Source organism: Diadema antillarum, unplaced genomic scaffold, assembly GCF_040938485.1.
Source record: "Diadema antillarum isolate AM-2024a unplaced genomic scaffold, OU_Dant_1.0 seq00001307_RagTag, whole genome shotgun sequence".
NCBI lineage: Eukaryota > Metazoa > Echinodermata > Echinoidea > Diadematoida > Diadematidae > Diadema > Diadema antillarum.
In genome coordinates, this window is record NW_027272082.1 from 48,060 (window position 1) to 192,238 (window position 144,179).

Consider the following 144,179-nt stretch of genomic DNA (forward strand, 5'->3'; position numbering starts at 1 on the left):
GATACAGAGCTGTCTGATGTTTCTCCCCCGACCTAAGATAGCTTCCATCAATGCTACGGCTCGTGTTACAATTATTGATATCGACTGGCTTACTTTATCTGATTAATGGTGGCAATGGATAACAGTGAAATAGGAAGTTGTTAAGCTTGTCTCTACCACGCCTCTGCAAACCGACATAAGGCATTTTGCAGGATTGTTTGATATCATTATTATCTGTTTCCTCGATTCCTGCAGATCTGTTGAATCTCATCTTATTTTTGATAACGTCATCGTCTTCGATCTTCGTCCGAGAACTGATACGCCACATAAATTGTCTAGTTTTGTGAGCCGTGGATTAAAGTTGACGGTTATGTAAGTTTATTGGTAGTCTATGAACCAAAGTAATGCTTGTCCTCTTTACGGCATATAATAAAATCTAAATTATTTGTGTACTAATTATGTCATGGCCAATGGCATCAAACGCTTTTAATATTAGATCCATGCATGAATGCCTGTATTACATGCATGCTCTCTATTCGAAAAAGGTTCAATATTTTGTCGTGTGCACACAGGTTTAAAATTGCACAATCTTCTTCTTCTTCTTGTTGTAGCTGTTGTTGTTTTGAGTGTTGTTGTTATTATTGTTATTGTTGTTTTTGAAGCAAAGGTGATCAGGGATTTGTGGGTTATCATTATTTGTTTAAAAACTTAGTGAGAGGTATAACAAGTTTTTGTTTTTTCAAGAATTTTGGATAATATGCTGGGTGATGTAGAGATTGGTGTGTACATACAGATCATCATTTTTGCTGTTGTAATGGTGATGCCAGTTAAGCAAGTTTGAGGGAATTAGGGAATTTATCCATTCAGAATTATAGATTAAAGATATACATTCAATGGAGTAGCAACGTAATGAAAAAAAAAACCCGCACACACACACACATATATTATGTATATTGTGTTTTTCTTTCACTTACATTAAAATGCCTTGTGATTTTTTTTTCTTTCTTACTGAAACTAATGGACTATCTTAAATATTTCATGATCGTTTATTTGGTTGAGAAATGATGCATTTGGCATGCTGTTGGTATATAGGAGATTTGGTAGAATGTGTCTTGATACTGGGACCAATATCAACTGCTAGATTTGAACAAACATTTCATAATAAGTAATGCAACCTACAAGTTTCACTACTTATTGGCATGACGCTGTCATGTCTTGCCCTCTCTCCTCAACATGTCGTTTAATTATATGGCTTGTTATAAAATCACATAGGGTGTACTTTTCAAATCAGACCATTCATCCCAGCAACAGCATTTCTATCGAAACCAGCATCCTGCGTTGTACATGTATTATGTAGGCCTACCAGTTGTATCAACTCGAGCTCATTTATGAAATATTTTGTATTCAAAGAATTTTATTATGGATTGAGGAATACATGTAAGAATCTAGAAATTGCAAGACCGCGTACAAAAAAACAAAAAACAAAAAACGGAGTTTATCAAATAGAGGAGTTATAAAATGGAATCAACTTCCTGAATATATCAAAAATAAGACATTCTCATAGGTGTAAGGGTGAAATATAGTTAATCATGAAACATATTTGATGGATAAAGATATATATTATGTGAATATTCAGTATTATGTTATGAATGGAGGGGGGATGGGAGAGGGTAAACGTTTGGCAATTTTTGGTACTTTTTGTATTTGTGTGCATTTTTTTTGTGGTTATTTTAATCAACGTATTGTATTTTTGTTTTGTTTGTTTGATATGTTTGTTATTGTACAATGTATGATGATGTATATGTGATTTTATCGGGCACGGACCAGCTGAAGAACAGCCATTGGCTGAAGCCGGTTCCGTGCGAAAATAAAATAAACTGAACTGAACTGAATGGCAAGCACAGAGGGAAACATACGCAAATACAGAATGACAGACAGACAGACAGGCACAAACACAAACAAAGACCAGCCATCACACACACACGCACGCACACACACACGCACGCACACACACACACATCACACAATGGAATATATTCATTACAGTCACATTGTATACTTCATACAGAACCGTAATGATCCGATGGTCTTTGACACATTTTATCCTTTTGATTCATCTGAGGGTCCTAATCATCACTATCTGTACACACATCGGGTTTACTGCACGCACCGTGGTCATGGCCTAATAAATAGTGATATTAAACCTCTCTTTTCTCACACCGACTAGCTGTAGCAGTGACAATGACCGTCCTTTCGAAGTTTCCCATGAACTTTTCATTACAATGAATGTTAGATTATCTCTCTCTCTCTCTCTCTTCGTGTTAATTCTCTTTTTCGTCAAACTATAACTAACATGCCTATTCGTCATTTTCATGCGCTTACATGAGATATCTTGGGTTAAGATATAATTATTGTGTCATTGGCATTTTAAGTAGCCAGCAAGTATTTTTGAGCAGGGTGAAATAAAGGTATGATGAGATTGTACAACACCCTATTTGTCTTTGTATTATTCTACCTGTCATCATATATTGTTTGCTAGACCAACATGAGCATCCAGGTTTTTTGTTTTGTTTTGTTTTGTTTTTTCTGCCAGTGAAAAACGAAATTCTGTATATCATTAGACAATAAAGCATCTTGAATATTGAATGATTTTGTTATAGTAATATTGTCTCCCAATTCCCCCCCCCCCCCACACACACACTTTTTGTGCACCATACAAAGGAATACTTAAGGTGTTATCACTTTGGGCCCCCACTTTTTTAACGTGGAAGTACGTAAGTGGCACTAAAAAGAAATATATTTTTTTCCCTTTTTTTTTTTTTTTTTGCTTGTCAGCTCATGAAACCCGGAAGTGGGACCCTCCTCCTCCCCCCCCCCCCTCACTTTTGAAAATGCTCCGCCGGCCCTGCTATAGGGTTGCATGCCCCATAAAGAATTTCTGATGTTCTTAACGGGTGCTGTTCGTTATTCCGAAGGTTCGCTATTCCGAAGGTTCGTTATTCCGAAGGATCGTTAATCCGAAACACGCAAATTCCCTATACCTAGAGGTTCGTTAATCCGAAAATGAAAAAGGGTTCGTTAATCCGAAAATTTGTGGCGTTATTCCGAAGGTTCGTTATTCCGAAGATTGGTCAATCCAATAATGAAATTCGGAACGATGAACCTTCGTAATAACGAATCTTAGGAATAAAGAGCATTCGGAATAACGAACCTTCGGAATAACCAGCTGTAACCTTCTTAACATGAGGATGAAGATGATAATTGTCTCCACACTCTTGCTTCACATTCGCCCTTCACTATTAGAAATCGTCGTTACCCGTTGCAGGTCTGACAGTCTGTCTGTCTGTCTGTCCATCTCATGTTCAGTCTGGTTTGTTTCTTCTCTCTCTGTGTTCTTTGTCTGTTTCATTTGTAGTGTCTTCCCATCCCCTATCTCTTTTGTGGTGTGTCCCCTCAGCCATTTCTACTCTTTCTAGTCTGGTTTTACTAAAGCCATCATATATGGCTAATGATGACTACTATAGAATAAACATTTCTCTGTAGACACACCCTGAAATACAATGTGGGTATCATAGTTTTATTTGAATTTTGATGGTGGACTCTTTGGAATTTCATATACTTGTATTAATTTGTGAAAGACAACACATCTTTATATTTTAACCTCTGGAGTTTTCCTCTTTTTTGAAGGGTGGGAGTTGATGGGGGAAAGGCGAGGAAATTTGGCATGGTTTGGATCAGTGGGGCAAACATATAAAAAGACCCAAACCAGTCTAATAATCCCTTTTAAAGCTTTACTCATTTTATCTTCTTTCCCCCTTCATTTGTTGTGTACAAGATGGCACGGTGAAAGATAATACAGCACATGCCTCAAACCACTAAATCTGTTCTGGTACAATGTACATACAATGTATATCCCTAATTATGCTCTTCTGCCTGTACCGTGACAAAGGATCCTACTGATGGAACATACGCCGACAACCAACTCTGTCAGATTTCAGGGCACCCCACCTTCTACGGCACCCCAACTTCTACGGCACCCCACCTTCCATTTTTTTTTTTTTTTTTGTATGAGAATGCTAACATATAGTAGTAGTCTGTTAATATCTTCTGTTCTATTATGTCAGCGATGCAAACTTTCAGTGCCATCTTGAGATAAAGAAGACAACAGAACAAAAAAGTTTTACCTTGTAAAATGTCCTACTGTGTCAATGAATCAAAAGTCCTTGCTGCTCTCAAAACACACACAATGAACAAGCCACACTCTCCGTATGATCGCCTGCATTGTTGTGAGAAGGGGCTGCTGTCTTCATAGGCATTGTTTAATCCATTGAGGACAGACTGATTTTGCTACAACACGCATTTCCCATAGACACCTGCCCGAGTTTAATACTCGGGACTCATCCTCAACGGGTTAAGAGTGTTTCTAGTTTTAAAGATTTGACTTCTAAGGTCTTACTGGTCACCCAAGTCTGTGATATTATGTGTATATAAAGTTATTCAAAAAGATTTAAGTTGAAAAATAAATGCTAAATGCTTCACGACAAGGAAAATCTGTAAATGACCATATTGTTGTTGTTGTTGTTGTTGTTGTTGTTGTTGTTCATTTTCCATCTGTGAAGATGGCTGGATAGCCCATATTCAGCTACACTAAGCTGGTCTTCTTCCATGGGGTCCAGTTGGATGTGGGGTGGGACCACTTCACCGGGTTAGACACCCTGCTCTTTGCGATGAATGAATGAAGCGGGATCTTTTACGTGCATGAGCTGTGACTCTCTCATACACGGGACCTCCATTTTATGTCCTATCCGAGGGACATATTAATGGTGCTCTGTGTTTCTCATACACAGTAAGGTCAGTCCAAGTCAATTATTGAATGGTTTATTAGCACGGTGATTATTTGCCAAGATCTATTGACAGTGACAGTATGCTTCTTACGGGGATGATATAGTATTGGTTGAGCTGAGGATTCAGCTTGTAACTTGATGCAAGATAATTAGAAACCCCTTTATGACATGTTAAAGAACATACAATTCTACGAGGAGTTTATTTAATGAAAACCAGGTTTTAAATGGCCGAGATATCCAAAAAACAAAGCATTAAAAAACAATGAAATCCTAATAAAAGACGGGTCCCATTTTTATGAGGATCGCTTTGTTTTGGATATATCTCAACCACTTCAAAACAAACTTTCATCAAATAAACTTTGAATTCCTCTTAGAATTATATTCTCTTTCATATTTCACATGAGGTTTCTCATGATCTAAAAAAATAATAAAAAAAAAAAACCCACTGCAAACCTGAAGCCAAATCTAAACCAAAACTGTACCATCCCTTTAATTTGTTTTTGTTTGGAGTATTACACCATCATGCACTCAGTCAGCATAGTTTCTGACAATTCCCTAGAACAGCATTTTTAACACCTCACACAGCATGCTCAAGTATAGCATCATGTTAACTTTATCCATGTTTGCATAAATTGCACATGGCTGCCCAATCTGCCTCTCACATGCTTCCTCTGTTATCTCTTTATGCACCTGTTTCAGAGGAGTAACTTCTGTGCATCTCTCCCACACAAACATTCACTCACTCCAAATAGAACACTTATCTTACGTCGTACGACAAGAAGAATGCAAGCATCAAGCAAAGGTGACCTTTTTTTTTATCATACAATCAGAAATAGTGTGCTTTTTTTAATTAATATCGTACATGTACAATTATGATACGACAAACGTCACACGTAGGTCTATGGAGCAGTAAATGTCATTTTTCTTACGAGAGTCATAAGAGCTTGACTGTTGTGAAAAAACAAAAAACAAAACAACAAACGACCAAGATGGTGGGGTGGGGCGGGGTAGGGACTAAAATGGGAAACGAGGTATAAAAACAGAAAATAACAATGACATCGGGGTCCAAGTGCTTCCACACTTCAATACCTTATGCCTCCGATTGGGAAAGGTGGGGGGAATCCAAACACACTACTTCACAAAATATTACAAAGTTTTATTCTATCGCTACAAGACATGTCTGTCTGACTATCAGTAGGTGTAATACAGCACGTATGGTGATGACGATTCTCGCATTGATCATTTTTAATTCCATTTTTTCCTGTAATTGAGCATCAACACATCAACGCCTCAAACGTCACGTTTGAGAAGATCAGATATCCATCCCGAAAAAAATGCTTCGGAATAGGTTTCAAAATGGAATCATTAATACTATTATTATGATAATCTTTAGACAGCCTGTGATTTAGCTTTCCTAATGCCGGATGACGAAAGCAAGGAGGACAAATTAATAATTCCTGATCATTCATTCTAGATGGTGTGCAGACACGTCACTTTATATGTCATTCATACGACCCATGTGGAAAAAAAAATGTATAAATACAAACAAAATGAATGGTGATTCATTGGCAAATGGAAAAACAAACTGCGTGCATTAAAAAACTCCTTGCTGCTAACGTTGGCACTGACAGAGGCACAGTACACACAAAAATGAAATCAAATTGATATATGACAAAGCAAGAAGCTATTTAAGGAAGGAAAAAAAAATTGTCTTGTCAGCTGATAATGTTATTTCATGTGCATGCTCTTCAACTCATTAATACAACAGCCTCATATAGAGATACATTATAACGAAAGTTTTCCTGCACAATTTCATCCGTAGACGAAAAACAGTTGAGACATTTTTCTCATGCATTCACATGGAAATACCCAAATAATTTTCTCACATTTTGGCTTTCACACCTTGCCTTGAACAGACTAAAAACCTTCTCAGAACATTGTGAACATTTCTCTGTGACCTCCACGAGACTTCAAAATGAAAAAAAAAAACTCTTTTATTTCAATATGAAAGTTGAAAGAAGAGGCCATTTTACTGTAATTATCCACCATTCAGCAGTTGAGTCTTGCAGTCACAACAAAAAACAAAAGGAGCAGCCCAAATGCATATTTTTCATGATATTTAAACTTTTGTTTTCTAAGAATTTAGAAAAAAAAAGATACAAAACCCACTCCAAAATACTCTTGTGGTAGTCTACACTCAACACGCATCTATGAACACATGAACTGATGCCATCACAACTAAAGCAAGTAAAGGAGATTCATACAACTGTAATAAAGAGGTAATGTACAGACATATTTTACACATCATAATGTGTTTCTTATACTGATTTCAACAGTTGCATCGGGTCATTTTGACCTCTTGTTAAATTCTCAAAATCCTATTTACATCTGACGTAATATTTTTGGCACTTTTCCTCACGTCACATACGATAAAAGGAAGAAAAAAAAAAAGAAAAATGAACTAACGTGACACCATTATTACACAAGTCAACTTGACACAACATAAAACTTTGATTACCTCTTTAACTTCTGTAATCACAATTCTTTGTTTAAAATCAATACATAAAACAAGAGCAGTCTATCATTCTTCTTTAAAAATGTGAATCTAGTGATGTACAATATCAATAACCAAGCCATTATTTACAATTATACCAGTGAGCTATAAACAGATTCAACAGCTAGCATAGCCTTCCGTGTTCTCTATGCCTTCTATATAAAATACGTCCATGAAGAATGCTTTTGAAGAAGCCTTGAAGAAAAAGTAGAGGAACCGAAATACCAATGTTACTTCAGGGGGGTGCAAGAGATCACCCCTCCCTGGCTACTTTCTCACCCATTCCCCTCTTAGAAGCAAGAACCTGTGTGAATGCCCTGCATCCGACCACACCCTGGTATGAGTACGAGGGGGGGGGGGGGGGGGGGGGGGGGGGAAAGCTTTGGCACAAAATTGGTCTCGATTTCATCAGGTACTGACCAGCCTGAAGGGATGTTCCCTCATGGAAAACACTACAGATGAAGATAGATTGTTGTGTGCCGAAACTCCTCGAGACCCAGGGTTTCGTTTGAATGACTTGGGCCCCACTAAATCCCTGAAGTAGCAACCATACTGATAACATTCTGTGGCAGTGGATGCATTTGTTGTGCATGTCAAATGATAGAAGTAATATAGATCAATGTGTAGATGAAGAGTAATACCCCCCTCCCCCCCCCCCCAAAAAAAAAAAGCAATGCATGAATCTTGCCGACATTTCTTTCTCACAACAGAAAAAACCCGAAATGAAGCGTACATTCATCGAGAACTGCCCCTCGGTGATCTTTTGATTCTTGCATGCTAAGGTGGCCATCATTGCTCAGACTGGAGATCATTAATAGACATTTGGCTAGGAAATGAGATGCACCATTGGCTAAAACTGCTCCCCGCCTCCAAATTGACACTCTCACATTTTGGCACTGCATTATCCCGTAATCTCTGCAATATAAAAAAAAAAAACCAAACGAACAAACAAACCAAAAAAAAAAAATGCCCCATAAAAGGAAACAGACCAAAAATTTAAGTTACAGAGGAAAAGTGAATCAAAGTAACAAGAATAGATTAATCACATAATCTCTACAAGGAAAAAGAGGAATCAGAATTCCCAATGATCCCACCTGATTTCTGTGCTTTCACATACAAAATGTTTGAAGCAATGATTTTACAAAAAGTAAGTGATTGAAGTTGTAGACAAAAAGAAAAAAAAAACTGTGGTGAAAGACACTTTGCATAATGCATGTAGCTTCAATAGTCCATTTACAGCCATTGGACTTTACAACATTAAAAAAAGAAGAAAACACTGTCCAATATAATGGGAGGATTCAAACAAACTTATTTACACATGATGCAGCTAGAAGAATCTTTCTCTTGTGTTGACGAAGTCTTCGCCGATCCACCTGAACATTTTACATCACAGATACCACTCTGAGGAAACAAGAAGGAACGTTTCGCGGTAATACTTGTGTGTAGAAACTATAATACTTCGTTTCCGTGATGTCCTCATTATTCACTATTCCATTCATATGACACAAGCCACATGAAAAAATACTGATACCTTGTTTTGAATCCTAAAATTGAAAAAAAAAGGCAGTCCGCTCAAAGAATCTTAACCCAACTGCCAGAATTGATGCTCCACCAGCTGAAAGATTGAGAGAAGAGACCCACAAAACCATTTCCCACCGAAGGTAATACACCAATCAGAAACCCTCATGACTTACTTAAATACATACGATAAAGAGTTCATATTTACCTGATCATTTTCATATTTTGGCAAAATTTGTGACAAGACTCATTAAACATATACAAGAAAAAAAACAACAACAATCTGAGATGATACATTTCTACAACAACAAAAAAAAAGAAGAAGAAAAGTACAACTATGTGCCATGACGCTGACCCTCATCAATATCATATTTGTGCTTGCAAACATGGTCGGTAAAGGAAGAGAAGGAGACAGAGACCTACAGATTAAGGGACACACAGACACTGACAGACAGACGGACAAACAGAAAATGATACATAGAGCGGAAACACAAAGAAAGAGAAAGAAATACATACACACACACACACACACACACACACACACACACACACACACAAACACACACATAAATACGCACACACAGAAAGCAAGAAAATATGAAAAATTCATCTGTCGTGAGCAATACTTATGTTTACCATATATCTGCATGAAGCCGAAGAGAGCTAATACTGTTCTAGTTTGTTTTTAGCAGCAGTAACTTCAGAACTACACTCAGCTAATACTTTCTACATTCTCATTTTATGCATGACTGCTGGAATTCTCACCTGCTCTCTCATTCATTGTTTGCCCATCATCTTTTGAATTAAAGGCAGTTTGATGGTTGAGAGAAGAGGTGTAACCATGTGACAATGTGATCCTTTCCCCTTGTCTTAATCAAAACAGAAATTACACACTCTCAGTAATTCAACAATCAGAGATTTAGTCACAACTTAAATTGTCCATTAGACTGGTTAATAACTGTGAGTGACTGTTTTAGCTTGGGGAGGGGATTAAAAAAACATACAAAGTTGCCGAAACAGAAAGAGGGAAATTCTCATAGAGGAGAAATCTTTTATCACTAGAATTACCATGGCAAGACACTTACGTCTCTAGTGGATGAAAAGGGTGACATATTGATGACAACGGTTGAACATCACAAATGAAAAACGTCGCTTAGAGATTAACAGCCTCTTTCTACACAAAGATAAACCACTTTTTGGATAATACTTGATAGAAGTACTTCTTTTTTTTCTTTCTCTAATGTATTACTAAAAATTTGGCAACCAAGGTTCCTCTGTGAGGGAACAAGCAGGCAATCTACTCAAAGTTACTGTGTGCCTTATTGAATTGCAAAGCTGCACTTGAAACAAATGGGCTGTGATGAGCGTTAACCATTCAGCCTCATTCGTGAGAAAATATCAGAAAAAAAGAAATACTGACAGCTGAGGAACCAACAAGGCCTTTATGCCACAAAATGTTGATAGACTTTCTGGTCTCACCTTACCTTATAATCTTCCTATCCATATGTAAAGTAGATGGCACCATATATCTATTTCTACACTAACAAAGACTATTACAGTGGGCAGACACCAGAGGTGTCATGAAGTCATAACATTAAAGTCTTTGCATATATCTTGGAATGGCCAAAGTCGCTCATATGTAGCTATGACAGACTTTTAAAGAGAAGTAAAATCCATTTCGGGAAATCTCTCATAAGTGTGTCCTATGAGCGAAATATCTCTCACAAGACTTTCATGAAATGGACCCCTGGTACCTTAAAGTTCCGTAGGCTGGAGGACTAAGAAACCCGACACCCTGGCACACACAAGTTAACATCGGTATCCAGGTTACTCCCACCTATTTCTTACATGCATGGCAAGATCCCATATTGTGTTTAAAGGGGGTAAATGATCGGGTGATCTGGTCTGACGGCCTCCAAAAATGGGTTTTAGGCTCTGCGTACTCTGTGGCCACACAGCGCTCTGACTAAAACAGCTCCCCGAAATACGCTCTCTGTCTTCGTTAATCCTCTCACAAGTGGAGGGCGCACTGAATGACGAAGCGGGCCAGATTTCACTGGGAGTGCAAAAAGATGTGCAGCTGATGTGACAATTTCAAATTCTATTTGATCATTGAACTGTGACAGAACGGTCATTAGAATTTGCATATTCACATGAATAAAAAAGAAAGGAAGCTAAGTTTACTTTTTTGTGATTATCTTATCATTTTCATTATGTGCTGTGGAAGATCTTTATCTGCTCATTCGATCAGAATTCACATTTTGTGTGATTCCTTGAAAACCCGGCTGCACGGGGTGGTGCCAGCCGTCACTGCATTGCATGGGGTGGCTGAGACAGGCTTGAAAACAGGCATACTGCATAGTCTATAAAACCCAACCTACAAAAACGAACAAGGAAGGAACAACAAGACTCTTTCCGTCATTGACATAGTCCTGTTTTTCAATATGGAATGGTAATGAATAACAAAAAGATGGTACATTAATGTCTGTTACATCAAAAATTTATCAACAGAAACACACAAAAGGTTTTTATTTGTTTAAATTTAAATTCTACTCTTTCTCTCTGCAGCTTTCAAGACACATCATTAAAGAGAGAAAAAATGGGGAAATAACATTATTGCTCCTCAAAAATATGGCATTCTTTCCCAGGAAAGTCTGGCACATGCACATGGTGTGTTTCTGTTGCCAGGGGAACAGGATGCAACGCATCTGTCCTTCTGGAAAACACATGTAACAGGGATGGCTTCCTGGATTTCTACATCACCTAACACTACTAAAAAAGAAAAAAAAAGAAGCTTGAACATTACTCAAAACTATGCAGGAGGCTTTTTGTCCTTCAGGAAAACAGTCGTTTAAAAAAAAATCAAACACTGGCCGCAGAATTTTCCCTCATGGAATCAGCAACATGGGCATGACCATGAGGCGACATGGATGTATCTTTGGCCAAATGTTTTCATTTCTTCTTTTTGTTTCTTAAAAAGACTTTTAAGGATTCTGCATCACAGTTAACAAAACCCAAACAAACAAACAAATGATGTAGCATCTTCGTTTCAAACCCTTCTTAAACCTGATGTAGTGCTGCAAGCTACCTGGGCACAAGCCTCATCGCGTCCTCGTCTTTGGCCAAATCGCTTAGGTAATAAAGGGCTTTGACGTCTCGAAGGTCAATAGTGTGTGAAAGCAGTCTCAATATCTGTCTCTCAGTGAGCTTTCCGTCATGTCCAGTGTTCAATCCAAGAGAGAGTCCCTGGGGTTGGGGTCGGGGGGCAAACGTTAAACGTTGAAGATCTCCGAGATGAGGGGGAAGAGGTTCTCAAACTGCGAGTCGGGAAGCTTCATCGACATGAGGTCGTCCACGTGGTGCGTGACGAGGTCCCGCACATCGGTCAGCTTCATGATGAGCTTGGCGAAGAAGACCTTGTCCTCTGGGTGGTTGATTTTGGTCAGCGTCTGCAGCGTCTCCACCATAGGCCTCTGGATTTGGTCCACGTCTTCCCTGCTGGTGATCTCTGGCCGATCTGCAGAATCACAAACACAAGTGGGTACAACAGTAGAATGAAATACCAGGAGAGCGGGATGTGTTGTATGTGTAGGCTAACAAACCTGAAAGCATGAGCCTCAAGCATATCTTCAAGGAGTTTTATTGTTCCTGTGCCCTGTTCTCCTATACTTCTCAATGAATTGCATTGCATCACTTTGCAAATCATATTATGTGTACTTCTGATAAACGTATAGCAGAATGATTACTAGAGGCAATTGATTGGGAGGAATGAAGGGGAGCCATTTCAGACATCACCCAGACTGTCTTCATTCTTTATCATGCTGCTAGAAAGTGCTGGAAGATACTTTGATCAAACAACTATGGAGCAACCTCTGCCTTACCCTCACACATGTCTTGACCTTTTCATACAGATAGGGAAATGGGATTTGAGACAGCTCTTTGAAATTCCTTCTACAGCCACAGAGCGCTGCTGCAACTCTAAGCGACAAGAAAGGTTATGGGAGTGGGGATGAATCCTTACCTGGCGAGATAATCGTGATTGCTTGTAGAAGTGCGTACTCCTGCTTGGTCAGCATCATACCGTTGACTGCCTGGATGAACTTCAGGGTCGGCTCGGTCGCCGTTAAGAATCCCGACGACATCATGGAATCAAACGACCACTCACTCCCCGTGATATCGTCGATGATCACGTTCCGCTCGGGGACATAGTTCTCCGCGCACCGCAGCATGAGGACCTCCAGGATGGCATTCTTGATGAGTACGGCTTGCTCGTCGTAGGGCAGACGCCGGAAGGCGGGGATGGCCTTGGTGAATGCGACTGTTTGCCTGATGACTACCCCCATAAGGGTCATATTGTAGATAATCATCTGCTGCATAGAAGGTTTAGACGGCAGGGCCGTCAGTCCCTCTTTCTCCGAATCAGGCTCCTGCTTGATCTTCTCTGATATCCTCTGATTGTCCACCTGGCACGATGTGGACGTGTGCGTGAGAGAGGGGTCCAGGGGTTCCTCCTTGAGACACACCTTGCTGGATTTGTCCATTGTGTACCTGTGGATCTCGTCCCTGCTCCCTTTGTCGGGCTGATCCATTTTTAACATGTGAGGATTGTGCAGCATACCTGGGTGGGGCATCATGGCATTGGGGTTGTGGTTGAACATCGAGCCTGGGTTCATGTCCATTCCCCTGAAGGGGTTGGCACCATTGCCCGGCGGAGGGAAATTCATGTTTGCGATCATTGCTTGCGTCTTGTCTTGGAAAGCCTGCATCTTCTTCAGAATTTCATCAATCTTTCCATTAGGCTGGAGAAGGAAGAACAAACAGAGAAGCTCAAGGTAAATACAAGTATTGTATCATACTTTCATTATCAACAATCTTTTAGTAATTACAGCATTAGGTAAGGATTCAATAATGACAGACTAGCTGCTCAGTAGATGAAATTGCAATTATGCAACAAAACACATTCTGCTGGTTTCTTCATCAAAAAGTAACAATAATTTAGCATGAATGGAACAACACAAAGATGTGTGGAAAACACAAACAAACAGACATACATGGTAATAGCTTCAACCTCAATACTACACTGATATAAGCATACTGCTTGTTTTATTGGGAATGTCCTTTACATCAGGATACAAGTGGTCATCTTCAGCATTGCCTTCTATCCCTAGCCACTTCATCTAACAAGAGTTATACATCACACCCCTGAAGGGTCAGTCCAAAGTCAACATCATTTGCCCTTTTGGTCTCGTCTGCCCAGAGAGGATGTTACAGGATCTCCATGTAGTTTTTGGCAACAATCATTTGAACGAGCATGCTCACGTGTGTGGTACACGTAAACCCTCAAAAAGAACTTGCTTTTGTTTTAATACCCGAGAAATAACAGAACTCATTGACTTGTATCGATTCGAGATACATTTAATGGATATTCATTGTATTTCTCGAGGCATCTGACTCCTGACATTCGGATCTCAAACGGAAGACTCCATGCAGGAGTTTCCAGGTAACTTCTTCAAGATCCAAGAAAAGAAAAGATCTTGAGCAAGTTTTGGAATGTTTGCCAACAGCTCAGACAGACTTCTCTATTTCTTCAAAACAACAAGACACATACTAGGAACACTTTCTACTGGCATCTTTTTGCCACCCCCCCCCCCCTCCAGCAATGATCCATACATGATTAATCCAACTCGTTACACTTTGGAACACTTTACGTGCAACATTCCACACTAATTGCCAATACTTCAAATCAATCGTAGCCTGTGACTGAATATTCATCTTGGCACTTGACACCAATATGCGTTGCTCGCGGCAGGTTAAGCATTTTATGTCTTCATGTTTTGGGTAGTCCTCCTGCAAAACGAGAAGCAGCGGCGCGCGGAGCTGCAATCCGGCTGAAATCAATACAACTCTCGGCGAATCTAGGTTAAGTTGCAGATCATGACTCTTGTCTGCTCTACTTCCGTAAATGTTATTTCGGGGACGATTTAGAGCGAAACGCGGGCAACGTCGAGCATTACCGAAAGATGAGAATCAAAACTGGAACAATGGCACACACAGACACCCCTGTGGAATGGGAGAGGGCTTTCTCTTATGTGTGGCAACACCTTCTCTGTCTTTGCCTTTCAGAGGCATCAGCCCCTGAAAAGGCGAGAATCCAGCTCAAACACGAGAGTCTGGTGGCATTTGTTGCACAAATGCTGACGAAGAAAAAGCGGATTCTGGTTGCCACAGTGCAGCGTTTATATGGAAGCACAGAGAGATGGGGCTTGCATGGCATGTCCCTGTATGGGGTTAGCATGGAGGTGCATGATACCAGCTAGAAATTACACATTCTCCCCCTCCCCCCCCCCCCTTGCGCCTTGCACCACGCCTTAGCACTCCAGAGGCAGAGGTGCGCACGGGGGTATCACCTGACCTGGCGTGGGCTTGGTTGCAGGATCACTTTCACAAAATGCGCAGCTCCCCCTGATCTTATGAATAATGCAAGCACACAGAGCAGATGGGGAGCACGTATGATGCCCACTCTCATAGTATCCTACCAGCTTTCATTACATATTTTTGTACTGTAACCCATTTTTCGATCCTCCACTAGCCCCGTGGAGTAAGGCGAATAACGAGAAGAAATGCATATCTCGTTGCGGCGAGACACACGGGTCGTCCGAAAAGACACAGAATAATCAGACTGATTTGGGGTATAGTTTCTTGACTTGAGACACAATTTTGAGGGAAAACTGGGACATGCATCCATCAGTCGCTCTCCGCTATCTTCTCCTACCTTCTCAGCAAAGGCATCCACCTCAAACCCAATACAACCACTGGCCTAATTCAAGGGGATACTACGGGACAACAACACTTTACCTGAGTGCCGATTTGGGCAGCTTACACAAGGAACGAGATTGAACAAGGGAGAGACAGAGAAAGATAGTGAGGGAGAGATAGAGAGAGAAGGATGAAAAAGACAGATAGAGAGATAGAAAGAGAAGGGGGAAGAGAGAAGAAAGTGGGAGATGAACACAAAGCCAACATGGAAGAGGAAGACAGAGAAATGAGTATTGCCCAACTTTCAGCATCTTTTAATCAATTGTTTAATGTATAGCAATATGGATCTGTCTTATTTGATGATAAGAATTACTTGAAAGAAGAACATAAAAAATCTATACTGTATCGTAGATATTCATATAGGATAGGTTATGAGCGTTACAGATCCATACTATGTTTCTTGGCTAAATGAGATGAAAGCCCAGGAAAAAAAAAAAAATGGAAGACTCTTTCCCAATTAACCAGTGTGTCACTTGTTACATATGAACAGTTCATGACGTGACACATTCACTATTGAAGTCTTGCACGTCCTATGCAATGTAAATTAGTACATACTAAGTGACACTTGTTAACTAGAACATCCTTTAACAGTGTAAAATTTTCAACCATTCCTTAACTATAATACTGTCAAATCAAAACTGTAAATGCTGGGAAAGTTTTGCATGCAAACCTGCCAATGTACAATGGTCATAGAAGAGTGTGCTGCATACTTGTGAAAATTTTTGTATTTGAATGTATATCAAGAATCAAGTATAAGGTAAACACTGAATAAGAAAAGAAAATTACCATACTACACTGTATTTCTCTCAACAATCTCTCCAATTCATTTTATTAGTGATTGCCTGTCATAAACAAGAATAGAATAATTCAGAACTTGTCCCCACCCCGCCCCCCCCCCCCCCACAAAATTGCAGAAACATAACACTTTCACATTACCTATTGTAAATAAAATCATCTCATCACCCGACAGTGTTTGCCAGCTACGAGACACTTTTGTAAACTTTTAGCACATCAAGGTGAGAATGAAATGAGAAGGCTACGGGCATAGCCAGAGAAGTCTCTTGTAGCTCCATGGTTGCCGAGTATTTTTTCTGACGTTGACATGCCCAATTTTCTTTTGTACAGGGTGTGATGAAAGTTATGATCATACATCGTATAGCTGTGAGCAAATAGTATGTGAGAGATGGGGTACCGATTCTTATTTCCATAAAGTATTTGATTTTTTTTTTTCATTCTTGGTCGCAAGGTTGTCAGGAAGGAATTAAACTTTGTGAAGTGTAAACTCATCACCACCCCATCCTGTTTGAAGATGATTCCCGGCACAGGGGCGTTTGTGTGATCTGTATATCTGGCTGACTTTGAACGCCTCTCAATCGAATGGCCCTTGCGGGTAAGCCAGCCATATCCCCACGCATCTTTCACCACATTGACCTTTGCAAATTGACAGCCATTCAAGCAGTTCTCGCGCATAAAGCATGGATGCATATATGCACAACATACACACATACAGTTATCCAATCACATTAATGCAGAGATGTCTACCTGTCACTGATTCTATCTCCCCTCCCCTCCCCTCCCCTCCCCTCTCTTCCCCTCCCTCCCCCACTCCTCCCCTCTCTTACGTTCTGACACTTCTCTCCCACCTCAATCTTGTGTTCAATCCTTCCCCCTCGAGTGACAGCATGATAATACAGACAGAAAGACACACTTACACATAAACACACAGACATATACAAAGATACTCAGACACCAACTAACACACTTACAAACTCATACACACACACACACACACACACACACACACACACACACACAAACATACATACATACATACATACACACTCGCACAATTGCACATGGATGCACACAGATGCAAACCCACACGGACAGTTGTGCATCCGCAACTGTGTGCTATTTACACTACAGACAAACAGAGAAACACATAGAGGCAAAGAAGTGCATTGATCTTGTGCCGGTAGCGATTCATAAGCGTGCATATGTAAGAGGGGCTGAGGATGCGAGGAGACAGAACAAGAGGGGAAGAATGGAAAGAGGGTGTCGATCCGTTCTTAACCTTTTATTGCAGAGATGAGTGGTAGGCACTACATATCTGTAGCTACTTTCTTTCTTACTCCATGTGCCTTCAAATGCCGATTACCGTAGCACCTCCAGTATGTTTCATTGTTTCATTCCATTAGCCGGCTAACACTCTCACTGTTTGTATGTTTTGAGCTACAGAAGATCAAAGGCGACTGTCATCCGATGCCGTGATAGATATCGAGTGTCAATTTCCATGTGGGGGCCAGACACAATTAGTTGTCGATGATCAGGAATTGAATCCTTCCTTCCCCCCCTCCCCGCCTTTTTGAGGGCTTTTACCAGATGCTTTAGAGCAAGAAATACTTGACACTCAATATGGTGATGACAAGTATTTTCGTTTTCATTGTAGCATTTACTCATAGGTGAAAAGCTTGTAATTTGAGATCTTGATGTGGGAGAAAAGTGCTATAGTTACCCTGCAGATATGAATTTCTCTTTCCTCCCCTGTTGTTGTAGCTTTCCCCTGAAACTTTTCAGATGAGAACACAAACACTTGTCACAATGATGGGGCACTTAACAATTTTTTTTTTCTATTCCCCCCCCCCCCCCCAACCCCATCCCAACCTTTCTTATTAGCCGGGCATTCTGTAGCATCAGACGAGAATCAATAATTCTGCAATAAAACGGGCAGCTACTTCTCTAGTTTCCGATCTGAATAAATGATGAGGTTAATAATGAACGAGGGTATTCAGTGGTGACAATCATGGGGACGAAATGAGCTCGCCCAGTGTGAGGGCATGAGCACTCCATCAATAACGGAAACGCGCTGAGACATTGAATGACATAGGCACCGCGCAAGAAAGTGTGTCAACAAAAAAAGGGGGGGGGGAGAGAAAAATTCTCCTACACTCCGGGATATGTGGATTGTGAAAAAATGTGTACAGACGGAGAAGAAATATATTACTGGCCACTGCAGAGCGAGGGAGGGAGAGGGAGAACGAGACAGACGGAGAGATAGATGGAAGAGACAGAGGCAGAGGATAGAGAGATAGAAAGGAGTTGGGGAGAGAATACCAGATTAGAGAAGGAGAAGAAGACAAAATATGAAGGAATAGATCCGAGAGAAGAAAGAGGAAACCAGAAATCTAGAGAGAGATTGACACACGGAACAATGATGACTACTGTAGCCACAGCAACAGCCAATCAGCTTTATGCATTTATGAAATGACTTGACATGAAAGTTGCCATGGCAATGAAACTTACAACAGGTGCAAGACAAATGTTGCACTGCGAGGCCAAACGGCCAAGGGAGGAAAATATGCAACAGGTGAACTAATTGCTGGAGAAGATTACAAAGATTTGGGGGAAGATTATAGAAGAATCTTGTTAATCTTTAAGATTTTCAAGAATAAATGGAGAAGGACATCATAAGTCTCTCTGTGAATGTAGTGCCAGAGGAAAGGTAACGCCAATAGATTTAATTTGAGCAGGTATGTATAAAGTGTAGGTGTGAAGATGTGAAAGTGCAGGGGGTAGGTACCGGTCAGGCTTAGGCATCATTTAGTGTCGGATGTTGCTCTCTGCAACCCGACCTGCCACTACCACTCTGATCAAAACTAATTACGCCCTGGGGCTAAACATATATTGATTGTGCAATTCATGGTGATTCATGCATAGTACCATCTGAACTCTGTGTATTCACACAGTATGTGTGTGTGTGTGTGTGTGTGTGTGTGTGTGTGTGTGTGTGTGTGTGTGTGAGTGAATGTGATAAGGGTAGGAAATAAAATGGTGTGGCACAACGACATCTCATGCATATTACTACATCTTATGCCACTTCTCTTGTGGTCGTCTTGTTTTCTGTTTCTTTGTTTCTTTGTTTTGTTTCGCTGAATAATACGGGGTATCCCAGCATAGCATTTGGAGTATTGTAAGTGTGAATACCTGTGCTGTGGTGTCACAAGAACGTGATAGGACCTTCATATAAACTTTCCTTTTGATGAATAATGGAAAATCCCCCCCCGCACAAAAGGATGAATAATAAATTCATAATACCAATCAGGTACAAACGCCACTCTCTCGATAATCTAGAAAGCCAAACAAACCACCTCAGGGTGAACAAAAACTGAAAGGAGATAGATGTGTGTGGGTCATATATCACATGAAATAACAGAGTTCATAGAACCCTGTAAGAAGAGAATAATAAAAAACTAAACTTGACCCAAGAATTCCAAGACGCTGATACAGAAGGGGGAAAAGTGTAAAAAAAAAGGACCCCTCTCCCCCCAAAAGGGCAAAAAAGGGCAAAAAAAAAAGCATACAGAAAAAGATTGCCGGAAAGGAAGGGGGGGGGGGGGGGGCTGGGGAAGATCGACAGGGATAAAAAAGTTCAAGTTCAATATGCTGGCCATCTGAGAATGCAGTTTCTCTGGCCCAGGGCAAAGGAATGCCACCGTGTGGTCAGGGTGCTGATGATGTTGTTGGCACGACAACACGGAGAACAGTCACCAGGAGGGAGGGAAGGATAAAGGTGAGGAGAAGGGAAAAAAAGGGGGGGGGGGGAGGAAATGGAAGAGGGAATGATATGGGAAACAAAGGCTAGTAAAGAATAAGGCTAACTCTCAACATCTAGGGGAGAACAGTGATGCTGTCAAATGCAACTGGTAGTTCTAATAGGGCACTTCAAAAGAATTGCTGTTACTATGGGAAGAAGAAGATCCTGTATTTTAAATGAGAAAAAAAAACCAACAACAACAACTCAATGGCAAGAACACAGAACATGGTCTGGCATACATGCCATCTCTGAAAGCATGTATGCACACACACATATTGTAAAACCAGAAACATTCGCGGCATGAAACTTTTGTGAATTGTCACTGGTATTCAAAGCGCTGTGTAGAGACAAGAACTTTTGCATGCAGTTTACTCTCGCGAATCTCGGCACCTCACGAAATTTGTGAAAGTTTCATGCCAGCAAAACTTCCTGGTTTTTACAGTATGCTCAGATTAATGGATATGTAGAAAGACAGACAGAGACAGACAAGGAAGATAAAGAAAGAGAGAGAGAAAGAGAGAGAGAGAGACGAAGAGATGGAGGGGAAAGGGAAGGAAAGAAAGAGTGGGAAGTTGCAGGGAGGAAAAGGAAAGGTGAATTAGAAAACGACTTCTCCTTTTTTCTTTTTCTTTTTTTCTTACCCCCTGTTCTTTATACCAAAACAGTACCATTCTGGGGTCAGAGCAAACAAATATCTAAACCAAATATTTCTGGATTGGGCTATTAGAGAGAGGTGCTGACAGTTGGCAAACCACAGCTTCATCTCAGGCAGCATTCTGGGAGGAGGAGGAGGAGAAGGATGTGGTGGAGGAGTAGATGCAGAATAGAGGATACAGGGGGGAACCAAACAGGGAGAGGATCCGAAGGAAGAGGGGGAAAGCAGGGTGGGTACACCATCACAGCTGGTGGCATGTACGTAGCTTGAAAAATGTTTCGGTGAGTCAAAGGAACAAATGCAAGAATTTTGTAATCACGCCACTATACAATGAGACACTGCCTTTTGCGTTTAACCAGTAAACATCTTCAATCAAAGTGGCAACATTACGCAGCATAAGGTTACTGACTGGCTGGATGGTTTCAAAATATTGGAAGCCGAGTTTGCCCAACTGTTCCGTGTCCCCCCCTCCCTGCCCCTCCTTTCTCGTTTTCTTCAGCCGTCAAGCTGGGGATCACAAACAAGTCGGCGCTGTTGATATTTGTGCGCATGATGGACTTGTTGTGCCGTTTGGCAGTCATCAACTCCGGAGACCTAGCTGTGTAAGAGGGGGGAATTGTCAGGCATGACTTTTCAATTAAGGGAAGCAAGAGCTAGCTGGTTGCCAGCGATGACGTTAGAAATCAGTGCACCTCAGTGATCAACAAGCTATCAGCGCTTCACGGCTCAAGTCACACACGATCGTCAAATGAGAGATGGTTGGAACGCGACAGTGGACTAATAAAATGCCATCAGACGGAAAGAAAAAACAGGGCAGGGGAAAATATTGTGAGATGCAAGATACACTCTGTAGTCTTGTATCTACACCTCACCTAGAATATTATCGTGAGAGAAATAAAAATTGTGATTACAGAGCGCCACGACCACTTCGCTGATTTCACCTCACACATCTATTTTCTGGAGATGTTTCCTTTTACAGACGGTTTCCCCCCGCAAGGATGCAGGCGTGCCGCTTAATTTGCCATTAGAGAAATTGGGTTGCATGAGGTCCGGGCCAGTTTTTGCAGGGTCCTTGATGGATGGTGTTATTATTGCATAAGAGCAGTGAAGTGTGCAGCAGACGAGGACATACCCTGGTGTAATTGCGCTCAAGTAATGGTGACCAGTCAGTGGTGAAATATATCATTAGAGCCGAACTAGGCACCCGCATAAACACGACAGTAAGGATGCTGTGATAAGGGAATGTACAGAGCTGTCAGTTTTCCCTACAAAAAAGGGGGAGGGGGAGGGGGAGGGGGAAGTGGGAAGGACTGTATTTATGAAATGCTCTCTGATACTAAATTCTGTTAAGTATTATTGTGTGACTGCTAGCCAAACACAAGCAGGTATATCTGCGAGTCGATGAATATTTGATAGAATCTTGTATGTCGCTTATCATACGTGTTAACATGGCATCGATGTGACAGGTCCTCAATAAGACACACTAATGAGAACAAACTTGCACGGGGAATAACTGTGCGTCACTACCTCCATGATGTCTCTCATTAAAAGAAATGTGACAGTTATGCCATGCTTTGATATGTACAGGAGATTCAACATGATGCCAGAATGGCCGGACGAAGGATTTTGGACTATGCATTCGCGTACGAAAAGGTATACCCTCTGGTTGCTCAGTGATGCCCCAAGATGACTACACAGCTGGAGTTCCAAATAATTATGTGGATCATGTGACCCGAGTTGGCAGATTCATGACGTGAAACATGTCTTTCTCTTCCCTCCTCCTCCTCCTCCTCCTCTTCCTTCCCCTCCTTCTTCACCCCCTCCTCCTCCTACCATGGCACAATCTTGGCAAAGCCCAGAGATGTTGGACTACATCAAGATGTCTGCCAACTTTTTTGTCCTCCGGCACTGGCCTTCTGGTTCCCCCTGCACCCAGCGTGAGTCCCCCTGAACCCAAAGAAAATATCTGGATCCCGGAGAAATACCCCCATGTCACTCACAAACACGCCGACTGCATTTCTGCCTTCAGCCGATGGATGATCGCTGATTTGAAGAGGGCAAAGTTTTATCTATTTTAAGGACAGCTCCACCGCTGATATTTTTCTTCCTTTCTCTTCCCCCACTCTGGATCTTCCCGTTTTCTCTTCTTTTTTTTCCCCCCTTTTTTTTTTCTTGTTTAACCATTTGAAATCTTCACAGGGATCTAGAGAGTAAATGTCACAAATTAGAGACAGCAAAATGTGCATGCTCTGCGGGCTACCATGGAAGGATAAAGAAAGAAAATTGGGTTGAAATTCAGAGTTTCCACCAGAGAGATGTAACAGAAAGACATAAAGGGAACACTAAAACCATGATTTTACTTTACTACAATAAGCTCTAAAAAAACCCCAACCTACAGTCTATGTGCCTTTTTGGAAAGATACCAGGGATTTAAAGAAAAAAAAAAAGAAAGACATTTAAGTTCTGCAACTTCTTGGAATACTGAGATCATATGTGTTCTGAGGGCATATCCAATACAAACATGCTGTCACCATGCAGGGAAGTATCAGAGGATGATACTGACATTTAGATTGCAAACAGGTTCGCCTGGCTGCTAATAATAAACACAAATGCTTTATTGGTCAGCCAACATTCTGATTAAAAACACTGGATTTTTTTTTTTCTTTTTAAAGAAACCTGCACATGGGGTTGCTATCGGCAGTGATTGTGAGTTCATTGATTCATGTATTCTAAATTATCCCACTTTTGGCTATCATTCACTATCTGTTTAATTTTCTTGGTTTTACTGCACAGAATGCTGGCCACAATTTTCCAATTGGATTTGCAGTAAAACTTTTCCCAATTGCATTGGTAGTAAACCCTTCCTTCCCCTCCCCTTTCTTAAAATCAAGACAAAACCTTCACAAAAAAACTTGTCATTTCCACATTTTGGAGGGTTTTTATAAACCTTCATTAAAGACCTCCTACAACTATGATGTGTGTAGTGCATATGTCTAATTACTGTAAAACCAGAAATTGCCGTGTGCATCTTAATTCTGTGAGAGTCAAGATCTGTGAAATTAAAATGTACACGAAGTTTTTGTCTACACTATACAAAATGCATTTTGCAAAAATATCATGCCGTGAAAAGGGCTGTCGGCTCCAATTTGCACAAATTTCATGCCACAAATATTTCTGATTTTACAGTCTATCTTTCAGTCCCGTGTTGTGATACAATGTAATGGTGTTTGTAAGAGTGATCTAATGCGGTGTTGCATATCTAGAAAGCCTATGATCAGTAGTCTGGACTGTGCTGATTCATAACAGCAGTTTGCTTTCCTCTGGAGGGTTGTTCGTTGGCTCAGTCTTGATTATTTTGGTTATGATTTGGCAGAAAAGAAGTGGAGTCGAGGGGATGGATACCTTGGAATTGCAGTTGGCATCACTGGAGTCTGTCTTGGCCCTCTCCAGGGCAGCGATCAGCTCCTCCTGCTCCTTGTTCAGCTTGGGCACCAGGGGCTGGATGATGCTGCACGACGGCGTCGAGAGCGTCGACGACGTGGTGACGGAGGCGGAGGGCTGGGGCGGGGCCACCTGCGGGGATACCTGCAACGGGTCCTTCTGCTTCTTCTTGTTCTTCCGTTCCAGCGGCTTCCGCGTCTCCAACCGCTTCTCGTCCCATACACCTGTACAGGTGGGGAGGGGGTGGCACAAATGAGGGGGGAGGGTGGGGGAAGAAAATGGGACATTGTTAATAAGCCTTGAGGACTTATCATTAGGACTTTATTATTAGGACTGATTATCTGGCTTACATACAATGGCAGCTAAGTATACATTGAGCAATCATGTATGGTGATTTTGCTGACAGAGTGGTTACAAAAAAGAAAAAGTAAAACAACTTGTTACACTGGATATATCCAGATTCAGGTATTTAACACCATATGTTACTCATCTGAAAACTACAGCTATGCAGCTCACAGCGTGACAAAATGCAGAGTAGGAGAAGGGTTAATGCCTTGTCCCTTCTTAATTTTTCACAAGGGTCTCCTTTGAAGTTTGCAAACTACTTCCGCAATCAAAACTGTGAAAATATTATTAAAGCAATCAATAAAATCCGCAAACACGAAGAAATGTTACAGTCTGTTACACACTGGATGATGTGATTGTAGGAGCATTCATGCAACTGCAGCAGCGCCAAAAACATGAACGCAAGTCAGCATGAGGACAACCAAGAGTAAAAAAATATCAGAAACAGAGCAAATTCTACACGATCTTGGGAGTTCATCTCAAGTTCACGTTACTCCTTTTGGCTCCTAACCCTTATCCTTCTTAGCTTTTCCTTCCGCCGTTCTCTGCGTCCCTTTTATCAACATAGGACGTCTCAGAAGATTGGATACGGTGGGATAGAACTGCATCAAATCTTTCAGGATACAGAGACAATCTATTCTTCCACACAAGGGGTCTATGTCATCGAGATGTTTCTTCTCCGTACAGAGAAAAGAGAGCGTGTTTTCAGTGCGCTATCTCTGAAACTGAGATATTGAACACAAGGTATGTTGCGAACATATGCCCACTGTTTTAGTTTTGACACATGAAGTTACCAAAAGCTGCTCTTTCGATGGAAAAAAAATAGGGAAATTTGCTGATGATCTCCCCAAAATATGCACCATGATGACAAATTTGACATTTGGCCATACTTCTCTTTTCATGTGATGAAAATCACAATGCACACAGGGGAGAAAATTAATGACCATTTCATTTCAAATGTATTTCAACTTTGCGTTTGAAATTTTCAAAATTAGTCAGAGTAAGTTTCAAGTGTACAGCATTTCATAAAACTGGATGCCAACAATTTTGTGAATGTATGTGTGTGTTTAAAAGTGTGTATTGTTGTTGTTGTTGTTGTTGTTGTTGTGGTTTTTTTTTTTTTTTTGGGGGGGGGGGGACTACAATGACTTTATTAAGAAAATTCATACTCCAAAAAAAGAATGCTTTATGAATACTCTTATATCATAGGGGATGGGTTCAGTAGGCAGGCAAGGGGAAAATCAATATGATAATTTAATTTTACTTTTCACTGATTTGAGGAAATGCTTAACGTGATATGCCAGAAGCATGAAATGCAGAGTTTGTGGTTTTTGTGAAAATATATTTGCTGAGAGTTTTTAGATACGAAAATATTGAAGATATTTGAATGTTTATCACAGGTGCAATAAACAAGTGAGTGGGTGTATCGTGTTTGTGTGTATTTTTTGTTTTAAGCTGTGTATAATGTAAAATGTATATGGGAATAATAAAATGAACTGTATATTTGTGCAATGCAAAGTTTTTTATTTTCCTGCATTTATCATATCTGCAACAAACTGTTTTCAATTTGTTTATCTTGGAATTGAACAAATGAAATCAGTAAATATCCTTAAACAAAAAAACAAAAAAATGTGTGTGGGTGATATATAGGATTTTAGTGTACTGCAGGCTTTTGTGTGATGCTGTCTACTTATGTATATATTTTGTGCCATTGACCAGCTTTTGATGAGTTTCACCAAGTTGATCTAGGTGAATTCTATACTGTAAGACTTATGCATAAGTCTGCATTGTAAGACTTATGTATACAATGTTGTAGGTTTTTTGTGCAAGTCCTTTTTCATTGTTTGTTTGTATGAATCTGAGTAAATTCTTCCTCTGTAAACAAAAAAATTGATATGATTAAGAAGCATGAACGGAATACCAGATGCCATTTTCTTTTTTGTATCATTGTGAATATGACGCTGATTTGAAACAAATTTCAAATAAAGAATACCATCATAAAAAGGACCAGTTTGTGCTGTACCGGTGGTACTGGAGTCCAGAGCAGGCAGACCACTATCCATACCTCATGCTCTGAATGCCCTGGAGCCGGAGTGACACACGTCTTTCTCGCTCTCAGCATCCTCCAAAACCTTAAATCCAAAGGTGTTACCCCGGCGCTGCTTCGGGATCCATTTTGTCAGCGGTCGGATTTGGGACCCCAACTTGGAGGATTTATTCCGGATTCCTCGCAGGTTTTCACCATCTTTACTTCCTTATTCATCTGTCACATCCCCCTCCCCCCTCTCTTTCCCTCTCTTTCTATCTCTGCCTTACTCGCTCTATTTTCCTCCAACATACGGAAACCCACTGATAGCAGGCCGCGGAGCGTGTGTGTTTTGGTTGTTAGTGCGAGGATCAAATTGATGGTGCAGTGAGAGCATCATACCGGCTTGTCGGACGGCGAAGGAGAAGAGAGAGAAGTGTACGGCGCTAGATGAGTTGAAAGGTCAAGAAGTGGTAGGTATCGTTGAGAATCGTGTGCTTTTATGATTTTTACACACATCATATGCAATCTCTACGCCATCAACTGAAATTTTCAATACAGCGGGTGTTTCATAGATATTGTTTTCTGGGGTCACGGTCACAGCCTGATCCTTTCAGAGAAACGTTCTTTTAAAAGCCTTGGAGGTATCCAACATCACTTTTATTGACTTGGGGTCAAGGCAGAATCAGCATTTTGAAATGCTGCTTCAAAATGCTGATTCAAAATGCTGATTCAAAATGCCATACATGGGGGTACTGTTCAGGCTCAATTTTTTTCGAGCTAGAGAAATAGTCGATACCACAAACGTGCACTGGGCATTGGTGAAATAATTTAAATCCCTACTGCAGCAAACTGTGCAACATGGATATCCACTTCACGTGAACTGTAAAGGCATTGAGATGACATCATTTTAAACGTCTTCACGTGTGTTTTCCATTTACGATTCCCCTGTACATGCGATCAGAGCAAAACACTGATCATAAATGCAGAAATTTGTACATTTGAAATCAGCTTTTTGAAATGTTGTTTATATCACTGTGAGTCAGGACATAACTGTGTTTTTGCCCTGATCACATTGCAAAACATTGATTCTGGCCCTGAAAAGTTATAAATGTGCTCTTTGCCATGTAAAGGTCACATCTATTCTACAAGGCTATCCCTCATCGTAAAAAGGGATATCAATCTACTCTGAAAGTGTTCATGAATGATCCAGCAAATCCTATTACACTGATACTTACAAGTTGTGAGTTGTGTTTTCCAAGTTTATCTGAATTCCATCAAAGCCACCACCACATACTGGCCTATGATTCCTTGCATTTACACGAATGCTTGAGTTGGCGCATGTTAAGTGGCTTTGAGTTCAACATTAGGCTATAACCAGTGCTATTTTAATCTAGGCACACTTAAATGTGCTGGTTTACTTGCAGTGTCGATCAATACTGGGCGGAAACATTAGGCTGGTGAGGTAAAAAGGCAATTCAGAACGTCAGCCTACATTGCTCTTCCTTTTCATGTTCGCGCCCTGAATCCTAATGAGGTGATGAGATGGACAGAAGGGAAGAATGTAAAAATAAAAAAAAGAAAAAGAACAGGATGAATAAACATTGACTGACAGAAAGAAGTTAAAAAGGTGAATGAGAGATAAATGGAAGAGGAGGGACAGAAAATTGGGTTGATTGACACTGACAAACCAACATCTGGTTCAAGCAGCATCAAAATAAAACAAGAGCGTGACACCTTCCCGGACAAGAATGTGAGGAAAGTGGAGCAAAAATCTCCAAATCTGTGAAGATCATCTCTCCTTCTGGTGCTCCGACGCGTGGGGGGAAATCACCATCCGACACCTGTACACCACATTTGGGGTTGGGAGGAGATCGGTTATCAATTCAGCGCGGTGTGGTGATGTCATGCCGTCCCAAGTCCCAGGCCGTGCCGCATTCAAAACTTCGCCGCGCGAATCACCGGCGAAACAAACTTAAACGTCTCCCGTGATACAGCATGCTGGCCAGTCGGAGTGAGTGGCACATATCAAGGGTTGTGGTTGATTTTCACTTACAGTCGCATACCATTTACTGCTACAAAAGACAACTTCAGCAATTACATGGTGACTTAACAATGACTTGAAGGAGATGCAGAGATTAAGAGTAAAATTGTTCTGCTTAAAGTGAGCTTTCATCTTTGGTCGTCTGATGAGTCAGCACATTTGCTGAGAAAGATCAGGTCCATGGAAAGATAGAAATACTAGTATAAATGTGACACAGCAAAAGTCTTGAGAGAATACACATTCACTTTTTCAAAAAATCAGTAATAGGAGCACAAGTGATTGGTGTGGTATTCTGTTATTCATGCGTGGATGTGAATAATGCTTCTGGAACTCGGGGGTGGAAATGTAAAAATGAGAGAAAGAGCAATCGTCCATAATGAAAAGTCTTCATATATTTCAGTATCCCTGAAAATCAAATGTAGATTACTTCATCTCTTATACAATGTACTATCATTACAATCACTACTACTACTACTACTACTACTACTACTACTACTACTACTGTTGTATTATGATACTCCTACTACTACTACATCTATGTCTTCTACTTCCATTGCTGCTACTACCAATACTACATCTATGTCTTTTACTACTACTGCTACTAGTCTACTATTACTATCACTACTATTACTACATCTACTTCTACTACACTCTGCTCTGGAGCATATCCATTCACATGGTCATATCTCCATCTTCATTTATTTGACAGACAGGAATGAAATACAAACTTCATTCTTTCTTGGCATTTGTGTTTGTTTGCTTGTGTCTTAAACAGTAATATGAAATTGTAATTAATAGCAGATTTCACAAGCTTTCTTTTTGTTTTTGAAAGATGACTAATTCTCTGCACATGCTATCAAGTCAAAGTTGAGTTGCAGAATATATCGAATACATGTAATACAAAAAAAAAGAAGAAGAAATGAAAGGAATTTCCATGGTAACAGTTCACTGCTGCCTGCGATCAGTGTTCACCTTAAGTGAAGTAGCCGGCCCAATCTCCCTGAAAATATTTGCTATTTCCATGATCTCCCCTCTCGACATTGCCCATTTTCTGTTCAAATATCCATCCAGCCACAGATTATGCTGCTGCGATGGCACTCAGTGGGTCGTATAAGACAAAGGAGAGTCGAGTTTTGGAAGAAAGTGATGTTCAGCTCCCCCTTCAAGAGAGAGAAGCTACAGTCAACAAATGGCATTGCACAAATTGATCATAAAAATGTTTGGAATGGCAGACGAAAAGCCAATACAGCCATCAAATTGTTAGACGAAATGGCACACAATGGTGCGATCAGCTTGATGTGGACGGTGTTGATTTTGATCAAAGTTAAAGTTGTAAAAAAACAATGTGATATACATACATGCCCCTCTGGACTAGACTTACACAATCTCTCTTTCTCTTCCTTCATTTCTCGTTTTTTTTTCCCCCCTTCCTCCTCCCAGCAAACGCAAGTATGTCAAGTGAGTCACACGAGACAAAATTGACGTCAGCGCAGCTCCGATCACGGACTGCTATTGGAGATTGATTTGGACTCCGAGGAAGGGATAGAAATTCAGCGTAATTTGTGGCTGGAAGTTGAGGTAATCTGTTGCCTGTAATCTCTTTAAGTGTCCACCAGGTTTCTCTCTCTCATGCCCTGGCGTGTGGTTGGATGGACCAATCAGAGTTTGAAGACACGGTTGTCCTGATGGGATAATTGAGGAATGATGTAAAGTGAGGCTAGGGTGATTAAATAGGCGTGGGGACTTGTTCTTCCTCTTTTTTTTTTTCCAGCTGCCTTCTTGCTCTCTCTCCTTTTCTATCTCATGCACTAAACACACTCACACACTCTCTGCCCCAACTGAGCAATCATTTCTGCAGAGAATAATGCACATTTCATCAGACAATCTTTTTTCATCGCCTTCTTCAACACCTTTCACATAATATATGCTGCACTCACCAGACATGTCAATATCTTCACATGATTTTATCTCGAAAGCACAGATATGTGTACATGTTTGTGTGTGTGTGTTTGTTTGTGTGTATGTGTGTTTCAACAGATGTGTATGTGTGTGTGTGTGTGTGTGTTTGTGCATGATATGTGTACTGAACAACTTCTTCTCCAAGGTAACAATGTTCAAAGAAATACATGTACCCTCATTGGCATCAACAATAATTCTCATCACATCCTCCATTGCCCTAAAATCTGTCCACACATCATTCCGGAAGGAGTTGTTTTACTACAGCCTTCTGCCCTTCAAGAATTCATCACTATGAATATCGATGCGTTTAAGCATTCATTCAGATGCTAAGCATGCTCACTTAGCATCTCTTGGCACCAAATGTTTGAAAGTGCTATCGTTTAAAAGGAGAAGAGTGCACAACTCTCACCTCTGAGATGAAAGAGTCTTCGTCCGTAAATAGACACGCTGATACAAAACCTCCTCATGCACCTCGTCTAACTTCTGGCTGGTATCTGGAAGATTTGTGTACTCTCATGCGTGGAATGGCAAGGGAGCGACGTTAACCGCCAGAAAACATACAAACATGAAATGGAAAGGCCGCCAGCAACCGCCTTCTAAGCACCCAAGGCATGACAGAAACACCAGTCCCCCACCTCCAACTGAGTCGAGAAGAACCGGCATCTTCGTGATATCTACCTGCAAAATGTTGGGGGTCAGTGGCCTACGCTGTCTACCTCATCACGTACCTCCCCTTCCTCCACTGCAGCCCTACCCCCTCCCCTCCCCTCCCCACCCCCATCTACCCATGCACATTGATCCTGCTTTCTAATATCTTGATATCATGTGTGACATGTACTGCTTGCAGCCTGTCGTGCATTACAGGCAAGCAGATCAAAAGATTCTTCCCCGTAAATCTTTAGACACTATCATAAAACACTTTAAGATATTCTTCTCATCTGTATGTCATAATCATCTTTCTAGAGGTCGACCCAGAACCCCTTTCCCTTTGAAGTTCCCTACCTTCCTTGTTCCCTTTGTCTCTCTGAATCTTTCCTTGATGCATTCAAATGACTGGCTCTTTATATCTTCACAATTCCAAGACTGTCACCTTCCCATGTTTTAGATGACTCCAGCTGCACACAGAAACCCCGTCCTCATTTTCTTTCATTTTTCAAACAAAAAGTTGCGGTTAAAACGTTTTAAAAGGTCCCTGCAATCCAAATGTATGTTAATGCCTTTTTGGTCTTTACATAACCAAATCACTAAATACTTCATGAAAATATGCATCTTGTATTTTTTCATTTCCCCCCCCCCCAATTTTTCTGCACCCTGTTAAGCCACAGTTCTAAAATAATCCTACAGATCATCTCTATTCACATTCCAGTTGTGACATCACCCTCCTGTAGGCCCTAACAGTTAACAATTTGTAGCTGAGCAATAGACACAGTTATGTGCCTTACCATTCGTTGCTATTACTGCCTGCACTTACTCACAACAGCATCACATGTTCTGTATTAATACAAATATTTCTGACAAATTTTTGATGTAGCATCGAATGGTAAGGCACACAACTGTGTCTACTGTTCAGCTCAGGTGTTACAGGATAATAACGTCACAACTAGAATATGGGAAAAAAGATGATTTTTGAAGATATTTTTTTTTTAAAGGGATGGGGCTTAACAGGGTGCAGAACGAAAATTATGAAAAAAATTATTATAAACATATGATGCACATTTTCATGACGTATTTATTGATTTGAATGTGGACAGAGCAAAAGGCATCAATAGAGGTCACCATTAATTTGGATTGGAGGGACTTTCGTAAGTACCTTCTCCCTTTTTACACCTAACCTTGGTGATAGCTGCCTCCTGTTTAACCTTTCTCTTCTCTCCTTCCTAGTAATAACCATGTCCTAGGGCTCTTTTCGTAAACTTCACTTTCACCCCATCATCTTATTTCTCTCTTTTTACATCCCTCCTCTCTCTTCCCTTCACCAGCCTCTCCCTTCTTTCAGTGTCTCCCCACAGCTTTCTCCATCCTTCCCTCCTTCTCTCTTTTCTCCATCCTTGTGAAGGAAAACTCTTGGAACAAAGACATTTTTGTTGCTAGCAAGGTGTTGACACATCTCCGAGGACTTGTCGCCTTGAACTATGGCTGTTGTGCCTGCCTGCCTGCCTGCCAGAAACAAAACTGGCCTCCCTCTGCTGGGGCAGACTTGGCCATGGGACAGACACAGGGGGGACAGAGCCATTTTTTTTTTTTTTTACCCCAGTGACTGCTGCCAGTAAACACTCTGGGGTTATTGCCCTGTCTGGCCCACCAGAGTTTGGGGAAGGGGGAGGGGGGTGTGGGGGATGCTATGGGGGGAGCAACTCAAGGTGACATCTCTGCACGTTCAAATAGTGGAATATCAAATAAATATGAGCTAAAAACTCTTAACCTGTTGAAGATTGGTCCCCCCCCCCCCACCCCCACCCCCATACCTGGGCAGGCGTCTATGGGAAACGTGTGTGATTAAACACACTGTCAACAGCTCTCTCGTCTACCTCCCTGGTTATACATGACAGATGAACTGAAATGTATGAACAATGATCTGTTAGCACATGGTAGCTTTGCATTGTATAGGAAATCACCTTCACAAAGTATACATAAAATGTGGAATGTAAAATTTACCAAGTTACTGTAGGACTAGAATGGATCAATTATTTGATTATGGAATCAAATTAGCTCCTTCTGTATGGATAAATTTGTGCCTATGGCCCTTCCTGTAATATCCCCTGCGACTAACACGACATCATGATAACCCGAATTATTGTCATACTTAGAGAAGGGATTTAACTGCTAATCACAAGTACTGATGAATGAAAGGGTTGCCACAAGTACTGATGAATGACAGGGTTGCCACCAGTGTAAGAAGACCTGTCTGCGAACGGAAACTGATTTCCTACCTTCACATGAAAGTTTCTCACTAACATCCACCAAGTACATGCAAAATGCATGCACAATGCATGCAAAACTACCTTACCAGATGTTTTGAAATGCAATTCATAGGCTCATGAAAAATGAACAACTTTAACTCCAGTTCTCAGATGAAAAAAGCCACACACATTTGAATACATTAGGACACTAGGTCATTGTAAATTTCTCAAATGATCTACTGGCTGTAAGGGGATGGTTTGATCATTATGTTCTTTAATATACCAAACTCTCTATGCTTTACAGCAGGCCTAAAGGGTTACCTGACATGACCGCATATTTTTCTATTCTTTTTGAAAAAGATTTTGGGATCTGGCTATTTGTTTCTGCACCATCCACATTCTCTAGATGATAAAACTGGGTTCATCAAATATTCCACACACACGGACAAGGTTTCCCTCTCGCAGAAAAGTGCATTTTGTCATCGTATTCCTGAAATACATGTACACTTCTAAACCTGTTTGCAGTTACAGAGTTTTAAGATGGCCCGAACAAGTCATATTGATCACCTATAGCAAATGACAATCTTTACAACAGCTGTGTCACAAAGCCCATGGTCTGCCAATCAAACACAAACTCTCGATACATTGACATACAAGAGTATTGACCTATGTGCACACACCGTGGCTGAAGTGAATAGGAGGTCAAGCTAAGCTCTTCACCTCCTAAATTCCCAGTTGTTTGAGGGGGTAAATCCCGTTCTTGAGGCTCACAGGAAACACTTGCACCCCAGAATCGAGCAAAGCTTGACTGGAAAATGCTCCACGATTGAGCTGACAAGATGTGAGAAATGTGTCTCGGGGAACGTAATTCAAGTTTGTATTCAAATGTATAGAAAGTCACACGCTTACCACAAAACGTACTTTTGAAACATGTTTACAAGTGAGTTCCTCATAAGTGTTTAAAACCCTGATTGGCTGTTGAAAGGTGGGAGGGAGGTAGGTTTTCATTAAAAAGAATTTCTGCATTGAGACAGTTAATAAATGGCCACTGCCCCCATGTATAATTGCTATTTTGTATAATATTTTCACCCCTGGGTATGGTAGATTTAAAGGGACAATAGTACACACTGATGACAATTAGTAATATATATATTCCCCCCCCCCTTCAACACAGACAGAGCAACACTAACCCCTTTTTTCATCTATTCAAACCATCATTTATGCCTACAAGATTACTTGATGCTGCTTCCTAGCATAATTGCACTTCTAAAACAGATATTCTGCCAAATCACAAAGGATAATTAGATTACAAAATACAAGCAATATCAATCTTACAATAAACGGCAACATGTTGTGACATGCAGCCAGGCTAATCCCACTGCATACTAGAAAATGATGTGTCACATGTTGATACTATGGCAAGTTACCATATCTCAGAGGATACACGTTGATACACACTGACAGACATAAAAATGAAACTGCACTTATTCCATCCACAAACATTTCCGCCACAGGGCAGGCCAATTTCTCTTTCAGGCAGATGTATGTTTGTTCCTAATCAGATCAAAATCTCGGCATATGTCTAATGATCATTCCTCTTTCAGAATTGTTACAATATCATGTTTTCATACACGCATGCAGAGATAAACAAAGGAGCTCCCTACTTCCTAGCCTCTTTCTGTCGTTCTGTTAATTTTTCTTTTTCTTAAAGAAATATTCACTTTTGTCTTATTTGCCTCATCAGATGGAGTAGAATTAACCCACTCACATCTGAATAAAAAACATCAGAAATGAAAGCAACAATAAAAACCACGCATGCACAGAGCATGGCAAAAAATTCACCCGACATAATTATTTCATAAGCAGGACAGATACATTTCCGAGTGATAGATAGATTTCATTACCAATGGTTTACCCTACCTGGAATAGCATCTCAACTGTGGCAATCAATTGTAATAATGCTTTTGTGCTTGCCACAACATCTCACAAGCATGCATATATTAAGCTTACATCGCAAGGCGGTGGGGAAGGGGGGGGGGGGGGAGGAGAACGTAAGGGGGAAAAAATGGAGAGGAAAAAGAGAGGTAAACAATCAAGCCATGTCAAACAATAATATGACAATATAGATGAGCTGAATCCTTTTTCTGGATAGCCCGGCCAGGTTACCAGCACTTTCTCTCTTCTCGGTCGATGGTCGTCGGACGATAACCGCCCAAGTATGTATGCACGCTTGCCCGTATATGCACGCGGAAGATAAGTATTGGAGTAATGGGGAGAGGAAGGTGGAATGGAAAAGAGAAAGAAAAAAAGCAAGAAAGAGAGAGAGAGAGCGAGAGGGGGGAAGACAGAAGAGATAGGGGTGTATAGATATACATCATAGGAAACGGTTCTCCCAACACCGAGATTCTTCACGAGGGCGCGTTCGTCATCGCTGGTGGAGCACCTCGGCCCCCAAGAAATCAAGTAACCTCTCATAAAAGTGCAAACATTGGTATGCAATATATTGCATTTTTCTCCCCTCTCGTTCCAGCCTTTTCTTCCTCCCTCGTCAGGTTCGGTCCGCACTCCTTCGGCTGACGGAAGGGAAGCCGGCGCACACACACACACACATACACACACACGGGGAGAGAGAGAAAGCCAACAATTTTGATTTCTGCATGCACGGCAGAGTGAAGTCGTGATTAGAGATAGCTAGACCCTGGCTGGCATGCATACCCAAGTGCCCAGATTCGGAGGAGAGAGCGAACAAACCACTGGTGATCAATTTCTATTACACAACTCGCTCTGCTTTTTTGTTTCTTTTTCACTCGCATCCTTAAAAAAAATTTCCCCCTACCACACATTCCCCCCCTGGAGGTTGCGCCCCCTTCCTTCTTTGTTGTGTCTTTCTAATTTCATAAAACCTTTTTGGATTAATTGAACATTCTGATGAGATTTTGCCTGCAAAAGTCTCTTATGCAGCTCACTGCTCGAGAGAGGGAGGGAGGATGGAGAAAGATGCGGAGGGAGAAGGCTGGGGAGGGCGAGTGGGAGCCACATGGGGAAAAATCTGGGCAGAGTACCCGCAAAGTGACACTGACATTCTCTGTATCCCTTTTCTGCTTCCTGCCCATTTCGCTCAGCCAGCCATCGTTCATTCTCCTTCCATGGTAATCAAGTTTTCCCTTTAACACACGCCTGCTCACCCCCTTATGTCTAAACCTTCGCAGCCTGCCTCACAGAAAAAAAAAAGAAAAAAAAAAATGTTGTTTGTGTATTCATGCAAAAATGTATGTGTTCCCGAACGGTTGAGGGAAAAAAAAAAGATGCACACTTTTGGCAAGTCAAAAATATCACACACGGTGACATTCTTATGTGAGAAGAAAAACTGGGGATGAAAAACATTTATAAAACAACCTGTTGCTTCTTTGAGTCCCTTTTTTCACTATTCACTTCTTGCTAATTTGTGCTACTTTGTAGTTCCTTTCACTACCTACTGTTTATCATCTTTCACATAAGATACCAGAGGAAGTGCTGTCAAGATGTATGAGTGTTTGTTTGTTTGTTTACAAGATGTCCTCAAAAATTCTTGAGGTGTACCACAAAAATTGCCACATGGCATAATCATACAGACCCCCAAGCACAGATGACATACCAAGAATAGATTCATTAGGCTGTTAACATAATATTTGTAGACCTTCCCTCCTTCCTTAAGACTCAATGAACGCGCTGCTGGATCTTAATGAATGGAAAATTGTACGGATTATTTATGCACCAGCCCACTTAACTCCCTCCCCCCATCACATTTTTCATTACCACAGATCACAAGACACTACAGACAGCGGGAGTCTGGAGTGACTATACAGTTCAACATCGGGATTCCCATTCCCCCCCCCCCCCCCCTCCAAAAAAAAAAAGGAGACGTAATTCCTCTTCTATCTTCCTGCTGTATCTGTAAATTGCTAAATAAAGATGCACTGGTAGGGCTTGATGGAGTGTCGTAGGTCTAGCAGGCTGTCATTCAATGCCGCGTGTAGCGGGAACATTAGCATCGCTCGCAGCAAGAAAACCTACAGCCCTTCTCCTTAACTGTCCCAGTTAAATACATTAATACAAACGACTCTCTCCTTCATCCTCTCTCCCCTCCATCCAAGTGAACTCTCCCACTGCACTTTTCCTGCGGATCTCATACACGTTTCACTTCCCTTTCTCTTGCGTTCACTGCTTTTCGGGGGAGGTTTGTTTCTTCATTCAATGGCTCTTTTTGTGTTCTTTCTTTTTCGTTTCATAGGCTCTGACACGTCAATGGACACTTGTGCCTTTTGCTTCTTCCTATCTCTAATTTTTTTTCAAAGAGATCATCTCTAAAAAAGAATTGATTTGATGTCTCTCTCCACCCTGCTTGCCCCTTCTGATCAGTGCAGTCATCAGCAATTCTGTAATTCTGTATTAAGTGCCTGTGAAGAAAAGCTCCTGCATGACAGCACTTTGAAATGATGTCCTCCGTTCTTGATGGCACGTTCCAATAGCACCTTCCAAATTTACACGTAAGGAAAGTTTTGCTGTCATTCCATTCTTTATCATCCCCTTCCAAATAAAAACATTCACTCTCCACGACTGGGCAACAATCACTTTTGAGTCGCCACATTTCTTGTTTTGTTTTCTTTATGTTTCCTTGATGCCAACTGTTGTTGGATATCAGCTGGCCTTAATAGCACATACAACAGAGCATCTAAACTTGTTACAGCATTACAGAAAAGTGGTTGTGCTTATACTTTGTTGTGTGTCTCACGTATCAAAGGAACATATACTGTACTATATGTCAGCATACAGATACAGCTGTACCTCATTTTACATTTTTATAATCAACCAGATTGACCACATTTCTGTCAAATACTACGCAACCATGGGTATGTCGTGTACCCTGAGAAATTTTGCAAGACCATGGCTAAGACTTGCACGGAGAAAATGTTGGAAGCTCCAAGGCAAATGGCATAATGTCAGAGAAACAGCAGCTGTCACTGACGGGGAATATCAAGAAAAAGAAATGGTCAGTTCTCTTCCTCAAACCAACAAACACACATTCCAATTAAAATCAACAAAAAAAAAAAAAAAAGGTCTGCACAGTTAAAGAAGATATCAATGAGCTAAGTTATGAGAGCATAGATTAGAATAACATTTCTGAAGAGGTGGAGCAGGTACTTTAACCTGTAGAAGACTAGTCCCAAGCATGCGCAATGGGTTAAGAAGGGTGAATACATGACAGGACTGCGGGGGACGTCTTCCAAAAACTGTCTCTCCGTATGGGACACACTGTGGGCCACTTTTCCCAATTTGGGCTCTGATGAGGTCCTTTAAATTCATAGACACGGGGCAGAAAGCAGTGTGATAAATGGCTGGGAAGGGGAAAAGAGAAGAGGGAGGCGATGGGTAGACGGCTGGAAATTTCCTCATTACAGTGATGGATAATTGTCGTTAATCTCTCCGGCGTGAGATTCCGACAGATTCGGCCTGCGCCCGGCACGAGGTGGTCCGTGGCCGGCCCCAACTCCGGGCTCTCCCCCGCGCAGCTGGCGAGTCATAATCTCGGAGAAATCTTCGCCAACGAAGAAGAGATGATGATGAATTTGGCATCAATATCTGATGGAGCCTAACTGAAATGAAATTGCTCAAACACGCGCTGATGAGGTTGTTGTGACACAAACGACAGGGGAAGGGCGGCCTTGAATGGGTGCTCACCATCTCGTGTCGACGAACATGAAAGGGGCTGCCGCCTGTAAGACAAGAAACTACAGCATCATCACAAGCCAAAGTAATATTGTAACTAACATTTCTCAAAATATAAAACCCCATCTTTAATAACAGTCAATTTTTGACTTGCAAAGAAAGAGGCAAGGTCTAATCCATGGAACTATTTCCAAGAGAGACAGGTTTTGGTGTGGAATTGATGATTACGGCCATGTGTTAACATGAATCTATCCCCCATATGCAGTCTGCGCTTGGTTGCATGTCTGGCAATCTCATTACAAACTTCTTTGGTTTTTATCCTCTTCTACTCCCTTTATTCTTGCTTTTGTTTAAAGTTTAAGGGACAAGGAAAAAAAAATAGACCAGCCTGACCTAAGCAAGGTCATATGTCTGGAAAATTTGGCCTGGTGGTCTACGAAAATTGTTCTACTGCCTCGTATTTATGAAGTCATCACTACCGTGGTGTTCATTGGTTTCTTACAAATCTTGTCATCACCACACGTCACTTGACGAACCTAACTCTCTCTCAAACTGTCTCTTATTGCCTTCTGAAGGAGCACAGTATTTGCGTAGTTTGAACACACCGTTTCTATTCCAAACAAAGTCATTCCTTTCCTGGGTTTCTGACTTGGTTAATATGCCTCCCTGCAGGCATCCAGTCCACATGTTGCACATCGACCGGTGGAAGGATACCCCAATAATTAACCTTTTGTGCCGATATTTGCATCAATTGAGGCCAAAGCCCCCGATCATGAGATGCTTCTTGTTTCTATGGAGAGGAGTGGGTGCATGGTATCTGCCGAGGACAGGAGAGAGAGAGCGCAGAAAGGAGCTAGGTCTCTTTGTCACTCATTCCGCTTCGAAAATGTATGCAGCAAACCCACAAACGGCACGATTGGGTAACTCTCCCTCCTCAATAACAGGAATTTTCATTACTTATCTGTTTCAGAATGCAAATTATGGTTTTTCCCCCCTACCGTTTTGCGGTTATTGCGGGGAAATTGCTTGTCTCGCGTACATTTCTGTGGCACAACTACCCTCATCAGAGTCCCACATTCATATCCAAACATTATCGGGCCATGTATTGTCTCTGCACAATCACAGCTCAGAAATATTCTATCAACAACTGCAGCATCACATAAAACAATCGTATCTGTGCATTCTCATGCATATACTGTTGCTGACAAAGAAGTACATGAGCAGTTTCTTCCTATTTTTGGGATGATATCTCCGCCGCAATTTGAAAAGAGTTACATGCAGAGTCACTGGAAGGCATATTACTTAAATATGACAATAAAAATGGTAATATTATTACATTGCTATCTATGAGGACAATTATATCAGTACATTGTACTTCTATAAATGCCAATACATGTTATTTCTATCATAGTGATTATCATGATAATGATGAAGTAATTGTGACTATCTATGATAATGAGAATAATGGTTTTAGAAATTGTAAATGTATAATATGTGTTTGCTTTGATGTAAATGTTGATATTGTGCAATGAATATGTTTGATATCCTTTTTTTTTTCATTCCATGTTATTATACAATCTTGTACATATTTTATAGTAATCGTGCTTATTTCTGTAAAATGTATGCAATTCAGCCTGCGGGCTGCAATGGATATTAATCAATGATTATGAAATACCCTTTCAAATCAAATCAAATCAAATCAAATCATCCCGAATGCTACTGTCACAGCAATAAATGCCATACCACATCAGAACTCTGCTCTGATATCTTAACACACTCTTGGCTTATTGCAATCATGTAACAAGATTTTTGTGTCATACATCCCTTTGCCCCTCCCCCTCCCACAATTCCCTTTTTACTATACCCCATCTTTTATCTCCCCTCCCCCTTCCTCCCCTCTCCCCCCAGCCCCCCCCCCCCCAAAAAAAAAGAGGAAGATGCTAAAAAGAATTCTTGTGTGTTTGGGGTTATTCAGAACTTTGTGAATGGATTCCAGGTATCAATGTCAATCGGCACGCAAAAAAATAGAATTAGCGGGAACGTGGAGGGCAGTTTCGCAAACATCTTTCACACCAGCTATCTGGTTTGTTTCAGCCATATTGGATAAGAGAATTTAAGACGGGCTATACTCTTGATGCCTGCCTGAACAAACAAATAGACAGTGGCACACCTTCCATTGGAAGCCGGCTGCATAGATATGCTGTCTGGAATAATACACCACGGGCAAAAGACTCACAAAATTGACCTGACTCAAATAAAGAGGGGGAAGAGAAATTGGAAATGAGAAGAGAGGGAGATATATAAGATGCTTCTCCAATGGTCACCACAAATAGAAATGTATGTACATCATGGTAGTCATATATATCTCTGTACACACTTTTCTGTATGTGTGTCTGGAGGAGTGTACACTGGTCACTGCGCCAAACTGTACTCACAGCACCCTCAGCTATCCGTACAAATTGGGAAATGTGGCCAATCTGGGATAGCTTACACGAGGTCTGTAATCGAAGACATTGTGCGAACGTCAATATTTCATCAATTTGTGTCATGTCCAAGGGTTTCCACAATCAGTTTCAATCTACTACAATACTCTTTTCCCCTTTGTCTTTTTTAGACCCTCTCCCTTGGTTCCCCCCCCCCAATTTTCTCCTCAATGTGCGCTTGACATGCTTGTATCTCGGTCCTCTCTCGCATTGTGCGACATTTTTCCTGCCCTCCACTGAAGGTCAGAGTGCGGGTGGATCATATGTTACAAATCTAAATCTGGCTTGGCTACCCCTTCAGCTCATGAAATCCGAAACATTTGAAGCAAACAATATTTGGTTACTGTGGCAACAGCAAAGTGGCTGGTGAGTTGTTCTTCTCTGCTGCCAATGACTCTGGACAAAGATGTCAAAACTGCATGCCAATAACTACAGTCACTTTAAAAAGCTTGTGTTTTTATTCTCTGTAAGGAATGGTGTAAAAGGAATGACAAAGATGTCAAAACTGCATGCCAATAACTACAGTAACTTAAAAAGGTTGTGTTTTATTTTCTGAAAAAGAATGATGTAACAAGTGACAAAGGTGTCAGAACTGCATGTCAATGACTATAGTCATTTGAATAGCTTATGGTTTGTTTGTTTTTATGGTACAGAATGCAAAATGGGTGTCATAAAACACTGAACTTGTACTCTTTTGCAATTGCAATTGTTGCATGGGAAAAATAAAGTTGACTGAGAACTCAGTACCATTTCATATTTCTTATAGTATGCGTTTTGCATCAAGATTTGTTATGACCAGGCAGGATGGTTCCTCAGGGTCGTAAATGCTATCATAAATTTTTGTCTTGTGACCACTATGTAGCTATTCAAAGCGAGAATTTTGTTTCACCCCCCCCCCCCCCCCCCGAAAAAATAGCTTGAATAAAGCTGCTACAAACATAATTATCAACTGGTCAAGTCTGCTAAGTCCATTGACCTCCATGAATATGCCTCCATACCCAGGAGATTTCTACCATTGTATGAATGTCCTGTATGAAACATTTGGCTGAAAGACTGCATCATGCAGTCACGCATGGTTGTAGACAAGTTCGCTTTGGATGAAATGACTGGCTACATGATCGTCCCTGTGCAGTGGTGTGTCATTGAAGGAACGTTTATTATGTAACATTTTCGACAGAGACATACATCAAGCGGCATCTCGTAAAGCTCTCAATATCCCCACACGACAAGTAATCCCGAGACACTGGATTTATCGCAGACCAAGATGAAATATGAAATATTGGCAAGACTGGGATCATCAAGCTTGCATGATTCCCTTCGGAAGAGACCATCCAGAAAAGGATAGAAGAAGACGAGCTCAAGAGGGAGAGAGGTACGAAGGAGGAAGAGACAACTCACGTTCTGGCTTCATGCCCACGTCGAGACATTTCTGCAGGCGGCAGGCAGGACAATGCCGCCTGGTGTACAAGTCCATGACACAGTTGCCGGAGGCCTCACAGGTGAACTTGGCCTTGCTCTTGATCTTGCGGCCAAAGAAGCTCTTGCAGCTTTCGCAGGAGACAACCGTGTAGTGCAGACCGCTCGCCTTGTCCCCGCACACCAGGCACTTCTGCTTGGAGTAGTCCACCGACATCTTCTCAAACCTGGAGATGGCGGGGCGGAAAGAGAGGAGGAAAAACGTGATAAGAAAAATGGTCGTACATCTCGCTCGGCAAATCAAATTAGAACAGGTTTTGACGGTGTGTCGTGCACGGCAAACCTCTACTGAATCCAGGATTTTTGGAGAGGTATGCTCATGTTGAATTAAACTGTTAGGGCCATATGTACGGTGGCAAATGAGCTATATGTAGCTTTGTCGCACAACAAGAGAAATATGCAAAGTATACATTGACGTCACTGAAGCCGGCGGGTAGCTGGGAAAACACTTTAGATGTATTGCACAGATTCCTGCCTATCTTATGATAACTGTACTGCACACATATAAGGACAAATGTAACATGGTCACATATAAAAGTAAAAAATGTCATACAAGACACTACCTAAGAGTATGGTTTTAACACACTCAATAAAACACTTTAGATGTATTGTAAAAATCCAACCCCAATATAGTATGAGTAATGATGTCGTTCATGCAATCACTACTTTATGTCAACAGGGACACACAAAACTCATTACTCACAGACCCATGTACCCATATTCACGTAAGTGCTTGTAGAATGGTCACTAGTGAATGTTTTCTAAGTTTCATTGCCAAATCACATGTTACACTACCTATCTCTCAGAATGCCATTCAGACAAGCATAATATAGAAGCAATTGTCACACCAGTAGAGTATGAGGTTTTATGGTTTATCAGCAATGGAATACAACCTATTAGGCCTACACACAAATCAAAACAGAAACCAAGCAAAGGCATGATACACAAAAACAAAACTGTTGATGCTCAATAAAACCATCACTTTGACCCCCCCCCCCAAAAAAAAAAAAAATGACCAAATCCTCTCAAAAACGGCTATTACGCACACATATTGCTTGACTCGGCATTTAATGATTTGTACAGCAAGTCATGGTGGTAGACTCATCACTATAAACTTATAGCCGATTGCAGTGATGCACAATGAATCGAAATAAGATATCAGATTTATCCTAGAGGGGATCCCAATAAATCTGGTATATATTTTCTCCTAGCTGCATAAAAATTAGACACCTCTGCCACATTATTTCACTGGGACTGACTATACTCTACGAGGCTCAGATCGGGTGAAAATGCGCAGAAAGAGTGAAAAAAACAAAACAGTCACAGGGTCAGATGGAGCAAGTCAACAACCAATCTATTAATTCTAAGTAACGATCAAACAAGTCCTTAAAAAAAGAGAAAAAGACACAGAGCCTGACTTCTAGGCTGATCAGAGCTACATCAGTCCGGAGTGTGTGTTTATCGGGTGGGGAGATGGAGACTTCAGCTGGGCATTTCGGCATTTTTATTTCATCGAATTAAAGCCAATCATGCTAATACCTGGCCAGGAAGTCCACTTCTTGGCGACTACATTTGCTGTTTAAAAGCTTATCAATAAATCCTCCTCGTGCCCGACAATTCAAAATATGGACGGTAGGAGGAAAGTGGAGCAATAAATTTCTTGTTAGCCGCGGACTCTCCGCGACTTGCGCACATGTATGGAACAACGACGAACGGCTGGATGTTGGCCTGCACACAGCCTTTAGAAAGATAGATAGGCTGTGTACACTGTATGTCCATGCCCTATATGGCTACTCCAGAGCGGTCATTGTAATATTCACCAACAGATGAACTCTATGACTTCAGCTGGGCAGCCCTGTCCAGTGTCCAGCGTAATACAACATGGCGGACCTCAAATCATGCAGTTGGTATATGGTAAAGAAATCTACCTGTATTAAAATCATCTACCCAAGGGCTTCATATACACATATAACTTTGAAAAAAAATGATACTTGTCACATTTTGTGTCATCATTGCACTTGATTGATATCAGCCGAGGAACAAAATAACATGAGGGTTAATTTTTTTTCTCTCATGCAGAGAGCAAATGAAGTGACATTTTCCTGAAAACTGGAAAAAAAATAAATCACATCCCTTTTCCACTGCCCTCCTCACTCCCCCCCCCCCCCATTTCCATCCTGTCACTGATATCTAAATGCATTGGTCAAAAGGTGTGTACCCTGCAGAAGAGATAAAAGTTTGATCAAAAATATCTTATTTGGTTCCAACACATCATCACTCCCAACCTTGCAGTTGATTAAAATTTCAGTGAGCTTTAAATACAAAAGACTCTCGAAATAGTAGGGGGTGCCATAAACATGGGGGAAAATTTTAGGCATGGGGTAAAAAAAAAATCTCATGTGTGACACGCGTTGCGTTCATGTTGTGAATACGAAAACCGTAATACGCCAGGGCTGTAAACTTGCCTCTCAGTGTCTCCACTATGCTTTTCCTTTCAGACAAATTGAAACAACAGTCATTACCTTATTGGTGCATCACATTACTTTCCCCCTGACATTGCATGTACCGAGACCTCATCTCCTTCTGCCCATGGCTCCCATCTCTTTCCTTTCTCACCCCCCTTTCCCCTCTCCCACTGCGTCACTCCACTTCCCCCTTGTAGCGATACGATGCAATCTCACCAATAATATTGAAATGTCAGATTGACTAATGCATGATTCTCTTTGGAGCAGCTCTGGGACAAGACTGTCAGATTCGCTCAAAATCGCCAGCATCGCGGCGGCGCACGGCCGCTTCTAGTTCTACTCTCAACTTTGCTGCCTCCCTCGTCTGAGCAGAGAAAGAAGAAGAGGGAAGAGACACACTGTGTACATCCCATGCTCTCTGTCCTAGCAGTCCAGACATACACAATGTGTTTTTTCTTTTCAGCTTTGGCTCACATCAATATTATACTAAGCAAATTGCTTGCTTGGGTTGTTTGTCACCCGAATTGGGGCTGGCTGTATATCTGTGCATTGCCCTATGTATAACTATCTGTTTTTTCGTCTGTTAAAGTTGTCCTGCATTCGCACCCTTTTGCCCTGTATTTCACTATTTTTGTAATGTGTTGCACAGGCGAGAAGACTGGTATGGAGTCTCGGGGCTAGGACATATTTTAGCCTTGACTCTCATTTGTGCTTCCAATAGGCAAACACAATCCTGTCCCCATTAAAGTGAGACAGAGGGATGACTATTAGCAATGATCTGGCCGAGAGAATGACAACAGGGTCTGGTGTCGCAGAATAGGAGCTCAACTTGTTGCCTGTATGGTGTACCCTCAGTTCTCTCGCCAGTCCCAAGCACACATAGCACACAATCGTGCAGGCTGTGAGCGGACAGAATTGGTCACCAGGGATTCTCCAGTGTTTGGGGGTGGGGAGGGGGACAACATACGTGAAGAGCTACACTACAATGGCTATCAACTTGATTTTATCATGTAGACGCAATACAGTATCTCCAGAGCAGCATCTCATTGGCAGTTAAAGGGGTGGGGGGAGGATGTGAATACTACAAAGGGAGATACATGTACACATTGGCATAGCTGATGGGATTCTGAAGCTCAAAACACTCTCACATGCAATGAATGTTCGGGGGGGGGGGGGGGGGGGGGGGGGTTCCTTCATTACATCTACATATCCAAACAAACATCACTGCTTCAGTGAGCACCATAATCTGTGATGTTTGCGATGCACCCTCAATCAAACTTACTCAGAGTTCGATTTCCTCTCTTCTCATCTATTCTGTTATGAGGGGGTGTTCAGGTTTTATCTATTATTGAGGTAGCCCCCACTTTCCTGAACATATCAGACCAGAAGCATGTCTATTACACACACCCTGAACTATACCGACAACTCTTTTTTCTACTCCATGTCCTAAACAATTCTAAACCCAAACAATAAACCTTCAACCCTGAAAGAAATTGATAACACACAACTGACTTTATAACCCAACACAAATACATTATGTATATAGCCTATACAATATGGGAGTTTCACATTGCTAAACTTGAACATTCATGACCATGTCAGTTTCTTGAAAAAGATGGAGTACTTTTCAAACGGGGTAGCACAGTAAAAAAGAAAAAAAATAACACTTTCATTTGATAATAATTCAATTCACACACTTGACACCTGCAAATATTCTGCTATAAATAAGTAGCCTCAGGCTTCTTCTTTGTGTATGGTGCCACATATTGCTACTCTGGTATCAAAGGCATTAATGATGATTGGGGTCAGTGATATCCTTGCACACACGGACTAAACTGATGCAACAAGCGAACTTATCCCTTTATACTGTCATAGTAGAGACATGCTTGGAATCTTAAAAGTTTATTCCTGAAGACATCTTCATAACCCTGTAAGACCGCCCAGATGGTAATGGGATATCGTTATGCCTGCTCTTCTTATTTTTCATTTCTTCCTTAGTCAGTATCAATATTTCCTGTTGCTGAGAATGGAAGAGTGTGGCTACACAGATCCCACTGGAATACTACACAGAAGAAAAACATAAAAACAACAGCATGCAGACAGCACATGCAAGACGCTTCACCTGAACAAATATCCCTCATTATGCCCGTTTCAGAGGGACTCCCGGAATGAGAAGCCGGCTATTCTAGACTTTGGCACCTAATTGCAAAGCACAATCAGGTCGAAAGGCCAATCAAACGCGGTGGTAAAATTACAGCTTCCAGTCTAAGGTGTCTTTGAAGTAGCACTTGGCAAATGAAAACATGAGGGTGGCAAAGAGAGGGTGAGAGAAAAGGGGGGGGGGGAGGAGGGGTAGTGAAGGGGTAACAAGTATTCGCAAGTCTGAATGTTTTCCGTGATTGCTTGGTTCCCAGCAGTCAGAGACTCGCGCACACTTTGAATAGCCCGATCAAACTGGCGTGCTTCAAACACAGCCTTTCTCTCTCCCCATCCCTTGTAAAATCAGGCGCACAAAAACCGGCTAAGAAAAACATCCCTTTGCCCGCAAAAATGGTTCTGATTCAGGCCGTATTTTGGGAACAGGGGGTGATGTGGAACAGAGGTGTGAAACAGGAGCTGAGCACTCTTTTTTCTCTCTCTTTTTATGTGCCAAGCGCTGGTGAGGCTGGATCTACCAGTGAAATGCAAGGGGGGAACTTTGTTGATACGGCCTACTGTGTCAAAACTGCAACAAAAGGGAGCCCATTTTACACATGGATGGCTGAATAAACGCAGGCTCTTTCTTCCCAGGCGAGTGAACTGCGCGCTGCTTTCTTGCTTTTCTTTGACTGCTGGTTCAGAGAGCAGGCACAGTCACACTGCTAGAATGCTACACTTGCAGCCCTCACACACACACAAGCCTGTATTTGCATTCTATTCCTCTCTCTCTCTCCCAATCTCTCTCTTTTTCTAGTAGCCGAAGTCACGGCACTTTTGTTGGCAAGTGTATCGCAGAAAGGCGCGCTTGCAAGAGAACATAAATTCATCTTGATAGATCCCTTGCTTGAAAGCAACATTGTGCCTAATTCCTCACGAGGTATCGATGTTTTGCCACTGTTTGATCATGCAAATGCGCAAGCTGAGCCTCTTCCACCCATAGCAAAGGCTTGGTCTGCAGGGAGGGGCAAGGGGGCGGAGTAGGGGACTGGGGTGGGGTGCACACCAGTAGGTGATGTGGGGGAATGTTCGGTCGGGAGGTTGCCACGAAAATCGACGTGGAGAACAGAGAAGGGCTGACTGCTACGGGAATCAAAGATGGCAGCTCGCTCGGTTGGAAGCAGCCTAATTGTAGGCATTGTAGCACCCCCTGCTGATCCCATGCACCCCGGTACCACGAACACCCAGAATATCTCCCTCCCAGGGCTTACACACCTTGGGCATATTCCGAGAATATAAACATACACCCAATGATTTCTTCTGCTTCTTCTTGTTTTTCTAAAAGTAAAGTATATGGAAAACGAAAACAAAAATAAAAATCCCTTGGAGAAGATGACACAAGACAGAACTTTTCGTAAGGTTATACATTTCTTGCTCCATGCTAAGTTAATTGGTTGCCATCTTCCATCTTGGCAAAAGCCGAGGACGTTTTTTTCCCCCTTTAACTTGTTTACGTGACAACAGCCAGTAATAACAAAGAAAATCCCAGAGTTTACCTATCCTCGTCTTAGTAGCCAAAAGACAAGCATCTTTTATCCATTCTCAAGCACAAAAATCCTGTGTAAGGCCAAAAAAAAAAAAAGAGAGAAAAAAGAATTAAAATCCAACTCTTTTCTACCTTACTAGAGGCAGCATTGCTCCTCTCATTCAAACCAAAAAATAACAGGCACCAAAAATCCTCTACCTGAAAGGAAATAGTATACATTTTCGGCGGAGAGTCTGTTTGTGTGTAACCTTCATCCAACAAAGGTATCTAGGTCCCAATTCCATTATAGTGTAGTGGCATGCAATCAAAATGCAGCGATTATGAGGCTGAAGGCAACTTCTTTGCAGCTAGTTACTTATCATAACATAGCGGCCCTCGACAGACCCCCACCCTCCGAGAGGAAGAATATGAAGGGGAGGGAGAAGGAAGGACAGAAGGAAAGAAAGAAAGAAGCAAGAACAAACCTAATAGCTAGCCTTCAGTGCCGTGTTCATTCTCAAAAAAGCTTTACTGATGGTGTACACAAAAAAAGGCTGTCCTGAATTTGAGGGAGAAATAGAAAGAGAAGGGGGAAAAGCAGAGCGCAAGGAAATAAAGAAAGAGAAGGGGGAGGGTACAATAGTTCTGAAATGCTATGGGGCATTTACGGCTTAAGAGCAGGCGTGGATTTCTACCCCTTTCAATGAGTAGGGGATATGAAGGGAGGGGAAAAAGAAGGTCTGCATATCTATGGAGGGAATTAAAAACTATAATACAATGACTTGTTATTGTTGTTTAGAAAAACATACTTTTATTCCAAGTTGCAATGCACGGAGAAAAGCGGGCTGTCCAAACAACAATCACAATTGCAGGCTCAAAAGTGCAGCGGCTTTTTAAATGCGTTAAATTGGAACTGGTACCTCTCTGATCCCCACCCTTCTTCAAGAGCTTGTCAAAGTTGTCAACACTGAGTGCATTTTTTTTTAAATTTCCCATTTCATTTCATTTTGTCCATTTCCTGAAATAAAGATGGTTCTACGAAGGCTTGATACTTTCCCAGTATTCTTAATAGTACTTGATAATTCTTTTTTTTTGGGGGGGGGGGCTCTGACATTTTCATCTATTAGACGACTCGATTTCTTACAAAATAACAAGCACTTTCAACAAATCCCTCTGCTTTGTAATAATATGACACCAGGTGATTAAAATTAGTATCTATAGGCCTACATTTCACAGGGCACACCTTCCTATATTACCAAGACAGGCCACTCAAAATACTGGTTTACATTGAAGATGTGTGAACCAGCTTCTGTCTGGATTTCATGCTCGAACACGAGGGCTACGTTAGTCTGGTATGTAATTGTGCTCCAAGTTGAAGTTGGGGGGGGGGGGGGTGGGAGGGCGAAATCTGAAAGGAATCGCTAGCAAGACTTGGCAGGGAAACACGCATATATTTTTTCAAACACTTTGTATGCAAGATGCATCAGCGGGAAAGTGTTGGCAATGGCTCAGGAACCAAGTTTGGGAATTACATGGAAATCAAGTATCACTCAGAAATATCTCAAGCATGACATCAATATCATCCATCTATGCCCCCCTAGAAAAAGAAAAGAAAAGAAAAATAGGATTAACAAAGGTCCTACGCATGATGATGTCTATACAACAGAGACTTGCTCTCAATTATCTGGTCAGTGTCGGCAAAATGAAATGGCTTGGACATCTCAAAGGGGTAGTGGCCGGGGACAGCATTTGTCCCGACAAGCAATTCTATTGGTCCCTTGTTGCCATTTGTCAGAACTCCAATGATTAACCACAGACAAGCCACACACACACACACACACACACACACACACACACACACACACACACACACACACACACAAAAGAATGTCTGCTGGCAACATTCCTCAAAGAAATCATGACTTTTCACGATTTTCTCTGAACAATATCACAATGTTGTCCTTGTTTCTCGTGATGTCATGAATATTCCATGAAACATTCTGCAAAGATGTAACTTTTATCGACAAATGAATCACTCCTGAAATTTCGATCTATAATAGCGATCATATGCAAGAAGTAATGTTAGGACAAATAATGACTTGCAATAATGTCCATGGCTGGATTTTGGGTGGAACACTTTCAAACGATACCTTTTGCATTGTTATGCAAGGCCATCCTCAGGAATCACTGAATCATGTATATATTTGTGGCGAGATTAGAATGACTTATTCTATTACCAGACAGTTTTGGAAAGAATGTATGCAAGAAGAAGGGGGAAAAAATTCATGCATACTCCAGAACTTCATAAATTCTGATCATATATATGCAAAATCATGAAAACTCTATTTTTTCTACTAACAGGTCTTTAAACAGTTCATGTCTGGAGTCCTGTTACATAAAGGGTATCTTCAGAGACTTGTAGGTATGCATCCCGCTAAGCTTACTTATTTTTTTGTCTGGCTGTAGCCTTGCTTACGTCCTCGAAAAACAAAGCTAATTTAAATGCCGCCTACACAAACAAGAAGTCGGTGGTAATTTCCTTTATTGTGTGTGGACGGGCACACTCCCAGGGGCATGCAAAAACACTGTATCTAAATGTTTTTATATGTCCTCAGACAACCCTCCACATCACCCCTACCACCCAAAATAGATTGTATAAATATCCCCTCTTTCACCTCCAACTCACTCATTTATTCTCAAGCGTACATCAATAATGACCCAAAGCGGCTGGGAAGACCCATTGATTTGCCTCAAAAGCTATCAGGTTGTTTGGTCAGGGTTATGTAATATCAGGCTGGGCAAAGAAAAAAAAATCATCCAAACGACCTGCTCTTTGTAATTGGTCTACTGTACTACTTAAGTGGATAAAGGTTTTCCACTGCAAGGTAAAGAAAAAAAAAGAAAAAAAATGATCATGTCCTTGAATGGTTCTCAAATCACTAATGTACAATGTGCGGAATAATTTGCGGGATAAATGAAAAAGTATCGATTCTATCCGAACATGCTGTGACACAAAAGTCAATTGAACCTCTAAAGATGCACTGGGCGTTGCAGAGGCCAGCCCAGCAGTGTTATAATTGCGCTCGATCAATGTATTATGACTCTCTTCCAATATACTGTTACATAACTATGCAGACATCAAGGTCTATAAATTGACTTTACAAATAAGCACATTTAAACGAATGGGGTGTCGATGACAAAGCCTCTTTAAAATTCAAAACTCCCATCACACAGTCAAATCAAAACACTCCAGCCAAGGTTAGGCTACGCTTTATGAGAAAATTACATTTCACCCTTTAAAGCAGAGAAGAAAGAAAGCTTTCTCCCACTTTCTTTTCCAACGAGTAAAAGTAAGTCACAGAGAAATCGTGGCTCTGGTAGGTTAAAGTAATACATGGCCAACAGTTTAAGAAGAGGTGAGAATTGGGATATTGTAGTTAAAATTCCATTAGTGTTGTAAATTTGATGACAAATCCAAGCTTCATTGAAACAAGTATGACATGGTACACTGAACCAACCATATCCACATATATTTCACTTTCATACAAATTTAAAACATGTGCATTTTCTTTTTATCTTAAATTTTCAAAAAATTATCTGTGAATGAAATGAGAAACATCTGTACAAGCAATTGTCAAGATAGAGTGTGCACATCACCAATTTGTAGATGAATATAATATGGTCCTGATTACATAGAAGAGAAAATGGAAATGGTTCCATCATGTATTGTGCATAGAATAGAAATTTAGGCCAGTGTTGATTCATATCGCGCATCATCACTGTAGATACATTCAGTATGTATTCTTAAAATCATGTCTAGTATTCATATGCCCCCCGTTTATCCAGCTAAGATTAGCCAGAAAATGCCAACAAAGCCCCTTGCGATCACAACCTGACATTTGGCATGGGAAATATGCCCACGGAATTCCCATTGGGAGATGTCGGACATCTTGCTATCTCGTGAAGATATGAACGTATAGTAGTAGGTACGTTCCCAGTAGAACCATCGGTATCGTGTCATTTAGTACGTACGGTGTACCTTGAGAAAGGTGTGTACATTTGATTTGTTTGCATGTATTATGTATGTGAGTGAGTGTCATCGTCTGTATGTATGCGGGAGAAGGCAGATGAGCGAAAGAAAGATAGTGCATATGTGTGTATGTGTGTATGTGTGTGTGTGTGTGGGTGTGTGTGTGTTAGAGCATTTGTTGAGAAGTATACAAGTGTTACAACAAGCACCGACCAGATAGACTCGCCAGTATCCACAAGTCGTGGAAAAGAGATGCTACCATAGGCACTACACGCAGCGTTCCCCATGACAAACTTCAAATCCTTTCTTTCCACCAATCTGCACATCAGCAACATGCAAAGGGTGTTCGCAAAAGAGACACTATAAATGCTACATGCAGCTTTCTGCGAGACATGCTCTCAACCCTTTTGCACCAATCGGCACATCGGCAACATGCAAAGAGAAAAACAACAACAACAAAATACCTCAAATAAGCCAAGCTGGAGGGTGTGCAAAACTTGTATTCTATCATTTGATTTCACATCACAACAATTTTGACATTTCTAAATAAAGGATTTTTTTCCCCCTATTATTCCCGAAGTCTTGAGGGTACGGCAAAGTGTACAAACGTCACTTGTACTTTCTTTCCACTCAGTATTCAGTCTGCCCCCCTTTCCCTTCATATCTCCCCTCTTTAGTCTTCCCTCCTCTCACTTCAGCAACAATTACAGATAAGAGAAAATTACCCCTTGAGAAATGTAGGGTAAGTGTTCTTATCATTAACACGCATAACTTGTTTGTTGGGTACCAGAGGGAGGGGGAGAGGAGAAAAACGAAGAGATGGTTGAATTTTGTCCAAACAGAACCAGGAATGAGGGTAGCTTGCTGACGACTATATGCATTGTACACAGACAAGAGCAAGATTGGACCGATAAAACTAATATGTATTTTCTGGGTTGAATCGGAGGAAGAAGGCAGAGCCCGAAACTGAGGGGAATGGCAATGGTGGGGGGGGGGGGGGGGTGTGGAGAGAAAGCACAGGGCACATTTTCATCGCCAGAGAATGAGATGTAGAAGAGGCAAAATGAAATATGGAAATGGGCAAATGATGGTGGAAACTAGGGGGGTCTAAAAGGCCGTCCATGAGGCAAATACATTAGCTGACGCTCGGAGACGAGATGCTATCGATGTTAGTTCATCATTTTATCAATCTGGGAATCTCCATATTAGTTGTTTCCGTGGGGCACGGGGCAGGAAATTGCAACAGGCAGGGGCAAGTTTTCTGCGCCCAAAAGACTCAGAGATGTATGCGATTTGCTTGGCGAATACAGCCTGGGTTATTCCCCTCAAAGTTGGTCAAAAGAACCTTAGCACTATGCTTAAGCCTACCATGGTACGTGTCCCCTACCTAGAAGACAAGTAAGCATACCTAGAAACTTGTCAAGCTTTTGTGAAACTTTTGCTGAACACTGGATCTTAACAGTGAAAGCTTACATTAACTTTACTTACTCACTTACAGAATATTGTTAAGATTTATGGTACATTCCATTCAAGTGTTTCTCATACAAATGAAAATAACATCCCTTTACCACAGCTCACAAACTTCGTGCCCTCGTTTGGGACACAATCTCACTAAAATATAAATTAAACAAAGTGACGGAGTATGAAGGATGCATTATTTTATGAACAGATGTTTATTTGACTCTGTTCAATGTGATTTTCCAAACAGCTAGCAAACAGAACATGTTGTTGCATGCGTAAATATAAACAAAGTTTAATCGATCATTTTGTGGGCAAGTTCAGAACTTGTAAATTCTTTAGAATGTCAGAAAGAGACTTTGAGCAGCTAACTACAATTCAAAAAAAAATATTCAGTGATTACAGCTTTAAATTTGTTTTTCGCAAACATCTCCATAGCATTTCTCCAATTCCCTTAATAGAAACACTAAAACAGATGATCAATGGTAGTTCCACCAAAAAAAAAAGAGGAAAAAAATGGAAACAAAATTATGGTACTGTGAGCATCGCTGTTACTTGTTACAGACAACTATACTTACAAAGAGAATATCTATGCAATCCACAGCTTGAACTTGTCCCCTCTTTAACTCTCACGGGACCAGTCTTAAAATGTCACTATTGTAGCATGCAGAAATTTTTGTTTTTGACTGTAACACGGTTAATCAACTTGGGAATGGCACGCAAAAACATAAGGTAGCATTTGAGATGATATACAGCCCAAAGTAATGAATGGCAGTTGCTCCACAGTGCACCACCCAGGGTGGTCAAACATCAACCTCAATTACGCCTGCCAGGGCCCTTTCCAAAACACATGTCGCCAGTGAAGTCTGCAAGTTATGTTCTTTTATCAAATGTTGACATGCTCAGGTTTGTGTGTGTGTGTGTGTGTGTGTGTGTGTGTGTGTGTGTGTGTGTGTGTGTGTGTGTGTGTGTGTGTGTGTATGGGGGGGGGGGGGTAGGTCGGTTTGACAAAAATTGGGGTCAGGGATGGTGCAATTAGTATCCTACTACACCCTCAAGCAAAGACCATTCCCATTCTGGCCAGATGAATGCCAGAATCTAGCCGCAGAAGAAAGCCACTGCCAACTGAAGAAAGTCTGACAAAGGGTTGAATATCACTTCAAATGACTGTTACGGCCAGCCATGATATGTATATCTGTCTTCATCCAAAAGTGCTGTTCACTAAACAAAAAGTCATTCACATCTGTAGCAGAAATAAGAGCTAGAAAGAAACTCTTGAGAAATATTTCTGTCCCTGGCAGGAAGGTTGAGATGGTAAGATTTGAAAGTCATTACATGTAACTACCGAAGTGGCAAGGATCGGTGACACTTCATAAACTTTTAACAACTTTGGCATACAGCTCTGATTTGAGGGAGGAAAGAGAAAGTGCGTCTCCAATTACAAGTGAAACCTGCTCCTACACACCACAAGTGCTTCATGTAATGAGTTTGCAAAAAGTAATCCAGAGAATTTAGAAAACAACAACAAAACGCTGCCTTCGATATCCAGCAAACTTCTGCAGGAGGGAGTACAGGAGCTCTGAAGTTCATAAACTAAAAAACACACAAATAAACAAACAAACAAACAAAAGGAAGCCCTCCAGCCATCCAATCAATGTAAGAGCAATTAGGATGTTCTTCGAGAGAAACCTTTTTTTTTTTACTGATTTTCACAGGGTAGCTCCTTCTGTAGATCCCCATGGAATCCTTCACTTGACAACCTTATCCATCATTCTTACGCTTTGCTTGTCACAAGTGCCATGTGCACTGGACAAAGGATGAGAAAAGCAATAAAGATGGTGACAACCACACACAGACACACACACAAAAAAAAAAAAAAAAAAAAAAAATTCCCAAATCCTTTGTGTTCCATCATCGTTTGGTAATTCTCACAGGTTGTCAAGGAGGTGAGGAAGAACGTCTCAAACACAGTTGCCAGGCAAATCAACATCGCAAACAGGGCACGGGGGAGGAGGAGGAGAAAGGGGGAGAAAATGAGGCAACATCATCTCGCCGCAGCAACCTCCCTCACCAAAATCTACAGAGATGTGGTAAGAGTGACAAACATGAAATCATTAATTAACATCTGAAATGTCATTTCACACCTTCATCATCTCCCACTCCTTGTCTCCGTCGTTTCGTCGCTCTCTCTCGCGTACTGCCCAGTTTCCGCAATCTCAGCCCGCTGCCAGGAAGGGAGAGGGAAAAGAAAAAAATGGCAAGGGAGAAGGGAAGTAACGATGGAGAGAGAGAGAGCAGGAGATGGGGAAAGAGACGAGCGGGGAAAGGGAGAGTTACAGTGTACCACTTTTGGTGGCCAGCCTATACTGACTGCCCATCAATAATGTATGTTGTGAGTGCAGGGTGCAATCTATAGCCCATTTTGTATCCATTTCTCTGTCTCTCACGCACCCAATCTTTGCTAAATTCCCCCCTCCCCACGTCTCTCCATCTCTCCCTCTCTCTCTCGCACCCTGCCTGCCCGGATGGCACGGCATTTCTAACGACGTAATGGCTGCGTGACTCACAGTAGTGCATATTGCGACTCCTTGAGTAACGACCACTGTGCAATTTGCATGAAAATAGCCCTAGAAGACAACTAAAAGTAGTAAATGACAAGCCACGGACTTCACTTTATTTTTCTGTAGCTTGATTTTTCTCCTACCAATCATTCTGACCCCGTGGGAACATACAAAAGGCCGGGTGAGTTGAGAGAGGTGGGTGCGATTCTTGTGATGCTCAGTATTCCCATCTGCCATTCAACATCTTTCACACAGCAGATTCTCTCAGATGTTTTCAACTTTTCATTTGAAGAGGAAAGGATGGGGGGAAACCTTACGACGACGTTCCCGTGTTATTATCGCCCAACTTTCACAACCTGTTTCACAACATCTCTAGAATCAGTCAGCACAGTACCAAACAGCACCAGCAATATACGAGATGGCTTCTTTGTAGAAGGCTCCGGAGTCCAGGGGATGTGTAAGGCAGACAAAAAGCAGCTTACAATTTTTTAAGACCCTGCAAGTCTTTGTTGCAACCCACACAAACACAGCCAGACACACTCCTGCACACACACACACACACAAACACACACATGTACACGTAGAGAAGCCCAGTGACAAACAAACACACGCAGGAATATAGATGCATATTTAATCAGATTTGACATGATATAGATTGAGGGACGAGATCCATTATGGAGCTGGCTAGCACCTCCTGGAAGCCGCAACGCTCTCGCCTGCCTCTGCTTGCCTCTATCCCTCCCCTGAATGCTTGTGCAAGGCGTAGCATCCACACATGCCCCCAGGACACATTTTTACACTTGACTGAACACATCTTTGCTTGATGCATTGTTGCTCTCCGTATTCCCTCCTTTTCCAATTCCCTTCTTCGTCTACACCTCTCTCCCTCACTCCCCATCCTTTCTTCTTCTTCTCTTTTTTCCCCCCCTAAAGCACCTACAAATGCATATTGCTTGAGATGCCATCCTTACCTTTCAGTGCCCACTGCTTTACACCCCCTTATGATATGTTCTTTCCCTTTATCTGTAATATTCCTCTCTACTGCCTATCTGTACACATTCCATCCAGGTCTTACTCTTCCTTTGTATCTCTCTCTATCTCTACCTCCTCTCCTTCTCATACTCCCTTTTGCATCTCTCTGTCATACTCCCCACTAATGATGCCCAGGTTTTTCACAGGGCCCATATGTCACCATTAAAGCAGTTTGTTCTCGTCTGGATGTTCGGCATCTCCCTGGTCTCCGTGCATCGAGCATCAGCGCACGCATGAACATGTGCGTTGCTGCTGCACGTACAGATGCATATGCCCACACAACTCCTAATGTTCTTACCACGATTAATGGTTGAAAGAGCAGACCTCAAATCGAGCCTCATCTTTCTCGTACTGCCACTCAAACTTATCTTGCGCATTCTTCACTCCTCTTGAACTCTTCCAGTAAAATTTTCCCCGTCCCAGTTTTAGCTGCAACATAGAGACTTGCTAATCGTGCCCATGAGGAGTGTTGTTCCATTACGGTGTATGGTGTGGATTACAAATGTGCGTTGTATGTGATATGCCAATTACGTAGAACAACCTGAAGCAAGCGAGAGACTTTACAGTATTCTGTGGGAATGCCCTATGGATGTATGCGCTGTTTACAGGGCACTTGTTCATGCCAATACAGCACACATCCACATACAACCATCACTTGATAGATTGTGGGCATTTTCGTGGATTTGTATTCACGTTTTGTACACCCAAAAATGGGCTCTTTCTGTAAGCATCTCTTATGTTAACGTCTGCTGTTGACGAGACAGAGAGCCTCCACACGCCATTTTCCCCCGGCATTGCGTATCGTGCGACATTGCAACACTTCGTACACAGAGGCAGATACAGACGTGTAACACAATCCCCAATCTAATCATCCCGTAGCCTTCAACCACTCAGAGAAATCAGTTTGACACCATCCCAACACTCGTAGTAGCCGCTGGAGGAAGGGAGCCACCCTGACCTTGGAATCCATAAAGAATACTTTCCACGGCAGTATGGGGTCAAAAAATGGACTGGCAAACTGTTGAGAAAACTAACTTATTAGGAGTGGGAGGAGAAAAAGAGAGAGTGAGAATGAGAATGCAGGAAGGTTAGTTTTCACCACAGAATCCCCCCCCCCCCCACCTCCACCACCTGAAAAACGTCACTCACAATTCCATTAGTCACCAAACCTTGCCCCGGGAAGCCCAGACCACCGTTCTAGAAGCACGCTATAGCAAAATATTATTCATGGAGGTTGGAGATTAAAACGGGACCTGCCCAGCAGACAGGGACCGCGCAAGGTAGGTACGCAACGGGTCAGGAAGTGAGGGCTGCCATGGCGTGACGATGGCAAATTAAAAGCAACAGGAACCAGGGCCTCCGTACGGCAACACCCCCGACGACAAACAACAAGGGTAACAATTGGAACCTCTGCATCAGCCCCAAGGTTTCCCCCTTATCTCCAGTGGGCTCCTCCTGATGGGGGCAGAGACTGCGGCTCTGATCCAGCCAGTGCTCCAGTAGACCCCGTCACATCTACCCCCTTTCCGATCGACTGGCAGAATGGAAAATTGTGGCAATGAAGAGTCCGTCTGGGGACGTCTCTGGGAGAAACAAACTTGGTTTCAGTCTTGATACCCATCCTATATCACTTTAAAGGGGACTGTACAGTACTGGTTGAGGTGGGGATTCATTTTTTGAACATTCCTAAGTGAGATAATGAGAAACCTCTTATGAAATATGAAAGAGCACGTAATTTTAAGAAGGATTCAACGTTTATTTGATGAAAATTGGTTTCCAAATGGCTGAGATATCCAAAAAAGTGATAATCAAAAAAGTGATAACGATAAAAGGCGACAGGCCACGCCTTTCATTAGGATCTCTTTGTTTCACCTTGTTTTTGGATATCTCAGCCATTTCAAAACCGATTTTCATCAAATGAACTTTTGATGCCCCTTAGAATTGCACGCTCTTTGACGTCTCATAGAGTGGTTTCTGAATATCTCGCAAAACGTTAAAAGCTAAATCCTCACCTCGACCAGAACTGTACACACCCTTTAACCTCTCTCCTTATCATTATTATTATTTTCTTTTTGGGGGGGATCATTCAGGGGCCATATAGCCCTATTCTTCCCGAACATGCTAATCTTTTCATTGAAACTCCTTTGCATTCACACCCTGACAAATGTGCCATAGTGGATGACTGAAAGAGGAAAGACAGAAAGAATTGTAGGTCATGACCATGTTTGAACCGTTGAGGTCCTGCTACCCTGCCTGTTATGCATGTTTCCTGTCAGCCATGTGCAAAACAGATTCATCACAAAATTCGTATCAAATATGATACCATTCTCATCAATATTCCCCTTAGTGCCTTCCTGTCTGTATTTCCAGATAGTAGGGAGAAGTCCACTGCCTATATGTGGTCTACTAACTCATAAGTGGGTCAGATCATATAACCTATAAATGCACTGAAAAGGAAAGGGAAAAAAAATACACAAATGAAAAACAAAGGACCCTCCCCCCCCCTCCATGTTATCTAAATTTATTATCCATAGTCGGAAAGAAGGCTGACAAATAATGACAAGTCCAGACTAGCAATGATACTGAAAGCGGGGGATGACTGGATCAATTAATCAGTATCTTGTCTCATTGAGTCCCATGAGATGTCATAATGAGGGTAGCCCACAGTATTTACGGAGCTGGCTAGTCTTGCACTCCAGGCTCCCACATAATCTGGCTTCACCACAGTCGGCACGCCATCATTCCTGCGTGCAACAGTTCGGTTTGGCTCAGGTAAAACCATACTCATGTCAGCAGTAAAATGCATGATTACTAAAGCAGTCACGATTCTGTTAATACTGGTGAGATCCTTGTTAGTGCTTTTTGTGCCTTTTTGACATATCTGTTCTTCCTCTGAAAACATGAACTTTTCACTCCCCCCACCCCCTCCCCCCAAGCCTCCCAAACAGTCTGCTGGTCTGCTGATGCATGAGGCCTTGCGAGGAGACTAAGCCACGGTTTAATTGGAATGATGAATTGGCTTCGATCAGCCATGGCGACCGGGACAACCCCTAACTCATCCTCTGCAACTATCGGGAGGAAATAACTCTCCTAACCTCTGTTGTGAGGTTCGAGATCAAAGTGCCACAAGGAGCAGCCTGCATCGCTATGTTTTCCTCACTTTCCTTTTCCTTTTTCTCTCGACATTGACGGTGATCAATGCCTTCATCGGAGGAGGCGAGACGAGGCGTGGTCTGACAGAATTATGTACGAATAATGATGTCTGAGAGTCTGAGAAGTTGACAAATTTCTTGGAAACTCTCAATCTGAGTAAAGCTACATCAATCTGTGTGTTAAGCCCACCATGTGGTAAGCAAAAGAGCCCAAGACTCATTTCAGGGCCCATTCGTTTGGCAGATTGAGAGATTCAGGGCAAGTCTAGCAGTCTTGATTTACAGAAGCCTGTCCTACACTCCCTGCCATAGAGGACAAGATCTTGAACATGATATTATGCAGTTCATACTCTACTGAAAATGTCGCAGTGCCACTACACAATGTTATGAATTATGATGAGATGACATTCATCCTTGCTAAAACTACAAGAACAGACTTCGGTTTTTGCGAGATCTTGTAATTTTACTTACCTCACTTTTTTTTTGCTGTTCTTCACTCTCTCACGGAAGTATTACAGAGGATTAACATCAAACTCTTTTTATCTTAAATGACAAACTTTTGAGAAATGAAAAGAGAAAAAAACCTCCAGGTCTGTCATTCAAGTTGATTTAATATCACACAGCAATTCAACACCACTCAATGAGATGATTTACTTTCTTGCAATGCTTCATTCCTTCCATTTGGACTTTTTATCAGCATTCTTTAACTCTCCCGGGTGGGCCCACGACTGGTTATTTGACCTAAATTTCATCTGGAACTTGAACAAACACCTCATGAAAATTATCTTGGAACAAACATTTGTTTCTTCCCTTCCATTTCCCCATGGGAGTGAACGCAGACAGACAAACAGACAAGGACGGACAAAATACACACACCGATTCAAACACACACACACACACACACACACACACACACACACACACACACACACACACACACACACAGAGCAGAAGCTTGGCAAATGGGAGGGGCAGGTTGTCATGAACATGGTAAACCTCGTTTATGATTTCATACCCACCAATGGATAGGGAAAGAAGGGGGGGGGGTTGATACAAGACCTTATACCCAAGGGATTGGGAAATAGAAAAGAGTTTTTCTGTTTGCTATTTGGGGCTTTTCTTTTTTCCACAGCTTTTGGGAAAAACGTGACATTGACCAATATTGGGAGGAGACGTCCGTTTACAGATGGCAGCCATCTCGCTGGGGACTTGAGGCCAAACACGATTGTGTTCAAATCCTCGGCAGATCGGCTCAGGAGAAACGGGCAACAAAGGCCCTGCCTGGCATCATGGCACACCGGCAGAATGTTCTGGGACACTGGAAACTGTGACAAATATACAAGGGAGTTTTTTTTCCCCTTCCCCCTCTCTTTTCCTTCTTCCATTTAGATTGTGTCAATGTTTGGCTACAGCTTTCCTCACAGCTGCTTTTCCCCCATTTTGCAGACTACTACCCCCTTTTTTCTCCTTTCCTTGGTGCTAGGGATATGGAGAAAATATGTGTCAGAGTCAATAGTGTGGTAAAAATGAGGGAGACCAAATGTAGACATGTTTACTTGGTGGGAGAAATGTTGGATTTGTGTCGCAAGAGTGTAATTGAAATGGTTTCAACACATCCTTAAGGATGTTCATGCAAGGTGTGAACTTCCGTGAGCCAATGAAAGTACTTGCTTTCCATTCTGCATGAATTTACCCCTTTAACAATCACATATCACTTCAAAAGCCTACATTGCGATCATGTATCTCACTTGCCACTACTCATTTTTAATCTTCAGAGCTCACTTACATATTCCTTCTCTTTTTTTTCCCCCTGCACATTCAATGCTGAAATGCATTCTGTCAGTAAATGCATCTACGGCATATCCTGCTTAGACCACACAGTGTGCAATTGTGTCTGCTGCATACTTTCAACCTTTTCCCTTCAACATTAGATGAAAATCTCTTGTGTAGAGAAAGTTAATCGAGAATTGAGCCCTTAAAACATGAAACGTGACAAGAGTTACTATTCTCTCTCTTTCTCCCCCCCCCCTCCACCCCTCTATCTAAAGGGCTCCAATCTAGCACCCCTCTTTGCCTGCCCCTCTCCATCTCATTTTTCCGCGCTCCCCGCTCAAAACAACCTCCTACAAAGATGATAGGAAACTTAACCAGCTTTGCCCACCTTAAAACTGAGACCAAGGGAGGGAGAAGGAAGGGGGGGGGGGGGGGGGATAAAGGTAAGGACGGCGCATAGATGATATTAACTTGGGGCAGTCAGGAGGGGAGAAAACAAGAAAGATGAGGTGATGATACTTGAGCATAGAGAGGGGGAAGAGGAGGAGGAGAAGGAGGAGGAGGGGGGAGGTTGCAGATTGCATCCTACAGTTCCCCGAGACCCCAGCGGCTGCATGGTAGGGTGGAAAAATGATTCTGGTTACCCCTACCATCTACCTACAGCGATACCAGCTCCTCAGGTGATATATTTAGTTGTGGTAGCCAGCAGCAGTGCATACAGTTACAGGTAGTATGGCTTACTCCAGAGAGTATGCTGCTGCTGCTGCTGCTCTTAAGGATGGGAAGGGCCTGGCTGGAAATATACAGTTGACAAGAATGTTTGCGGGAGGATGACTCTTATGAAATACGTTTTGACCAGCAATATCGCATCTCTAACCTTGGCTACACCACTCTCCATTATCCACTGAGTGAGAGACGGAGGGTACACACACAAACACCCAAAGATCATACCTGGGTTGTGCCCTATTAGGGCTGATAAAATTAAAGCAGGTGATAACCCTAACTGTTAACTTGAAAGAAACTAATTCTTTACGAAGAATTACCAATTCCCACTAAATGTACAGACTAAAAAAAAAAAGTATAAGAAAATTGTCACCCTAGAGTGGTGCATTTCCTATACACCAGAGTGAGGCTGTTGTTGTTTTTTTTTTTTCCTTTGAAATTGAACATCAGACAAAGAGAATGCAGAAGTTGGCTTTTGTGTCTCGCCTGGAAAGGAAGGGTGATCATGAGACTGGGACACATGATATCTGGGCATAATTCAGTAGTTTCAAGTGGTTACATAATACTAGATAGACATATGATACAAAATTTCGTATTCACATCTATTCTGACTTGAGCAAGTCTGGATTTAAATGGTGTTAAAGTGGCATGATGATGAAAAGTGGTGTGGGGGTGGGTTGGACTATACAGGGATTGTCGCCACTCTTTGTATCAGCTTGAGAGGGATGCATGATGAAGGAAAACAAAAGAACTTCATCCCTTCCCCGGACTACTCCTCCCTGCTACCATATGCATCAATTGATCACATAATTAACCGTGCACCATCTTAAGTCTAGACACCAAGCTCACTGGGCGAGTATAAAGAAGAAGAAGGAGAAGAAGAAGAAGGAGAAGAAGAAGAAGAAGAAGAAGAAGGAGAAGAAGAAGAAGAAGAACAAGAAGAAGAAGAAGAAGGAGAAGAAGAAGAAGAAGAAGAAGAAGAAGAAGAAGAAGAAGAAGAAGAAGAAGAAGAAGAAGCAGAAGAAGAAGAAGAAGAAGATAAAGAAGAGCAATGAAAGCTTGTAAGTTTTGGTGGATTCCAAATTGGGATGCAGAGCTGGGATAAGGATGGAGCCAGGATGAGGATGGAGCTGGGATGAGGACAGAGACATGGTGAAGAGGAGGGGGCGAACTTTTGTAAGTCCTAGACACCACTCTGCTGTAGCTTACTTGGTGCTGTTACTCTGAAACTAGAGACATTCGCGGCATGAAACTTTCTCGAATGCCAGGACCTTTTTCTCAACATTCAAATTTTAGACAAAACCTTTTGCAAGTCTTGCTCCTGGCAAATTCGCAACAGTTTCATGCATGCAAAAAATTTCTGGATTTATAGTGTCTTTTGTTAAGATCTATACTACCCACTGTGTTTTACAGGGTAACATAAAAACTTCTCTTTCGTATAAGCCTTTTGTTTTTCATATGCCATTGTTTATTTTAGTTGCAAATCTACCAAAAATATCTGTATCATCACAACTGTAAACCGATCTGTGATTTAGCAACAGATTTTTAAAGTGAAAAATTCCATTTCAAATTGGCATTGTTTTTGCGTATACTTCATTTTTTTAAATGCAGATTAAATGACTTTATCAGTTCTATCCAATCATTCTCCAATACAAGAAATGATGTAAACTTCCAGAGTTGCCAATCTAATAACAGAATGATCATTTCCCGAGCAAATTTCCCCAGCATTTGATGGGTTAAGGGGGGAGATGCCCTGCAAGGGGAGATGGAGTGTAAGACTATAGGGATGGCCAGATTATTTGTCAGCCCGCTGTGTTCACGTCTTCGTCATCTCCCCCAAAAATGTGGCGGATGCAAAACAGGGTTGTCACCTTAGCTGTCAGAAAACACCCCCTTAATCCCCCTGCCCGGGCCCTGATACAGGTAGAGGGCGTAAGATAACGTGACCAGCCGTATGGGTGGGTACAAACAAGAAAGGAGAGAAAGAAAAGGGGATGAAATAAAAGACAAAAGAGAGAGAGAGAGAGAGAGAGAGAGTTGAAGGGGGGAGATTGGCGTTACAGACATGCTGCATCATGGGTATCTCGGGGCCTCGCTGAGATTTGGCGGGACCCAGATGCATACCAGATGCTGGTGGGTGCAAAAAAATAATTTAAGTTTCATAACTTATAGAGAAAAAATGTGGCAGCATACACAGGAGATGTGCTAAGGTCAAAGGGGGCTCCTCTTTCTCCCCCTTCTTTTATCTTGTTTTTTTTCCCTTCTTCCAAACTTTCTCTCTCTTTTCTTAAAGTCTTTCTTCTTTGCACGCTCAAAAACAAAAGTCCCAGCCTCTTAAATCACACCATTGTTGTCTGGCAACAGATGGAAGTAATAGCAGCTTCAGTCAACCAAGTCAAAGCAATCATCTTTAAATTGATCTATTGACATGCGCTTGCCATCTTCTTATTATCCCTTTGCTGTTCCTTTTTTCTCTCTAAAATTCTTTAAGTTGAACGATGAGCATTAATAATAATAAAAAAAATAAGCCCATTTGCCAGTTTTATAAGGCAAGAACTATCAAGGGAACAATAACTAAAAGACTGCCAATTGTGATGCTCAGTGACACAAAACCAGGGTATCCAACTGTTACAAAATTATTAACATAGCAGATATCATCAGTAAAGAGCAAATTTTGTTGCTTGCAATGATATATATATTTTTGGTTTGTGTGTCTTTTGCTCTTTTCAATTCTTTTTTCAGTCAGGGGAAAAGGGGGCTTTTTATCATCATTGATCAAGCAAGCATCGCTAACTCAATAACATCATATCACGCAAAATGATTAAATCATATTTCAAATATACTTTTCAGCGGCACGCACTGTGAATCACGTCTGAGGACTGACAAAAGGTTTTTTTGTAATATTTAATATTGCTTACTTTGTATTCCTCAATTGCTGCTGGTCTGAAGTGAACAAACTCAATGCAGAATTGGGTAAAGCAGTCAAATAGTTCATATCTCTCTGAATAGCTGGAAGGCAAACAAATCTAGCTTTGGTGCACGAGTCGAGTGCACTTGGCTTGGCATGGCCCTTCCACGGAGTCATCAGAAGAAAGTGTTAATTCACAGCAAGGCGAATGGTGTGGCCCTTTCATCCCGGTATACTTCCCCTATGCTGCCCGATGAATAGGCATCATTATTAATCTCCACGCCACCGTTCAAACAGATCTCTCCTTACTACTCGTATATACACACAAATATAATATAAGCATCTTCATTATATATATATTATATATTTATACTGGATATCACACAGTAAGGGAAAAAAAAATCAGAACAGTTTAAAGCACTTTGAGAGTCGGAAGGAGTTGCGGTGCACTTTCTGTTTGGGTTGACCGCTGTGTTTGAGATGGAAGGACTGAGATGAAGGAGGGAGAGACTGAGGGGTAGAGGACTGGCTACAAGAGACATTGACACAGTTTGTGAATCTGCCATGCATAAATGTGTACGCTTCATCTATTGACTTGCATCACCCAACAAAGAGCACTCGGGACCAGTCTAGTGCACATTGACAAGACACTCTCCCGGGGGACCATACTCTCCATCTACCTTCTTTCACCTCGCCAAGGTGGCCATGTTTATCACCCCCCCCCCCCCCATCTCACCCCAACCCTTCTTCTTCTTCTATCCACTAGACCGGTTCTACTACCCCACAACCGGTCTCTCCCACCCTCACACCAGAGCCGTACTCACTGAGCTTGTGTCTATAGGCAATTCTCCTCCTGTTGGTATATTCAACCTAATTCATCTAAATATTCGTGTCTGCAGTATTGATATTTGGGGAAGGAAAAAAAAAAGAAGAAGAAGGTCTGGTCTTACTCTATCAATCAAACCTGGCAATCAACTCACTATTTGAAATCTCTGTACCACCAATCTAATCATCATGGTTCATAAAGTAAATTGGAGAGAAACCTCCCCGAGATATTGGTGAGTGTCGAGCACATCAGCCACTTCTCACGAGCTGTAAACCAAAGGTACAAGCCTTGCTTGTATCATTCACGCCAGACTGAATTTTGCTAGCAGACAAGAGTTTCAAGCTGACACTACGATATGAAAATAATTGCAGGATGCATCCATTTTCTCCGACCAGTTTTCAAGCGTTTCTCCATAAATTTTGCATTACTGTGTTAATTTCACTCCCACAACAAAATTTTCAAAACTTTAAATAGGGGCCTACTTAACTTCAACGCAAAATTTGACCTTCTTCTGACATATCTTATAATGCTTACACAATCTCTTGTATGCCATGTACACTCCAACCTACTAGAATCAAACCTATTTATTGGTTAAGATTTTTAATTTTTTTTTTTTTACTGTGAAAATTTACATGCCCAAATAAAACAATAATCTGCAGCAGATATTCTCTTTGCCACATGATAAACATTAAATATAAACAATTTATCTGCAAACCCGCATCTGCATGAATAGCAGAGAGAATTCCCTTATAAGGATAGGAAACCGGCAGCTACAAGCGTGTTTCAAAACGACTTGCATTTATCAACCCTACAGAAAAGTATTTCTGGCTCAAACGTGTTTGTGATCACACTTTTTTCGGTGTTTCAGAAATGCATTTCTAACCCCATAAGCAAAACAGCTTGGCATTTATTAACTGCCCAAAACTCCCTGAAAGTTGTCTAGAAACCTTAATTCTGTGCCAGAAGTGACAGTCGGTAAATGCAACCACAGATGCCATGACCCATACATGTACCAACTCAACTCTTTGAGAAGCGATGGAAAGTGAAGATGGATGTTGAATGATGACAAAAAAGAGAAAGTGTGTGTGCATCAGTGTGTGTGTGTGTGTGTGTGCACGCACATGTGTGTGTGCGTTGGGGGGGGGGGGGTGGGCTGGGAAGGGAATGGGTATTTAGAAGATGGCCAAATACACTCTTGTCATGAGTAAGCCAGCTGGATTACCTATGCAAACTGCCCAGCCTTGCAAGGGACAATTTTTCGCTTCTCACAATCTCGAGCCAGGGGATGACGATACCCGGAGTCGCGGAGGAGGGAGGTAGGTGCTGTGTTGTCTTGGCTCTGGCATTGGGGCAGGCATCTCAGAAGGTAACCCAAGAATCGGCATGCACAAATGGGGTCACGCTTCTCCCAGATCCCCTTACACTGGGGTCGGATTTTGGAGGGTATGAGCTGCGGTCGGGGTCAAAGCGAATACCGTCACAATGGCACAGGGACTTTGGGGGGGGGGGGACCCCGGGGAGGGGGTGACTTGCTGCCGAGCTAACAACTCTTGGCAGAGTGAGAGGGATGGAGGGGAGGGAAGGGAAGGTAAAAAATATGAAATAATTATACCACCTTGGCCAGAGAAAGGAACCGTGCCTTTCGTGAGTTTAGAGCTGTTTGCGCAAGATTGGCGCGACCCGCGTGTGTGTTTTGTGGTGTCATTTAGGGGGCTGATGCCGGTGACAAATAAATGCTCTTATTGTGTGACCTTTGTGCAGGAACCACACACAAATCATAATATTTGGCATTCACACTGCCCATGGATACACACACACCACTCCCTTTCCAGCACTTTCATGGGGGAATCAACATTTTCTGGTATAAACATGGCACAGAAAAGCAGGAACATTTGGAAAGTTGCTCACAACCTGGCACACTCGTGTTGAATGGCAATTTCAATTCGCAGGAAGGGGAGGGTCAGTTATGAACATAAGTAGTGAAAAGGTTGGTGGGCTAAACTCAACACTATTAAACCTTGAACTAGACTTGCTAGTGACTGAAAAAGAAAACAACAAAATATTGTCACGCTCCAAATTGATACTCTTGTGTCTATATCTTGTTTTAATCAAATCACTGAGATGCAATACATACATACAGCACATTTTCATCTCAAAAGATGAGGATTTCATTTCTAATTCAGATACTACGATGTTGTTCTAACCAATAAACGTTTGACCTCCTGTACTGACCTTAAGTCACCCTGCCCCTCTGTAGAAAGTGGTTGACCCCCACCTACCCCCCCCCCCAAAAAAAAAAAAAAAAATGGGGAAAAAAGAGGGGGTTAGCACTGGGAGATTTGTGATGCTTCACACGAAACCTCAGCCAACTGGCTAAAAATCACACTGAAAGGGGATTGGTATGGTTTCCTTCGCCAAGACGCGACCCAGAGGGCATCACTCTGTGCTTCTGACAACCCTGGAATTTCAATTAATATGGCCGAGCCAGGCGAGGGGCTGCAGTTAGATTCCTCGCCTGCACTTCGGCTAACAGTTAACATGCATAAATAAGTATAAATATGTCTCTGCCAGCATTATATAGCCTACATATTTTTGGGTTAAGGGCAATGGCTTGTTCTTTTTTAGAACTCATGCAAACTGTAACTGTGCAACCCCATGCAGATATTATTCATGCTGAATGGTACTTAGTGTCTTCATGAGTGACATCATAAAAGAAACGATAAAATGGATCACTACTAGTGATCTAGACAAGATGACATGGTAGTCCTATCCTCAACTCGATACCATGCTTCTTCGTTCCTCTTCCACTGCATGCTACATCTTGGATCATCCCACTTTATACATTAACTAGTCACCGTGAAATCGGGATTCCTTAAATCAACATCGATTTTCTTCAAGGTAACCCAAATCTTGCAATAACAGACCCACAGATGTCTCGCCAAGAATTCCACCGAAACCGCTCAGAGGATGGGCCGCGACTGACCTCTCGCGACCCCCGCCATCTTGCAAAATAACATTCGTTCCGTCATTCCCTCTCCCCCGGCCGAGCTGCCAGTCAAAGCCGTGCTCAGTACCCTGGGCTTTGGTTGCGACGGAGGGCAGCAGCGATTGTGGGCCAAATTAAAGTGCAGCACACAGAGACTCACGCCGGGTGCCAATTGTGCCAGAGTCGAGGCGGAGGTTGGGCACGCCGAGTTCTCCTTGAGATCTTTTTGACTCGAAACGTGCGGCGGTGATGAATGGGGAATGTGTCGCACCTTCCATCCCACTGTTCAGCCCGTAATTGATGCTTTCCCTCTCGCGCTGGAAAACCTGTTGGATGTCTGCGAAATCATCCGGCGATGAGGAATTTAATTCCAGCAAGTATCACCCCCGAGAGTCCCAGGCCGATTGCAAATGGAAGTGTAATCGCTGCAAACTGTGGCACTTAGGGATTTTAATTGTTATCTCAGTTGTGTGCCGACGTGCACTTTAAACCCCCTGTCTGCTACTGGGGAACGCCTGGGACGATAAATGCTTGTCCAGCGGTTTGACTGCTGGGTCTATGCTCGTTTCTTCTCCAATGACTTTGCAAGAGTAACTCTTAGTCAATGAATTTGAATTTTGCATGTGCACAGACCCTGGTTGTGAAAAAGCTATTTGATAATCTACAATCTTTAGTCCAAATTTTGATGAAAGTGATAAATATGACTGAAAACTGCACCTGTTTTTATGCCTCATTCTTTAAAACTCTGCAAAACAGGAGCAAATGCAACCCTCCTATAAAAAAAAAACAACAAATTTTATATTTGCACATTTCTCCATTTAGAGCTGCAATTATAATTCCATATTTGCTTTCAACATTTCCAAATGGAGAAATTTCTCCATTCATATCTCGAGACTACTTCTAGGAAGAAAAAAAAAATGTCAACAGCCTAACACTATAAAAAACTCTCGTCAGCCGCAGAAAAGAACTGCTTGCTGTAGTTACAGTCACCTGCATAACACTTGAAGAGTAGCACTCATTGAACAGACAAAATGTGCCCCCCCCCCCATTGCTAATTCTCTGCTAGTGAAAGAAAACCTAAAGCCAGCAGACCAAAGTACCGCAAATAGTCATATTACGACGTGCCTAACACTCCTGTTCTCTTATTTACCAGCGAGGGTGTTGAAATTCCCCGTGGATTACAGCTAACTTGACGGCCAAACACCTGTCTATTAAAATGACCACGTAGTCGGACAATAGCAGACAACGCTAAGCACTCCTTTTGGAACATTTCTTTGCTTTTTTTTTTTCTCTCGCTCCTTACTTCTGGCATGTCATTTGCACTTTACTCACCGTGCACTGCACAATGGCCTTTGTTTTGTAATTTGTCTTAAAGTGTAGGAATGGAGTTGTCTACAAAGCAACACGAGGGAGGAGAAGGAGGAAATGTAGTGTGAAAAAGCAGTTCAGATAACATGAGCTGCAGATATCTCACGGACCAGAAGAGTTTGTAAGCTTTTTGTTCATGAGAACTATCACCGGCACACTTTGTAATGACCTGTGTTCCTGGTGTGTTACAAGCACAAACATGTCTGACACTCTTCTGCTGTAGTGTTCTATGCAAAGAAGTATTGACCCATTTATAAAACATCCCATAGTTCATCCATAGTCATTCTAGGTCTCACTTTCTTTGAGTTGAAAGTGGATTATTCTTCCCATGCTTCTCCATAACAATGTATACATCACTAGATGTAAAAGAAAATTGAACAATAATCTGTTAATCTTTTTGTTGTGGAAGACTTTGATGATGTGTGTTTCTGTTAATGCCTCTGAAAATACATACAATCTTTTCTCAAGCATTTTGCCTTTGTAACGACAACAGTAACATTGTGGAACTTTCCTAATTTCTGCAAAATCCATTGAGTCATTAAAATCAAACTTGGAGAACACGTTAAAAAGGAAAGAAAGGACAAGAGAAAGGAACATATTTTGGCCTATGTGCATTTTATAATTCCAGTAAGCACAAGAGGATAACAACACAGGACTGAAAATTCCCTTTCACATAATTTGAAAAATGGCATGCTGGATTATATCCCGAATGTGCAGACATTCACAGAATCAATCACCCCCCCCCCCTTTTCTGTTATTTTCCTCCTGCTTGTACAAAAACACGTAACATACATAGCACAGCTTTCCTGCATGGGCTATCTCGCATTTTGAGAGCTCATCGGAGGAAATTCTGTACAGTACGCAGTCACATTGTTGCAGGGCAAAATTTGACTTTACAAAAATAGTCTCTATTTTTGTTATGGGACTGAGATTAATTACTCCAATGCACTTCGCTGGGCATGAATATTGACACTTCCCCCTACCCCCCCCCCCCCCAAAAAAAAAAAAAAAAATTCCCTTGCCTCGTACTCTACAGTCAAATATGATATTGGTGACAAAAATAAAGAGCACATAAGTGTTCATCCGTATTTTCTTTTCCTTGTGTTGGTGAATTTACATGACAGCCGTTTCCATGGGTATCTTCCTGTTGGCAGGGGGAGATTAAATCGATGAAACGCAATATGCCATTCTGGCCGGCTGTCGCAGACAAAGCCGTAACACAATCTTCGCGTATAACATTTTTTTTTTGTCTTTTTCATCGTACTGGTTTCTGGCGAGAGGGGTAAATTGTTGCTAGGTGACCCACCGCTCATCTCAATTTGGATTCCCTTGCTTGTTCAGGGAAAATCTATCGAGGTAGCTGAAATATTCTCACAGATATTCAATTTGTTGAGTAAATCAAGACATTAACTTTTTTTTTTATTCCAGTGACTCTGTGATGCATCTTGATGTCATAGGATACACCACATGTTCTCTGCATCCACATCTCTCTACTATGTTAAATCATCACACTTTTTTAAAGTGAGGTAAAGTAACTGATCTGCGCAAAGACACCGGAAGGAGCATCAAGAGCGGCATGAGAGCAAATTGACCTCCACATCTCAGCATCTCATCTTGGCGTACTCACAGTCTCAAAAGTTCTGCGATGCTGTGGTCAAGAGGTCAAACTTAGGCCCATACCCATGGTCAATTGCGTCCATCAACACACCGCGGCAGACAAAGAGAAGAAGACAGGGAATGAGAGCTGTTCGCGAAATACTAGACTGCCGTGATACCAGCAGAAAAACAGCCCCAAACACTACAGTACTCAACATGTTATGATTCCGCTGCTCTAACCTTGGGCTCCCTACCATGAAATATCTGATAAGTTGTTAGGTTACACATGAACCAACACTCTCCTCATTTTTAAAGGCAACAACACTCATTAACTGTGTTTATCTTTATCTGTGTGTGCCCTTTTTTTTTTAAAATAGGTGAATATGTACTTTACCAGACGCAAACCATAACACATCAGGAGGACTAACTCATTATGTGTTTCATTTGCGCATATCACACACTACCTGCATCTGTACCAAACTAGTTCATTTATGCATGCTGAATATTTTTTTTTTGTCACTGAGAGGAACATGTCTAGGCTTTCATGCAGACATGATAAAACACTCACCTTTTGTGTTGCAGTTGTAGGCCTATAGTTTGAGGGAGAATAGGTTTGAAATTTGGGTGAAATGTACCTATTTAAAACAGGGACTCAAAGAAGGCTATGTGTTCAATAAAAACATATGGCAACAGTACGCACATTGTTCTATTACATCAGTGACAGATATGCTTAAATGGCTTCTTCTTCATTTATGTGAACAGGATATACACGTACTGCTGTCTGACATTCTGTGAAAAAGGGTGACACCCAGAATCTCTGATAACTCACAAATATCTCCCCATGAGACGACATAAAATGTTAAAAAGATAGATCTCGGCAAATTCAAAGCTGGTAATGAACTGATATTGCCATAGATAACATGTCGACACTGTATCATAAATCTAGGCAATCATGAAATTATGCCGGTGGGTAGCAGCCAGTCAGAATGGCAAAAATTATCCTACTAAAAATTTGAGACCGGAACAACCCCTTACTCATTCCAGATTCAAAATACGCAAATTGTCCTTTTAAAATCGTGTGAATGCATATCGTCATTCATGGTTTTGTGAGTATCACAAATTGCAGCAAACACATGATGTCTGGTTCTGTGCAGCCAGAGTATAACAGGCCAGGCAGAGATAGCCTCCATTTTCTCATAAAATTAGAAGCCAAAAACCACAGTCAAAAGGGGGGGGGGGGGGTAGGGGTGAACTCGTTGAGATCACTTCCAAATAATTTTCATCCAAACCCAACAAGGCATGGAGACCTTGAGCTAGCAGCGCATCTCGCTTTTAAAGAAATCTGCCACTTGCTAGTCAAGCAGAACCTGGTTATAGGGCCTGACGCACAGGGAAGTAGCTACACCGTACAGCTTGATTTTACCAGTAGCCCACAAGGAAATAGGCCCAAAGAGCAAAAAGTGTTTTTGTGCCACTCAAAGAGAATATGCTCTTTCGATTTTTTTTTTCCATGAGAGATGCACAAATGCATCAACAGAAGGACAGATGCATAGAAAGATGGAAAGGCTGAAAAGAAATAAAACAAACCAAAGACAGATGAAAGGAAGAAAGAATAAAGCTACCTCTGTCAATATACAAAAACAAAACAAAACAAAACAAAACAAAACAAAAACTAATGAATATTTTCACACAAAAATTATAGTTCATATAGACATGATTTATTGGCATTACATGTTCTTCATTTTATGATAGTAATCAACATTGTTTTTGTTATTGTATTGACTTTTTTACATTAATGTAATCCTATTAAATGTACTATTGCTTTTCTAGTTCTGTTCTTTTTCTTTATATCTGTAAAATTTCTTTTTGTTTTTGAAATAAATTTATCAATGTAATTATAGCAAATTATTTTTTTTGTCACTACTAACCTGGGTTGGCCTTATTTTGAAGACAAGTTCACCTTCATAGACATGTGGGTTGAGTGCATAGAGCAATATTAGTAGAACACATCAGTGAGGGTTTGAGGAGAATTGGACAACCCGTTCAAAAGTTATGAAGTTTTGAAGTTTCTCCTCATTCAAGGCTGGATGAGAAGACTACTATAGCTTGTAATGTCACATGAGTACAACGATATAAAGAAAGAATAAAGAAAATTCAACATATTTTCACTTTTCTCGCATAACAAAAGAACACTTGACTTCTCTCTTTCAGAAGGCAGGGGGAATAATATTACCCTTAACATATGTCAGTAACAAGTCACAGAAATGTGCACTTTATTCAAAAAGTGAAATTTTGTGAAATTCTCTTTTTATTTTCTTTATATCGTTGTACGCATATGACATCATACACTGTAGTAGTCTTCTAATCCAGCAGTGACTGTGCAGATACTTTAAAAATTCATAACTTTTGAACAGATTATTCCCAAAACTTTCTCTGATGTGTTCTACTGCTACTGTTGCATTCACTCAATCCTCATGTATATGAAGGTGAACTTGTCCTTTAAGGAAACATTACTTCCTTGTTGACTGCATCGCTTCAGCTTATCTTATACCATGAATACTATATTGATTGTTAATACTCAGCACTTTGTCATGAATGATCACTGTCATTGTTTAATCAAATGTTTCTTTTATACAAACAAATGAATTTAATTATATTCAAATGTGTTTGAAAGAAATGCCTTCCTCTCCAATTTTCCTCCTTTTGAACTTTGAAGGAGAGTTTCAACTCTTTGGAACATTGCTTTGGATATTGCAATTCACAGAAACTGCATCCCCAATATGATGCGATCTGGAACTGCTCCGTGAGCGTAACAGCAGAAGGTGGGCTTTACCAATATTGCTCACTTGTGTTTTACGTTGCTGTTTGTGTGCCATTTTGTTACATTTTGCTTGTGTTTTCTGGAAAAACCGGGCAAACTGAACAGCCTGGGAGGACTTATAGCACAAGGAAGCGTTACAGTCCCACCGCAGATCTGGGACCTTAACAGTCTTGTTGTGCCCATACCAAAGATTTCACCGCACACCAGTTACATCTCTTTCGCCCTGCCTACCAGTGATGCCATCTGACAGCCGTTCCAACCCCCTCACTCCAGGCATAAGTAATCACCCCTTACTCCATCCCTCTTTGCTACATGTGTGAATGTGTGTGTGTGTGTGTGTACACGTGTGTCTGACTGTGTATGAGTGGGTTTGTGCGTGTTGTGAGTGTGCGTTTGTGTGCATGTGTGTCTGTGTCGGTGTGTGTATAAGGGTGAGTGAAAGTTGGGGTCTTTGCTGAGCGAGTCTCCGTAGGTGTGTGCGGGTGTGTGTGTGTGTGTGTGTGTGTGTGTGTGTGTGTGTGTGTGTGTGTGTGTGTGTGTGTGTGTGTGTGTGTGTGTGCACAGGAGCGGGAACAGTTCGGCTGTGGCCTGGCCTGCCCCGACAATCAAGCCTCGTTATGCAGCGATAGAGATAGCAGTTGTGCGGTGTAGGATGTCGCGCATCTTGGGGCGGATGTACTATCCAATGCCATGCAAATGGAGCCCACTTCTACACATAATCTCTTTTCTTTTCTATGACCCACACAGATTTCCGAAGTAAAATAGAGCTGTAGTCTTGGCATTGCATTATGAGAAGGACAAGGAGTAGAAACCAACACTTAAAAATTCTTCTAAATACATTTCAAGCTGTTTCTAAGACTCATGGAACACTTATGACAAACTTTTATCACAAAATGTTGAAATGCTAAATATTTGGTTAAAAAAACAACAATAAAACTGACTTTCAGGAGTATAAATCATTTTTCTCTGCCTTGTATTATTTCTAAATTCATGTACATTCATAAAACATACACATATATGTTTATTTATCTCTACGCTCACTATCTATTTGTGTAGGCCTACATGTATACACACACTATAATCAGATGTAACCATTTTCCAGATGGAAGGCCTGGAAACATATATACTGTATATATGAATATGTATTTGTTTTCTTCTTTTTTTTTTCTAGAGCAATCCAGATATCAAGGAGTTTTCTACATCTTCTGGCGGACAGTGTGTAATCACTTCCTTTGCAACTTTCCAACTGACCACAGATATGGGTAGATGGTGGTAGAAATGTGATCTGGCCGGGTCAGCAGTGTGCAACAGGAAACTGGCCGGAATGGATTTCAATAATTGAAATAACACGACGGGAAGGTTCTTTCCTTATAATAATGCTGTGACCAGTACATTGCCACCTTGTGATACACCAAGACAAGCTAACCAGCTGGCAAAAAAAAAAAAAAAAACCCACACACATCATAACAGTACGGGAGCAATTGGCTTTCTCTACCGACAGTATAAGGAGACCGGAATATCGCCGACTACATGTATTTAGGGCAAAGCCACAAACTGAAGCACATTACACAGTGGATGGGATCCAATCAACACATTATCAAAAGCTTCAGTGGATGTACACAGCTAATTGATATAGGGACAACATGTATATCCGTTGATAATTCCTCACTTGCTGACGGGCAGGGGGCAAAGATGCAAGTGCAGAGCTGAAGCGTTCTTTAATCATTCAGGGTCCGGCTATTCTTGACTTGAATCATTAATGCCAAATTGACTCTTCTAGCTGTAATGAACCAGTGCACCACACCACACGGAGTATTCCATTACTGCTAACTGGCCGCAGCATGAACATTTAAGTCGTTTCAAAGAGAGAGGGATAGAAAAGTGGGGGGGGGGGGAGAGCAACCCCCAACAAACCACACATTTGCCCATGATAGACAACTGCCATTATCAGATTTCAGATGGCACAGGGGCATTAACCAAAACAACATGGCTATCTCGAACACGGAAAGAACGTGTTTCCATGGCGATATTACCAGTTACAGGGAGACAAGGGGATTACGGGCAATTAGGCTGCTTGCATGACACTATAGACAATCAGATGTGATTGCTCATTCTCGGTACTTTCACTTAACGAAAGGATCAAGTGAAATTTTGGTGACAGAACAGGCTGAGTGTGAATGACATGAGGTCAATCGTGAAGTGGCTTTGTGGGAATTCTACGAAAGGGTTGCGTTTCCTTTTTCATAGCCATCTTACAGATCAATAGAACACTCATTTTTGGGGCTCATTGTTTCCTATCATTTGACTGATTTTTTTTTTTTCATAAATGATTCACATGTCTAGTATGAATTTTGCATCCTAAAATTTAATTAACTTTTAATTCCATCATGTATGTAATCCATGCCAGCCTGAAAAAATGAGGTGTCAACAGTCTGGTGTTAAAAAAAGGCAGGATACACAGTCTCGGATAATGAAAAATAATCACACGAATTCCCAAAACCTTGACAATAAATCTAAAGTAATGAAATGCAACTAGCCTGAATAGTGGGGCCACTAATAGCCTCTTAAATCTTGTGAGCGAGTGTTTGATATAATCACCTACCGGTATTCTCTCACACCTGTGAAGTTGCAGCCACCCATCATCGGACTTGTTACCGTCCTCTGGGTCTAGATCTCGCGTCAAGATTTGGGATTACTTGCATTAAGATTCCAATCCCAAACCTCCCCCGACTCTGAAAAGAGCTGCTCCGTCTTGCTACTGTTAAAGCCCTCCCTTTCTCCTACGTTCCCACCATTAATCATGGACAATCTGATACAGTCATACCATTCGAGTTCCTTTTTTTTTTGGCAGTTTTTTTCTTCTTCTGTTCGAGTGAATGTAAAAGTATACTTGGGACTCTAAAAAGAGTTCCATATCAGATGCAGATGAAGAAGATAATGTGAGTAATTGAATCCAATGATTCTTAACTCCCCTCCCTTTTCCCCGCGATGTTCACCAGCCTGGGCACATTCTTCTTAACGCAACATCCCCTTCTGATGAGTACAAAGTGCACCATGACCCCATGAAAAACCAACACAAAAGAGGACACCAAGGAGAAACGATACGATCGGTGTGAGCAGGCCAAAAGGAGTGATCCTAGTTTTGATAAAGCTTATTCATTCTTCTTCAGGCTGCATTGTGGCCATGTCAAGGCTTAATTAATGGCGTACCCAAATTTAATGGGGTCATAATTTCAATCTATAATCCTGATTCATCCCACGAAGAGACACCCTCCTAAAATTATGTATTCAGCTGTCTTGTGTGGTACAAGGACTTTTTGGGGGGACTATCACCCGCGGCATATTTTACCTTCTTTTCTGATTTTTTTCCCCCCCTCCTCCCTCCCCTCGGATGGATGTCACTTTGCCAATAATTCCCATCCTATTCTTGGGGATGAGCCGTTTATCGCGAGTGGTATTGGGCACACCGTCAGGGCGGCTAACATCACAAACGGGAGCCGTGAATAGGACGGCGCGAGGAGCCCAGTTCGTGATGGAGCTTCGGGGCGCGGCGCTATCCCCCAAACGAGAACTCAATAGTGGCGGGGGTGCGCAACAATGGCTTGTCTGTTTAGTCAATGCGACTAACAAGCAATAAATTTTTCTGCTGATGCCACCGTTGCTTCTCTGTGTTTTTCATGAGCTGGCTTCGGGGAGTGTGTCATAAATTACAATAGTGTTTGTATTGAACTTCAGAGAATAACAAACCGGGCACGAAGGTGCATTTTTCATCGGCAGGATTTCTCCTCCTTTTATGCGGCTAGGTGTCAGTGACATTCTCGCGTGTCAATGGGGACCTGGGGTAGAGTCGCCTGTACTTTCTCAGCCAACCAAGTCTCCATTCCTCCACAACCTTGAACACCGGGCACAAAGATCCTCACAGAACTCCCAACCACTGGAAGAGTGACACGGTTTGTCTCCCGCCCATCCTGAAAGGGACCACTATTTAGCTACAATATCATTGTATCATTCATTCACACCGGGACAATGCCACAAAGGCCTCCACAGAATAGCATGAAAGAGCCTCCGCTACTCGGGCAAGAAAATGGAAGCCCTCTTTCTGAACAGTGGATCCCCATCCGTTTGGAACGGCCATGAATCAGCATGGATTTTCCTTTCACGCTGCTTCAACTTTCGTGTAAATACCGCACAACACATAATAACAAATACCTGAGCACTTTGAAGATGCACATGGTAACAATTTCAGGTCTGAAAGCAATGAAGGGGGCTAAAAGAACTTCAGATACTTCACATACCCACCTACAACCACTACTGACAGAAATATTGGGGCAAAGGGGAAAAAATTTGCAAAGTGCAAAGTGGAGTAGGTCATGAGCTACCTGAGGGGCTAAAAACACTGGGCAGAGAATAAAAGCAATGGCCTCCATGCTTGAATAAGGCAAGTCTAATAGATTCCAGAGAGGAGGGAGGAAGTGAATGGATAAACAGAGGGGATGAGGAAGGCAAGGAGGAGGAATGGGAGGAGGAGGAGGATGAGGAGGAAGAGAAGGAGGAGGAGGAAGAGGAGGAATGGGAGGAGGGGGAAGGGGTGTGGAGAAGGAAGATCATGAGAATATGAGGGAGATATGAAACAGATGAAAACTGGCTAGATGATTAAAAGCTGAAAACACAAGTCAGATACCTACAGTGTTCCATCTCTTGGCTGCTGTCTTCCTAGGGAGGGAGGGGTGTGGTAGTGGTAGTGGTAGTGGTGGTGGTGGTGGTGGTGGTGGTGGGGGGGGGGGGGTCTCATAATTTGCATGGCCAAGTAGGAAGTGAATCCCACTAGCCTCCTTTCCAGGAGATATCTGCCCATAGCTTGCACCCACCCTTACACCACGGTATCATGATGTGCCATGCTGAGTGGCTAAATTCCCTTGATGTAAGGCTAACAAGCCAGAGTAGATGGGTGAGTGCTTGCTTTCACTGGCCATCTGCACTCAACTCTATCCAAACATTCTGGTAATGATGGTGACCTCAGGAAATCATATCACTTATACCACTGCTGGGCAGCCCACACTTGGTTCTCAAGAAAGAGAAAAATTCTCTTCAGTCCCATGCGGTGTACTTGTCTCATCTTTAGTCCTGATACGAGAAATTAAATTCTATGTTTATCTATGATTTATGTTAATATTATGGCTAACATAATTGCTTTTTTTTGGGGGGGGGGGGGGGTGGTGAAGGAACAAGGCCTGTCTTGAATAACTGTGGAATTCTCTCAATCTTCTTCAGTAATTTTGTCAGATACAAGAAGAGCAAGCTCTGTTTATCGGTTAATCCATCAGTCAAATACACATTAATAAAACTCCTTGTAATCCTTCAGTTGCATTAGTGCAGCCAAATACTGTTGTTTGTATCCATTTGTGATCAGGGGATGTCTGAGATGTATATACACACGTTGCTCATTTTTCCCATTTAATCAAGGTTTACAGAGTAATCAAGTTTAACAGAGTTACTCAGCCTACACCTCCGCTCCACACTATGAATAAAAAACAAACATTGACCTCAAAATGTCAGTGACATGTTCAAGGTGGTAGAACACATAAAAGTCATTCATCCATCAACCTGCTGAATGGAGGCTGACAGGTGAGGTCAGTGTCCTCTGACTTGTTTATTGGGGTTAAGGGAAGACAGGGAAATCAAGTACACTGCTACTGTTATTTGTCAACAAAAGCTGATGACAAAGCTCTAGTCCCCCCCCCCCCCCCACCCCCCCCCCCTCCCTGTGCTGCAATATTTCTGTTGAGATCATGCAGTCTGCTAAGTCCCCCATCAGTTTATGGCCCCAGTTCCAGACTCCCTTGTGCAGGGGCAAGGGCTTCTACTGGTGGAGAGTTTTACAACCATAGCTCTGACCTCTCCAACTCCCTGGCCAGTCATGTGATCAATTCATCCCCCCACCACCATCCCCTCCCTTATCTCTGGTGAAATTGGCTAGACAGTTCCTGACCTCGTATGACCTTAAGGTATAGCACAGCCTGCAATGATTTGCAGGTGTGTGAGCCACATAAAGTGACGATTAATACCAGGGGATAGATGTCACAATAGAAAAGATGACTTCCCAGAGTTAACCAGGGTCAACAGTTTTTGAATCTGATGATTGATGTTAATGAACAGCTTATTGATGAAGACAGTGAGAGAAAACATCCTCTGCACAAGTTTCTAGTCTTATTATGTTCCAATCAACATGCAAGTGGTGGTGGTGGGGGGGGGGGGGGACCAACATACTGGAAAAATGAAATAGAAAAAAAAAAGAAAAGAAAAATCTATCATACAGGTCTAAGAATATTTTCTACAAAGTGATGAGTTCTATTATATATAAACAAATATGTAGGCCTATTAATCATCACAAACTCCCGAGGCAGGGAAGTGACCATACACAGGAAAACATGGGTTCAGACACTTTCTGAAAGAGGGAAAGATAGATAGATGGATAGATAGATGGATGGATGGATAGATGGGAGAAAGACAGACAAACAGATAGACAGACACACAGACATAAAAAGGAAGAGAGTAAAAGAAAAGGGGGGGGGGGGATCTGGAGGAAAGGGACAGAAAATATTCGTGAGTGCTATAGGTTAAACTTGGATGGAGTGTCCGCTTCAGTGGCAGCCAAGGAAGCATGCTGTGTGGGAAGGGTGTTTGAGAAAAAGATTACGGGTACATTATCGTTATATCAACAATTGGGGGGAAAAGCATGAAAGTCACAATTGATACTTCCTTTCTCCCTCCTCTTATGGTCTATGTTTGCTCTGGGATCAAGTAATTCATAACATGCTGACAGCTGCAGAGACTGGTGGCAAACTTTTTTTTCTTTCTTTCTGTAATTTCCATCCAAGCACATGGCACATTTGCTGGTTTCTAGACAGGAATAAGTTTGTTTTTCCTCTGAAAATTATCAGGTATATATATATATATATATATATATATATATATATATATATATATATATATACACTTCTTTCTTTCTTCTAATTTCCATCCAAGCACACGGCACATTTGCCGTTTTCTAGACAGGAATAAGTTTGTTTTTCCTCTGAAAATTATCAGGTATATATATATATATATATATATATATATATATATATATATATGCTCTCTTTTGGATGGGCACAACTATAAGTAATGTGCATTTTTGTTTCTCCTGAGAATAACCTTTTTAAAATTGTTTCTATGTTCAGACTTGCCAAATGATTACATGTCTTGGCTTGGCTTTCTCTATAAACCATCGCTTCAATCCGCTCCCTCGCCTCTCTCTTCCATTTTCTTTCTCTATCCTCCTCCCATTCTCTTCCTTCCTGGAATAATTTCGTGGATAAAAGTGACCTCCCCCTCAATTGTCAGGCAAAAGCAGCAGCAAGTTCCTCGAGCAGCACGGTCCTCGTAAACCACACGGCAGAAATACCTTGACCCATCAAATACAATTGTGAGATAACTTCCTACCACTCTGAAGTGAAACAAACGCTGTAGTTGTTAGCAACTCTCCATGTGGAAGAGATCAAGAAGTCGGGGAAAGCAAAGTATCCGCTGAATGCTTGGCCTCATTGTCCAGAGTCTTGACCAGTTTTAGCCTGGACAATGTGGGACATATAATGGTCATCTAGTAGCTATTTATCACACTGAATTCATTACCGGAGGGGGGTGGGGGGGGGGGGGGGGGACAGAAAAATGTTGAAACGAAGCATGCGATTCTAAAGGATCATGATTTCTGCCCCGCCCGATATGCGATCAATGTGTGAGTGATGGCGGCAGTTCTCACAAAACCACTTACGGGTGATACATTTTGAAACATTCATCAAAGGTAGCCCAAATTACCATGTATCAAAGAACCTTTGCAATAAAACAAAAACAAAAACAAAACAAAATAAAAGAAAAACAAATCAGGACAAAAAACATTTACTGAAAGAAAAAAAGAATTTCCACTGTTTCCCTTTTTCTAAACCCTGAAGAATAATTACGCAGTTGTGATGAGAGGAGATCCGGTTGAAAGAGATGGTGGTTGGATTATGCTCATTTACAATAAAATGCATTTTAGCATCACTTTCTGTCTTTGTGCAATGATTAGAAATGACAAATCATACCAGCAAGACAGAGAAACGAGGCATTTCTACCACTGAATCTTAGACTGATCCGGCAATGAATACATGAACAAATAAATGACGAAATAGATGAGCAGATAAATGAATGATAAATCGCCATGATTCGAGATTAGGACAACTCGCATTATGGGCCTCATGAATATTGCATGGGACAGAATGAGTGTATTAGGAAGCTCTTTAACAAATAACAATGCAGCTTTCATATTCCACTAAAACTGGATTCCCCCAAGGGGGGAAATAAGATGCACGAACCCAGGAATAAATAAGGGCAGCCTTTTTCATAACTGTCGCTTGCCATATGTCATTAGTTTCTGGGACAGGTAATGGAACCACAAATCAACTTACATTCTTATTTCATGAAATATCTGTATTTCAAGACTGCTACATGTATTTTCCTTTTTTTTGGGGGGGGGGGGGTCGGGATGGTGGAAGTAGGTCACTCTTGTGTAGAAAATTTAAGACAGCATTTCCTACATATTTGATAACCCACCTACTCACACACAAGTCAAAAGGTACTTGTATGGTCAAGACAATCTCTTGCAACATTGCACTGAATATGAGCAAAGTGTCTTAGTTTAGGTCATTGTGCTTAAAATGGTTGTAATCCTTCGAAATGGGGATAAGCCCATACAGTGAAGAGCCAAAAATGGCAGTTAATCCTGTTGCACGTGTTAATAACTAATGTCGTTTGCTTTCAGACTCTGCACTCCTGGCTTCTTTGATTTCTTTCTCAGGGCCCGGTTAACACGTTCCTATATCCTGTTTGTCCACTTTCAGTGGCTGGCTTTTTCCTCTCGACTCCTCCGTATCACAATGCCTTTTCCAGGGTTGCGCAGCGACGCCATCCTGACGTAGCACTCCGTGGGCTACACTTCCTGCATGCCGTAACAGGTCTACTAAACTACCATCCTCGCTCAACCCTAATCATGGCAAGAGTTGAGCGCAACGTTTCAAGCCCCTTGTGCAACATCTTCCACGTACCATCACTTACACTGACCCTTTCAACCGAACACTTTGTATCAGCAAGTTTGCCGATATAATGCTTATCTAAGCATCAACACTATGCACAATAAAATGCAATGATAATTGATTCCTGTTTAACTCAATCACATCTTACATGACTCACAACAACAGAACAGTAGATTCTGCTGTGCATGAGTAGCTGCTGTAAACACAGGTTGTTACTGTTACAGAGAGCTGTCTCGCTGTATTGGTTCTCTATTACTTGAATTAACTTTTGCTCTAGATTTGTCTATATTCTTCTTTGGTGTTTGGCATTTTGGTACAACAAGAATAAGTCATTTCTGAGCTAATAATTTGCTGATACTCACAGCATTGGTAGCAATTGTGATTGACTGTGAAGTAATACTCGTAAAAGGTCATTGATCTCATTGGTACTCACTAACTGGTTCTACAATTAGGTCCTAAATCTGTTAAAGCAGTTCAACTTCACTGAATAGTAATGGAAGCCAGTCATATGTTCATGTGTGACTTTGGATAATCAGTTTTAAATGAGAAACTGCTGTGCAGTCAATGAGCCTAACGACGATACAGTCTGGCGTAACTTCACTTTATCCGACTTGACCACCCTGTTGAACTTAACATCTTTCCTGATTTCAACTCATGTCTCCAAAGCAGAGCTCTTGTGAATCAAATCTCTGTTCAAAATGTACGAACATCTACCGGTAGCTTACATGTTCCTCCATTCAAAATTCTATATACATCGAAAAGACATCATTTACAATGTAGGTCCTAATACTGCGCATATGACCCCCCCCCCCCCCCCCCCCCTCAAAGAGAGAGAAAAAAAAGCAAAAGCAATAACACAAACATTAAGAACAAGAACAAGAACAAGAACAACACCAATAACAGCAACAACCGCTACTTAAAACACATTATTGACAGTTTACTTGGTGATGTAAAGTTTTGAAAATCAGAGTTGGTCCCACATACTCCTATCCATGTACATGTGTGAGTTTGTTCAAGGGTTTTCTCACAATGAAAGCATGCTTTGCAGTGTGCTACACTTTTATCTTAATTTTTTTATTATCTTTATTTTATTCTATCTTTTTTAGTCGGGCAAGCAAATTTTCAAATTGTTGCAGAACACTTGCATGAACAAGAATTTTACTTGCCCAAAGAGAAAGTCCCAAAATGGATGTTTTTTTTTATTGAAGCACAATTATGTTCATGAAATAATAAAAATATAAATGCAATTTACATCAGTGACATCACATCTTGTGCTGACTTTGACTTGGGGATAATGCTGTTGGTTTCACAGAAGAGCTATGCTACTGAATGGTTACCAGACAGACACATTTTGACACTGTTACATGAGACGTTCTACGGAAACTCTCCATTCCCCCCCCCCCCCCCCACACACACACACACATAACCAAATACTCCAACCAGCCAAGAAGCAAAAAATACAATGTATATGAAAGGAAATATCTGTTGGCTAAAAATACTTTCTAAAATAATGTCTGATGCCCACTTGCCCTGCATACACAAAGAGTCACCTTCACGGCAACCCGCAATAAAGCGAGCGGGGTGTCACGGGGAGAAACCTCCGGACAACCTTGGAAGTAATTCTGCGAAAGCCGACTTAAAAGCTTTGAGCAATGAAATTGAATCTGGAGCATTACACGACATGTAGACTGCACTCATCTGTCTATCTTTCATGCTTCCAAAACTCCTGCCCTGCTTTGTTTTACAGGCCAGCTTTTATCATGAGTAGGCGATGTTCCGAAACAAGCCCCTAGATCTCCAATATACTCTTCCTGCAGGCAGTTACAATACCGGTGTTAACGCCAGAACACTGAATTCGTTTGCGGGTGTCTTTTGATCCAAGTCGCGAACCCCTAATCGTTGGCAAATTTAGCCACACATGCAAGGAGTTGGGGAAAAATCGTTTATCTCACCACATTACGAGAAAAGGTTTTTCTGCCAAAAGCGATTGTACCCAATCCACGAAAAAGACAAAACAGCTGCACTAGCTATAACACTGATCACATTTTCAACTTTTACATATGGGGAGATATTGCTATAGAAGTTCTTTCAGGGATAGAGAAAATAAAAAATGTTGGAGATACTTAATCAAAGATTTTGAAACTTTGTAAGATCCATGACAAATATCATAGGCCTGTCTTAAAATAAGATTTTCAAAACAAGTTTGTTGTACCGCTAGATGCCATGAAACACTGTTTCTATCTGGTTTATCATGATACATTAGTTTGTTAGAATATTTGTGCTCAATTCTGTAAAAATCTCTTTGTGTTTTAGAATTGTTTTTCACGAGGGCGGTGATACACAAATTTGGTTGAATTGTCACTGTCAAAGAAAGTTAATAGTCAGCGGTCACAGCTGCTACTGGCATGAGTGTGACCACGACCTTCACTGGGCGCGAAAAATAGAAATTTTCTCGTTCATTAGTTTGCCATTGGTCATCAATTTTGACGGCTTCCACCGACTATAGATTTCTGTCGGACTGTCGCAGCATTTTGCGAATCAATAGTGACCCATTTCACAGCAAATACCCTGAATAATGCACTCTCCTACCTTTTTTACCCCCTTTTCCTTTTATAGAAATAAAAATCACATCAATATCCCGGTTACCCTCTTGCATAGCAGTGAGCAATGCACAAAGTGCATATAGTACAAAGAATTGAGGGGACCTACTTGTTCAAATTCTATCAAAAAAGAAAATCTTCTGATGATTGGGTGGGTGGGTGGGTGGGGAGGGGGGACCATAGTATGTTGCGCGTGCTCATGCCCAATATATTGTGGCTATGGAAGCTCAAACAGGAGCAAATTTTGGAAACCATTTGGTTGAGGAGCACAAAAGATGATCCATAAGGCAGAGGTACCAACTCACCAGTGGAGAAGGCTGCCTTGTGGTCAAGCAAAAATCTGAACCATCTAAGTTGCAGCCGGAAGGGTATACTGTACAATGCCCTGCAGACACTATTATGGAGGTCCAGCAAAAGGCATGAAGATGGTATTGAAATTAGTGGGAGAGAAATGCGAAATGCATCATTTTCTTTATGAACTAATAAGACTCCTCCCTCAGGTTGGATTGGTTGAAAGGTATGGTATAGTTTTGGTTGAGATGGGGATTCAGATTTTAAACTTTTGCGAGATAATTAGAAACCACTTATGAAATATTAAAGAGCATACAATTCCACGATGAATTCAAAGTTTATTTGATGAACATCGGTTTTGAAATGGCTGAGATATCAAAACACAAAGAAAAACAAAGTGGTCCTTATGAAAACTGGGTCTTATCTTTTATTGGGATCTCTCTATTTTTGGATATATCCCAGCCAATTCAAAACTGATTTTCATCAAATAAACTTTGCATGCCTCTTTGAATTGTATGCTCTTTGATATTTCATGTAAGTGGTTTCTAATCATTTCACAAAAAAAGTTAAAAACCTGAATCCCCATCTCAACCAAAACTATAATCCTCCCTTTAAGGTTGGAGGATCACCATAGGGTTGCTAACCTTGAATAATTTCAAAAAAATTGGTAAAGGGGAGATGAATTGGAGGGAAATAAAGGGGAAATGACAACTGCACCCTGTAAAACATTGCGACAGGACCAGAACATTATTTCTCCGTATATTTCTTCTCTGATGAGAAACAGCTTGTGTGAAGTCACTGGATGACAGAGCAGAAGGGATGGGAGGGGAGGTCCGGGGGACGAGTGTCAGGCTTAAATGATGCACAGATGAAGAGGAGTCACGGGAGGGGACTAAAGCTTGTGATTGTATTCGGGCAAAATTTGTGAAATCAAAGCAGACTGTGATGAAAAGACAGAGATAGAGAAGGAAAAGGAGAGATATAGAGAGATAGAGAGATAGAGAGAGAGAGAGAGAGAGGAGAGGCAGGAATATGACACATAGAGAGAGAGGAAGACGGGAAGAAGATGCACGGAAGCCAGGGCAAGGGACGGGCACATTTCTTCTCTGACTCACACTCCTCTCACAATCCAGTTTCTCCAACATTTTTTTTTCTCTTCTCTTTTTTTGGTTTCGCTGTGAGAAGAGCGCAAGGTGAGGAATATATATACATATACGTGTCTCCACGCACGGACGGATGTGCGCACCGCTGCAAAATCGCAGCTCCCCCCACACGGCTTCTCGGCTCATCCCCGACACCTCTCGCGGAGGGAGGCCGAAAGCAGATACGGCCAGTCAACAACCCAGTCTGTGTGAGGTGCACCGGCGTGCGTCTTTGGGAGTGTGCGCCCCAACTTGTTGAATTATTTATCTAGGATAGCAGGCTTAGTGTAAATTTGACATAAATATAGTTTTAATGCCCCCAAATCCCCTTCTCTGTTAGACGACAGGAGGGATTTCGGGTCTACAAGGAGAGACCTGGGGACCATGAATACTAAGGGGGTCTACAGCTCAATGCTGTCTGTTAGACTCCCTCTATCATCCCAGGCTCATAATCTCTCGGCATTTGTAACCCAAGATATCGGTTTCAGAGAGAAGGAAAGAAAACATGGGTGCCAATAGAGTTGCTATTCGCTCCGATAAATCATCAGCCGCAATCCACAAAATGGAGGGCTTTTTACATGCCTGTATGGCGCAACCTCAAGCAAGCTTTTCTTTTCTGCATCCCTCAGTCACAGTTCCGCCTATCTCCCAGTATCTCTGTATTTCTTCCAACTCTTTCTCTCTATCCTTTTTCCTATTCTTTTACCTACATATCTCTCCTTCTATCTATCTATCTTCATCCATCCACTTTCTGTCCATCCCTCCTCTCTGTGTATCTCCTTGTAACCTCTCTTCCATCTAGCTCTCATCTTCTTACCTATCCTCTTCCTATTCTTCTACTTCTTCCCCCTCCTCCTATTTCTCCTCATCCATATATTTCTTGTCCATTCATCCCTCAGCCTTCTTCCTCACATCTCACTTCCAACTCGACAATATGGAAGAAGTGTCTTGGCAATGTAGAACCTCCGATTTCTCACGAATGCATTGCGTGGGGGGAGGGCTCACAACTCGGAGCATGAAGAAGAACGGGGAAAAAATTGTGCCAAAGGCATCTTTGGATGGCATCTTTGGATGGGGGTGGGGGGGGGGAGAGAAGAAGGGGAGAAGTATTGAATGATTGTAATTCAATGCCACGGCGTGAGATAGGTCGTTCGGAATTACACTTCTGTTTCACACCTGGATGTGTCAGAGCAGAAAGAAGCTTTTACTCGCTGATCAGCATTCCCCGCCTCCATCCAACATTGGTTCCATCCTCCCAACCCCATGCACAACCTGTTCTCTCTGTGAATGACTCCTCCACGTTATCCTTAGCATCACTCCCACATCTCCACTACCACAAACTCGTGATGATGTAACACCGGATTTACATACGAGGTCAAATGAAACGGTATTCAGTCGTTGACCTTTTGCAGAGTACATTCATCTAACGTGAGCAAAGTACTTTTTGGAATGATATGGATTAGGCAGAGCCTTGCCAGAAAGAGCAAATTATGCAAATACATGTATGTGGAACTGAGAAGAGACTTACAGCTCCAAAATCATCCTTGAAAATACATATATTATTATTTATAAATCATTTCATAAGGATTCTTCTTTTTAAAAAGATGCAATTCATCCTACAGTCATTATGAAAAAACTGAAGCTAGACATGGTTGAGATTCAATAACACCTTTGATGTGACAAATGCGCAAAGTTAACTTTCTGCATCTAATAACTTAATTCATTTTGCAGTAGAGCAAATGCAAATGCTATGGATTGGCCTTCAGAAGCATCGAACCACCTGTGATAATGGATAGGAGATGAGTCTGTATTCCCTCCCCCACCCCACATTCATCTTTTTCTTGTGAGCTGAGATTAAGTCCTAAAAGTTACTCTTCAAATGAAAGAAGAGGAAGGAGATAATCTCCCTGTGTTAAAGTGCAGTCTTCAAACTGATAGGAGTCATTTGCATGATTCACATTAATTGAATACAGCCAGCAACTCTGAAGAAGAAGTCATTTCAAAATGACGTAGACAGGGCCTAATAATTGGGCGTTGAAATGACCTGGTAGGGCAACATCTTTCACACTCTGGACATGACAACAAAGTGTTGATAGCCGCAGGTACCATGTTCTCTGCGCACTTTCTGCTAGGTATTCCTTCACTATGGATTCAAAAGAGTGATCTTCCAATGGCTTGGTTACTTTTAGAATATGTGACGTAACTGCTGTGGCCTACTGCTGATTTCCTCCACCATTTATTTTAATTGTTATGTCAATCCTGAACACACACTTTTTAACTTTTAACTGTGATTATGTACTTATCCAAAATAATTTTTGGTTTGTATATGTATGTGTTAGAACTGATTGATTGTATATTTATGTTTTTACCTGAACTTGTGGAAATAAACTAAACTTGAAACTTGAAACTTGAACTGAACAAATTTCTGCTTGCTACTTTTGAGGTTAAATATGAAATTTCTGGTTGTCAACGCATCCACAAACCATGGTCTTGTTTGTAAGAAATCATAAATAATGGTGTTCAACATAAAATTACCATTCCAAGCCCATCTCCTCTTCGTGATTCTGCATTGATATGGAGCCACACTTACAGCAGTGGAAGTACCACAAAAATGAGTATCATCAAATCTTCATAGAAATTTTCATTTTGATACATTGATAGAAGGAAATGTATAGGTTTGTGTCATTTGTTGTGGACTTCCTATAAGTGACACTTTAAAAATATTCAGACAATTGAATTTGCTCTGTTTGCTGGCACAATTTAGAGAATTATGTTTGTTTATAATTCTGCAGCAGAGAGCACTACTTCTTGACAGAACTTAATATCTTGCATAGCTCTGGCATGCTATCACTTTTACAATTGTTCAACTGCCTGTGAATTTTGTGAAAATTTCTACACTGTGACTTACTGTAAAACCAGAAATTTTCATGAGCCTGAGACTTTTGCGAATTTTGTGAGGAGCCAAGACTCAAGAAAGTAAAATGAGAGTGGAAGTTTTTTGTCTATAAAACAGAGTTGAATGATTCGCGAAGTTTCATGCCGCAAACATTTCTGGATTTACAGTAAACATGGATGATTTCTGTGTATAGCTGAAATATTCATATGAGCAAGGCTGCCTATAGTTTTCATGGACCTATGGCTGTACACCACTGTACATCTTCCATTTTGCCAGTGCTCACAGACTACATTATACCTGGCAGAAAGTGCAAAGTGGCAAACGATGTCAGGTGAGCCATAACTACAAACATGCTAATCGAGTTCCCTAATTTGGTCGCCCTCCATAGCACTTCAGTGTTATTGTTCTCACATCACTGCCCTCCTTTTTTGTACCCCTTACTTCTAGCCTCCTTTCTCTCTTCCATGCACCCCCCCCCCTGTTCCTCCAACAACAACAAATATACATTCATACATACGTAAGGGGGGGCTTCCATCTTTGCTGCTCAGATGCATAAAGCTGACATTAAAGCTAGGCCGCGAGGGAAGACAAAATGTTTCGCTAAGCCCGAAAAGCTTACACTGCTTGCAGATGCACGCACGGAGGTAATTTGTGTGTCTTATGCAAATATTTCCCCCCTCCTTCCTCCCTCTCCCCCCCCCCTTTTCTCTTTATCCGCCTCCATTGCCCCCGTCCCCTTCCCCATACCTCACTCCTCCCTGCTCCCCGTCTCCCGTCTTGAGTGCATAGAAATACAGCTTGATCTACAAAGGCAACGATGCAGCCATCTCCAATTAGGCTTGTGTTCAAATGGACCATTCAACGTTACCAATTGTGACAGTTCTCAGCCCAGGAGCAATTTCTCTTGGTGGCCGGGAGGGAGTGAGTAAGAGAGACAGAGACAGGAGAGGGGAAAAGAGACCAGGAGATGGAGGCGGGGGAAGAGGGAGACACATAAAAACCACAGGATAGATGCAATGCATTAGATAGCCTCATCCCCCCCCCCCCCCCCCCCCACCTCCATACTCCTTTTCTTCGTGGGCAAAAGCATGTTCGACAGTTATGATCCATGAAGATTGACTGGAATATAGCGAAGCGGGGGATTCCTTTTTGCCTCTGATCTGCTCCGCCATTTTTACTTCCTGCGACGGATTTGCGCTGACGAGCGCCGCTGACAAATGCCTGACGTACATGTACCTGCTGGGAATTGTATTGTCATACTTCCATCCTTTGCATTTAAAGAAAGGGATGTCACATCCAGATGCCGACAACGGAATACATTCTCTGTTTAAAAAAAGCTCCTCTGCCCATACATTTATTACCCGCTGTGTTATTTGTTTGCTTTTAGAGCCACGCTACCTTCTGCGTCATGACCAGAAGAGCCTACTTCTGGCCACGGGTCAATATGTTGCAGTGAAAATGTGAACCATGACCTCTTAGATTTGCATGGAAAACAAAAAAAAAAAACAAAATTTATGTGTGACTGTGGTATGCGCATATTAATCACCGAAAATTACGAACGATGTTTAAATCTGAAATTCAGCAACAGTACTTACAGTAGTTATTACATCATGTCTGAAAGTAACCTTACCTCAATTGCGATAGATCTTGATGAGTTCAATGTTTCAGTGTTTTCCATTTCAACTCACATTTTCTGCTGCTTTAAGCGTAGCAGCCCTCTGTATGTGCATCATTCAACTAACACTCACTTTCACTTGTACACCACAGCCACACATTGAATTTTGGTATGTACAATAAACAAGTTGATATGTGATGTAAGGCTAAACCAAGCCAATTTAAACATTTAACGAGAGAATAAATTATGACAAAGATGGGGAAAAGAATGAGTAAACAACGGATTTGCCCCTTCTTCAAAACCAATTATAATGGAAATACCCCCCTATTCCCACCCCCAAAGAAAAGATTAAAAATGAAGGAGACAATGGAAAAACAGACAAAACCATAGCCTACACTACAGGCACTCTTTCAGCACAGCATAAAGGCTGGACTGCAAGATGAATATTACAAGTGACATGATATCTTCCCGTGGGTCGGACGAGCCTCAAATTGGCAAATCAGCGGTGTGGTGCGCTGGCTCGCCTCCTCTGTTCCCCATTCCGTTCCTCTCCCCTCTCCCTCACCACCCCGTTGATGTCTCATAATCACCTCTCTTTCTCTTCATTGCTCTTGTGTTCCTTGTTCTCTCATCTCAATGCTCTTTCTCTTCTCTCTAAGATGTCGGTCGCTCCCGTTTCCAATAAATTTCGAATTGTGCAAGGAGGTGGCCCACATACACATACTCTCAAAGCGCTCACATGGCGTCTGATGTGAGGCTGGAGCAAGAATTTTTAATTGTTCCTAGCTAGTATCCGAGGGTGTACCAGAAGGTTCTCCTTGTGCCATAACTTGCATGTAATTGAAATACACGCTTGTTCTCCCTCCATCCCATTCCCCCTCAAAAAACCAACAACAACACAAAACAAATAGATAAATACAATGCAGCAGAGTCTAGATGTTCTGCGATCTATAGGGGAAAAATGTCAAAATATCGATAAAAAATTCAAAAAAGAAGAGAAACTCCAAATAGCGCAGAGAACACGTTCTCTATATTGCTCAGTCCTCTGCTTCATTGCAGCTGAAAGCCTTGATTGAGGCATGTGGAAGGTATGTGTGGCTAATTAGTAAAACTTGATTGAGCTTGTTGCTAACACCTTGTTTACAAATTTTGTCTACAATGTTCGATTCTTTTTATTGACAGTGATAATGTGAGTGTCAAGTGTGAAATCCATGGCTGATCAAATTCATATACTTATGGTATACAAAATCAATATCAAATGTTCACTAGAGTATAATCATTACATTCTATGTTGTGATACATACAATGTTTCGCCACCTATCAACTGCTATGATGTCAAAAAAAGCAAAAATTTTTACTGTTCATAAATGAAATGTAATGTGTTTGCATTGGGTTCCATTCGAGAAATGTGCTGCTGGGCATTTTACACAGATGTTCTACCGTTCAAACAAACCGTATCACTGAGGTTGTTAGTGGACTGTTAGCGTGTTGCCAACATTGAAGTGTTTGAAAGGTTGGCTAATGTGTAGCAGAGTTAACGGTACACATCGACGACACGGAAAGGGGAGACTCACCCTGTGAAGAGATCATCATTTTCGACCACCTTCTTCCAGAAGACCTCCATGACTGGTCAACTTTTGGGCCCGGAATTTCCAACACAGCCTCTTTATTTATACGCCGGATCTCGAGTGCCGGGACACTTTATGCACCTCAAAAGATTTCAGTACAGGAAAACAAATGACAGATGACAAGGATGACAGCATCTACGAGAGGAAAACGTGGCTTCCACTATGTATGGCACTTTGAAGGTATCAGTTTGGGCTCTGTCCAGTCCTTACATGTGAGTTGGCAAAGGAATGGAAAGACTCTGGCCAATGGAGATGAATGTTTGTGAGCGCAAACCACTGTTCAAACAGCAAATGAGTATCCAATCAGGAGGGAAAAAATGTCCAGTCGAGGTTTGAGCACTGGCACAAATATCAGCCAAAAATCATGGCAAGGCAGCCTAAAAGACTGCAGCTATTGTTTCAAAGTAAGATGTCCGTCGTGTCCCTCTCCCTATCTCTCTTTCCTTCTCCTCCTGCTGTGTATCTTCCAATCTATCAATCTATCAATCTATCTCTACGTGCAGGTAATACTGAGGCTGGCTGGGAGCGAGGCTGGCTAGCGACTCGGCAGCGTCTCCGCGAGGCTCCCCCACACTGGCGATCGAACGGGAAGGAGAGAGCGAGAGAGCAGGACGTGTGTGCACGTGAAGGTCCTGAGCAGCGTTTGTGAGAAGACAGTGGTCCAACAAGAACCCTTCGCGGTGACACACAGCGCTCCTCCGCTGTCGACGCTTGCTTTATTTATTGCTCTGGCCCGTAGCCTCCAGCAAAGTACAATGGCAGAGAGCTGGCTGGCTGGCTGGCTGGCTGGCTGACTGGCTGGCTGGCTGCCTCACAAGCTGGCTAGATGCTTGCTATGCTAGCTGGCGTTTTGAGTGTGGGGAGTGCGAAGCGAAGAAGGTACACGAGCTGCTGTGTCCTAGCCTCAAGACTTCTCCCTGTGACATTCTACCTCCACCACCAACACCTTAACTCCCTTTGTTTCTACCTGTCTTAATTCCTCTCACAGAATTTTAACTGTGCCTTTCTCTCCGCAGTAAGTCCCCCCCTACCCTGTATCTTGGCAGCGTTTACCCCCAAATGTCCCTCGGACATGTGAAGCTCTACCGAAGCCCGACCACATACAGCCCCACTCTCACTCCGTCTCTCCCTGCTGTCTGCTAGTAGGCACGAAGAGGAGCATATAGATTTGTGTGTGCTGAGCATGGAAAAAAGGGCACACTGTGTGCGCATCTTCAATATGTGTGTTTTGCAATCGCATTTACCGCTTGGTGTGAGTGTGTCTGAGAGAGAGAGAGGAAGAGAGATGGAGAGAGGGGTAGGGAGAGAGAGAGTGTGTATGTGTGAGTTGGTAGGTGTGTATGCGTGTTTGTGTGTGTGTATATATATCTGTGAGGGCATGTGTATACGTCTATATCTCCATATATATGGGCACCCGCCTTCTGCCAATAGAACCTATTCCCACACATCAACAAAGGAACCCGAAGGTCATTATGGGCATCCCAAGCCTGGTAGAGATTATTGGGGGGGGGGGGGGGGGGGGGCGGTTTGGTTTCATTCAGCGACCTCAGCTTTCATTCAAACCCTGGGCCCTCTATTGTTACACCTCCACAAGGAGATAGTGGGTGAGGACATGTGATTATCTCTTCCACCAGTCAGTCTCATCCTTCGTACACCCCTCCCTCCTTCCACCCCTTCTTCCTCATATACTTCATTTTCATTCATTCCTCTTAAGTCTTATTTTCCCCATCTCTCCTTATCTTTCCCTTTCTCTCAAAAACAAAAACACACACTTTTTTTAAAAAAAAGGCTCTTTAACTCTTTCACGTTTATTTCATCCCTTCCTCCCCACCCCTCCTCCACAGGACCGATACATGAATCAGAATGGTCTACTTTTCGTCTGTCACACGCCTATTTCTGCATCATTTGCTAAGACTTTGGCGAGGTTCACAGATGCGGTAATAAAGGCGACGCTTCATTACCCACCGATACTACTAAACTCTGACACGGACGAAGGACAAAGCCAGAGTGTGAAGGAAGCAGACCTGGATATCAATAGAAGGCATGGATGTATAGGCTTGCTACAAAGAGAGAGAGAGAGAGAGCAAAAGAGAGAGAGAAAGAGCGAGAAAGAGGGAGAGAGACAGAGAAAGAGAAAGAGAAAGAGGGGAAAAGAAAATACGAGGAAAGCTCTTTAACAGAGAAGTGTGCATGAAAAAGAAATGAATGACCGGACACATGAAAATGAAACTGAAGAGAGCAGACAAGCTTTAGATTTCTAACTTATAAGTTATATGACAAAGAGAGATAAGAAAAAGAATAGAAGAGAGAGAGAGAGAGAAAGAGAAAAAACAAACAAAATGAAGTTATCTGATATGGTGCATGCTTCTATAAAGGCTATAGATTTGACATGTGTGTTGACAAGCTAATCATCAAAGGACCAAGCTTACCAAGTGAAAGCTAATTGGATTTATGCACTCTTTGGTGAAGATCAATATCCTTAGTAGGGAAATCAATCATTATGCCCATTTTTGGCAAACATGTTAAGCAAATTTTGTTTGCACAGCATTCTACTGTACATGCTCTGAATGGCCTGCACTTGAATCAAGATACTTAGGTAAAGGAAGTGCTGTGGTTCTAGGAGGGGATGTAAATGTGATTGCAAAATTCATATTAAAGATATACAGTAAAGGTAAAACCTAGGTTAATCCACCCTTTTGGTTCTTAAGACACCAAAGTTCACTAGTTCATCAACATGAAACATCAGAAACATATCTCAGCAAAGGGCTGTTGCTTTGAGGTGGAAATGAAAATGTCTGACTGGAAATATTGATGGATTAATAGCTGAAAGATATTAACAGATAGGCCTATTTCAAGCTGTCTCAAGTGGTTACATTATACTGTAAAACACAATATTTTCACGGGATGAAATTTTTGCGAATTGGAGCCGATGGCCTTTTTCGCGGCATGAAATTTTCGCGAGTTGCCTCTAACATTCAATGTATAATTACAGTGTAGACAAGAACTTTCACGTGCATTTCAATTTCGCGAATCTTGGCTCGCGCGAAATTTGTTAAATTCGTTAACATTCTTCATTTTACAGTATGCCTATTAGTAGTCTACAAAGCTCTATGCCACTATTATGCCCTCCCCCTTACCCCCTCCATCTCAATCCTCCCCTGCCCCCCTCCCTGTCCCATCCACCACAGATATACTCATTAGTCTCGTGTAAAGCTCTTAATCTGGCAGTAAATGGTCATTTTAGCTCAGATCCAAATTACCAGTGAGATAAAGAAGGGGACATGATGAGGTGAGCCCAGACTATTGAGGCATGCAGCAGATACATGCATAGAGGTATAGCTATACCAAAACGGTATAGCTATATGATGAATTTATACGTCTGAACGCTGACTAACGAAACAACGTATAGCGAAACGACGGTCAGAGCATCGTTTCGAACTAGAACTCGATAACGAATCAGCATTCCGTGTGCGTCTGAACGTATGGCGACCATAGAACAGTATAACTGGGCGGGGCTTAATGGGAGTGCGCGCGAAAGGTGACCCTACAATTGTCACTCACGACTATAACCGCGTGCGCAGTGGGAAACTGCACATCTATACGACGTTTCCCAGAACGGCCGAAATTAGTGTCTGAACGGTCTGTCGGCTATACGATGATTTTTTATACGTCGTTTTGTTATCGAGTTTTAGTATAAAATGGCATTCGTCTGAAAAGGGGGTGAGTGACCGCCTCACCAGCAAAGACGAACTGGTTCTGGTCTGACTCTGAGGGTAGTGGACTCGCCTAGCAAGTGATAAAACCAGGGAAAGGATTAAGTGAAAGAAAAAATTACTCTGCAACAAAAGCTGGGAGAAAAAAAAAATAAAAACAACATGTTGATTGATACCAAGCTGACCCATTTTTATATGTACTGTACCAGGCTTCTTCTCAGCAACAACCATTATGTAACTCACTAATTGATGATTGCTATGATTAACAGGTCCTTGCCCCTACCCCCATACACACTCACACACTGCTCAAAGGGCACCCTGTTATTTTTCCTTCCTTTTGTCAACTGACCACAAATAAAGACCAATTGCCAACCCACAATTTCTCCATCTTTTTCATTATTTTCCCTTAGACGCAAATGCTCGTTTTCTTCCTTATTTTCTCTTTTTTTTTCTTACAACAGGGGTCACTCTGTTTCTTGCTCACTTTTCCTCTCAGCCTTGTACCAGCACAAAACAGGTTACGTAATCAACTTCCATTCCAGAAATAAGATGGCTTCCTCTTCAGTCTGTGTGGTAGTCTCTGCATATCAGACCCCTATTGTCACAATGTCTCGCTGATGGGGGGTTAACGGACATTGCTATGTCAAGAGCATGTCAAGAATCAAGAGGCTGATGTTGTCACATGTCACATGATGCTTTTTTTTTTTTGTCTTTTTACTCCCGGGTAAACATACTGTAAAACGAGGAATGCTCGCGTGTATTTTAATTTCGCAAATTTTGCGAGAGCCAAGATTCGCGAAATTAAAATGCACATGAACTTCCTCGTGAGCTGAAAGACTCGAGCTCTATAACATCTTTCAGGAGTAATTTAAAATCCTATCTGTTTAGCAGTGCATTTTGAAGACCAGTGTCTTTTGAAGACAGACTTTCATGTCTTTTTTTTTTTTTTTTCTGCTTCTTCATCCTTCTTCTATTACTGTGATGTACTTGTATTTTCAATCTGTTTGCTTTGATGTACAATTGTAAAGCGCCTTGAGCATTTAATCAAAGTGGAGAATGGCGCTATAGAAATTGTATGTATTATTATTATTATGAAAGTTTTCGTCTACATTATACCGCGAAGAAGGCTGTTGGCTCCAATTCGCGAAATTTCATGCCGCAAAAATATAGTGTTTTACAGTAGAACTCTGCCATTTTGATGAATGACTGAAGTGCTGTACCCTGGGTTACCAAATAATCCATAAAAGCAATTTCTAGTGGGTTTTCCAGCAGATTTTGTAGCACTAATTGCACAAATCACTATAAATTCCTTGGTAGTTAGGGATCTTAATTGGGTCTTCCAATGTAAACTGGAAATTTTTGTCAAAACATAAATATTTGCAGCATGAATTTGCGCAAATTGGAGCCAACGGCCTTTGTCACAGCGTGAAATTTTCGCAAATTGCCATTGACACTCAATTCATATAATGTAGACAACAACTTTTGCATGTACCTTATTCTTAAAAATTTTAGCTCACGCAAAACTTGCAAAATTAAAATGCAAGAAAAAATTTTGACTTTTACAATAAATTGTATGTTTATTAACAAAACAGAATTTAGAGTGTTGGTTGCTTTCATTCAATACAGTAAAGCTATAGTTAAAGTATATGCCCTCCCTTTGCATTTCCTCACAATCCTGTAACTTTGCTTTTTTTTTTGCCATTACAATACAAGATATTGTAGGAAAGATCAGGAATAACCTACAACTTCTTGCATACATAACTCTTTCCCTATCATTCCCTAAATTATTTATGAAAAGTATCATTATCATAACTCTTATCACATAAAACGTCATGGCAGTGCTAAATTGGCATTGGCCGGGGTCATTATCACTGATTGCCAAAATTTGGCTGCCATAATTGCAATATGTAACTGTACATCTCACGAACACGAGATGGCTCTTCACAATGCCGTAACCAACGGACGGCGGTTCCCCTGATGACAGTGTGCATATCACGTATTGGGATACACAATTCATGAACAAGTATGTTGGCACTGATGAAGATTTGTCGCCTTTTGGGGATTACTACTAAAATGGTCACTTGACCAAAACAAACCCCCAAAACAACGAAAAGTGATAAAATGCACACATGTATCTTGAACTAATTTTCGTTGCCATGATGCCATTTGACTGGGATATTTCCAGATGGCCTTAACTCCTGTAAACGACGATTCAAACGTAAAATTTGCTTTCTTTTTCGTTGGTCTTTATTCTCATTTATGCCATTTCTAAACCACAGAAACTAGCAGACATAACTCCTCTCCCTAGAAGCCGATTTGCAGAAAAGTGAAGATTCCAAGATTTTCAGAAATCAACCATTTTAAACGCTTTCTCTAATCTTTTTGTCTTTTCGTACGACATTACAAACTGGTATTGGGCCGTTCAGCCAGACATTTTCATCTAAAAAAAAAAAAACCCAGCATGTGGCACATCTTTCCACTTACATCACATTCTTTTCTCTTGCACATGAAATAAGCGAGTCCTGATAATCGGACGCAACATGCGACCTCAAGGAATCGCATTTCATTTCAAGCCTTCAAATGAAAGACTAATCTGTTATTACCAATTGCCTTCAAAAGAGACAGCTAGTTAGAGTGGTTATTGCTTTGCCTGAAGAACAAGGAAAGAAATCTCACAGCGTCCGTAATAGGATTGCTCTTGTATGCCACTTCGTGAGTGAGGGAGCGCAAGAGGGGCCATACTTTCCTCCCCCCCCCGCTCCCTACCCCCCCCCCCCCCCCCCCCCTCCCCCATGAGCTTCTGTTAGACTGGGAATACCTTGTCCATTAATGCTGCCGACAGCACAGAAAGGTTAGTCGGCAAATGGACACAAATATTTCAATTCTTGGCACAGTGGTGGCTCCAGACAGCCTTTTCTCAGGAGTAACAAACAGTGCTATATGGGAAAAAGGACTACAAAACAGCAACAACAACAACAAAGGAACAAACAGACAAAAGATGAATGCCATAGCAGGAGTGATAGAATGAAGAGAAGGTAGACAAGGACTGAAGAAAACAATCTTAACTCCTGTACACAATTAAAAGAAAATGGTAGATTTTACTTTAGAGTCAGTTGTTTTTATGAGAATGAAAGATAGAAAGAGAGAGCCATATTTTCCTTCACCCCAACCCTTTCAACTTTAAGATTACAAATATATGGGTTTTTTTTGTACAAAATTTCAAAATAAACGAAACTGGGTTCTACATACAGACTGAGAGAATAGCAGTCTGATGTTGCACAAATGAAACTACCCCTCATATCTCAAAAGCTGCAGTACTCATCGATGCATCAGAATAATCACAAGTTTTCACCAGAGAAGCCCAGAAGAAAGCGAAAATGGCAAAGTACAGAGTGATTATTTTTACAAAAGACATCAAGAACACAGTTTAATTGGAGGAAAAAGCTGCGAAATATCAATTTTTTTCTTACTGATGTGCATATCAGACCCCCCTCTTCAAATGAAGCAGTTGCGTAATTAACCACTGGACCCCTCAGCTTTACTCCCAAACCAGCTGTATTCATAAGAATGACTCATTCACTTGTCTTTATTTAAATTTTTTACTTTGTTTTCTCATACACAGCGGAGCTTTCTCTCTTGGGGGAAAAACAACTTACACAGTCAGTCTGACCTTCTCTCCCCCAACCCCCCCCCCCCCCCAATACATTTTTTAATTTTCCCTCCCAGTCCAGCTATTCATCGTCCTGTCGTCTGGTTTGTAAGGGGCCACAGTTTGTTTCCAGTGACCGGAAAGGTCCAGTCTGGCGCATTGAATATGGCCCTGGGAAATTAAGACTGAGTGATGTCAAAAAAGAAGAAAAAAAAAAGAATTCGGGAACAATGGAAACACAGGCTTGTTTTAATCTTTCATTTCATATTTCCTCTGTTTTTTTCTTCAGGCAAAAAAAAAAAGAAAAAAGAAAAAGAAAAAAAAAGAATGGGGGGGGGGTGGGAACCCTAAACACAGTGAAAGTGAGAAAGTGACGGGAAGAGATGGAAAGGGAGAGAGAACAAACACGGGAAGGAGAATAAGTGAGGAAAGAAAAATATCTTTGATCTCCAATTGCAACTATTAGAGGTACATGTAGGTGTGACTTATAACACCATGGTTCAAACTCAACCCAGCCTTTGAGTCAATCAAACAAAAGAAATGATAGCAAAAAAAAAACAACAACCACCAAACATCTGTAACATAAAAATTCTAATGTCAGCATTGTAGAGGAAATGCTACAAACACTTTCAGGTGCCAATGATAGTCTTACAAATCTGACATGCTTGACATGTTTTGTATGCCACAACTTGATTGGCTGGAATACAGAAAGCCCAAATATGTGCAGGCCTATTCCTATCCTTTCTATATGTTTAAAGATGGAAATTGATCTCTTCAGTCTCAGGATATGACAACAGCATGGTGTCACTGATTTAGTCAGAGCAAAGAGCAGCATCCCTTTGGAGCAAATTTTGAGCATGGAGCTTCTAAAGAAAGCTCCATGTGTTGAGCCGCTTCGCTTCATGATACGCAGAGAGTACAATTCAAGTAATATAGTCATACGTCTGTGGCAGCTCTTTTGATGCATCATCAGAATACGATTTGACGACAGACTAGTATCTATTCATATTAATGATTCCTGCGTCAAGCTGTTTTTATTGCAACTGGATGACATATTGATTTGTCAATCCAGTTGTAATAACACTCGTATCTAATAGCCCAAGTTTCCTTTTGAATTCAACAGATCTGTTTATGTCACTGTTTTTCATTCACGCACTTCAAGTTTCGGTAAACTCTTCAATAAAGTGATCAACACCAACAACAGTGTGATAGAGACAGTCATATTATATCCAAGCATCTCATGGAAGATGCATTATGGGATAGGCAAATCAGTCAAAATATAATGAACAGACAAACAGAGGTAGAGAGAGAGAGAGAGACATAGACAGACAGACAGACAGACAGACAGACAGACAGACAGACTGTCATATTGTTTCCAGAAGTGTTGGCAAGTGGGTGACAGCTGGTATGACTTGAACCCTTGTGCATATTTCGACAGAGTCAAATCTAGTGTCATTTCAACTTCTGCAAATTGAAGTTTAAGTACTGAAAGAGCTTTCTTGAGTTACAGAGGGAGAAAAAAAAAAGCATTGTCTCACAGAGACAAAGATGGGTTGAAATTAAGGATTTCTGCACACATTGCGGGACTATTTCATTTCAGTACGCTGTGGGGGGTTTCAAAGTAATCTTTGGAGAGAAATTGGATTTTTCTCTTAATTGCAACCTTTAACGACTTACAGTGGCAGGTGTAAGGTGCATTCGGTACCAAATTAGATCCAATCTGCGGCTGGAAAGCCCACCCCAATAGCCATCCCCGACTGTATTCCTTTCTTGTTTGATTCATGAGCGCCCCTTTGGCTGAAACAATGCAGGAAGGCCACAGCCCCCATTCCTGGAAAAGACAAAAGAGCCGAAAGCAAAAGCACTGACCTGTCTGGCATTGATGCACTTAAATGGCCGCTTGGATCAGCCCCCTTCCAAGCAGGTTGCCATCACTAGAAGTTTTTGACAACAGTCCCTACACGAATGGTGTAACTCTCTACTCCTGATACCTTTCTTCCTTGCATTCCTTCTCTTTTTATTCCTTCCTTTCTCTCCCTCCTCCTCCTTTCTCTTCTTCTTCTCCACCTGCCTCTTTCTTCTTCTTTTTCATTTTCTCTTCCTTCATCTCCTACCCCTCTCCTTCTCCCTCTTCCTCCCTTTTGCTGTTCTCAAATGAAATTCTTTTTTGAGTGAAGACGTCCACCTGCAAATTGCTGGGTGATCTTAGCACTTTGTAACAAAGTTACAAAGTTTAGTAACAAAACCTCATTGATAGTACTCTCAGCTCTCTCCCTATCCCATACAAGAGTTGACGAAGTCTGCTTTCTAAAATTACTTTTAAAGCCAAATCAAAACCCATTAGAGGAAATGCCGACTGCATCATAAGATAGTAGCAAAAAAAGCTTTGATAAATGAACATCCAGCATTTTACTCTTCCGTTTGGCTGGGGCTCTGATCCAAATAAAGTCCACATTTTCATCTCTACTATAGCTGAAAATTGTTCCTCATTTTCTTACTCAGAAAGAAATGCTCATGTCACAGAGATGTATAGTTTCTTTTCAACTTCATCTGAAGTCACTAGGGTATTTAGATCATTCCACACACTTTGAATATAAAGTTGGTTATCTGCATCTCAGAACGAGGCTGATTCATGCTAATGGCAGGGTCCACCATGTGTTTTTTTTTCTTTATAGTCTGACCCTGTGGAGTACAAGCCTACAGACACAAGGGGGAATCGGACAATAATCCAAAACCTTTTTTGGAGCTAGTGACATTAATAGCTTTGACCCCATCAGCGGCTGCAGTTTTGACCCACAAATTGGGATGGTGATGACACATGGAGTAGGGGGGTCAATTGGTGGTGATTTCAGTCCATTAACAATAGGCAAAATATGCTGGACCTTCAAGAAGTAAAAAACAAACAAACAAAGAAAAGAAAAAAAAACCATACAAAAATGCTCTCCAGTGTGCTATTATACACAATTAGCCATCATTTCAGCAAATCAAACAGCCAATATGACCTTCCTTTGTATCTAGTGCCTGAAAAACGCATAAAGCAGTTTTTTATGTGTATATATATATATATATATATATATATATTTATATATATATATTTATATATATATATGTGTGTGTGTGTGTGTGTGTGTGTGTGTGTGTGTGTATGCATGTACGTATGTATGTATGTATGTATGTGTGTGTGTGTGTGTGTTTGTGCCTGTGGAGGAAAATACAATAGAACAGGGAATGAGTGAGAAGTTTGCTCAACTTGAAACTATTCAAATGTCTTTGTTCTCTAGTCACCCTGATGGCCTGTCTGTCTTTCACATTCTCTACAAACCAACAAACAAACAGCCAAGACCTATCTCTCAGTTCACGTATGAATGTAAGCCTATTTGCTTGTCCAAAGCCACACAGATGAGGAATGATAGTGAGCAAGGTATAGGAGCTACTATGGAGCAGCTTGTGATGATGATGATGATTTCCAATTCAGGGTGGATAGTATCTTTATTTTTCTATATTTTTTATATTTCTTCTTTTTTTTAAAGGGAGGGAGACTAATACAGCATAGGTTCTGCTCTATAAAGGTACAAATCTCGTATTGCAATTATTTGTGTCGGCTGCATCCCTTCTTGGCATTTTAGGAACAAGCTGATTGACAACGGTGAACCTATTGTTCAAGTCTTGACAACAGAGCTTCAAATGTACACTTTTTAGGTTTGATATCTTGCTCCGAAACTTTGAATTTGCTTTCTTGCTCCAAACTTGAAGGGGGAATGAATAATCACCGAGAAATAACTCTGCTCTTCAATAGTAAGGTACCTCAGATTTGCCAATCTTCCCGACATGAACAACTTTTCATTTGTAAGAAGCCGCTAGTGAATATCTAGCTGTGAGAGTATTCAGCATGTCACTCATTTTTAAGATTTTAACCATTTGAGGACGAGTCCCAAGTATACTCAGGCAGGTGTCTATGGAAAATGTGTGTTATATAAAAATTAGCCCGTCCTCAATGGGTTAATTTTGAAAGCATTCTCGTGCCACATGATGAAAATAAAGCCAATTCAGAAGGAACAATTCAGATTGTGACTGTACAATGATTACTGAAATTAACAGTTAACAGCCTGAATATTAACTACCATCAATATACAACTTATTCCCCTTTGTCTGCCTGAATTGTGTAAATCTCTTACTTGTTTAAGTTTTGGGGTTGTCTGGACTCTGTGCACTTCACTACGCCATATGATACAATATTGCCCCTCGAGCAGTTTGAAGTCTGTGAACAGATATCATGTTAGGATTCCTCCCTTTTCAATGGCAACAAAAGTTTGTGTCATATTTCATTAGCAGCGCAATCCGTAACACATGCTCCAGTCTTTTATTAGACATTGCCGAAGGCTATTTAGTTTTGCCCATGCCAATAGCAACGTATTTTGAGCAGTGGACACTAAATTATTCCCTCGTAATATACACAGATGTAACGAAAAGCCCAGCAAGCCCAGCTTGCTGGAAATGCAAATAATGAAAAACACCTGACGTTGGTCAAAATTTGGAGTAACAATGAAGAGACAAAGTACTGCTTCCTTTCAAAAACTTTGTCTGAAGGTTGTGTTTGTTTCATATTTCATGACTTCATTGCAAATGCACTGAGCAAAGTCGTGGACGTGAAACTCGAGAATGCAAAGCACAGTCTATTCCTACAAAGTTTGCAGTGCTGGCGACATATAACAAGACGTAATTCATAGTGTTTCTACTTGTATGAATTTCCATTTTGGTGGTGTGTACACAATCTTGCTGAGCAACATGATGATGAGCAGAATTTCTGTCGATTCCCTTCATAGTTATGCAGCTGGCTTTTGCATGTGTGTGTGTGTTTCTGCACAAATAAAATATTTAAAAAAATAATGATAACATAATAAAGAGACAAGGGTTTGGATAGGACAATTATGTTAAAAAAAAACCCCAGATTTCGTTTTAATCAATTGAATCATGGCGTAAGAGTTGGCATGTTTTTACATTATGCTGTTTGTGTACAATGTTGTTCATCTTTGTGAATGTGATTTTGTGTAAATGTTGCTTGTCTTTGTATATTGTTGTTTGTATTTGTGAATGTGATTTTTATGAATGATTTATCTATGATTTTAAAAATTAAAAAAAAAATGTGTTTGTGTATGTATGTCTATCGGTCTCTTTATGGGTTACAATTAAAGCTACACTTGTCATCCAAATAGATATATGATATCTTCTTATTATCACATGTGCTTTGTTTTAAAAGTCTTATATCACACAAATACTCTTTGTTTTCTTCAAGAAAAAGTTAGTCTGTCTGAAAAATCTGCACATAAACCGATCTTTTAATTATGATAAATGGTGTCGGTCTTCAACCAACATCATATAAAACTCCACCATAACTCTCCTAAGCTCTCTCCCAAATGATTGTGCTCCATTAGAGCAAGAGAAAGAGGAAGATAAAAATTGATGGTAGGGGAGATAAAAAAAAATAAGAAAAAAATCCGCACAAATCACTGGCTGAGTTGATTAATAGCTGTCTTCATCTAATTTTCTCAGCCGGTGTCTCATCAAGTCACAAGGACTCGGAGCGAATCTTCTTCTCTCTCCCCGGCCTGGCAGTCTTTTGTTGCGAATCCAGCCACAGGTGCTAAATAATCTCCCTAAGATCTGAATCTAGAATAGTAATCTCGCAATGAATGACACACGTGCACCCGCGGACAGGTTGGTGATAAAAGTCTCTTTTAGCTTTCTCTCTCTCTCTTTCTCTCCATTTTGTTTTTTTCTTTTACATTCTGCAGCTTTTCATCAGTATAAATTCTTTCATTATGAAGGGAAAAAAGTGACTTTTCTTTTCTTCGTTTTTTTTTCAAAAGATCTGTAAAACTCTCATGGAAAACTTGAAATATCTTCTTTTTTTCTCTTCAGACATGTTTGTTTTGACACCTCAAGCTGTCAAAGATGGGTCAGATCTCAGAGTGATGAGACAGAATTATTCTACAATCCCATCCCATATATATATATAAAGAAGGCAGAGAAAATTAATATTTATACATTTCATACTGGCAACAAGGTGTAGCTGTAGGGAGGAATTTGCGAAAGTAAAAGCTAAAAGTGGGGAGGGGCACTCTTTTATTTTTATTTCTGTCTTCTCATAACATCTTATCAAAACAGGCCAAGTTTATTTCAAGCGTAACAGGCAGGCAGGCAGGCAAATCCCGGCTGATTCATACGTTCTTGAATAATGCCCTGATCTTCATCTCGCTGTCCATTAGGAATGGGAAGTTGAAGGTTTCTCCATGGAATTGCACTTTTGTTATTTTTCAGTCGAGTACTACGACAGAATTTACTTGTGTGTGTGGGGGGGGGGGGAAGTATGTCAGGGCAAATAAGTTATTAATACCAGTTGCAGAAAGGTGTGTGTAATCACTGTAAGGTATGATTAACCAGCTCTTGAGATTCCAGCCAGAATGCATCAATCATAGGGGTGCTGAGAAGGAAATGAATTTATTCATTTGACGCACCTGTATTCTAAGTAGCCATCTTTGCATCGATACATCGAAAGAGAGGGAACAGAAAGAAAAGGGGGAGAATACAATAGGAGGAGGGAAAAAAGGGAGAAAAAGAAATGCATCAGTGCAATATAATCTGCTAAAGATCTTATCATTGTAAATGAATCCCACCTGTATTAAGGCCTACCTGAATTCAACTGGAAAAACAGTCAATAGAGCAGAGCTATTCCCCAAGTTGCCGCCATTAATGGCATCATATATCACGGCTTTTCAAGTCACTGTGACAGGCTTTTGGGTGGAACTGCTTTGTGATTATTCCTGAATAATAGAGAAAAGTCTGTGACATTTCGGTTAAAATGACATATTAGAGGGCCTAGGGTGTAGGAGACCCCCGGTGGCTGTAGAATGGAAGGGAGTCCGTGTTCTGCTATTCAAAGAGTGCGCCGTGAACTTTTCCCTGCCTACTGATCTGCAGCCAGATGAGACCGATACACTTCCAGCACACTAAATGGCTCTCATTTTCTGTGTGACTAGTGCTGAAGAAACAGAGGAATACATCAAACAAATATTTAGATACGAGTGAGTGCTGGTGACCAAAGACACACTGGAACACTCGTGTGTTTCTCTTTTAATCTTTTTTTTTCCCCCCATCAATTCCTTCTCTCCCTCTCTCTTTGTACCAACGTGCTGCAAAATGAAGGGAAAAACGAAAGAGGTGAGTAAAAGGGACAATGGGTGCGAAGTATAAATGTTGGCTGAGGAGAAGTTTTACGTGACCCAATAAGAAGATTGGCCGGGACAGTTTAACTCCTGGGGAGACTGGTGGTGTTTGATACCGCTGGAGACAGGAAGAGGGTGTCTTTGTGGTTTCTAGGAGTTACCGATGAGTAAGTATTCGTGCCTCCTTTCCCTGGCAAACAATGGGGCCTGGCCTTGAGATAGGGAGAGGGGACAGGTATCAGCCAACACAACAGCCAACAAGATGGGGACAGATCGCCGCCACGACGAATGAATGAATGAATGAATGAATGAATTGAGAGATGGGGGGGGGGGGGGAGGGAGAGCATGACCAAGGGATGCACACAGCTTCCCAAGGAAGATGCCACTTCCCATAGAATGCCGTCCCACCAGCTCCGAGCCGACCTTGCCGGCGCATCTTTGGGTGGCGGAGTTAGCAGCTGTCTGACAACGCTTTGTGCCCCGTTGGGTAGACGCTTTGTTCTAGTCGCTGTGGGTCACAGCCCGTTGTATTTCCTCTCCTCGGATGCAGGCCCAGTTTGCTTTAATACACCCATTCCCGTCTCTTCCCTTTCTCTTTCTGTTTTTTTTCTCTCTTTTTTTTCCCGTTCTTTTCCTCCAGGTACACCCTACATCCCGAATCATCTCATTGCCCATAAAAACCTAACATTATATCAACAACAACAACAACAACAGAGACGGAGAGAACTGGAAACTGTGGAGGGCTCACGGCTCAAATTGCACGCATGAGTGAGCGGGGAGAAAGCGTGTGAAGGAGTGTCCACACGTTCGCTTCGTCTGGCGTGGTTAGCCCTTATTGTTGCAGCATGCCCTGCCACCATGCAGGGTTCATCCTGTGAGACTTGAGAAGACGTTAACCCGTTGAGGACGAGTCCCGAGTACACTCGGGAAGGTGTGTATGGGAAATGCGTGTTGTAGCAAAATCAAACCGTCCTCAACGGGTTAATGAATATAAAGATGGAGAAAAAAACCCCCAAATACAACAAGCCTAGGCTAATGAATTATTTTATCAATGTCACAGCTATTGCTTTTATGGCTAATATCCATGAAAATCCTCCAAGAACTTTCATAATATATTGAAGCTGTGACCACCCCTTCTCCATTATTTCTCTCCCCTCCTCTTCCCCCCCCCCCCTTGTGTAAACTGAAATAGACTCCTAGTCCCACAGCAATTTTGATACGTGATTGTGTTACCTTACACCGAGCTAATAAAAGAGCGAGTCTAGCTCGTCACAAATCACTAATATACTCCCCTCCAACCCCCCCCCCCCACAAGTTCAAATGAATGTGAGTGAACATTTTCTGAGACTTTTGATAAATCGATGAGAAAGTACTTCTGGTGTATATGACAAGTACAGAATCAATGATCCTTTCTTTTATGCGTTTGCTTGTTAGGTGTACAAACTGTGTAAAATCAATGCCCCCTGTAACAGCTGTAATGAACTGTTTTGAAAGGAATATCCGCGTGTCTGAACGACAGCATACTCAGCTGCACAGATGATCGTACAGGTAATCCATCTTTCCCCCTCCCCTGTCCCATGCTTGCGATCACTTAGTTTTCACGATTTGAATTGGAGGGGGGGGGGGGGGGGAAGAGGATGTTATATTGATTTCAATCAGGCCACACCACATGAAAAGAAAACATGAATTGAATCTATTTTGTTCACACCCAAAGTCAGTGATTAAGGTGAGACGAAGCATGAAAGCAGTGATTTATCTTGATGTTGTCACTCCTGGCCAATGACTCATACCGGTACCTGTACCATCTCCTCACTTCTTCTCGATATCTTCGTCCAACTTTTAATGACACTCTGTCCGTTCATACACATTCATTCATCAAATCTTTCCGTCTCCTTCGACAGTGTGAGAAAATGCGGGAGGTGTGACAAACACATTCGAAATAGATAAGCCAGCTACTCTGACTATTTTCATAACTATGATCATCACTACTTGTACTTATCTTTTAAAAAACAAAGTAAACACTCTAAAAATGTTTGGGCTAGAATTTCGACCACTCTAGTATTACTAACATGGATTTTGTACAATCTTTCACCATCACTTCTAATGTGATCCCCAGCTACAAGCAGTTGATAATATATTGACATGCCTTTTCATCATATATACATCTATTAATATGTGTTTCATTCTTTGAGCCATAGAGGAAAAGCTTTGACCTTGAGGATGATGGGGAGGGGAGGGGTATCCAGTTTATGATATTAAGTGTTTATTGACATAAATTGGCAAACTATTACCAAGGCGTGGCTGCTTTCTTGTAATCATGTTTAGTATGAATTAAACCTCTTCTTTCGGAAAGTAATGAGTTTGCATGATAAGAGCTGCATTTTTGTTCGAAGATTGATACACACCTGAAACACATCGTAGTAGTGCTGCACTCCCTCCAGTTGATACTAATGCATGAAACATTGACTGTATACTTCTTACACTACCACATCTACGAGTGAACAGTTCATACTAATACAACTACACAACTACTCACAAATGCCATGAGCAAGACCCCAAAGAACAAATGGTGGGGGAAATCAAGAGTGAAAATGAAGAAATGATACAGAAGAGGCAGTCTCACTGCTGCGAGAGAGATTAACAATGTTACATAATGAAGAGGAGGAGCATTTGGAGTTGGCGACGCGGCAAAAATTTGCTGACGAAAATTGAGGGAATCTGCAGCTAGACATGTTCTACCATTTAATAAGAGTAAATGCTGGGGAACATGACCACTGCCCTGGTGCCTGATGTTAACGAGCCGTGCCGCCGCCAACAAACTATACGTCTTGTCTACAAGTGGCCACTCCTTGGGATGAAACAGGAAACATGGAATTGGGCAGTGTATCGTGTGTCAAAATGTTTGTTCGCCTGATCTCCCCTTGGAATGTTGGCGCGAGGGGACTTGCACAAAGCTTTAAAGGTATGAGAGGAGCTATAGCGATTCTCATACAATGGCATCCACCATGGTGTGCTAACAGGTATGTGTTGTATTGTACTTCTCTCATCTGTAATTCCCTCAAAGACAGTTGCAATTTTTCAATGCTCTTCCACACTTCGATTCAAATTATATGTTTCAGAGGAAATGCAGTGTAAAATCTGCAGGAGGAAACTGAAGACATCAAATATGATTTTTTTTCCTATTTTTCATTGAAAGGGATGGTTAATCAGCACCATTATGAATCCTACCAATCAAAACTGTATTCCACGTAATATGTTAGACATCACCCCAGACATACGAATCATCAACTTTCTATGATGTGCTAACTACATTGATTTGTAAGACATTTACTAAAAAAAAATATATGAAAATTTAGGGAGAAAAATGAACAGACTAACAATATTGCAGCAAACTTCAGAAACTTTACATGTACATTTGAACCTAACCCCCTCAAAAATAATCAGAAAAAAAAAGCAGAGGACTGAGTGTGATGGTGTACAATTTTCTCCTCATGACAGCTTATCTTGTATTGACAATTTTCAAACTAAAACGGAAACTCTTGATGTTCTCTACTAAAAAAATTGGCACATTGGGCCTTCCAGGAACTATGATGGCAGGCTGAGTGATTAGGTTGTTTAATTGATCTTGGGAGCCAAAAGAAAATAAAAAATGTTCGAGCAAACGACAACACACATTACTATAAAAAGCCTAATGAGGGAAAAGCAGCGGGGCAAGGAGGGTCATCCTTGGCCTACAAATACTTAACAGCATCCTGCATTGCCTGATGAGTTTTCCTTTTGTTAGCTCTTCACATGACCAAGGTGGAGGGGGAAAACAAAACAAAACAAAACAAAACTAAACTAAACTAAACATAAACCTTGGAAGAGATAACTAACTTCAAGCTTAGATAGGCCTGTTCACACGCATCCACAAATAACTGCTTTTTAAAAATCAATCTTCGAATCACGACACAAATCCCGATAATTCTTGTGTGAAGGCACTGAAAATAACAACAACACATAAGACAAAAAAAAAAAAACTCACTGTTGTGATTTGCATTATGATGCAAAAATCTTGACTTTTTTCTACCCTCACAATAACTGACCACATGCAATATGTGTGAGTGGCAAGGAAAATAGGAAATATATACAGTTGAACCTCTCGTATCCGGACAAGTCGGGACCGGGGCTCATCCGGATAAGGGATTTGGCCGGATACGGGAGACTCAATGCTTTATACATGTACATATACATACACATGTACTGATGTAGCCCATTGTAGTACCACATGTAGTAATGTGTATACTGCAACCTTTTCATTGTTACATTTGGGGATGTTTGGGGATGTTAAAATGTCTGAAGGTAAGCAATTAGGAAGGAAATTTGATGTAATGTATGTTAATCATGTTGGAAGTAATGTTATCCATGTGTGTTTGTGTAGGAGTTCTCAAGGAGTTGGGAATCCCCCTTTCCTCCCGTAATTATTTTAAAAAATCACGGCGAGATTGCGTCCGTATAATAGAGAGATCCGGATAAAGGGAGGCCGGATAAGAGAGGTTCAACTGTATATATATATATATATATATATATATATATATATATATATGTATTTTCTTTTTCTTTTTCTTTTTTTTTTTAATTACATGATGCAACTGACAGCACTAGGCCTGGGCTGAGGGTAGTTCTGGTCATGCTCTGGTCATTGTTGAGGCATGCGCAGTTCTGAAATTTACAGCGGTCACTAGAAGCAGAACGAGTCTTCTTTCTTCCTTTTTTTTTTTTAAATGGTCATGTGTGAATGGCAGTGAAATTAAATGGATTTTTCTGCATTGCGATCAAAAAAACCAAACTCTTGGATGTGAATGGAAATATTGGTTCCTGCATGAAGGATTTGTTGAGTTCTGTTATCAAAACATTTTCTTCTCACTGCACAAGATGCTGCTACCTCCCATCAATGGAAGGAACAAATGATTGAATAGAAAGACACCTTTTTTTTAATCTAGAAAAAATGAGATTTTTGTCTCAGTTTGTAGACTAGCCAGAGTGTTACGACTATCCACAAACTGGTAACAGTTAGTTACACAGAGATCACTGTATCACTAATCACTGTATGACAGGACAGATGAATATTGGATAGAAATAGATTTCTGCGTATATCACATAATGTGAATTCATATTACTACTATTCGTCGTATTAAATGTCTCTTTGCTAGTCCTTACATATAGAAAAAAAAAATGGAGAACATATTCCATCTGTGTGAGTGCATTGTTCTGCAAGTTTGAGGTGAGAAAACAAAAATGTGTTCATTTCAGCATACGTTTATATTTTTGGCTTATGTTCATTTTGGCATGGAAAAAAAAATTCCTTCCAATCCATTTCAGGGGAAAATCCTACTAAATGGAGTCCCTGCATCTTAAATTGCTATTTTCTTTCTTCTACTTTTTTTTTTCTTTTCCCACTTTTTTTAAGGGGTGTATTTGCTAATTCTGCTCAAAATAATTTCAAAGCACTATTTGCATTCATGACAGTAAGGCACATGTATGATATCGAAATCATTCAGCAATATAGCTAAGCAAGAAATACTTCCTTAAAATGTTGTGAATTTCGAGTTATGAATCACACAAAATAGACCAGTTTCTTTCAGAAGGCACTTTCCCTGCCCAACACAAGAGGGTGGGGTGGAGAAGAGAAGCTGCTACCATTCAGAGTATCAAACAACCCCAGTCTCTCAGACGGACAGGGGGTAAACAAGTGGGCGGGGCAAGGTGGGGTCTAGGGGTGCACTCCTCATTACTCTTCACCTCCTGCCTTAACACTGAACATGGGCGGGGCTGGGAAAACAGGGGCAGATTCCCTGGTGGCATCATTTGCCTTGACCCACTCTACGAAACGTCGCTATCAAGGGGATGGAATTAGAGCAAAGACAGAGGGATAGAAAGGGGGGACATCAAAATTATATCACACCCAAAACACTTCATAACTTTGACCCTGAAATACAAAAGGGGTCCATATTTCAGAGACAGATTCCTGTTTCATCTCACAGCAAAATCTCGATAAGACATGAAAAACAAAAGCATGCAAACATTTGGTGGACTGCCATAATTCAGCACCCTGACATGATGAAGACACTGAGTGGTACTTTATATCCCTCTAGAGTATGATCCCCTGTGTCATCTTTGCTCAATAGTATGCTCCCAAAGACCTTGACCGAATGGCCACAACCTTGGTGATTTTATGCCCAAACTCCTGAAGGCGTCATTGCAAGTAATACTTGGCATCATTTTACCCTTGACGGTACTTCACAGAGGCCGCAGACCCTTTGCTGAGCTACCATTACCCCTATTTGCCTCTAAAATTACCTTGATCTTCACACCCCAAATCCTGCTTCACCTACCCTTTATAATACCAAGAGTCATTTGTTGTACTCTTCTGGCAGAAATTGAGGCCATACCAGCTGACTACCAGCTTCTTTTAATCTCTATCTGCAATTGATATCCATTCATATCAAAAGCCCTTGTGTTTGCCATTTTCCTTTTCTTCTTCTTCTTCTTCTTCTTCTTCTTCTTCTTCTTCTTCTTAAAAAAAAAAAAAAAATGAAAATGTCGAGGGCGAATGTACCCCCTCTTTTAAAATAATTTGTATGTAAACACTATATTCACTGTGTGAATAATGTGCAAGAGTGATGTAAATAAAGTACCATTTTGAAAAGTCAAAAAAAAAAGTCTTCTTCTTCTTCTTCTTCTTCTTCTTCTTCTTCTTCTTCTTCTTCTTCTTCTTCTTCTTCTTCTTCTTCTTCTTCTTCTTCTTGTCTTCTTCTTTTTCTTCTTCAGATACTGTGCAGAACCTCCTTGGAGTATAAAACTTACACAACTGATGAAATACTGAAACAAATCTTTACAATTGAATGGAAACAACCTTTCTTATAGCATCAAATGGACATCCCATGGCTAACAGTCTAGAATTAGTGAAAAGTACTCACATCTTCCTACTGGCATGGGTTGCAAGATCCATGAAAGTAAAACTGTACATTGTTCCACTAACAGTCAGAGAGCAACACAGATCGAGCATACATATTATTCTCAAGAAGGCCAGCATTACTTGTTGAAATCAGCTTAAAACGGTCAAAAGATGCCTAAATCAGCTTAAAAAGCCAAAAGATGCCTAAAAAAATTATGAAATTGCAAATCCAGTAAACAATCATTCATATGAAATGGAGTAATTATGTGATTTTTCATCAAGGAATCCCCTTGAAAGTCAACTTCCTTCCGTCTTTCTTTTCCATTGTTTTTGAAGCAATCACATCAGAGGTATTACTGCCTCCCACATGGCTCCTTCAGGCAATTTTTCCGGCTTTACATTTTCACTATTTCACTAAAAGCAGAATGTAGTCCCAAAAGTTCCCTCCCTCCCACTAAATAAGATGATTTACGTAATGTACAATACTTTGGGATAGTTTTCCCCTTGGGAACCTTGAACAAACTACTCAAAACAGCTGTAAATGGGAATATTACTATTTCAATGAAAGGTCTCCAGTTTTAATTGTTGATTTGTCGGATGAGCTTTCTGACGGCCAAGAACAGCCTTTGTAATAAATGAAAGCACAAGATTTTGAAATCGGGCCTAAACCAGTCTATCCTTGATAGGCTCAAAAGAAGAAAGCCTCGTGGCTGCTAGAAACCAACACTTAAAGGACAAGTCCACCTTCATATACGTAAGGATTGAGAGTATGCAGCAATATTAGTAGAACACATCAGTGAAAGTTTGAGGAAAATTGGACAATCCGTTAAAAAGTTACGAATATTTTAAGTATCTGCACAGTCACTGCTGGAAGAGAAGACTACTACAGTGTATGATGTCACATGCGTACAACCATATAAGGAAAATAAAAAGATAATTTCCCAAAACTTTACTTTTTGAAGAAAGTGCACATTTCTTCGACTTGCTACTGACGTATGTTAAGGGTAATATTATTCCCCCAGCCTTCTGAAAGAGAGAAGTGGAGTGTTCCTTTGTTATGCGAGAAAAATGGAAATACAGGTGTATGTTGAATTTTCTTTATTCTTTCTTTATATTGTTGTACTCATGTGACATCACAAGCTATAGTAGTTTTTTCATCCAGCCGTGACTGAGCAGAAACTTCAAAAATTCATAACTTTTTAACAGATTGTCCGATTATGCTCAAACTCTCATTGATGTGTTCTACTAATATTGCTGCATTCACTCAACCCACATGTCTATGAAGGTGAACTTGTCCTTTAAAGATTCTTATGATGCAAACAGAGGAGGGTAAGGTTCAAGGAACAAGTTGGGTTCACACAATGTTCCTGACCTTCAAGATTAGCTCAACGTTTAAACTTCCAACGATTACCTCATACTTCAGCCCTGTGTAGACGACCCTGAAAGTTAGAAATCTTAAAGATCGGTTGATGATTAGAACCACATGGCTTCTCAGGGTTTATACTCTATCTATTACTTGCACTAGGGGGCCCCCACTCATCGTTATGCAGTGTATGAGTGTACGATAATCAACAAAATCGAAAATTTGCACGACCTCTCAGTGAACCCCATTCCTCCTTAGCTTCCGTGTCAACGTCCAGTGAATGTTGTACACTACTGTATTACCACGCATTATCACGTTTATCGCTAGTGCTGCATGTATGTTCTTCTTCTGGTTCTGCGGTTTAATCATCAGCTAGGGCTTTCTTCAAAAGTTTAATCTTAAAGGTTAGGCATCTTGTGGACACATGTCATAGCTTAAAATCACAACCTTATCATCGATGTTTAAAACTTCAAAGATTACAAACATTATGTTATAACCTAACTATAGGTAAGCACTGGGAGGTGACTGCAGGGTTGGCCTGGCATTGGATCGAAAGATGACAATTCCCAAACGGAAGATTTACAAGTCATAAATATGATGAAACAGTAGTAACAGAGTGATGGAAGTTTGAGAAAAACCAGATGAGTGTAAAAAAACCCCACAAAGTTGTAACTAATCACGCCCCAGTGAATCATTTGGCATAGCCAAGCTCGGTCACACAGTTGCGACTGCCTCTGGATAAAACTCCCTCACTTTACAGAGGTTTTTCTTTTTGCTGTTACTTTTCTCGTGAAAAAAAAATTTATGCTCGATCCACACTACTAGGAACACCAAGTGAAAAGGAAGGAACTGGCCTGGGATTTGAACCAGTGTCATCCACTGCTTACCAGGCAGCAGCAGCAACTACCTTCCTATAACTAGCCTCACTGGAGACTAGTGAATTAGGCCCTATAAGACCAAGTGAGGCAGTGGGTACTGTCAAAATCAGAAATGTTCGCATGCATTTTAATTTCGCAAATTTTGCAAGAGCCAAGACTTGCGAAATTTAAATGCACTCAAAAGGTCTTGTCTACACTAGATCCTATATGTAATGAATGCCAGCGGCAATTCGCGAAAATTTTATGCTGCGAAAAAGGCCATCGGCTCTGATTCGCAAATATTTCATGCCACAAAAATATCTTGCTTTACAGTATTTGCTCAAATGTCATTATATCACTGTCATGAACTGACTTCAGTTCAAGGGATTGACTTCATACTTCCTCACTTGTTTTGAGCATCAAATGTTGTTAACATCAAATTGTCTTGGGGAAAAAAAAATGCATTTGAAGTCTAAAAAGATGTGGAGAAGGGAAGAAAACAAAACTGTCTGCATTAAAACAAAATAATCAAGGAGATGGCACGAGTGTCACAACAGGGAGACATTCCACTCATCCATCTTAATTCACAATCTAGATTTCACAAGATTGCAGATGATATTTGAAGATGCCCTGGCTTGACCTTAGTTTTCACTGCCTTGGAGGAATGAGAACAGGTCTACCCTGCCCTGCCAAACACAATTTTTGCTATTGATTCTCTCCACAGTGAATCACTGATAGTGAGAAGGATGGGATGTATGAAGTTGACTTCTTGCTGCATCATGGTGAGTGTTTTCTGGCTGCTGAGACGTTTCTCATGTAACTTGCCGTTTGTTTTGTTGTCATCTTCAGATTTCAGTCATGTCCTTCCTGTTGGTTCAAGTCCCCCTCTTCCTGTGCCCTGCCCCTCCCCTTCCCCCCTTCCCCAACTTAACACTCTCTCTCTACCTACCTTCTAACCCTCCCTCCCCCCCCCCCTTCAAACTGTTGAGAAGACAGCAGCATTAGTCTGTGCTGTCAACAGTCAAATTGGCCCAATTTCCTGCGATTGAGCCCGGGTGATTGGACTATACAAACCATTATCATCTGGTCGCGAGACACGCGGGGCGCTGCAACATGTGCCAAGATCGCTGCGAGAGAAGATGAGGAAGGGGGTGGGGGGTGACAGAGCACTGTCAGAGAAGGCTGAAACTGAGCCTATGGCTGATGTTGATTTAAGCATGGCCAGGCTCATTAGACACTCAAACATTTTCATTCTCTGTATGTATCTCTTCTCTTCCCCGCCCTTCTTCCCTTTCTCGCCCGTTGTGTCCCTCCCCTCCCCCCTCCTCCCCCTCCCCCCCCCCCTTCCCCCTCCCCCCTCCCCTTCCTTCTTACCCCAACCTAACTAGCCTCTGATGCTGACAGGAAAGCTATGATCTTTGGACAGGCAGTGGCAAAGTGATCAAACTATTACAAGGCACAAATTACATGTCATCTGAGTGTCCACATCGGAGTGGACGGACATCTTCATGCTCGACACTATTAATAATCCCTGGATAACTATTAAAATACGAGAAATAGAAGATGGAAATGCAGCATAGAAGATATGCGTAGCTTGGCACTACAAACCAAAGGTCAATACTGCATCAGAAGTCATGGTGTCACACTGAATCTTTCTATTTCTCCTTTATCATATACTCTGGAGGAGCTTGTCATTTATTACAAGCCCGTTCACAGTAAGCAATGGTCTACAATGACCTCTGAACCAAAGACTTTTCAGAACATGGATTGCTCTTTTACCTAGGAGAGCAGTTGAAAACAGCTATTAAAGCAGAAAGTGGTAATTTACATGTAAGTGCTGCATGAATGGCTTTTGTTAATTTGGTTGAGAAAAACACACATTCACCTGTGAATTCCCGAGGCTTGACATCAGTGGTGGTCCGGGGGCCTGGGGACACCAGAAATAGATGTCGGGCCACCACTTTTAAAGAAAAGATATGTTTTGGTGGCCCAATCAAGCCACCAAATTTTGGACCAGTGTTTGGACACTAAAAGAAAAAAAAAAGTTAGCATCGAGCCCAGGTATTCCAGTATGCATGTATTTCCACATGAATATCTATACCAAAGTTTTCATATGAAGACCTGTCCATTTTTTAAAATACCTCAGTTATAAGTTAATGAGAAGGTGTGTAGTGACCTTAATCTGCACATGCTCTGACTGCACATGTAAACTGGCTTGTAGACAGCAACCTTAAAGGGACTGTACAGTTCTGGTTGAGGTGAGGATTTAGCTTTCAACGTTTTGCAAGATATTCAGAAACCACTCTACAAGATGTCAAAGAACATGTATGCAATTCTAAGGGGTATCAAAAGTTTATTTGATGAAAATCAGTTTTGAAATGGCTGAGATATCCAAAAACAAGGTGAAACAAAGAGATCCTAATAAAAGGCGTGGTCTGTCGCCTTTTATTATTATCATTTTTTTTTTTATATCTCAGCCATTTGAAAACCAATTTTCATCAAATAAACATTGAATCCTTCTTAAAATTACATGCTCTTTCATATTTTATAAGAGGTTTCTCATTAACTCACTCAGGAATGTTATAAACCTGAATCCCCACCTCAACCAGTACTGTACAGTCTCTTTAAAGTTGACACTGCGAAGCTGTCCTTTGCTGGTATCTATTAACCCTCTATGTGCCACATTAATTTCTTGTTCACAGGTTTATATGTGAAATTTGCAAACATTTGACCCATTGGAACAGAAAAGGTTAATTGACATTGTTACCTATGAGCACACATGTATTAACGTCAGTGTTTCTTCTCCTTTTAATTTTTGACTTCGTGCCAGATAAAAATCCTTCATCAAATAACATCAGCTTAATCCCATCACCATATTAATCATGCTGAAGACACAACATGATAGTGTTGTTGATGAGCTAATTGCCGAGCCATTCACGAAGAATATGGCTCATCCCAAACAACATAATTGCCACACTTGCTTCCGCTGCCATTCATCCTTTTAGAATGTGCCTTACTGGGATGAACACTCTCCCACAATGTAGATGTGTACAGATTTATTTCACTCTGTAGCCATCAGTCAACGTAAACCTTTGAGTGTATTCCATCGATAGTTCCCTCTGTTTCGGGGAGAAAGGTAAGAAAGAATGGGGGGGGGGGGGAAAAGACTTATAGAAAATCGACTGACAAATCCACGTAATTTTATTTCGCAAGTGTAATCCGGGGGAGAAAAATATGGCTGGTCATTCGATGCCTACACCTTGGCGAAGAGGTGAGTGTCGTAGGTTTTTGTTCCAGGAGCCAATCTGTGGAATTAAAAACCCCCTGTCTCTTAAAGGGAGACAAAGAACAGGAGCAAAGAAATATGACTGTCCACGAGCAGTGAAAGTAGATATTTCTCACACCCTCTGGAGACCCGGTAAAGTGCAAGCGGCACACACGCTTTCTCTCTCTCGCTCTCTTTTTTTTTTCTTTCTCACTGGCTCCTTCTTCAGTTCAAACTTCAGCAGCGCAGCGCAACTCTCGCAAATCAAATCAGAATTGCACGGAGGACGATTCGCGGGGACACAGCACCTGATACATGCAGTGACAGAAATCATTTTTGGGTCATAAATAAGGCTCCCGACCTTTTCTCTGCAGCGCATTGGTTATATATCATACCTGACCTCCGACCCTCGCAAAGGAGGAGGGAAAAAAAGTGGGAGAAACCCCCAGGAGGAGAGGAAGAAAGTTGCCAATTTGAGCAAGGACTGCAGGAAAGGATTAACACTGTTTTTTGAGGAGTTTTGAGGAGTTCACACCAATCTGTTCTGTATAAGTGTTAGCATGCACACCAAAGGGAGACAGCTTCAATGTGATCAAGATGGATGTTAATTTTGACAGTTTTGCCTTCTACCGCGAAACAAGTCCAAAGGCCAGTGAAACACGTTACAGTGTGAGACATAACATTCAACATTCTAGGGACTTTGAAACTGATAACAACAACAACAACAAAACCCCACGGAACATCAGGGCATGCTAAAACCTTTTCATGCTAACAAGAAGATGACAGACATGCATTACACTGATCAAAAAAGAAAAAAATATATATATTATACATATAGAAGGAGGGGGCATATTGCTGGCGCCAGCTGAAAGTGGTGGAATACAGTCGCAAGTGTACAAATGTAGGATCCTGCCCATAATGCTTCTCTTGTGCGTTGACCTTATTGTTTGTGCTCGAATTAGCTAAACGAATATCATACATGTCATGCAGTGTGAATAACCTTTTCCCTTTTCAGCAGAAGTCCCCCCCCCCCTTCTTTTTTTTTTTTCTTTTTTTTTGAAAGAAGGTTTCCTAGCTGTCCTGAAAGCTAGCTACTTTCCCACACATCTTGCTGGGAGTATGTTGTTTCTGCACATTAAGTGACCTTTTTTGAGGATTTGTTCCACGTATTTCACACAACAGCGTGCAAGATAGTTATGCCATCGAAACAAAACAGCGCAACCAAACAACAACAAAAAAAGAGAGACAGAAAAAAAAAAACACAAGATGAAGTCGGAATATTGTCAACCAACAGGAAATCTCTGGATTGATATGAAACTCGTCAAAGAGAATGGGTGAAAAAAAAAATGGAAGAAAGAAAGAAAGAGAGAATTCAGCGAGGAGTCTCTCGAGGCAAAAAGAGACTAAGGAGCGAGGAGGTAAAAAGAATGAAGTCCTTCCATGTGACAAACTGTCAAGCTAATTCTACCCCCACTGACTTACCATTAGGCAAGTCCCTCTCATGGGATTGGATTGGCTTTAACTAGTACTCTTGTTTGTGATTAGTTCGGCATATAATTTCCGCAGGTATTGCTCACACTCGGGCAGACTTGCTGATTCTGCATCATTCCCATCGAAATCACATCTTACAAAGGGCGAGAGTTTCTGGGAAATGTTTCTTTTTCACAGTTTCCTTCTCCATTTTTTTTTCTTTCTTTGTGATATCCTTTGCTAAGTAATTGTATTGAAACAACATCTGCATATTCCTGCAGTTGAAAGCCCCTCAACACCCCCCCAAAAAAAAAATATATTATACAGGAAATGTAATAAAGATTGAAGCACAAAATTGTGATCGTCTTCTTGCAAATTTGAGTGATTATGCATAACGTGCTTTATAGTAAAGGATATTTTCTCTCACAATGGAGAAAAAGAAAGTTTTTCACTGAAACTTACCAGTGGGAACTCCAACCATTCAGCCACAACTTTCACTTCAACTGTATTCTTCCAAAATAAGAGTGAGTTTTATTCTTATGGCCCTGAAATCGCTATCTTAAAAAAAAAAAAAAATCTACATTTAAGTCTTCCTGCCTTCCATTAGTAAACCTTCCATTAAAATTCTCCGTTTGCAGAAAGCAGGAAATATCAATGAACTCTTTTTCTCTGCGAAACCCAAGAAAATATTCCTCTCTCACTTGCGTTCTCTTTCTCTCACGCCCTTCATTTACTTTTTTACTTCTCTATGCTGCGCTTTGACAAGATGTTTACAATGCAGAGATGATATTGCAAGAGTTGGAGCTCTTTGGATAATAAGTTTGTTGTTTCAGGACACCCTCGGAAATCTGTTTGACAAGCTCTCAGCACAAACGTCTGCAAAGCTTTTAATGTGTTTCTGTCAAATATCAGAAGCAGTGCATATTGCAGATTAAAATAGTCCATCCCCCTAATCAACTGCCTATACTCGCCTGGAGGAATTTCTCACTTAGCATCGCAGTTATGTCAGGATTATCTCCATCCAGTCTCTCTCTCTGATACAGCTGGCAGGGAAAAGTGTGACGCTCATTCTGCCGATGCTGGTATGAAGAGGAAACTGAACGAGAAAACTGAGAGGAGAATAAGATGCAAAGAACAGGAAGATAATTTCTGCATTGTTTCCTCACCCATGCACACCTACGAGTGAATCTCTTCCCATCCTTTTTTTTTTTTTTTCATTATAGGGCTTACTTAACACACAACCAGATTCCCTGCCAGGTTCAAAGTTTCTCATTTCAACCAGGTTCCTTTCTTGAAATCAGAAATTTAAAAAAAATGTTAAGAAATTCGAACACGTGAACAGAACCGGTAACTTTTCTTTGTGATCCCAGGAAAAAAAAAAAAAAAAGATGTTCAAACAAATAAACGATAGACAGGGGAGACAGAGAAAGGACTATAAATGTTGCAAACTGGTTTAGTGCCAGCAAGCCAGACAGTTAAGGTTTCATTTTAAGGCCAAAGCTTCTGACTTTTTTATGAGAAATTGACTTTTTTTTTAGAGAACCCAATGCCATCCTTCCTTTTTCTTCAATGGATTGCTCCTTGCGAGCACGAGCCGCAATTACCCCCACACCAGCTCACTAATGAGTGAATGGCACCTTCACAGCAATGGCCCACACCTCCAGGTGTGCTACTGACAGCGCTCGCCGTGGCAACCCACCTACCATCGCCGTGGATACCATCATCAACACAGCCGGACTAGCTGTGAAATGGGGGACGGGCCCAAAGTAGCACCCTGGCAGGTCTCTTCTGCTCTACAAGATTTTTTTTTTTTCTCCTCCTTGGAGACATGCAGGCAAGCAACTGTTTAAAGTTCTTTCTTATTTGGCTGAGTCCATGTCAATGTGTGTGTATGTGTGTGTGTATGTGCACATTTTTCATTCTGTTAATGTTGGAGCATTCTAATCTAGGAGCATACGAGGCTTTAGCTGCTGACGGTATTCTACTCTGGAGGAATGGTGTCTACAATGCCAGACTACTTACAGAAAAAGAAAGAAGAAATTGGGAGATATATGAGGACGGTCAAAAGAATGAAAAGTAACAAACTTTGAGGTCATCATATGTGAGCACAGTGACAGACTTTCAGACGACTCTCAGCGCAGTTAAAAAACACAAATTGGACTGATACCCTGGGACACTTTCTGGTGATCAAGGATCTCCCCCATTCTTCCACAGAGACACCGACAACCTCAACTTGAGTCTGGCTGCATTTCCCAAACGATTTCCGTCATGGCGGAATTCTGAGAAGGGCAGGCTCATTCCAGTGACTTCAAACCCTCTGCAAGATACTGATAACCATCGGTGGCTAGGTTAATAAGCACATCTGACTTAGAAATGTTTTCCAGCCTCACAAAATGAAGAGACAAGTGTAGCCTCTTTTTCTCTTCATTTCCACATCATTCTCACATTTACAAAATGCAGCTAACCATCGATACGAGATTCATTGGTACTGACATTTTGTTTTGCTCTCTCACTGTTCATCTTCCCTGATGATCAACACAACATTGTGATGGTAATAAGCACACAACGCCGCGAAAAATAGCAGTACCTCGGTGATTACGGGCAGGAAATGTGTGACTACGCACAGCTCTGCCCATGTTTACGTGTGGTCCCACAATGAAACACTCAAAATAAATGGAGAGGCAACTGCCCAGGACCGTTTGTGTCAAGGTGGTGCTCATTATTGCACCTTCGATCAATTTTTAACGATTCCAACACTTTCATCTCTTAAGTCCGACGTGTGACTGTCTCTCACAACCATTATACCCAAGACAGCAACCTTTACAATTCCATTTCTGTTTATACTGAATGTCAGGTGGTTCTGTCTTCCTAAACTTGAGCAGTTCTACCATACAGGACAAAGCCATAGCAGCCTTGGCACTTTAAATTACAAAAGGTTTTTTTTTTCTGTTCCATTTGTTTGAAGACAGTGCTTTACTGAATCTCCTATTTTCCATCAATGTTACGATGACTAGAAATGATACGGAGCTGCGTATAAACATCTCGTCTCCACGTGGATGTTACATGTTCGAAACCTGATCGGGGTCCAGGGAAAAAAAAAACCCCAAACACGCATTTGACTACTAACACCAGAAGTAGGCCAGCGTGCCCCAGGTTAAAAACCTACATACCAGAGGGCACATTCACCAAATATCCTTCCTATCAGTCACTGAACCACAGCATGAAAGGTCTGTTGGAGACATTAAACTAGACAAAGGCCAAAGGTCGCTGTGAATGCACAATAGAAGTTAATGTTGGATCAAAATGAATAGAGCTGCTATATGTATGCAGGGTTTGTCTTTACCCAAATGAAAGTAGGCCTACTTTGTTACAAATTTAAGATTTAAATTGTTGATTTTCAGGGAAAAGGAGAATAATGAACAAATCTTATCTGCATTCTTGCATTATTCACAGTAGAGAAAATGGTCTTCATCTTTCTCATTTTTTTCCTTTTTATGTAATTATGCTTTAAAATAGATCCATGCAATCAAATCGGTTCTCATATGCAAAATATAGAGGTTCTTTATTTTGAAATTCAGTACAAGTTAGAATAACATCACACATGACAGAAATACCAAAAACATTGCAGTTGTATAATCCAACTGGAAGTTGGGAGGGGGGGGGCTTTAGAATGCAGTTTTGCTATTTTTTTCTTATTTTTGCCTACTGCAACTAATAAAAAAAAACTAAAAAAAAAAAAAAATGTCTTATTCAATATGCTGCCAAACCCACTTGTGGTTTGATTTGAATTATAACTAAGACCTAAATGCTGCTATCAAAATGCTACGTGGAAAAGAACTGTGGCAGATTGTGGGAGGTCTAGCCAAGGGGACTTGCTATATTTAGCTTTCAAGTAAAACCACCACCACCACCAAATCACACACACATCTACTCACACACACACTGACACAAACAAACACACACACACACACATACATATATACATATAAACATACCATCGTAAGGTATTGCTCATGTTCTGTCTTCTATCTTCCTTTTTTAATCTCCCTGACTTTCACCCTTAATTTAGATGGTGTCGAGTAAATGGCTTTCCCCAACCAAATTTTCGGCATCATAGATCTGAGACTGTCGGTGGGGGAACTGGAGACCTTGGCAATTACTGGAGAAATCATGAGGTAGAAGATCTGGGAATTCACAAACAATAGTCCCCTTGTTGCTGCCTTTTTACTGCAACACTAATTCATCCAAGCCCTTTACCACCTTGGGGATAAGGTATGGGGGAAATGATGAGAATAAATCATCGCGTATCAAAACATTTTGTTTCACTTCCAAAGAAATTCTACACCTCACACAGTCAAGTTTATTTTCATTCCTCTGTCAGGTAGCAATCCTCAATCATTCAGTATTTAGTTTGCATTATAGCATTCATACATCTGGTTTCTTCATTTAATCATTTATACCCCACACATGTTGATGTCATACTAAAAATACAGATTGTATATAATACATTAACTTCACAGCAGCTGGTATAAATCTGATCTGCAGTGGACAGAAAAAAAAAACCCACACATGCTCAGTGCAGTGGGTCAAAGGTTAGATAATTCAGCTTGCAGTCTATATAAAGGGAAAAACTAGAAAACAATAATGGCATTCTAGCTAACTTCCCTATTACACAACTCGGAACATTGTGGATTGATAAAATTGAATGGTAAAGCACTGACATGGCATGACAAAGCTATTTTAAGAGTCGAATGCATGAATGTTTGACAAAGAATTTACTCTATGCCATATATTTGCAGAGCTAGCTTTGACAAAACAAATACCCTCCCCAAGAATCCCATGTCCTTTTGGAATACTTAAAATAAGTGGGAAGAAATCTTGAGTCTCTGTTTAACTGACCCTGTCCAAAGAACTGTCCTCCCACTAGCATTTTCATATCTACCACTGACCACAAACCTGGTGCTGATGTCCAGTTCTTCCATGCCTTGTGAAGGTCAAAATAGAGAGAAAAAAAAATCTGCACTGAAATCATGCACAAGGGCATATCACAGAGAGAGGGAAAAAAAAGAGAAAAAGAAAAGGAGCTTGGTACATGTATGTGACAGTCTGGAGTTTGGTCTGTGATTCCTGACATGTGTAAACTGCACAGTAAGTGGTAAATCAACACAGAAATTCCCTGCTTGAAAACGAAGTAACCATAAGTTCTTTCTTTATCGCATAAGATGAATATTGTGTGAGGAAGTTGATTTATCTACATTTGAGAAGGGGGAATTTTGATAACTACAATGATGATCAGCAACTTTGTAACTTCTAAAAATGACACCCGTGGTCTGCAGTATTTCTTGCTCCCTTTCAGACTCAAAAGATAGATTAGCACTACCTGGGCCCCGTTGCAAGAAAGTTGCAATCAATTGCAAATAATTGCTAATTTTGAAACAACCATTCTGATTGGCTCAGGGTCTGCCCTATTAAGAAGACATGCATGCAACAATGATTTTGATTGGCCAGTGACAATCAGTTGCAAGTTGCGTTTAAACGCAAAGTTTCTAGCAACGGGGCCCTGGTTTACATAACACCCTCTCGCATACACAAGTGTCATTCACACAGACAAAATAGCATGATATCGCTCGTGGTCCAAAAACAGTCATTTTTTACGCCCGTTCAGATGAACGGAAATATCCCACTAATTGGTGATTACGAATATTTGTCAACCAAACTGGGCACACCTGAAGTCTACTGAAATGGTTACCCTTGCCCTTGTGTTCATGCACTATGTTGTGATGCGTGCTTTGAATGGTGGGATAAAAAAACCATGAAATAATTTGATTAAGCGTTCACATATTCACTGCAGTGCAAATTATCACAATGATTCCAAAATAATCGCAAAATTTCTTGGGATATAGTGTTGTTTAGTAAGATTATAATGTCCACACTAGCAAAAGTCTTAAGATCTGGTTCGCGATGCAAATCTTGAGATTTGTATCCTGCTAATACATGTTGGTGTGAATCCAACCACAGAAAACAAGATTAGATGGTGTAAAGTAGTTGCCACTGGCAGAAATATCCCAGGGGTTGCTAACAATGAAGAATATCTTCATATCTCTGCCTTGCCTCGTCCTTTTTTTCTTAGATTCCAGGGAGGAAAGGTGAAAACCAACACCCAGCCCAGCTATGCCTCGTTTTGGACCCAAGGGGGAAAACCCAACACAGGGGCTAGGGTCCCAGAAACCTCGCTGAAGCCCCACTACAGAATTCGCTCCAACTGCACAAGGCCTGTCCACCCATTTCTCCTCTCTTTTTCCCACCATCACTCCATCATCAATCTCACTTGTTATCCTCAAAGTCTTAATCAAGTATGTATGTCTCCGTCTCACCAAGACATGAACTTCTTTGGCTCTCCCCCCTTCGGGCAAGTCATCCTTTTTCTAGGACAATACCATCTTTCTGTTTATTCTGTTTGTGTTTCATTCCACTGGCAGTTATATCCTTCAGTCCCTATCTCTCCATCACTCCCCCCCCCCCCCCTCTCTTTGTCTCCACAGACTAATATCTTTCCCAATCACGGCTGGTGTTTCTAAATGAAAACCAGTTGTGGCAGTATGTACAAAGTCAAGTTTAAGAGTTCGCAAGGGAGATGGTTTTATAGGCGTAATGCATCACATCACATGAAACATGAGCCCCTCTCCCCCAAAACATTCAACTGCTTGATTGTCTTAGAATCTGCAACAAGATATCCATTAGGGGGTCTTCAGGGTGGCAAGGAGTTGGGAGGGGTGAAAGGAAAGGCTGAGGGGGGCTGCGTGGGGTAGGTACTGCTTGCAGAGGAGCGGGGCAAGGGGCAAAAGAGAGAGCGTGTCTCAGGGGCCGTAGGGGGTGAGTTCGGGCAGGGGGTAAGTTTTTTGGGTAGAGGGCGAGCTCCGGCAGGGGGTCAGGCTGGGGTAATGAAATCCCCCTCGAGCTGTCACCGGAGCCCCTCATCTGGAGCCCGTTTCTCGCTACTTCGTGATACCTTGCCCGAGGACCTTGCACGGCAGCCTCTGAACTCCCACCACGCACGCACAGTTAAACTTTCATGAACCACGAGTACATGGATTCTCTCCCCCTGACTTCAGTCTAAGTTCTCGGCAAGCTTGCTCTCACTCCCGCCTTCATACATCCACGACTGCTCCTCTCCTTTGCAAATCACTCACTCATTCAACCTAATCATGAATTAGAGAAATTGAGATTGTCACTGCAGCAAGATCTGAGATTTACTTTGTCTTCATCACTAATCCACTACTTGATAGTTAACTTAGTTCCAGGAGGAACATACGTGGTACGTGAGAGTGCATGTATGACTGTAGAGTCACACTTACTGCAGCAGTGTCCCCTCGCTGAATGCGTTCACGCCAAAAGTAAAAGGACTTCTGTACAATGGGGCATTCAATACAGGGTGCTGTCGATGCCTATGCTTATGTCTGTACCCAATCACTTCCCACTGTGACGTCGACATCATGCCCTTGATCATGAGGAAAAAGAATGAATGCCCTTTGGATAAAAAAGACAGTATCTTCTATCTTGTAAACATAATGCATGCACAAACCAACTATCTCACTATCTCTCTCTATATATATTTCTCTCTCTCTCTTTCTTCTCTCATCCATCCTGTTCTCATTATGTACCAACACTTTTATCTATTAAATCCAAAGCTGTTATGATTTGGCTTGCCATACTCTACCTCTCCCTCTCAGCCTCATCATACAATGTTTTACCCATGTTACAGGGGAGAAAAAATCTCTTCTTCTGATTATTAATACAGACAGACACTCGCGCCGCGTCTGCAAAGTTCTGTCCCATTCCGGCACACTCGTCGTCGCGTGTGCGCATGCAGGGCCACTTCGGCATTGTGTTTTTCATGACTACTGGGGACAAGCAGCGAGGAATGCCAATAATGAAGTAGACACGGCGATGACCCTCACGTACATCTCTTCGCTACACATCAGACACATCAATCTGGAATTCCTGGGAGGGGTTGTGTCAATGATCCTGGAGCCATCTCCCCAGAGTCTATTCTTCCTACTAGTGCACATGAGAAGCTCCACAAATCATGGGTGTTAAGTGGGATGAATGTGTTGTTTTTTTTCCGCTCTCTCCCTGTTGTCTCTTACCACTACTGTAGCACACAGAAAGGGGGGGGGGGGGGGTGGGAGGGTTAGCGGGAAATCGGGGGGGGGGGGGGGATGGAGAGGGGAAGATCTGTCCCTCTATAAGAAATTGTAACACACGTCAAAGAGATTTGTTGAACAAGTTGAACATTTGAAACTGGACAAAGATCTTGTCTGCAAATGCTGTGAAGAAATCAATGATAAGACGGAAATGCCCTTCCATGTGTCAGGTATCTAATAGACATTTCTACTAAGTTTCTACGACCAGCTTTTTTTATATTTCTTTTTAATAAAGTAACTCCACAATGATAATCTATGGTCTCTGAAGCTGATCCCCCCCCCCCCCAATTTTGTCTTCCGAGTAAACCTTCTTATCTTTCGAAACATTTCAGATATCTTTCACCTCATCAAGACACGCTAATCGAACAAACCAATTTATCTCATTTAACCTGAAAGAAAGCAACGACAACAACGATGGCAACAATCACACACCTTGAATCTGGCTTGGCCCCCCCCCCCTTTTCCTTTCTCCTTGCACTGAGTATAGTGAACGCAAAGTGTAAAAGAGTAAAGCAAGGCTAGACAGGCTGGGACAGACTGTTGATAATCTCCAGTTTCAAGGCCAGTCGCCTGCTCCAGGTTGTAAAAATGTAATTAATTCTATCACACCCAGTTTCCCCTCTTCTCCGTTCTAGAAAACAGATTGCCGTTAAATATTACAAGAGTGGATGACGAGGCCCGATTCTTTTTTTTTTTGGGCAAAGTGTCCACTCGTCTGCACACCTCGTGGCTGGATGGGAGCAACCTGAAAGATATCACGCGTACGAGGAGAGGAAAATCAATGATCCCAGACATAGGAATATTTGTAGTGCAAGATGAGGTAGAGAACAAAGACGCAGATGAAACCGAGCTGATGACAATTTGGCGGGGACAGAAGAGGGACAGACCTGTAGAAAGATACAGAGAAATGGAACGAGAGATTCTACAGACTCTTTTCTGCTCCTGTCATCGTGTTAAGATGCTTTCTCGCCACTTTGTGCTCATACCTGTAGCCGTCGCCTTCGCTTAGATTGCTATTTGTGGTGCGAGAGTGGTCAAGATGACCAGAAGAGAGAGAGAGAGAGAGAGAAAGAGGGAAAGCAAGTATGTAGCTTTACATGGGAGTGGAATGCCCAAAAGAAAAAAGACTTCTATGACTCAAGAGGCGTGTTTACCAGTAGAGTGATGGAATACATCAGAGGTCCACATTGCACATTTACTCTCTCTCTCTGTTCCTGTACCAGGCCCCAACACTGGGACATCAATAATTCAATATTGCTGCTCCCTTTCAAAAGCCCACGTTGCCCACAAGTGACCTGCTCATGAAACATTGAAGCAAATGAAGAAAAACAAGAACAATAAAAGCAACAACCTGCCACTCAGGGCTCTGCTGCCCTCTTTCGGTGAAACTAGCAGCAGAAATGAAATTAAAAGTGTGGATATCTCCTCATCTTCTCTCTTTCCCCGCTCTCTGCGTCCCCGCTTGCCTCTGATGACCCCCTGTGTGTGCTGCCCAAATGTTGTGCACTGAGACTCCCGGCCCTATTTAATAAATCGCCATCAGCACTGTGCACCGAGATGGAAAAACGAGCCCTGAAAGAGGGCGAGAAACAGGAAAATTGGGAAAAACAAGAGAAAGCAGAATGGTGAAAGTGAGAAGCAGCAGACGCACTAGTGATGGCACACAGAAGTGGAATGGAAAAAATCAATATTCATACAGTTTACAGACACGCATCATATGTACAAACTCATGCGGGCGCATGTGTTGGCTAAGCAAACGGGGGGAGCGGGCCGCAGCGCTGCGGATGATAGGGCGGGAAAACTCCCGGGTGTCGCAAGGCTGGGATCAGATGTTGGCCGAGTGCACGGCAGCATCCACAAGTTATTAGGTTAAGGGGAAAAAAATGCGATATAAGTAGGTTATGGCTCTGAGGCAAAATATGATGGCTAACAAGAGGTTTGGAGGGGAGCTGGTGGATCGAACACAGCTCCCCGTCGACGCGAGCACTGGGGGTTGCCCACGACGACGCAGACCGCAGCCGAAAAATGTTCTCCTCGCATCATTGATCCAATTCTTCCTTTCTGCAAATCGAACATTTATTGACACAGTTCTAGTTTTGGCCGGATATTGTAAGAGGGCTCATGTCGTGCAGCGAGCACTTGGAAATGACGGCAGACAATTGCCACAGCCATGGCGGCATCAACGATGAAATGACCGTGTGTGCTTTATTTTGTTTGTTTTTTTAAAACTTGCAGCAAAAAATTACTGCAGGCAAAATCATCCACGAATGAGGAAAGTATGATTGTATACAACCACACATAGCAATCCACGCAATATCAGTTTGATATCTATTGAAAAGAGGAGGAGGAAACCTAAATGGGGTTACCCCTGGCAGATCGATGGGGAGGTTTGAATCAGGATCACTCTTCCCTTGATCAATCATCGTCTCAGGTGGAGGGCTGGAGGAGAGGCCTTAGAAATCGCATTCTCACACGCACCAAATCATTCGTTCGGTGTTTGAAGTTATCCTATAGCACCCGAGCTCATATCACAGACCAAGCTTCATCATATCCTGTCACTACTGCTGTGCATGAAGTAACAGACATTTATGATATTGGTGTGTGTGTGGGGGGGGGGGGGAGGGGATAGAATAGGAGCATACACCAAGACTATGCTTATAATGGATGGTAATGTTGTGCTCATGCTGGTCTACAAGTGAGAAACTTTTAAAATAACTAGCACATCTTGCTAGCAACTTTACACAAAAATCAAATTAGAAGACATGCTGCTGGAAATATTTCATTATCACAACCAATGATGCAATTTCATTCTTCAAAGTGAAAATGTCATGTTTTTATTAAAGCAATGACACATAATATCAAATGCACAAGAGAGTTCCTAGATAGTGGGGAAACTCTTCCCACTTCAACAATTCCGACACCCATCAAAAAAAAAGACATCATTCTGTTTTATGTTCATTGATTTTGTGTGAAGGGACGTTTTATGAAGGATACAATGTCACCTCATAACGGACTAGTTAGAGGCAGGGAAGTATATTTGTGATGATCAGGAGGTTGTATTGATGTCATAACACGTCTACCAGCAACAAGTACTAATATTTTTAACTGAGTGACACAGAATCTGTTTACAACAGCTCTCACGAAGCCCGTGGCTTATCAACTACCATGTTCTTTTCGGCATGAGAGTAATCAACAATGGCATCAAAATGTCCGATTCCAAACACTATACTCTTAATGGCAGCAGAAAGATACGCCTGACACCATTCCGCATGATGGACATGGACTTCAAGGTAAAAAGGTGTTTGAGCCGTTCACAAACAGCCAGCAAATTTTCCAAACGAGCTTGGCCAGTTTCTCCGTCCATAGCATCTGTCCATCAACTGCCACCGCTTTTCTGTACAATATGATACGTGCCACCACAATTTTCCATAATTATCTTACTCCTCTCTGACCGCTACGTTCCAATCGCCCAGTTTATTATGCACCGGCTCTAGTCTGATGATTCCCCGAATCAAAGCCGCAAAGTACCTGCGCTTTAATACTTTTGGAGTAAAGAAGTGTCGGGTGTCCTGCCTCTACGAGGGCACAGAAAAGCGCAGTGAGTCTCCAGGTCCACCACTTTATGTCTCGTGCTCACCTGAACCAGACAGGTTCTCCTTAGGGCATTACCCTGGACATGTAGCATACACGAACACCCAGAGACTTTCCTCAGGGAGAATTTTGCCAGGTCTGGCTAAAAGCAAGCCTAGGGAGAGTTTCTACTATCCAATTCCAAAGAAAAATGAATATACAAATCATATTGAAACATTGTGTGACAGTCCCTTAAACTACGGTAGATCTTCCTTTTCTCAACTGTGAACAACCTTCACCCTTTACAGGCACTACCCCATTATACAAACTAGGCTTTGACAGTCCAAGAATTATGAAAGAGCACAGATTTTCTTGTTTTTTTCTTGTTTGTGTTGTTGTTGTTGTCGTTGTCGTTGTCGTTGTTGTAGTAGTAGTAGTAGTTATAGTTATGTTTTTGAGAGACATTTGGGACTACACATGAGCCCAAGCAGGCCAAGGAGATCTTCAAACAAACCAACATCCAACAACCTTATGGATGATTTATGCCATGTTTGGCTGACTGGTACGCACATTGTACATTTGCCTACACGATGTCGAACAGTCAGATATCCACACTGGTGTTACATGATTCATAATCCACGAATAAACCTTGTATTTCTCAGCTAAAGCTGCTGTTAGCACTAGGAAATTCAGAGGCGTATCATGTTTGTCTTAATAAGCTTACATTGCAAGGGTATTTCATCTGAACAGGAAACTCCAATTTAGGTATAATCATGAGGGACTTGCAATGATCCTGGCAACGAGGGGGTACAACCAAAGCAAAGACAAAACAAACATGCACAAATATGTAACAACAAAGACAGTACAGATAAAAGCAAATTGTAGCATGACGGATGAACATCGATCCAAGCAACACACACACACACACACACACACACACACATACACACACAAATGACATAATTTGTAGTTGCATTATTTGGAAATGCCCGACACAAAAATTTCAAATGGATGGTGACAGAAAGTGCTTCTTTTCCTCTTCTCTTCTAATGAGAAATGTGGCCTCTGCAACCAGATTTATCAAGCACCCTTATCAGAATTGATCCCCCCCCCCCCCCCCCCCCCCCCCCCCCCCCCCCGTTTGGAAAGCTTTTGGCTATTGGTGCATACAACTCAGTTTGCATCAAACTTTTGCTTTGTTTCTTTTGCTTTGTCTCTTTGTCTATGTTGCTTTGCTTGGCAACATAACATGATGGTCGCAATATCTGGTTCGCTGTCGAGTGAGTAGTTCAGCAGTAACTCTTGCCTGACAAGCTAAAGTCCGCCCTGTTATACCTGTCTGTTCCTTATATAATCTTATTTGATAAAACATTGTACCACCATCTTTTTCCACAGCACTTTCATTGTAAAAACATGTGAGTATACACCCAAACACTACAATAGCTCAGCAGTGTCCCACCCCCACACCACCCATTGCATCACGCAAGTTATGTAACAACTCCTGAGCAGTTAACTTACTGTATGTAGGCCTACCAAGTATATTACCCCATGCTTTATTCTAGAGAATTCGCCATTCTGCCACACCCCAAGAAGGTTACGACTTTGACAGTTATATCATACCCTGCGCTCTATCCTACACACTCACCTGTTATGGATTTGTGAGGAGAAAAGAACCACAGGGCGGACAGGAAGCATCGGTGATGGTCCATGTGGAGAGGATGATGCAGAAGACATCAGAAAACATGGAGGAGGAGAGAGAAAATGTGAAACAAATAATGTTTAAACAGTCAGTCAATATCAGAAAGATTAGATGTTGTGTTACACGATACAAGAAAGATTTAGATGTTGGGTTTACATGATACAAAGGGTGAAATCAATTCAGTGTCCCATAGAATAGAGAGCAAGAAACCGTCTTTGCAATTAGTTGTTGAGGTCAGGCGGGGCGGACACGTACCTCCCTTCACATGTCCACTGAGACTCAATTACATCATTGAGGTCAAGAGGGTGGACATATATGTAATTCAACATGTCCATTGAGACTCAATTATATTGACCACTGTGATATAAATTATTTCATGCTACAACCCAAAGCACTTTTGCAACATGACATGTTAAGTACACGCGACTTCAGAAATCAGTCCTCTTGTATTCCAGTATAAAAACATATGGCATATCTAGTAACACAAAAAGTGTTTTGCCTACACAGTCATCAAATTTGACTATTGAAGTATTTGATACACACACAAATTTTTTTTAAACTTTATTTATTGACATTCAAATCAATACAAATGTAATATCATCAACTGGATGTTGCTGTACAAACAGAAAAATCACACAATTTTATGCAAATAACAACGTTTTATACAAGGAGGTACTACCTTTCCTGCCTAAATAATACTTTCATAAAACTAAAATTAAACTTAATATTTCCACACTGGCATTCCAGTCATCAAAACACACACACAAACACACACATACACACACATTCACACACACACACACACATACACATACATACATACATACATACACAAAGGTATACATTTCTCACAATGGAATGGATGTGGAACAGGTGGTACACATATGGGCACACACACATCGAGAATCCTCGTTTTCATCTTGGTCCAGACACTGTCCCAACAAGAGAGCAAATTACTGGAGGTGTAGGCAAAGTAAGTCAGAAGAGGGCAGTATTAACTTTGACGGAGACCAGCGTGACAGCTGTCCCCAGAAAAATAGAGCCCAGGAAATATTCTTCAGCCAGAATAATGGGGACATTTCAAAATGCAAATCCACAGCCAGCTTGGCAGTCTTGTGACACGAGAGGGCAGCAAACACAAATTTCTGGCAGGATTACTCCCAATATTTTCATTTCTGTGGTGGGCCGTTGTCCTGGTGCAGAAATAGTTATTGCGTCATAGGTGATTAAAGCATTGCGATTCTTTGTGCTCTGCAGGCAATTTAATTGTTTGAACATTTCAACACTAGAATAATACTTTCTGTAACATAAGTACTTCAGAACATTCATCACCATTCAGTTTCCCCCACAAGATCAATGAGCAATGATCAGTTATCATATTGATCATACATTATAGTTGTATTTCTCCGAGACCTAATTTCTACTAATATTTTTCTCTTTTCTTGTATTCACTTTTACCATCTCACTGAAAGTCAATAGCTGCTCATACGAGATTTGCATCAATGGCAATTGTAGCATGATTCATGAAAAACTGAATGATTTATGTTTCCCATGCATACGTGGGATTATTTTCTTAGAGTTTATTTTGCTGAAAATATTCACTAAAAATATTCACTGTAAGTAATCAATTTAACCACCACCCACTGTACATACGTAGTTATCATTTATGTGGCTACATATCTTATCATACATATCATATCATATTCATTTATCTGTCTAGTCCTCAGTCATTTTTTCTTATTTTATACTCTCTCTGCTTTCATCCATCCCTAAGTCAAGTCATGTATGTTCAAGTGGCTCTAATTAATGCTAAATCTGGCATATTAGACAAGATTAATAAAGTCTATTTATTACACATACTTACTTGTACAAAGCATTTATGGTTGTGATTTACAAATAATGCATATATCCAGACAATCTTTCCTCTTCTTTTTCCTTCTCTTCCTTTCCTCACTCCTACTATCTCTGTCTTTTTCTCCCCTCTTTCTCTACTTTCAACAGACATGAAAAGACCATAGGAAAATGTTCACTTAATGTCATTCCAAGCAAACTTCCCAATGTCCTCAACGCTCAATCTACAACCATACCCCACTCCACCTCCCTTCATCTTGGATGCAAAATGCAAACATTCAGCATAACTTCCATGGCCTGGTTTTCTTGCACAGCAGATAACTTTGTTCCATCCATCCTCATAGCATTTTATGGAATCAAAATCCAGACAGATTTCTCATGATAAATTCTTTTTCTTGCTATCTGCTTTTTTCGGGGGGGGGGGGGGGGGGGGGGGGAGGGGGGATATTTGGAAAGCAACTTATGAAAATTCACCCTGGCACCACGGAGTTACCATGACTGACAGTTATTGGTAGAATCCCTTCTATGCAATCCGTCTTAATGAAGAAAATGCCTTCCCCGCTGCTTCCAAATCGTCCCTCATAGATAACCGGCCTTGTCTCACCTAATACCCCCCTTCCCCCTTCCCCCTTTTATCTGCATTACTGCCCCTGCATTAACCCTTCCGCGGCCTAGAGGGGATAATCTCCGAGAGCTGGAGAGGATGTTGAGAGCCAGACCAAGAGTATTTGGGTTAAACAAAAGATGGCAGTGTCTAAATGAAGCAGGACAGGCTGGGAGAGATTACTGTCAACATTTGGGAGAAGGAGAAGACGAGAATGAGACGAATGAGAGCAGGAGGGTAAGAACGAGAAAGAGAAAGAGGCCGAGAAATATGGGATTCCAAACATTTTCTGAAGCGTTCTTGTAAGACCCAAATCCTGTAAGTGTATCTCGTAGGCATGGTGGGACGGGAGATGGATGTTGGAGTCTTCCCTCCAGGAAGATGCACACAAGTTTTGTCTTGTCTGGAGCGGAGATCTCGGGATGAATTCATCACAAAAGGCAGATTTGCTTCCCAAATACGCACGGATGACTACCGTGCCGTAAACCGTCCATTTCCCTGCCTCGTATCTTTTGCTGCTGATGCTATTCCTCCTAGCTTGGACTAGCTGCAGGTCTTAGTTAAGTGTGTTATCATAACTATGCAGGAACATCCTGCAGATTGCTTTTTATTTCTGTTGTGATAGGCCTTCCTATCTTTCTTTTGCTGACCCCCTTGGCTTTCAAGAATCACAATAAATCTCGAGGACATCTAGTGGCAAGTGTTTGATTTGCAGCCGTTCCGCTGCAACCAAAACTTCACACACGTCCCGCAAAATAATTATCGAAGCATTCCCCGTATCTGCTGAGCGCAATCCATCATTACCAATCGTGTCCTAAGTAACGTGGCAGCTTAGACACTGCAAACCACTCTGGGAGACAATGCAATTAATACGCATTTAAGCTGTCGTTCCCGAGCATGAACCAATACATCACTGCAATCGCTTCTGTAAACTTGAGGATTGCCCGGCGATCAGCCGCCCTTAACTGCCAGTGTGACAGCATCGTGAGCCCTCTCGACAAATACTGGCAATGAAATGAAACTTATTGCGTCCTCCACTTGAAAACGAATCACTGGTTACATCTGTCAATTAAGCAGCTCTCTAATACAGCGGCTGGTGTCGGGAAGAATCCTGTGGGCTGGCGCTCTTCTCTCCCCTTTCTCTCTGCCACTGTCTGATAGCGCAATAAAGCAGTGACAGTAGCAATTTCCCCATCATTCATTCCATGCAATCAATTAGTCCCGTGAAGGCAAAGAGTCACCCCTAGTCTTCTTCACCAGTCTCCAGACAGAGATAAATCTCAAGATGCTATCTTCACCAGATGTGAAGCAATGCCATCAACAAATTAAAGTGTCCAGACAAGTAATTTTTCCCCCTTCCTTTTCTCTTGCAATGAATTGTCAAGGGGTTAAATGATGAAAGAAAAAAATGATAGCTTTCCTACAATGACCTCTTCATGTATTTGCAATACGAGCAATAATACTAATGTTTTAAAGTATGTTCATTTTCCACGTATTAAAATATTTGCTTTTACTCAAGGTGGATGTAAAAAAATAAACACAAACAGTGATACAGGAGGAGGGTGGCTACATTTAGCAATATGAAAGGATTTTTTTTTTTAATTCTACAAACTTATGTTGATACAGTATTAATCTGATATGTACTGATTCTTTTAATATCCAATAAAGAAATCATCTGGCTAAAAGATATTAACTATGAAATGGGGGGGGGGGGGAATGGGGGTGAACAAAGAGTGATAGATAAAGACCAAGGCTGGCCATTACACACCAACTTGGCCTGTATGTATAACTGATTCCCTTCCAAACACAGAAGGCTGCATTCATATACAAGTCAATTTCATCAAGTTTCAAACTATTCAAAGACAATAGGACGAATATTTGTATTTCCACTCTTCTTCCGCACTGCTTGCTCACCCAACAAATTTGTAAATTCTCATAATGCGACCCAGTGATGCCCCCTCCCCCCCCCCCCCCCCCCCCCCCCGCTCTCTTCCAAAAAGAAAGAGGCGCTAAATCTTCTATTCTGTGTGCATTAACAAAGGTAACCTTGTAACACCAAGGGAGTACCAATACACACTGCTTAAAGGGAAAACAGTTTAATATTTACTGAAGATAACTTGATACAAAAAATGTTGCATCATAAATGATATCACCTTTCTAGTTCAGAATGCTTAATTGCATGTGATACCACTGGTGCTAGATCATACAAACCAGTACATTCTATGAAAAGATAAATAAAATGTTACCCCCCCCCCCCACACACACACACACAAAGTTTGAAAATGCTTATCAGGCCACATAAACTGATTGCAGATGAACATTTCTTTCAAAAAGATTATTGCCCATCAGCACAGCTATCTCACCATATGTATCTTGTTTACTGTCTCTCAGTGCCTGTTTAGCATAGAGCAACGACAGGAATGGAAAAAAGGTTTGATAATCACACCATATTGGTTACACAAAGCATTATTTCATAATGCTGCATAACTATTTCTTGAATAACAGAACAAACATGAAAGTGAAGGTTCCTTAAAATTAAATAATATTAATTAAGATTAATTATGAAGTTAAGAAATTAAATTCCTTGATATTTAAAACAGCAGCCTGAATAGTCAAAATATCAACATACACATGTGCTCAACTATTTAAAATGTTTTTACCAAAGAAAGCCTGAAAGACAGATAAATAGATGGATAGATAGATGTAGATATATAGACAGATAAATAGATGGATAGATAGATAGATAGATAGATAGATAGATAGACAGATGAATAGGTGGATCAGATAGATAGACAGATAAATAGATGGATAGATAGATAGATAGATAGACAGATGAATAGATGGATCAGATAGATAGACAGATAAACAGATGGATAGATACATAGATAGATAGATAAATAGATGAATAGATGGATAGATAGATAGATGAATAGATGGATAGATAGATAGATGGATAGATAGATAGATAGATAGATAGATAAATAAATAGATGGATAAATAGATAGATAGACAGAGAGATGACACAGTACTCACAGAGAGAAAGAAAATCCCCCTTCCTCTCTTCCAGCTCGATATCAATGCAACTGAATACCCAATGCGATACACTGACCCCATTCACTCAACAGGGGTCATTGACCACTTGCCACAGTGTCAGGACTAATTAGCCCAACTGTCCAGTATCTCATACAATGACCTCTGAGCATCAGTGCCGAGAGAGCAAGGCTATCCTCTCTAGAGGGGAAGAAGGGAAGGAGGTTTCCATGGCAACACGTCATACATCAAGACACCCTTGGGTAGATGAACACTGCTGAATCAGGCAGAAGACTCATGAAACAACAACAATAACAACAACAAATATTCTGGTCATCTTATACGCACTATGTCTAGCACTAGGCTTCTTTTTCTCTCGATAAGAAAGAGAAAACCTGGGCAAATAGTCTTGCCAATTGTGATCAACAGTGATCAGGTATGTTTTATCCATCATTCAGTTAAAAGTGGGCCTGCGATACAATCAGGAAATCACCCCTTCTCACAAGAAATATAAAGAGAACAAATAAACAACAACTATGGATTTTGACACAAACAGAAATCATTAATATCATCTCATTCAAAAGTTATGATAGAACACATTATCTAAAGACACACAAACTGAATGTGGAGAGAAATACTGATAAATGATTAGATTGATGGAAAATGAAAGAAAGGAAAACAGATAGATAGACAGATAGAGAGAGACAGATACTGCTCTTACATCACAGTGATCCATGTGAGCTCAATCTCCTCCACCATCTACAG

The 144,179-nt window shown here is 41.3% G+C and overlaps 1 protein-coding gene across 1 annotated transcript; it reads right to left on the minus strand.

Annotated features, from left to right (window-relative positions):
• Window positions 1-10,514: 10,514 nt before the first annotated feature.
• On the minus strand, window positions 10,515-96,605 carry LOC139708118 (vitamin D3 receptor B-like). The gene is made up of 5 exons (XM_071620096.1): window positions 95,926-96,605; window positions 43,263-43,507; window positions 24,363-24,625; window positions 12,917-13,694; window positions 10,515-12,412 (listed from the first exon to the last, which is right to left on the minus strand). The coding sequence occupies exons 1-5, from the start codon at window positions 95,973-95,975 to the stop codon at window positions 12,168-12,170; spliced, it is 1,581 nt and encodes a 526-aa protein (XP_071476197.1). The 5' UTR covers window positions 95,976-96,605; the 3' UTR covers window positions 10,515-12,167.
• Between the last annotated feature and the right edge of the window lie 47,574 nt (window positions 96,606-144,179).

What these genes read in the sequence shown, in the direction of transcription:
- LOC139708118 (XM_071620096.1), bottom strand. Translation starts at nt 95,975, where the DNA reads ATGGAGGTCTTCTGGAAGAAGGTGGTCGAAAATGATGATCTCTTCACA. An exon ending in ATGCCAACTGCAATTCCAAG is followed by an intron (nt 13,695 to 24,362) that starts GTATCCATCCCC and finishes TTCCTTCTCCAG; the next exon opens with CCTAATGGAAAGATTGATGA. An exon ending in AATCACGATTATCTCGCCAG is followed by an intron (nt 12,413 to 12,916) that starts GTAAGGATTCAT and finishes GTGATTCTGCAG; the next exon opens with ATCGGCCAGAGATCACCAGC.